The sequence below is a fragment of the Moschus berezovskii genome, chromosome 14, assembly GCF_049115385.1.
Source record: "Moschus berezovskii isolate FMDL1 chromosome 14, NW_MosBer_1.0, whole genome shotgun sequence".
Taxonomy (NCBI): Eukaryota; Metazoa; Chordata; class Mammalia; order Artiodactyla; family Moschidae; genus Moschus; species Moschus berezovskii.
This window is the reverse complement of record NC_142473.1, coordinates 53,481,960-53,626,138: the sequence shown is the minus strand read 5'-3', so window position 1 is coordinate 53,626,138 and position 144,179 is coordinate 53,481,960. Positions and strand designations below refer to the sequence as shown.

General features: G+C 38.3%; 8 protein-coding genes and 4 pseudogenes across 8 annotated transcripts; 7 read left to right on the top strand and 5 right to left on the bottom strand.

The window, feature by feature from the left end:
- Nucleotides 1-2,594: 2,594 nt before the first annotated feature.
- On the bottom strand, nucleotides 2,595-3,539 carry LOC129553969 (olfactory receptor 51A4). The gene is given in 1 exon segment (XM_055422636.2): nucleotides 2,595-3,539. A coding segment is annotated over 1 exon segment (945 nt).
- A 13,242-nt stretch (nucleotides 3,540-16,781) lies between these two features.
- On the bottom strand, nucleotides 16,782-19,917 carry LOC129553639 (olfactory receptor 51A7-like; annotated as a pseudogene).
- Nucleotides 19,918-27,221: 7,304 nt separating this feature from the next.
- LOC129553967 (olfactory receptor 51A4-like) lies at nucleotides 27,222-28,157 on the bottom strand. Its single transcript, XM_055422635.2, has one exon. It carries the CDS (start codon nucleotides 28,155-28,157, stop codon nucleotides 27,222-27,224), a length of 936 nt encoding a protein of 311 aa, XP_055278610.1.
- An 11,626-nt stretch (nucleotides 28,158-39,783) lies between these two features.
- LOC129553966 (olfactory receptor 51L1) lies at nucleotides 39,784-40,731 on the top strand. Its single transcript, XM_055422634.2, has one exon. It carries the CDS (start codon nucleotides 39,784-39,786, stop codon nucleotides 40,729-40,731), a length of 948 nt encoding a protein of 315 aa, XP_055278609.2.
- Nucleotides 40,732-47,901: 7,170 nt separating this feature from the next.
- Nucleotides 47,902-48,843, top strand: LOC129553965 (olfactory receptor 51G2-like). Its single transcript, XM_055422633.2, has one exon. It carries the CDS (start codon nucleotides 47,902-47,904, stop codon nucleotides 48,841-48,843), a length of 942 nt encoding a protein of 313 aa, XP_055278608.2.
- A 16,687-nt stretch (nucleotides 48,844-65,530) lies between these two features.
- Nucleotides 65,531-66,478, top strand: LOC129553964 (olfactory receptor 51L1-like; annotated as a pseudogene).
- Nucleotides 66,479-77,880: 11,402 nt separating this feature from the next.
- On the top strand, nucleotides 77,881-78,816 carry LOC129553963 (olfactory receptor 52J3). The gene has a single exon (XM_055422632.2). It carries the CDS (start codon nucleotides 77,881-77,883, stop codon nucleotides 78,814-78,816), a length of 936 nt encoding a protein of 311 aa, XP_055278607.2.
- Nucleotides 78,817-90,325: 11,509 nt separating this feature from the next.
- LOC129553638 (olfactory receptor 52J3-like) lies at nucleotides 90,326-91,546 on the top strand (annotated as a pseudogene).
- A 13,395-nt stretch (nucleotides 91,547-104,941) lies between these two features.
- On the top strand, nucleotides 104,942-106,112 carry LOC129553636 (olfactory receptor 52E2-like; annotated as a pseudogene).
- A 6,539-nt stretch (nucleotides 106,113-112,651) lies between these two features.
- LOC129553962 (olfactory receptor 52E2-like) lies at nucleotides 112,652-113,579 on the bottom strand. The gene is given in 2 exon segments (XM_055422631.2): nucleotides 112,652-113,255; nucleotides 113,257-113,579. Coding segments are annotated over 2 exon segments (927 nt in total).
- Nucleotides 113,580-132,475: 18,896 nt separating this feature from the next.
- On the top strand, nucleotides 132,476-133,420 carry LOC129553961 (olfactory receptor 52E1-like). Its single transcript, XM_055422630.2, has one exon. It carries the CDS (start codon nucleotides 132,476-132,478, stop codon nucleotides 133,418-133,420), a length of 945 nt encoding a protein of 314 aa, XP_055278605.2.
- Nucleotides 133,421-140,482: 7,062 nt separating this feature from the next.
- Nucleotides 140,483-141,472, bottom strand: LOC129553635 (olfactory receptor 52D1-like). The gene has a single exon (XM_055422420.2). The coding sequence runs from the start codon at nucleotides 141,470-141,472 to the stop codon at nucleotides 140,483-140,485; it is 990 nt and encodes a 329-aa protein (XP_055278395.2).
- Between the last annotated feature and the right edge of the window lie 2,707 nt (nucleotides 141,473-144,179).

Here is a 144,179-nt window from a genome sequence, read left to right as displayed (position 1 = left end):
GAACTGACTGATAGTCTATAGGGAAGAACATATCCTGTAGGATGGTTAGCAGCATCTCTGGTCATTTCCCCAGTATATAAGGAATAGACTTCATCTCCCAGGTTTCCAGATACTGTCAAATGTCTCTTCATAGCAAAACTGTGCTATTTGTGAACCATTGTTTTAGAAGATCTAGAGGCTAGGAACTGTGGTTCATATTTCAGGACCACGTGGAAATAATCATGGTGATTACAAAGTCCTACCACCTCTGTTGACATTTTTGTAGTTTCATTTTGTTTTTCGTGTTGTTTCACTGAGAAGATGAGTAAAGAAAACCTGAATGACAGACTCTTTTTGAAAGTGCTGAACCTGACATCTCTGTACAACATCCTACATGAACTAGATACCCATCAAATCCACTTAACTATCCTTTCTTTTATTAGCATACACTGCTGAAGGTTTCCCTTTGTGCTGCCTAATTTCACACTGGGAAAATATGAGCTTCCTTTTCTTTCAATTATTATGGTAACTGAAAGAAGATGACCAGTGCTTTGTTGTGCTATAGTGCTGTGTCCATGGTTACAGCTGTGTGGTTATGGAAAAGGCAGAAGGAAATGGTTATGTACCTCAGACACAGACGTATATAGCACTTTGATCAGAAGATAAAATTTCCTATAAGAAGAAAGCATTATGGAAACAGATGCAATTCTGAATGTGAAAGCTAAAATTTAGCCAAGTTCTATCTTGGGATATAAAGAAAAGGACTGAATCTCAGCTTTTAATTTCCTATCTTTGGGCAATTCACTAAGTCAAATTCTCAGAGGCTCAATCTCTTCAACTGAAAAAACAGAAAGAATGCTTTATAAAAATTAGATTATTTTTTAGACTCAAAAGAGAAAATACACCTAAAAATACCTAGAAGCATATCTTGCATATATTAGAGGTCCAAAAAAAATTGATGTGGTTTGTGAAGAGGACTTAGGTCAATGAATGGAAATTTTAAAAAGCTAGAAATTTATTCTAATAATCTACAAAGATTTTAGGTCATATTAGGAAGGGAAGTTGGACAATTTGTCACACAATATATATCTTATATATTAAATATAAGACAGTAAACTCCTCCCTAGCCTCATATAATTTTTCTCTACTTTTAAAATCTTTGAGCTGTATGAAATGCTTACTTTTGAAATACAGACTTAAGAAAGTTATATTACATCTGAATGGAGTATTGAAGAACTCTTCTATAATTTCACTTACATAAAACATAATTTCATGTGAAAATAATAATTAATACTATTTGTTAATAACTATTTATTGGAGAACTACTCTGTGTCAGAAATATCCTAGATATTAGGCAAACAGACATAAAAAATAGGCATACTTTCTCCTTTCATTGATAGCACACTCTATTTAGGAAATAGAAAAAAAACAAAGAAATAAACAATGTATTTAATTACCTGATGTGAAGAGTTGATTCATTGGAAAAGACCCTGATGGTGGGAAAGACTGAAGGCAAAAGGAGAAAGGGAAGCAGAGGATGAGATGGATAGATAGCATCACCAACTCAATGAACACGAATCTGAGCAAACTCCAGAAGAAAGTGGAGGACAGAGGAACCTGGTGTGCTGCAGTCAATAGGGTTGCAAAGGGTCGCACACAACTTAGTGTATGAACAACAGCAGTACATTTAATTACAAATCATAATAGTAAGTATAATATAGTAATAAAGAATAAGAAGCAATATTCTTAAAAAGAGCACCATAATTTGAACTGAGGGCTTAAGGTAATCTATGATATAGTTAAGCTGAAACTTCTAAAAATTCAATAGAAATGAGTAAAACTGAAGCCAACAGCATCCTAAGGGAAGGGTTAAGATGTGAAAATTTATAAAAAATAGAAAAATTGGCAAGTTCAGCCAATTTTGAGAAGACCAATGTGACTAGAATTTGATTATTTGACAATACTGGAAAGTTAGAGAGGGTAAAGAACATGTATCAACTTATAGGAGGTACTTTACTTCTTTAATTCTATTCCCAAAGAAGTAATAGTCTATATTTAAAATAAAAATAATATCACTCAATTTGTCTTTTATAAAAGATCACTCTTATCTTGCATAGAAAATCATTTAGAAAGTAGCAAAAAGTCTACATTTAAAAACTAAAATGGTTACTGGAGTATATCACTAAGGAAATGCTGGTGACATATTAGGATGGTTAAAAGAGATAATGAGGAGATGTAATTAAGATATAGGTTGTGTCTAGAATCAAAGAACATAGTATGGATAAACTGAATGTGAAGATGAGGAATTCATTTTTGTTACAAGGATAGGAGCTACCATTTGTCTGTCTTGATTGGAAATTGGTGCTTTTATAAAAGATGACATCATCAGGCATCTATTCTCTTTTTTGTTAATTTGGATGGAGACCCCCTCAAAATACACACCATGTCCTATTTTATGCCCATGGACAGTAATCAACTTGAATGAAATAAATCTGATGATAATAACAAAAATATATTAATGATTATTTGTGACAAATATTAGGTTTTCTCAAACACATCTTTAATCTTTTATGCAAGACATTCCCCCACATATTGTCTATTATCTATGACTGTTATTAATATATTTGTTTCTGACATAATTTTGCTACAACTTTTACTCTAATCTGCCTGGTTTTCACACAGTACACAATGGGATTCATCAGTGGAGGCACAAGTAAAAGAACATTTGCCATAAAAACATTGAAGAGGGGAGAAACATGCTGGACAAAACGATGAACAACGGCAAGGTTAATGATGGGCAGATAGAAGATGATCACTGCACAGATATGTGAAACACAAGTATTGAGGGCCTTGAGCTGTTCCTTTTGGGATGCAGTTCCAAGCATAGTCTTGAGGATTAGGATGTAAGACATAGCAATGAGCATAAAGTCTACCATAACGCAGAGTGCTCCAAAAAAGCCATAAATGACATCAATCTGGTTGTCAGAGCAGGCCAGCTTCATGACATCCTCATGGAGACAGTAGGAATGTGATAGTTGCTATTTCTTACAATATTTCAACATTCTCAAAGTGAAGGGAAAGGGAAGAAGAAGGAGGAAGCTCTTAAAAAAGCATACAATTCCAATTTGGGCAACTCTGAGAGTTGAAAGAATGGAGCTGTATCTCAGAGGGTTGTGGATGGCTAGGAAGCGATCGAATGACATGATCAGGAGCACTGAGGATTCCAGTGCTGTGAATCCATGGATGAAGAATTGCTGAGCAAAGCAGGCATTTGCAGAGATTTCAGAAGCTTTAAATAAGAAGATCCTCAACATAGTGGGAAGAGAGGAAAAGGAAAGGCCCATGTCAGACAAAGCCAGCATGGAAAGGAAATAGTACATGGGCTTATGCAAGGATGGTTCTGTCTTAATGATGAAAAGGATGATGCAGTTTCCCAGAAGAGCAATAAGGTACATGCTGCAGATTGGAATAGAGATCCATATGTGTGCATATTCCAGCCCTGGTATCCCAACCAAGATGAAGGTGGTGATTTCAGCATGTGATATGTTGATAATGGACATGATGAATTCAGAGGGCTCTGCAATGATACATAGAGTCTTGAATAAAAAAAAAAAAAAGAATATCTGGAAATTTAGTTGAAAAAAGGCAGCTCTTAAGTTCTGACTGTTTAGCTGTCTTTTGATAGAACAAAGCATTTATGTGACTATCATATGGTAAGAAGCTGTTTCCACTTTAGAATAGAATCTACCTGTATCACAGATTAACAAAATTACTTCTGGGCAAGTTTTTCTTAAATAGAGAAACTAGAAATATATTTTACATTCAGATGAAAACTTGGTTTCTTTTTCCTTGTGAAATACTAGTAAACCTTAGTCAATTAATCTAGAATCCTCTACAATTTCTTTCTTTCACATTCTAGATAAGATGTTGGGCAGAATATGTGATTCGAGAATGACACTACATGAAGGCAAAGGAGTCTCACAACTTAATTTCTATGTACTTCTTGGAACTCCCAAAGAAATATGGTCTTCTCAAAACCAAACTACCCTTAGTTCCATTCCTTGCTATCTGAAGATTGTTGGTTAAATACCTTTTTAAAAATACCCATGGTTTTCAAATCATGTATATATTTGAAAGGGCAGTTACTATAGATTACTGAAAATTACGTCTCATTTTCTCCTGGTCTGGAATGTGTGATCAATTGTGTCATGTTCACAGGAGAACAATAATCATGATTTAGGAGAATTTGAATTCTGTTGAAGACTGTTATCTTAAAAAGTGAATAGATCATTTTCATAGTTTCTGAAATGAACAATTTCCCTAGATATATGACATTTGGAGGTTTATCCTGCTCTATTTAAAGTTCTAAATGGTTGGTTTCCAAAGAAGAGAAGTAAAGTGAACACAAAGTAAATAAAGATAATCTGAGAGCTTACCAGACAATGGGATATTTTGCAGAGGACTCTTGAGAGCAGCTGAAGGATTCTAGCATAAAATCCCAGAAGCCATTTGTCTCTTACCAAAGTCTCCTTCTTATATATGAGAGTTTGCCTCTTCTTTCCAAGTCACCTGCTCTAGGGGCACTGAGTTCTCTGGGGATTTCAGCTAAGCTGGATCTATTCTGAGACTAAAGATAAATATGTGCAGACATAGCAAATCCACAGAGATGGTTAACAGTAAAGGGAGTAAATGAGGATCTAGACTTTGAGCTAGGGTTTATTTCGGTTGGAGAGAGGTCCTTAATAACTGAGCATGACAGAGACACGGTAAATCTTAAATAAAATCTCTTGATATTTCTTTTGGGTGTTTGACTCAGATATTGCTCCTCTGCCATGGACAATGTCAAAGCAGAGATGCTATGAGTTGAACCTTAGTATTCAGGGAAGTGATGTTAGACAAACACCCTATGACATATATTTTAGCCTAGCCTTTACTCTTGAACCCTAGATCCATCCTTCTAAATGTTCCTGAACACTGTCAACTAAATATCCCTTAAAATCAACTTGTTTAAATTAGATGTAATCTTCTCCCTTTCTAAATCTGTCCTTTATGTAGGGCATGTTAATCCTTTACACTTATGTCACAAGTTCAAAATCTGAGCCCTTTAATTTCTTCTCTCTCACATTTTGCACATAGTATTAGCCAAAATTTAAATTACGAATCTAAGGACACTACATAATGATCAAAGGATCAATCCAAGATGAAGATATAACAATTATAAACATACATGCACCCAACACAGGAGCACCACAATATGTAAGGCAAATGCTAACAATTATGAAAGGGGAAATTAACAATAACAATAATAGTGGGAGACTTTAATACCCCACTCACACCTATGGATAGATCAACTAAACAGAAAATTAACATGGAAGCACAAACTTTAAATGATACAATAGACCAGTTAGACCTAACAGATCTCTATAGGACATTTCACCCCAAAACAATGAATTTCACCTCTTCTCAAGTGCACATGGAACCTTCTCCAGGATAGATCTCATCCTGGGCCATAAATCTAGCCTTGGTACATTCAAAAAAACTGAAATCATTCCAAGCATCTTTTCTGACCACAATGCAGTAAGACTAGATCTCAATTACAGGAGAAAAACTATTAAAAATTCCAACATATGGAGGCCAAACAACATGCTGCCAAATCTAAATTTTTCCATTTATTGAGTTTCATTCATTGATGGATAATGATTTTTAATCCTTGAATCTTTTGAACAATGGTAAATATAATTATTATCTTCATTTTATTGATCAAGAAAATGTTTCTCAAGGAGTTCAAGTAGTCTGTTCAAGGTCATATCAAGGTCGTACATTAGAGGTAGGGTAGGAGTTGAGGTCTGATTCCTGATAACTAAACATATGTTAAGCAATTGGAATGGTCAATATTTAAGGAGTTAGTTAGGGTTTGAATGGTTGTCTGGAATTCCACACTATTTTCAGCATCCTAAATTGCCTACTAGTTAATTTTGGGGACTAATACAGAACATGTGACCTTATCCTTGTTGTACTTTTGCAAGGAAACAAAATGGTAGCTTGAGGATCCTAAGGAAAATGCTCTTGAAATTATATCTATGCTCACCTCCATTAATACATAGTTTTTGGATAAGAGGAAATATTTAATTGACCAAAAAGAGGAAGCACAAAAAAATTTTACCATAATTTTCTGGAATAAGCTCTTTCTAAATTTTGTCATAATAATTTTATTTATCAATGTCCTATTGTTTCATACCCTCAAAAGAAATTCTCTTGACTAGATAGTCAAGAATTTTCTAACTTCCACTCTCACTTTATCTCTGAGTGTTCTCTGGGTCCTTCTTATAAAAGAGATAGAAGGATTAATCTTGATTCCTTATTATTAGTGTGTGCATGTGTGTGTGTGTATAATAATTGTGATGATGGCTGTATGTGTTTATTTGATTATTGTCCAACTTTGGAGACTGATCCCATTTGTCCCGTGATGACGGAATGAACCTACAGTAGGGCACTTAGGGCATTTGTCCTTTATATTTTGGTATGTCCAGTTAATAGCACATTGAATGGTAGCTTGTAAATTTTTCTTGAATGAGTGAGCAGATTGCATTTTTAAAACTGGCATCATGTAATACATACCATTTTTATCTTTTTTATCTTTGGTATGGTTTCCATTTATTAATAGCTATGTCTGTCATAGAGTAAAAGCACAGATTTTGGTAAATGTAATGTATATTCATATGGTTTTTTATTTTGTAAACTGACACCTATTTTTCCATGTTTAATTTATATACTATTATAAAATTTTACTTGTATATAAAGCATATTTAAAACACAACTATATTATAATAAATATGTACTATGTGTATATCATAAATGTTTTGTGATACAACTTTAATGTAATTTTCTTGTGATAAAACAAAACTTTACAGATTAGTTGAAGTTTTTCTTGGACCTATGTGCTAAATGTTAATAAAGATATGCAAATCAAATAGATGGGATGCAGCTTAAGCAGTACCTCTATGGTAAGATACAAGTGAAGTGCATTTATTAGGAAAGAAGAATAGGTTGAAAACAAAAATATAACATCCATTTCAAGAAGATATTAAGAGAATGATATGTTAAATCCAAAGGAGAAAGGAAGGTAAGATCAGAAGTCAATGAAATGGAAGTATATCATAAAATAAAAAAGTCAACAAAGCAGAAATTTGGTAATTTGAAAAGTTTAAGAAAGAAAATCCATTTAAAAGCTTAGGAAAACTAATCAAGAGAGAAAAAAAAAGTTCATATTAATAATGAAAATAGGAATATAATACACAGATCTTACAGATATGAAGCTAAATAAATATGATGAATATAATAAACTACTATTTTTACTGTACATAAGATAACTTAAATGGAAAATTTCTTTGAAAAACATTGGTGTCTAGAACTCAAACAAGAAGAAAGAGAAAATCTGGATTGTTTCATATCTGAGAAAAAATTTTAATACATTTTTTTAAAGGTTTCAAAGAAAACAAAGTCAAGAGGGCTTCATATGAATTCACTGCATGTATTTAAGAAAGAAATAATATCAATATTGTACATGCTCTTTTAGAAAATATATCAATTCCTAATTGGCTTCAAGAGTGACATCAAAGCAAGACAATTGTAAGAAAAATTAATTAATGGCTAATATGGCTATAAGCATCAGTCAATTCAGTCAGTTCAGTCACTCAGTCGTGTTCGACTCTTTGTGACCCCATGAATCACAGGACGCCAGGCCTCCCTGTCCATCACCAACTCCCGGAGTTCACTCAAACTCATGTCCACAGAGTCGGTGATGCCATCCGGCCATCTCATTCTCTGTCGTCCGCTTCTCCTCCCGCCGCCAATCCCTCCCAGCATCAGGGTCTTTTCCAGTGAGTCAACTCGTCGCATGAGGTGGCCAAAGTATTGCAGTTTCAGCTTTAGCATCAGGCCTTCCAACAAACACTAGGGCCAATGTCCTTTAAAATGGACTGGTTGGATCTCCTTGTAGTCCAAGGGATTCTCAAGAATCTTCTCCAACACCACAGTTCAAAAGCATCAGTTCTTCGGCGATCAGCTTTCTTCACAGTCCAACTCTCGCATCCATACATGACCACTGGAAAAAACATAGCCTTGACTAGACAGACCTTGGTTGGCAAAGTAATGTCTCTGCTTTTTAATATGTTATCTAGGTTGGTCATAACTTTCCTTCCAAGGAGTAAGCATCTTTTAATTTCATGGCTGCAATCAGCATCTGCAGTGATTTTAGAGCCCAAAAAATAGTCTGCCACTGTTTACACTGTTTCTCCATCTATTTCCCATGAAGTGATGGGACCAGATGCCATGATCTTCGTTTTCTGAATGTTGAGCTAATTTAAGTCAACTTTTTCACTCTCTTCTTTCACTTCCATCAACAGGCTTTTCAGTTTCTCTTCATTTTCTGCCATAAGGATGGTGTCATATGCATATCTGAGGTTATTGATATTTCTCCCAGCAATCTTGATTCTAGAGTGTGCTTCTTCCAGCCCAGCATTCCTCATGATGTACTCTGCATATAAGTTAAATAGGCAGGGTGACAATATACAGCCTATACATACTCCTTTTCCTATTTGGAACCAGTCTGTTGTTCCATGTCCAGTTCTAACTGTTGCTTCCTGACCTGCATATAGGTTTCTCAAGAGGCAGGTCAGGTGATCTGGTATTTCCATCTCTTTCAGAATTTTCCACAGTTTATTGTGATCCACAGTCAAAGGCTTTGGCATAGTCAATAAAGCAGAATAGATCCATACATTTAAAAAAACAACAAATAGTATATCAGTTCAGTTCAGTCAATCAGTCGTGTCCGACTCTTTGTGACCCCATGAATCACAGCATGCCAGGCCTCCCTGTCCATCACCAACTCCCGGAGTTCACTCAAACCCACCTCCATCGAGTCGGTGATGCCATCCAGCCATCTCATTTTCTGTCGTCCCCTTCTCCTCCTGCCCTCAATCCCTCCCAGCATCACAGTCTTTTCCAGTGAGTCAACTCTTCGCATGAGGTGGCCAAAGTATTGGAGTTTCAGCTTCAACATCAGTCCCTCCAATGAACACCCAGGACTGATCTCCTTTAGAATGGACTGGTTGGATCTCCTTGCCGTCCAAGGGACTCTCAAGAGTCTTCTCCAACGCCACAGTTCAAAAGCAACAATTCTTTGGTGATCAGCTTTCTTCACATTCCAACTCTCATATATAGTGACCTATAAAAAAGGTAAGATGTCATGGTAAAGCATAGATTATCCCAAGAAACTACACTTTCAAGAAATTATGAATGTGCTTTATTCTAACAGACAAAAGGAATAAAACTATATGATCATCTCATTAAATGAAACAAAAATATTTTAATTACAAAAATCTGAGTAAATTAGAAGAGTAGTGCTTTGATTTTAAATAGATATATATAAAGATAGAAAAATTGGGCTTCCCAGGAGGCTCAGTGATAAAGAATCCACCTGCCAATGCAGGAGACACAAGTTCAATCCCTGGTCCAAGAAGATCCCACATGCCACAGAGCAACTAAGCCTGCATTCCACAACTATTGAATCTGTGCTCTAGAGCCCAGGAATCACAACTATGGAAGCCCCTATCCCCTAGAGCCTGTGCTCATCAATGAGAGAAGCCACTGCAATTTGAAGCCCACACACTGCAACTAGAGGTAGCCCGTGCTTGCCACTACTAAAGAAAAGACCATACAGTAATGAAGACCAAGTACAGCCAAAAAAAATAAATAAATAAAATTATTTAAACAATTTAAAAATAGATAAACTAGCATTATTTTAATGAAAAAATTGAACATTTACCCACTGATGTAAGGAAAAGTCAAAGATGCTTCTCAGTACTTTTGTCCAAAATTATATGAAATGTTCGGAGGGGGTTCAAGATGGGAAACACACGTGCACCCGGGGCAGATTCATGTCAATGTATGGCAAAACCAATACAATAATGTAAAGTAATTAGCCTCCAATTAAAATAAATTAAAAAAAAGAAAGAAATGAAAGCATAACAGTTTTAAAGGATAAAGCAAAAATATTTGTGTTTGCAAATGTTTAAATGATAAACATAAAATATATAAACATTAAGCATAAGTGAATTAGAAAAGCTCTCCAGATATAAAAATCACACACAAAACTGAAATTCTGCATAATTGAAAAATCTAAAATTAAAATTAAAAAAATCATGTACAATAGACTTCAAAATATCAAATATATACAAATAAATATAATAAAATACTTCCAAGATTTTAAACTGAAAGCCACAATAATGCAAACAATTTCCAGAAGATCTCAACAATAGATTTACCTTATTTTTTTGAAAACTCTATGATGTTAAGATGATAATTCTTCCCAAAATGACATGTTGATTTAGTAAAATTCTAATCCAATTCTAGTAGATTTTACTGGGAAAACTGACAAGTTGATTGTAAATTTTATATAAAATCACAAAGAGCCAGGATATGTGAAATAAAAAAAGAAAGTTGGATGAATTGAGCATTACATTTCATGACTAACTCTAAACTTTATTATTAAGCAGTTTGATATTAATTTGAGAATTAGACAAAGTAATGGAATAAAACAGTTCAGATATGGATACATATATTTAATATCATGTGATGTATGACAACGACATAATTCAAAAGGTAAAGGAAGGTCCATTTCAAGAAATGGAATAATGTATAGACAAATAGAAAAAGTCTTGAGCTTTATTAAAAATTAAAGTTAGATAATAGACCTAAGTACTAAATACAAAAATAAAAAGATCATAGAAGAAAAAATTATAATATTTTCATGACCCTGAGAAAATGAAACACACAGAAAGATTAATCCTGAAGTGAAACTAATTGTTCATTTGCATTTAATGAAAAGAAAGACCTATTCACTGAAAGACATTTTTATGAGACTGGAAAGGCAAACCATCCCCTGGGATAAATACTGTCATTACATATATCTGACAAGTATATATAAAGAATTCTTGCTGCTGCTGCTGCTAAGTCACTTCAGTCATGTCTGACTCTGTGTGACCCCCTAGACGGCAGCCCACCAGGCTGCCCCATCCCTGGGATTCTCCAGGCAAGAACACTGGAGTGGGTTGCCATTTCCTTCTCCAAGGTATGAAAGTGAAAGTGAAGTCGCTCAGTCGTGACGGACTCTTACAGATGAATAAATAAAAGAGCATTAAAAATAGGTAGTGAACTGGCACTTCCAATTTGCATTTAGAAAATTGCAAATTAATATTAAATGAGATACTATAATATACATACTAGAATAACTAACATTAAAAGGATTAAGAATAACAAATTTTGGTAAAAATATGAAACAACTGACTCTAATACTTTACTGGTGACAGTGTAATTTGATACAAATTATTTGATGACAAGGAGTTTGGCATTATCACAGTTCAGTTCAGTTCAGTTCAGTCGCTCAGTCGTGTCCCACTCTCCGCGACCCCATGAATCACAGCACGCCAGGCCTCCCTGTCCATCACCAACTCCCGGAGTACACTCAAACTCATGTCCACAGAGTCGGTGATGCCATCCAGCCATCTCATTCTCCGTCGTCCCCTTCTCCTCCCGCCCCCAACCTTTCCCAGCATCAAGAGTCTTTTCCAGTGAGTCAACTCGTCGCATGAGGTGGCCAAAGTATTGCAGTTTCAGCTTTAGCATCAGTCCCTCCAATGAACATCCAGGATTGATCTCCCTTAGAATGGACTGGTTGGATCTCCTTGTAGTCCAAGGGACTCTCAAGAGTCTTCTCCAACACCACAGTTCAAAAGCATCAATTCTTCGGCGATCAGCTTTCTTCACAGTCCAACTCTCACATCCATACATGACCACGGGAAAAACCATTGCCTTGACTAGACGGACCTTGGTTGGCAAAGTAATGTCTCTGCTTTTTAATATACTATCAAGGTTGGTCATAACTTTCCTTCCAAGGAGCAAGCGTCTTTTAATTTCATGGCTGCAATCAGCATCTGCAGTGATTTTGGAGCCCCAAAAAATAAAGTCTGACACTGTTTCCACTGTTCCCCCATCTATTTCCCATGGAGTGATGGGACCAGATGCCATGATCTTTGTTTTCTGAATGTTGAGCTTCAAGCCAACCTTTTCACTCTCCTCTTTCACTTTCATCAAGAGGCTTTTGAGTTCCTCTTCACTTTCTGCCATAAGGGTAGTGTCATCTGCATATCTGAGATTATTGATATTTCTCCCAGCAATCTTGATTCCAGCTTGTGCTTCTTCCAGCCCAGCGTTCCTCATGATGTACTCTGCATATAAGTTAAATAAGCAAGGTGACAATATACAACCTTGACGTACACCTCTTCCTATTTGGAACCAGTCTGTTGTTCCATGTCCAGTTCTAACTATTGCTTCCTGACCTGCATACAGATTTCTCAAGAGGCAGGTCAGGTGGTTGAGGATTCCCATCTCCCTCATAATGTTCCACAGTTTATTGTGATTGACACAGTCAAAGGCTTTGGCATAGTCAATGAAGCAGAAATAGATGTTTTTCTGAAACTCTCTTGCTTTCTCTATGATCCAGCAGATGTTGGCAATTTGATCTCTGGTGCCTCTGCCTTTTCTAAAACCTGCTTGAACATCTGGGAGTTCACGGTTCACATATTGCTGAAGCCTGGCTTGGAGAATTTTGAGCATGACTTTACTAGCGTGTCAGATGAGTGCAATTGTGCGGTAGTTTGAGCATTCTTTGGCATTGCCTTTCTTTGGGATTGGAATGAAGACTGACCTCTTCCAGTCCTGTGGCCACTGCTGAGTTTTCCAAATCTGCTGGCATATTGAGTGCAGCACTTCCACAGCATCATCTTTCAAGACTTGAAATAGCTCAACTGGAATTCCATCACCTCCACTAGCTTTGTTCGTAGTGATGCTTTCTAAGGCACACTTGACTTCACATTCCAAGATGTCTGGCTCTAGGTCAGTGATCATGTTATCGTGACTATCTTGGTCATGAAGATCTTTTTTGTACAGTTCTTCTGTGTATTCCTGCCACCTCTTCTTAATATCTTCTGCTTCTGTTAGTTCCATACCATTTCTGTCCTTTATCGAGCCCATCTTTGCATGAAATGTTCCCTTGGAATCTCTAATTTTCTTGAAGAGATCTTGTTTCTCCTATTCTGTTGTTTTTCTCTATTTCTTTGCATTGATCACTGAGGAAGTCTTTCTTATCTCTCCTTGCTATTCTTTGGAACTCTGCATTCAGATGCTTATATCTTTCCTTTTCTCCTTTGCTTTTCGCCTCTCTTCTTTTCATAGCTATTTGTAAGGCCTCCTCAGACAGCCATTTCGCTCTTTTGCATTACTTTTCCATGGGGATGGTCTTGGTCCCTGTCTCCTGTACAATGTCACGAACCTCCGTCCAGAGTTCATCAGGCACTCTATCAATCAGATCTAGTCCCTTCAATCTATTTCTCACTTCCACTGTATAATCATAAGGGATTTGATTGAGGTCATATCTTAATGGTCTAGTGGTTTTCCCTACTTTCTTCAATTTAAGTCTGAATTTGGCAATAAGGAGTTCATGATCTGAGCCACAGGCAGCTCCTGGTCTTGTTTTTGCTAACTGTATAGAGCTTCTCCTTCTTTGGTTGCAAAGAACATAATCAATCTGATTTTGGTGTTGACCATCAGGTGATGTCCATGTGTAGAGTCTTCTCTTGTGTTGTTGGAAGAGGGTGTTTGCTATGACTAGGGCGTTCTCTTGACAAAACTCTATTAGCCTTTGCCCTGCATCAGAGGGCAGACAAACTGAAATCATAATCACAGTAAACTAGCCGATCTGATCACATGGACCACAGCCGAATGTGGTCCACTGGAGAAGGGAATGGCAAACCACTTCAGTATACTTGCCTTGAGAACCCCATGAACAGTATCAAAGGGCAAAATGATAGGATACTGAATGAGGAATTCCCCAGGTCGGTAGGTGCCCAGTATGCTACTGGAGATCAGTGGAGAAATAACGCTAGAAGGAATAAAGGGATGGAGCAAAAGCAAAACCAATACCCAGTTGTGGATGTGACCAGTGATAGAAGCAAGGTCCAGTGCTATAAAGAGCAATATTGCATAGCAACCTGGAATGTTAGGTCCATGAATCAAGGCAAATTGGAAGTGGTCAAACAGGAGATGGCAAGAGTGAACGTCGACATTCTAGGAATCAGTGAATTAAAATGGACTGGAATGGGTGAATTTAACTCGGATGACCATTATATCTACTACTGTGGGCAGGGATCCCTTAGAAGAAATGGAGTAGCCATCATGGTCAACAAAAGAGTCCGAAATGCAGTACTTGGATGCAATCTTAAAAATGACAGAATGATTTCTGTTCGTTTCCAAGGCAAACCATTCAATATTACAGTAATCCAGGCCTATGCCCCAACCAGTAATGCTGAAGAAGCCAAAGTTAATCGGTTCTATGAAGACCTATAAGACCTTTTAGAACTAACACCCCAAAAAGATGTCCTTTTCATTATAGGGGACTGGAATGCAAAAGTAGGAAGTCAAGAAACACCTGCAGTAACTGGCAAATTTGGCATTATCTACTGTAGCTAAATAAATACCCAAGTCATTTCTAAAGCAATTAGTTCATTCAAGTACACATATCTCTAAGGATCCTTATTAAAACTTTATAGCCACAATTTGGATATAACTTTAATATTCATCAAGAGGAGAATTGCTTAAAAACAATTTTGCATTCTGTTTTAATTGGCCTATGATATTATCCTATGGTCTAGGCTTTTAAAAGCTTCCCATGTGAGTCTTGTGCCTTGCCAAGATTGAGAAGATTGTATATGTGCCATGAGTTAAGATGATGTATACCTGGGTGCCTGTCTCTATATTTAAGCGTAGCCTTATGAAAATGACTTTATTTTTCCATAATGATTTAAAAATTATTACTAATACACTGGTTTGTAACCAGTGGTTTAATAATGGCTGTATTTTCTAAGATCTAAAATAAAATCCCTACAGGATACTGCATGAGTTAATTCTTATGTATCTTTTAATAATCATTTTCCTTAAGTAATGGTCTTGACATTCTCACTGGTGTCAGTCTGCCATATTTGGCAGTTTTAGCAGACAATTATTGGGTTTCCTTGCTCTATTTTATTTATTTCTGTCTGGTTTATTCCTATTCAACATTTCACCAACCTTTTTGGAAATAGAATTTCCTTATTTTATATATTACTTATATATAAACTTACTTTATATGCTAAATCACAATGATTGAAATAGTGGGTAGGGATTTGTACATGGCCAATTTTCCAAATCACATTAAATTTATATCCACTATATGGGATATATATATATATATATATATATATATATATATAGTGATCAGTTCTGCTTCAGGATATTAATAAAGCTACATTCAATAATTTCCCTAGATCTCTAAGTGGAGATGATAGTGAAAGTTCTCTTTCCTCTGTGTTAAGTGAAGAGAGGGTCACTCAGTCGCATCTGACTCTTTGTGACCCCATGGACTATACAGTAGGCCAGAATACTGGAGTGGGTAGCTTTTCCCTTCTCCAGGGCATCTTCCCAACCCAGGGATCGAACCCTGGTCTCCTGCATTGCAGGCAGATTCTTCACCAGCTGAGCTATCAGTAAAGCCCAGTTAAACAAGATGTAAAAAGTGTCCCTACTGCCTATTTATCGAATTTTTGTCACTTAGTATACCATGTGGGTTAGCTCTATTCAGAACACTGATAGAAGTAGGAAGAGAGTGGGAAGAGAATGAAAGTTTAATGATGAACTGATTAGATCCTATATGTACATGGTATTATTCCATTTTAAAATAATGTCCAAGTGCTACTTTCACTTGCTTTTTCTTTTATGCCCCAAGAAATTGATTTGTATAACAAGCGAGCTCTACATTAATGGGATTTCTCAGACATAGTTTACTTGATTCTTTGGCTTTACAATTTTGTATTTTATTCATGTCTTTGAAACTGATTAAAATAATGAGGTTTTTAAATGAACATCCAACAAATAAATGGTATGTAATGGGTACTTTGCTGGGTACTGACAAAGACAAAAATTAAAATCTGCTTCTTGAGTCACTTGCACATTGATTTAGGTGATTTAGGACACAATTAAAAAATAATACTGTTTAAAAATAGCAAATAGTATTGTACATACTTGGATAAAGAATAGATAATTCAATGTACATTTAAAGGAGATAATTCATGAAATCTATTGCAAACAATTGAAAATATAAATGAATGATATATTTGCTTATCTATTATTTTTTGCATTTTATTTAAATTATTTTATGTATATAAGCCTTTTATCTCCAAACACATTTCATAGTACTTTAGGAGAAGGAAATTTTTAATAGTTTATTTGAATTGCTAATGACTAACATGCACACATACAAGTAAGAGATGTAGAGTTTGTGTGGGGATGTGTATGGTTAATCTCATAACACACTTCAGATACTGCTAACCATGCCCGAGTTTATTAGAGCCATAATTGGCTTCTTTTTATTCTGAAAAGGAACATGTTATTTTACTGTCTTTCTCTTTTTAGAATAATACTTTGAAAATCTATTTAGTCCTAGTTGGCTGCCTGTAGAGATGAAAACTAGAGAAGAGGTGGAAAACTTAGTTATAAAAAGATTATAATTCCAAGCCTAACTCCTAAAACATCTAATCTAGATTGTTGTTATGCTTAGTTAAATAAACAACTTGATATTTGATGGGCCCACTAAATATGTGCGGTGTATGCTTGTATTCAGTTTCTATTCTTTCATTACCATCTTCAGATTCCTACAGTTGCTCAGAAATTGGCAAGTAGTGGGGGTTCTGCTGCAGCTGTAGTTGCCCATCAACTTCATTTCTCACATATTTTGCCAGGATCCAATTTCTCATCTGCTGACTCTTCACAGAGTACACAATGGGATTCATTAGAGGGGGAACCAGAAGGAAGATATCAGCTATGGTGACCCTAATAACTGAAGAAGCACTTTTGGCAAAGTGGCGAAGGGCAGCCAAGGTGACAATAGGCACGCACAAGACGAGCACAGCATAGATGTGGGAGATGCAAGTGTTGAGGACCTTGAGATTGCCCTTGTGTGAGGTGACGCTCAGAACAATTTTCAGGTTTAGCATGTAAGATACAGAAATGCACAACAAATATAATAAAGAAGTAAGAGCCATAAACAATCTGAGGTGATATTGACCCTGTTGTCAGTACAGGTCAGCTTCATAACACCATGGTGGAGACAGTAGGAGTGGGATAGAAGGCTTTTCTTACAGAATTTCAGCCTCTTTACAATAAAGGGGAAAACGAGGACAAACAAAATATATAATGCTGTGAATACAAGGCCAACTTTAATGACTCTGGCACTGGTCAGAATTGAGGTGTATCTCAGAGGGTTGTAGATGGCTATAAGGTGATCTATGGACCTGATAAAAAGAACTGATGACTCCATAGCTGAGAATCCATGAATGAAAAACTTAGGCATAACAGGCATCAGGGCATTGAACAAAAAGATTCTCAGCATGGTTGGAGGAGAGGAGATGGATAATCCTAAGTCAAAGAAGGCCAACATGGAGAGGAAATAATACATGGGCTCATGCAGAGAGGTCTCTGTTTTTACGAGAAAGAGGATGGTGCAGTTCCCCAGGATAGCAACGAGGTGTATAAGGCAGATGGGGACAGAGACCGAAATGTGTACATGCTCCATCCCAGGGATCCCAATCAGGAAGAAGGAAGATTTTTCCCCTTCAGGAATGCTAAAGATGGACATTGCAGAAGTATAAAGGAATCACAATGTGGATCTTGCAAAGGCCTTCCTGCAATGGGAAGAAATAGATTAGTTCAAATGTACATGCTTCAGTCAGCTTCTTGGTACAAATCTTGGGACTGAAGCTATTTTCATGGAATTCACAGTATGAAGATAATATTTCATAATATGTAAATAGAAATAGTATCAGGACCCATACATATAAGTTAGGATATGAAGAGAAACATAAACAAGTAACCACCAACAGTTAGCTATAAACTTTCCCCCACTTAGATTTAGCATATAAAAATGGAGCAGTAAATTTCACAAGCTCTATTTCCTATACTGTTGTTTTTTTAGATAGTGATGGCCTTTAGTTGGAACAATGTATGGATAAAGATAGGATCCTAGAAGGGCATTACTTAACACAATTGCATTGCATTTGTAGTTGCTTAAGAATATATAACTTTAAGAAACAGTATTCTTAAAAAAAAAAATAGGGCTAGGACAACTGGATATCCACACCCAAAATAATGACATTATACCCCTACTTCACACCTTACACAAAAATTCTCTCAAAATATATCATAGACATAAGTTCAAAAGGTAACTATTAAAGCTATTAGAAGGAAAATCAGATGATGAATTTTTGTGACCTGGGATTAAATAATCTATATGACAGGAAAGGCACAAACAGAAAGCTAAATATGAAATTCATTACATAAATATGCAAATATAAAAAAAATTCATCAACATTAAAAAATATTCAAATGATATAATCAGGAAAGTGAGAAAAACAACCTACAGAATAAAAATATTTGCAAATAATATATCTGGACTTGTATCCAGAGTACATGAAGGGCTATTACAACTCTATAGTGAAAATGAGAAGATCCTTAAGATCATTAGTCATTCAGTTCAGATCAGTTCAGTTCAGTCACTTAGTCGTGTCCAACTCTTTGCAACCCCATGAATCGTAGCACACCAGGCCTCCCTGTCCATCGCCAACTCCCGGAGTTCACTCAAACTCAGGTCCACAGAGTCGGTGATGACATCCAGCCATCTCATCCTCTGTCGTCCCCTTCTCCTCCTGCCCCCAATCCTTCCCAGCATCAGAGTCTTTTCCAATGAGTCAACAATTTGCATGATGTGGCCAAAGTATTGGAGTTTCAGCTTTAGCATCAGTCCTTCCAATGAACATCCAGGACTAATCTCCTTTAGGATGGACTGGTTGGATCTACTTGTAGTCCAAGGGACTCTCAAGAGTCTTCTCCAACACCAGAGTACAAAAGCATAATTCTTCAGTGCTCAGCTTTCTTCACAGTCCAACTCTCACATCCATACATGATCACTGGAAAAACCATAGCCTTGACTAGATGGACCTTTTTGTTGGCAAAGTAATGTCTCTGCTTTTTAATATGCTATCTAAGTTGGTCATAACTTTCCTTCCAAGGATTAAGCGTCTTTTAATTTCATGGCTGCAGTCACCACCTGCAGTGATTTTGGAGCCCAAGAAAATAAAGTCAGCCACTGTTTCCCCATCTATTTCCCATGAAATGATAGGACCAGATGCCATGATCTTAGTTTTCTGAATGTTGAGCATTAAGCCAACTTTTTCACTCTCCTCTTTCACTTTCATCAATAGGCCTTTGAGTTCCTCTTCACTTTCTGCCATAAGCGTGGTGTCATCTGCATATCTGAGATTACTGATATTACTCCAGGCAATCTTGATTCCAGTTTGTGCTTCTTCCAGCCCAGCATTTCTCATGATGTGCTCTGCATATAAGTTAAATAAGCAGGGTGACAATATACAGCCTTGACGTACTCCTTTCCCTATTTGGAACTAGTCTGTTGTTTCATGTCCAGTTCTAAGCATTGCTTCCTGACCTGCATACAGGTTTCTCAAGAGGCAGGTCAGGTGGGCTGGTATTCCCATCTCTTTTAGAAGTTTCCACAGTTTATTGTGATCCACACAGTCAAAGGCTTTGGCATAGTCAATAAAGCAGAATAGATGTTTTTCTGGAACTCTCTTGCTTTCTCCATGATCCAGTGGATGTTGGCAATTTGATTTCTGGTTCCTATGCCTTTTCTAAAACCATCTTGAACATCTGGAAGTTCATGATTCATGTATTGCTGAGGCCTGGCTTGGAGAATTTTGAGCATGACTTTACTAGCATGTGAGATGAGAGCAATTATGTGGTAGTTTGAGTATTCTTTGGCATTGTCTTTCTTTGGGGTTGGAATGAAAACTGACCTTTTCCAGTCCTGTGGCCACTGCTGAGTTTTCCAAATTTGCTGGCGTATTGAGTGTAGCACTTTCAGCATCATCTTTCAGGATCTGAAATAGCTCAACTGGAATTCCATCACCTCCACTAGCTTTGTTTGTAGTGATGCTTTCTAAGGCCCACTTGACTTCACATTTCAGGATGTATGGCTCTAGGTGAGTGATCACACCATTGTGGTTATTTGGGTCATGAAGATCTTTTTTGTACAGTTCTTCTGTGTATTCTTGCCACCATTTCTTAATATCTTCTGCATCCTAAAAGGATATCCTTTTTGTTTTAGCAGACTGGATTGCAAAAGTAGGAAGTCAAGAAACACCTGGAGGAACAGGCAAATTTGGCCTTGGAGTATGGAATGAAACAGGGCACAGGCTAATAGAGTGTTGCCAAGAGAACACACTGGTCATAGCAAACACCCTCTTCCAACAACACAAGACTCTACACATGGATATCACCAGATGGTCAACACCGAAATCAGATTGATTATATTCTTTGCAGGCAAAGATGGAGAAGCTCTATACAGTCAGCGAAAACAAGACCAGGAGCTGACTGTGGCTCAGATCATGAACTCCGTATTGCCAAATTCAGACTGAAATTTAAGAAAGTAGAAAAAACCACTAGACCATTCAGTTATGATTTAAATCAAATCCTTTATGATTATACAGTGGAAGTGAGAAATAGATTTAAGGACTAGATCTGATAGAGTGCCTGATGAACTATGGACGGAGGTTCGTGATATTGTACAGGAGACAGGGATTAAGACCATCCCCATGGAAAAGAAATGCAAGAAAGCAAAATGGTTGTCTGAGGAGGTCTTACAAACAGCTGTGAAAAGAAGAGAAGCGAAAAGCAAAGTAGAAAAGGAAAGATATTCCCATTTGAATGCAGAGTTTCAAAGAATAGCAAGGAGAGAAATAGCAAGAATAGCAAGAAAGCCTTCCTCAGTGATCAGTGCAAAGAAATGGAGGAAAACAACAGAATGGGGAAGATTAGAGATCTCTTCAAGAAAATTGGATACCAAGGGAACATTTCATGCAAAGATGTGTTCGATAAAGGGCATTAGTCATTAGAATAATGCAAATCAAAACCAAAATCAGATAACAATTCATGTATATAGATGAACTAAAATATAAAAGACAATTTTAACTGCTGGCAAGAATGTGGAGAAAGTTAAAAATGTTGTTGGTTGCTCAGTCCTGTCCGACTCTTTGCAACCCCATGAACTATAGCCTGCCAGGCTCCTCTGCCCATGGAATTCTGCAAGCAAGAATACTGGCCTGGGTTGCCATTGCCTTCTCCAGGAGCTCTTCCTGACCCAGGTATCAAACCTGGGTCTCCCACATTGCAAGCAGATTCTTTACCATCTGAGCCCGGATTCTCCTCAGAAAGTTGAACTCTCCTACATTTCTAGAATGATTTTTAAATGGTTCACCAACTTTGGAAATCATTTTAACAGTTTTTTTGTTATTATGATATAACAATAGTATCTCAATGGAGCTGTTATATAATAAAATGAAACTACATCCCAAATACTTACCTTAATGTTTCTCTTATATAACATACTAAAATACGGGCATTTTTTTTTTTCTCTCTTATCAAGAAAACCTACTCTGAACACTTGATGCAACTTTTGTCTAACTGAGTACAGAGTACATTTGTCTGACTTCTACCTGGGAAATTTTGAGGATAACTGAAATGGCTAGCTAGCCTGTTTTGGCTTAAAGGCACATGAATTTAGGTACCAAATGTGAAATAAAATATAGGAGTGCCAACTTGGGGTCATTTTAAAAGAGATCCTATCAAAGCAGTGAGGATATAGGGGAGGACTAAAAGAGAAACACAGCTCACAGGAGAGCAGCACTGAGAACAGCAGGGAAGACAAGGAAGACTGAACAGGTACCCTGAAGAGAAATAAGGAGCTTTAAATACCTACAAAAGCTGAAAAGCCCGAAGCTACTCTATGACAAGACTAGTCAAAGAGTTTCATGCCTCCCCTGATTTTATGAATCAGCTAAATAAAAAATATTTTAAAGTTATAGCAGAACCACTGTTAATATTTTATATTTGTTGGACTATATTTACTGTCAATGTGTTTCATAATCACTGTTAATGGGGTCACAAATGGAAACTTAAAATTCATATTCAAATTATAGAATAGCCCTTATGATATGGTAAGGGCATCACCATTTTGGATCAAGAGAAATGTTACTTTTCCTGAAATGAATTGGTGAAGTCCAGAAGGAAAACACAAAATGGAAATATTTTTTCATGTAGTGAACATAAGCAGATAAAGTATGAAACTAATTATTCATAACAGTGATCACAGTGTAATTCTGGCCACAAAAGGACATTAATTACCATCCTCCTCCCTCTCTGTGCTCAACTCTCCTGATTATGTTCCAGCTACCTTTTAATTTCTGCAATACTATGCTTTTTCAAGTCTCTTCATTTTGCAAACAGTAAAAATGCTCTCCTTTGCTTTGACTTTTCTTTGTTCAAATGGTTGGTTAGTTATGATGTCATTTACCGTCCTTTCCTGAGACTTCTGTCCACCTCCCATTCAAAATAAACTGGAAGCAGTGACAGATTTTATTTTCTTGAGCTCCTAAAACACTGTAGATGGTGGCTGTAGCTACAAAATTAAAAGATGCTTGATCCGTGGATGGAAAGCTGTGACAAACATAGACAGCATATTAGAAAGCAGAGACATCACTTTGAAGGAAATGGTTCATATAATCAAAGCTATGATTTTTCCAGTAGTCATATATGGATGTGAGAGTTGGACCATAAAGAAGACTGAGTGCTGAAGAATTGATGCTTTCAAATTGTGGTGCTGGAAAAGACTCTTGAAAGTCCCTTGGACTGCAAGGAGATCAAATCAGTCAATCTTAAAAATCAACCTTGAATATTCATTGGAAGGACTGATGCTGAAGCTAAAGCTCCAATTCTTTGGCAACCTGATGCAAAGAGCTGACTCACTGGAAAAGACCCTGATGCTGGGAAAGGTTGAAGGCAAAAGGAGAAGGGGGCGGCAGAGGATGAGGTGTTTAGATAGCATCACCCACTCAGTGGTCATGAACTTAGCAAACTCCAGGAGATAGTGATGGATAAAGGAGCCTGGCATGCTGCAGTTCATGGGGTTGCAAGGAGTCTGACATGATTTAGTGACTGAAAAATAACAATGGCAAAAAACCCCCCAAAACCTCCTGCTGCTGCTGCTGCTGCTGCTAAGTCACTTCAGTCGTGTCCGACTCTGTGTGACCCCATAGATGGCAGCCCACCAGGCTCCCCCGTCCCTGGGATTCTCCAGGCAAGAACACTGGAGTGGGTTGCCATTTCCTTCTCCACAAAACCTCCTAGTAGTCACTAATGCCTTCTCACTGATGTTCACTGCAAACTCAGTGGTCTCACATATCTGCACCCAGAAACAATGCATAGTAATGTGTAAGTTAATAACTACCATTTAAAAACATGTCACCCAAGAGTCAGGTCTGAATACTTGACTTTGAATTTCCTTCTGTGCTCACTCAGTGATTCTGGCCTAGATATGTTTGAGTCTGGCCTTCTGTGCATTTACAGAATTGTTGGACTTCTCAGAAGATCAGGATAATGCCATTAATTTCTAATCACTTAGTGACTATAATCAGTCAAATACTATGTAAATTACTTTGCTGGAGATGGTACGAAGGCATGCGGTAGCTATGAACATCAGGAAACTTACGGTAAGTTGGTAAGTCATTGGACCCACATGTCCAAGTAAAGAGGAAATGGAGGTGGCAAGCAATCACCAGAATTTCACTGCTGTGTAGTCAGAACCATTTATCCTGACCTGCAGAATCTAGTCCTGCCTCCCTGATGCTTTCTTACTGGCCGAGAATACTTTGGGGATTGCAGATTAGCAGGCCACACTCAAAGAAAAAGAAAACTCCCTCTAGGTGAAACTCAATGGGACTGAAACCAAGGAAAGTCATCCAACCTCCTGTAAACCGGAAGAATTAATTCATTGAGGAAAACATCTCCTAAGCCTCCTCGGATCCCTCTGGCAAAATTAATGTTCCTTTTTACTTTGATTGACAGCATCATGTGAACAATCTTAGAGCAGTTTCAAAGGGTATGATAACCATGCCTTTTAAGTGAAGTAAGTTAGAAAGAGAAAGACAAATACCATATGACTTGTATACAGAATCTAAAATATGACACAAATGAACTTGAAATAGACTCACAGATATAGAGAACAGACTTGTGATTGCCAAGAGGGAGAGGTGAGGTGGTGGGGGAAGGAAGGATTGTTGTTTGGGATTAGCAGATGCAAACAATTCTACATATCCAATGAATAAACTACATAGTCCTACTGTATAGCACAGGAAACTACATTGAATATCCTGTGATGAACCATAATGGAAAAGAATATGAAAAAGAATATACATGTTTATAATGGAACCACTTTGTGGTGCAGCAGAAAGTAACACAACATTGTATATCAACTATCTTCAGTAAAAATTAAAAAAAAGAAAATATAAGTGTATGTATGTCTTTATGTGTCTGCCTCCTCCACTAGAGTTTAATCTCATGAAGTTAGGTCTTCTTCTAGAAATTCAGAAGGCTTTGAAAATTTAATTTTCATCCAGCATGTTCAAGGGCAGTTTTCAACCTGAGATGTACATAAGAACTTATGGAGTTTTATAAAAATACAGTTATCTAGGCTCACTCTAGATTCACTTAATCTCTTTATTTGGTATTCTTGGTAATTTTGGTATTTTCTTTGTATATTATGTACATAATTTCCCATGATTATTATGTTATGTATCACTGTTGTTTCCATGGTAAAAACAATGCTAATTATTTTTGTATATCAGATATAACATTACTGCACTTAGACAGTCTGTATAATTACCCTTAGAGACACTGTGCTTGAAATCTCTTTTTTTGTAATAGCTTTATTATCTTGCTTTGCATGCCATGGAAACAACCAAATCTACTTGTCAATTGCATTTGTGTTCTCAACTCTCATCTGACTTTTTATATTTGAATGCATAAGTAATAAATTAACAATAACCACTTAAAGATAAATTTAACTGTCTTCAGTTAGCTTAACTCTCTCAAAAAATACATAATTTTCGTTTAACTCTGATATGCATTCATGAAAGCTCTGCAATCTGCAATAGGACTGGAGCTTTGTCTTCAACACAAAAGGAACCTGCCAGAGCCAACGAAAAAGGACTGAATCACTGACTTCAAACTCTGATGACTTAACTCCTGGGTAAATTTTAGGCTGTTCCAGTGGGCTGAATCATGATTTCCATAACTCTTTTTAGTCAATAGGCAAATAAGTTCATGAGATTGCTAAAACAAGATTGAGTGGAACAAGAATAAATTGCATAGAACTGAATGAACTGATGAGTAACATTTTATTGTGTTTGTTTGGAATACTGTTGATGTGATTTATGTTCTATTTTCTGACTATATAATGAGGCTTTATCCAGTAGACTCTGCTTTTACAAATTGAATGAAACATTATGAAATCATAGCTGATTCTCATTGAATCCTGTGAGTTCAAGAATCTCTTATTGAGGGTCTTTACTTTTCAGTACAATGTATTACTTTTGTAGGTATAATAAGAACCTGTCCTCTTTTTACACATGACATAATTTGAAAGATTGATTATGCAACACTGAAAATGTTACTAATTTAATCAGGTCTGACCAGTCACTTTTAGGGAACAAAGGTAGACTTTGCAAAGTCTATGCTGACAAAGCCCATTCAGGTAAATTAGCCTGTTACTTGATGTATAGGTAGCCTTAATCATGGGATGTCTTGCAGAGTGCAAGAAAATAAAATACTACCCATATGTCTGGATACCTGAGAAGTAATCTGATCAAGGATTTCTTTTTTTTTGGTTATAACTTCCTGTCTTTCCTCTTTTGATAAACTACAATAGCAGTTTTAAAATATCCTGAGATTCTATGTGGAAATTTCCAGCACTGCAGACTTAGGAAGTCCTATCTGATAAATTAACATTCTTTCTTCATCTGTACAAATAATGAAGTCAAATCTAATGAGGAGAGCCTTTTCTTGGATTAATGATTTTTTTTGAAATAATATTTCATGAAAATGGGAAAGACTATATGAAAAAAATGTATTCCTCAATGGAAAATTCTTCATTGTTCACAGTCCACTCTGATGGGTTATTTACTTATCATGTGGGGACTTGGAGTTTTCATTGTCTTTGATCTATTTTCCAGCTCTGCAAGTTGTAGATACTAATAGCAGTCAACATAATTCATGTTGGTAGACATTCACATAAATTATCTGGTGGAGGGTCAATTGTCATGTGTCCTATATGATGGAAGAAGTCATATTTCAACTCATTTGCAAATTATGTAAATTTTTAAATTCATAAATATATCTTTCATATTTGGTCTCCTTTGTACTGAGTGTATCATTTGCCTGGTTCTTTCATTAAAAATGAGTTAAATGATATCTTTAATGGATGCTATTTTATTTCTTTGTGAGAACTGTTATTTTATGAAAATTAATCCTTCTCAGGGTTTATATTCTTGCATAAGAGAAAAAACAAATTATATAATGTAAAATGAGCTATGGCCTTAGGTAAAACCTGGAATACAGAAAACTTTCTACCTTATATAACTTAGAAAACTATATCTTAATGCTCATGGAAGAAATAGTAAAACAAAATAAATGAATTAAATATTCTTGTATTTTTGTAAACTCTGCATATATGCATACTTCATCTTATTGGCTCCATGTGTGCACTGTCATTGCTCTTCTCAACTTCAGTTCCTGAGAGCACAAGTATACATCATAAAAGTGAAAACTATGTGTTGAAAAGGGATATTTTAAATGAATAATCAATCCTCTGTCACTTCTAATTCACTAGACAGCTGTATACACATACAGAACATCACATTAAACATGAGCAAAATAGCAAGTGTATATTGTGTTCAAAAGGCTGGTAAGGAAAGCTGAGCGAAAATAGAGCTTAGAACATTTTATGTTTACATAAGAGCTCTAATCCTAACTCCTTAACCAGGAAGGCTGAGTCTTCAATATTAATAAACACATTGAGAAAATATATTGTATACTGAAAAGTGATTAATATATGGTGTGATTGATTAACTCTACTGCTCCATGTCCTGTACTGACTGGATTTACATTGTGGTTAAGAACCCCTGTCAGCTCTATTTTTGACACAGTTTCACTAAAATCAAATTTCTTATCTTCTGGTTCTTCACACAGTATATAATGGGGTTCATCAATGGAGGTACCAGCAGGAATATATCAGCCATGAGGATTTTAACAATTGGGGAACTATATTTGGCAAACCGGTAGATGACAGATAGAGAGATAATGGGAACATAGAAGATGAGCACAGCAATGATGTGGGAAACACATGTATTGAGGATCTTGAGCCTTTCGTTCTGTGATGCTATGCTCAACACTGCTTTAAGTATCAGCATGTAGGACATGAAAATACATGTTATGTCTAGGATGCCGGTGAGAGCCACAAACAAGCCATAAATGACATTAATCTTGTTGTCAGAGCAGGCCAGCTTCATGACATCCTGATGGAGGCAATAGGAATGGGAAAGGAGGTTCTTCTTACAGTATCTTAGATGTTTCAGGGTGAAAGGGAAAGGAAGGATCAGCAAAACATTTTTGAGAGAAAAGGCAAGGCCTATTTTTATGACTCTGGTACTGGTTAGGATAGAAGCATATCTCAGAGGATTGCAGATGGCAATAAAGCGATCAAAAGACATGATGAGAAGTACTGATGATTCCATAGCTGAAAATCCATGAATGAAAAACTCTTGGGCAATACAGGCATTGGGGGAAATTCTTGGAGCACTGAACAAGAATATTCGTAGCATGGTAGGGAGAGAGGAGAAGGACAGTCCCAGGTCAGAGACAGCCAACATGGATAGAAAATAATACATGGGTTCATGCAGAGAAGGCTCCATTTTTATGAAAAAGAGGATGGTGCAGTTCCCCGCGATGGCAACGAAGTACATGAGACAAATGGGAATGGAGACCCAAATGTTGGCAGACTCCAGCCCTGGGATTCCAGTGAGGAAGAAGGTAGAGATATCAGTTTCAGAGGTGTTGAAGATGGACATGACAGAATATGAGGAAATCAGGATGAAAGGCCCAGGAAACACTTTCTGCAGTGATGAAAACAGATTGGCTCAAATGCCTGACTCTAGCCTATTGCAATCATTTAAGTTCTTGTGAATCCAAGTGCTATTCATGCAGTTCTCAAGTATAAACCTAAATGGATAAAAAATAGATACCTATAGAGTTAGATGTCAATATCCAACTAAAGATGAAAACAAATTGAAACCTACAAGAGATATAGTTTAAAACAGACATACATTCAACACAAGGACTGATGGTTCAACTAAATGGTCGTACAGACAATATTTTATACAAACGAATATCAGTTCAGTTCAGTTGCTCAGTCGTGTCCGACTCTTTGCTACCCCATGAATCACAGCACGCCAGGCCTCCCTGTCCATCACCAACTCCAGGAGTTCACTCAAACTCATGTCCATTGAGTCGGTGATGCCATCCAGCCATCTCATTCTCTGTCGACCCCTTCTCCTCCTGCCCCCAATACCTCCCAGCATCAGAGTCTTTTCCAGTGAGTCAACTCTTCCCATGAGGTGGCCAAAGTATTGGAGTTTCAGCTTTAGTGTCAGTCCTTCCAATGAACACCCAGGATTGATCTCCTTTAGAATGGACTGGTTGGATCTCCTTGCAGTCCAAAGGACTCTCAAGAGTCTTCTCCAACACCACAGTTCAAATGCATCAATTCTTCGGTGCTCAGCTTTCTTGACAGTCCAACTCTCACATCCATACATGACCACTGGAAAAACCATAACCTTGACTAGATGGATCTTTGTCCATTACATTACGGCAAAGTAATGTCTCTGCTTTTTAATATGCTATCTAGGTTGGTCATAACTTTCCTTCCAAGGAGTAAGCATCTTTTAATTTCATGGCTGCAATCACCATCTGCAGTGATTTTGGAGCCCCCAAAAATAAAGTCTGACACTGTTTCCACTGTTTCCTCATTGATTTCCCATGAAGTGATGGGACCAGATGCCATGATCTTAGTTTTCTGAATGTTGAGCTTCAAGCCAACTTTTTCACTCTCCTCTTTCACTTTCATCAAGAAGCTTTTGAGTTCCTCTTCACTTTCTGCCATAAGGATTGTGTCATCTGCATGTCTGAGGTTATTGATATTTCCCCTGGCAATCTTGATTCCAGCTTGTGCTTATTCCAGCCCAGCATTCCTCGTGATGTACTCTGCATATAAGTTAAATAAGCAGGGTGACAATATACAACCTTGACGTATTTCCTATTTAGAACCAGTCTGTTGTTCTGAATATCAGTTCAGTTCAGTTCAGTCACTCAGTCGTGTCTGACTCTTTGTGACCCCATGAATCGCAGCACGCCAGGCCTCCCTGTCCAACAACTCCCAGAGTTCACTCAAACTCACGTCCATCGAGTCGGTGAAGCTATCCAGCCATCTCATTCTCTGTCGTCCCCTTCTCCTCCTGCCCCCAATGCCTCCCAGCATCAGAGTATTTTCCAGTGAGTCAACTCTTCTCATGAGGTGGCCAAAGTATTGGAGTTTCAGCTTTAGCATCAGTCCTTCCAATGAACACCCAGGACTGATCTCCTTTAGAATGTTCCGAATATAGTTACGTATAATTATCTATTTTCCAAATAAAGAATTTGAGACTTTTTCTTTTCTTAAGTAAATATAACACTCTCCAATGTTCAGGCAGAGAAGGTGATGGCACCCCACTCCAGTACTCTTGCCTGGAGAATCCCATCACGGAGGAGCTTGGTAGGCTGCAGTCCATGGGGTCACGAAGAGTCAGACATGTCTGAGCGACTTCACTTTCACTTTTCACCTTCATGCATTGAAGAAGGAAATGGCAACCCACTCCAGTGTTCTTGCCTGGAGAATCCCATGTACAAAGGGGCCTGGTGGGCTGCGGTCTATGGGGTTGTAAAGAGTTGGAAACAACTGAGCAACTAACACACACACACACACACCAGTCATATAGAAAAATACCATAAACTGTGGTCAGAAGCCTGTTATCAGACGATATTGATTATTTTATTTTTGTATCTTCTCCTCCTACCACAGTTCTGAATGTTCCTTCATCATCTTTCTTCCCCTTGATCCTTTATGCGAGTGTGTAGGCTAAGTTACTTCAGCCGTGTGACTTTTTGCAGACCTATGGACTGTAGCCTGCCAGGCTCCTCTGTCCATGGAATTTTCCCAGCAAGAATACTGGAGTGGGTTGTCATGCCCTCTTCCAGGGGATCTTCCTGACTCAGGGATCAAACTGTTGCCTAAGTCTCCTACATTGTCAGGTGGGTTCTTTTCCACTAGAGCCCCCTAGAAGCTCCTACCCTGTATACACCTCTGTGAAGAAATCCTTCAAAAAACATTCCTGAATTGATTCTTTATGGGCATCTATTTCTTGCTGGCACATAGTCTTTTGTTCCTTTTAGTTGAAGTGTTCTTCCTCTTTTTAGTCTTTACAATGTTCTCTTTATCATTGATGTTCTGCAGTTCTATATGAAATACATAGGTAGAGATTTATAATTAATATCTTCTACTTGGAAATTGATATTTTCAACCTGATTTTTCAGTTTTGAATGTCTTCTGCCATCACAACTTTCAACATTGTCTATTTAGTTAGATCTAACTTGTTAGATTGCAAAAGTTCAATGTTTTCCAGCTAACTTACTAGTTAGATTGCTTCATATTTTCAAAGTCTTCCTTTATTTATGTTGTATTTTGATGCATTCTTAATACTACCTTCTAATTTATTAATTCTGTCTTTATCTGTGTCTGGTCTCTAACAACTATTGAGTTTTATTTCATTTATTCTATTTTTCTTTTTAAATAAAAGTTATTTTAATAATCCTCAATTTCAATTTATAGCTACCAATTCCCCCAGTAATTTTTCATTTATTTGTATTGTTATTATGGTCTTTAAATTTTTGAGAATAGTAAGGTTGCCTAATTCCAAAATTCATCTCTAGTTTGATTTACTTCTTTTTCATGGGTAAGTATTCTTGTTATTGAAATTGTAGAATATCTTTGTCAGTATTAGTCTTCATCTTTGTTTTGCAATTCTACTTATAATCCCATCTTGAGGGGAAATTTCCTTGTTTGTTTCTTGATTTATTTTGTTCCTTTTCCATGGTTAGATGTAGTAGTTGGCTCTTCTGACTTCCTGAAGTTTGTAAATTTACTGACTTTTTGTAATGGTTAAGGGATCTTATTTCAAAGGAGAACTAAGTGCAGTGTTGCCCATTTTCCCCAACAATCTCAAGACCTATCTGGTTATTGGGAGCAGACTCATGTTGTGACAACAGGTATTTCCACCCTCCATGTGGGTTAATGACTTGGTACTTTGAACTGATTCCTTGTCAAACACGAGGCACCATCATTCTGAGTCTCATACAGGTGCTGAGCTGCCAACCACCAATGTGTTTCTAGAGCAGGAGTCAAGTGGGTTTGTAGATTCAATTTCAACACAGTTATATGTTTTTAAATTGCATCTCAAAATATCTACCTATCTATCTATCTATAATGTATTTTATATTCATTGTCTGACCTAAGGAGCATGGCAATCTATTTTTATCATTTTTATTATATCTATTTTTGCTATACGTTTTAGTGTGTAGTGGAAATTTACATATATGGTTCAGCTCACCACATTGAATGAAATTCACCATCAAAAGTTAGATAAAATTTTAGAAATATAATTTGTTAACGCTTATGTTCTGGAAAAAATAATTTTGTTGAGAACTACTTGTTCATGTGCTCTTTGGAAAATAATGAATGAAGGTACAAATTTGTCCAAAAATACAATAGAGCTAATTGCAAGTTTATCATAAATCCTTGTTATGAGGGATTTGATAATATTCTTCAGATTTGAAATATTCAGGCAGTTCCTAGGTACTACTATTCTTATCTTTAATTACATCTTCAACCATTGTGTTACTATAATCCTGTTGTCATGATGGAGAATTCTTAAAAGGTCATGTTCCCTTTCTTAACTATTTCTTTTCTGTAATTATTCTCTCTGGCAATCTCAAATTCTAATGATTGCAATCCTTCAATTGTTTCTGAGCTGTTGCAGCTGCTCAGTGAACTGGATTATCTGGATAGGACTCCACCTCCAACTTGCTATAATTATTTTCCTCTATCCAAACTACTTCTATTTCTAGGCTGTCTATAAAATTTAGTGATATTTATTCCCCTTAAGGATTAGATGTCAAGGAGAAAGACAATTAGAAAGAAATGCTTAAGAGTTTCCAGATCTGATAAAATAAATTACATCCATTAAAAGAAAAAGACCTGGCAGGTTTTTGAATACTGTTCAACTTAAGACGTTGGAAGACTCATTCATAGTAAGGCAATGAATAAACTTGTTACAGTGACTTAATACCATTGTGATATTTGTCTGCCTAAACGCTAATCCAGTTGTGTCAAGTCATAGAACTACTAGCAGAGAGCTATTTGTTAGACTTGGTCTTCTAATTCCCAAAATTTGCTCATGACACTAATCTGAAAGGAGTGAGATAAATGTTCAAAGAAAAACAAGTTTTATTCCAACAGATATTGTGCAAGAATGCAAGCTTGTTTGGTCTGTGTAATCATGCCATTAAATAGAGATTGGAAGTTCTGTCTCCAGGACAGATGTGTCACACTGCGAAAGCTAAGTGACCTGTTGGAGGAGAATGTTCCTTTGCTGCCTGGGGCCCCGCTTTGTCTGGTTTGTCTGTTAACCCTACCTGGTTCAGTCTCTAACATCAGCCTTCCTTGCTAATGCCTCTCCCCCCACTGTTAAGTTGTTCCTTTTTGGCCAAATGGAGACACTGATCCTCTTTCAATTTTCTTCCAAATGTTATCTAGCAAATCAATTTAAATACTTTGAATTTTGAGTTGTAAATCCTTCTATGCCATATCCTATAAATAACTCTGCTCATATCAGTTTTCTTAATATAATGAAAAACTACTTGACAACTGATCAACGAGAAAATGAAATAATAAGAAAATTTTCAAAAGCACATGATACACTCATCATTATCAACCTCTATTTGTCCTGAATTATATATATATATATATAAAAGCATGACTCTCTTTAGGTAATACTATACCTCTCTGGAAAAGCTATTTTTTTTTAAGAGACTTTAGAGGAAAGCAGAATACTGCACAGAAAATTTTCCAGTATGTTTTTCTTTCAGAAGGGCCTAAACAACCCAATTCTCTGGTTTTCAAAAATGTGAAAAATGTAGTTTAAGTAACACATACAGAATGGCTTTAAAGTTAGAATAAAGTTCACTATTTATATGGAAGTTATTAAATGAGACTGTTTATTTGTTCTTTGTATTAAAAGTAGAGTGATATTTATGTAGTTAGGATGGTAGTATTACCCAGACTGTTTCAGGTCTTGAGTATATCCTGAGACTGAAGCAGCTATTAAACAGTAAAAGCATAACAGCTTATTAGGAATAAGATACACATCTTCATGTTCTTCATTGATAAGATTCATAATTTGAACATGACAGCTTTCAGGTACTTACATATCAGGGTTAAACAAGAGATGAATTTAGGATGAAGCTACTTTAGTCCCAGTTGTTAGGCACAAGGGTTGATCATGACAGTATGATTCTAGTTTTCCTATGCTGTCACCGTTTTAGTAGAACTGAGGTGAGACCTCTGGGGATGATAAATCAGGAGATAGTACCCAGAGACTGAAAAGTCCACAGGTAAGTCTTGAGATGAGTTAATTCACAGAGAGGTCAACTGAATTCCCATTTTGCATATGCATTAGCCATTTATGGTTAACGCCCTACAAGGCTTCCTTATTCCATGAAGCAGAATGGACAGACAGAGCTGGAGCTATATCATGGAGGCTGCTTTAGGGTCTGTAGTCAGATCCATGTTTTGTTAGGCACATGCAATTTTTATAAAATCTATTTGTGTTCTTTGGTGTATGTATATGTGTGTGTATTACAGGTAAAAATTGCATGCTTTAATAGTTAAAGCTTCCCAACTTTGGACAAATGATTTAACTCTGAATTTTAATTCCCTAATCTATAAAATGAGGAAAAATACAAGAACTCATGCAACTGGCTTGTGATACTTAAAGGCTGGTAAAAGTGGCTGCTCTTACTATTGCAGTTATCATTTTGATAATTATTACTATGCCTATTTTCAAGGTTTCCTGATGCTTCTTGCTGAGGGTGCTTTGCAATCATATTAGGAATCACAAGTACCAGTCCAAAACAACGCTGGTTATCAATAGTCTGAGACTGTCACAAAACATCAATAAATATAATAAAAGATACAATGTTTGGAAATAAGGGATAAAAAAGCTAGCATTACTTATGGAGGTGTGATTGGTACAAAGTAAGGCCTAAGTGTTATACAAACAATTCACTGGATGTAAAAATAAACAATATTTTTTCATAAAAAGATCAAATATAAATTTATTTTACTTTTATATATCAGTACAAAAGATTTAGAAAAAGATAATTTTAAATGCTCTTCACATAATGATAAATTAGTACAAACACAATAATAAATCTGATATAAGAGGTGGTGCTAATGGTAAAGAACCCTGCCTGCCAATGCAGAAGACATAAGGGGTGCAGGTTCAATTCCTGGGTCAGGAAGATCCCCTGAAGGAGGAAATGCAGTATTCTTGCCTGGAGAATCCCATGGACAGAGGAGCCTGGCGGGTTACAGTCCATAAGATCGCAAAGAGTAGGACATGACTGAAGCGACTTGGCACACACACTTTCACAATATAAAATATATATTATCTTTTTAATGTTGACCTGAAATAAATGATCTGACAAGTATTTTTCCAGCCAAAATGAGTTTGTTCAGGATCATCAGAAAATTGTGATTCAGGGGCTTCAAACATGGTGAGCCATGTGCAAGTTTCCGTATGGCAAGGAAAGAAAAAAGCTTTTATAAGAGAGAAAAAGGAAAATGGGAAAGCTATTGTGAAAAAAAAGAGTCCATGACTTTTCATTAGCTAAGTCCTTGTCAGGAAAGAAGAGTAGTTTTTCTTCATCCTCTTGGGCTCTCCTATCATTGCAAGGCAGGAGAGCTCCCTTGTCTGGTCTCCCAACTCTATTTAATTGATTTTTCTGTAGTAAATTTTTTATATAGCAGAAAATTATAAAATGGCACTGAGAAAAAATAAAAACTTTAATTAATTGAGGTCGATATTCTTGGATTCAGATTTTGATTCTTCCAAAATTTGTTATAGATTTAACACATTTCAGTAAAAGTCCCCATATATACCTTGTGTAAATTGATTCTGTTTCTAAAATCTATAAATAAATTCAAAGAGGTAGATAACCAAGATATAAGCTAAGAAAAAGAATGGATTGGAAAACTACTCCATTCTAAACACTATGGAAATTGTAATGAACCAGAGAATGGGATTTGCCTTTACAGAGCTTAGTGTGGAGACTTGAATCCTCTCAGGGCTTAATGTATGATCATGAAACACATAGCTAATGAAAAACTCTGCTCAGGGAGAAGCAGGAAATACCTTATAACAGAAGGGGGTTAGGATATTATCATGAATTTATTCTCATATGCTCTTTAGAAAAGTGAAAACTCTGGGTCATCCCCGCACGCCAGCCCCGAGCATCCTATAACATGCATCAACCCTGAACTAGTGATTCATTTCACATATGACAACATACGTGTTTCAATCTCATTCTCCCAAATCATCCCACCGGAGGAGGGAGGTGGGAGGGGGGTTCAGGAGGGGGAACTTATGTAAACCCGGGGAGAATTCATGTCAATGTATGGCAAAACCAACCAATATAATATTGTAAAATAATTTGCCTCCAATAAAAAATAAATTACTTAAAAAAAAAAAAAAACCTGCTTGAACATAAAAAAAAAAAAAAAAAGAAAAGTGAAAACTACTAGATTTGAAAGGATTGGGAGAGGTATGTGGATAAACGTAGTGGCATATTTTTACAAATTTCAAGATCACATGCTTTTGATACAGCTTTTGATAGAGTTAAGGGCTGTTTATATTAATTTCATCTCTAGGGATCCAGTTGGCTCTGAAACCAACCCCTAAGCTTCTATCTCAGGTGAAACCAGGAATATATAGAGAGATGGTATAAACATTTAAGCCTCACTATTCATAGAATCAAAGGTTTTCAAGACCTCAGGTATGTGGAGAATCAAAATTATAGCCTCTGGAATCCGTTCAAGTTTGATCTTCAGAAGAGATCAAATGTATTCTTAGGTGAGAAATAAAGCAAAGAGAGCAAAAATAAAAGCACAGAAATACAAAGAGAAATGAGAAGAAATATAAAGATAATAGCAAGGCTGAAAAAAATAAAGAAACAACCAAAATAGAATGTGACTTTTCCTGCAGTGGAGGAAAGTTTAGGCAGAGAAAATCAGTATGGAACTGAAACATTGGGAAATGAGTTACTGGTTGTATGATTAGGGATTCATATTGATATAATTGGCTTATTTGAAAATTTCAAAATTTTTAATAACAAATAAATAGTGGGTAGATTTTGGCACAGTTTAAGATACAAAGATTAAAGAGAGCAAAAATCATTGAAAGAACAACGTGTAATTTATGAAGAATGAAAACAGAAGGGTCATTGTCTTTAGAGGTAAACAATTTTGAAGTATATGTCATATCTTAATATCCTACTTCACTATTTATCAACAATTTTAAGATAGGTTGGTCAGTGAACAAGTAATTGAAGACTAGGCAAGATGCTAGAGAGGCTATAATAAAATGGTGTTCTTATCCTCCGTGGTTCTCCCTTAACTGTTTGGAATAGGTAACTGTATTTCATGAGTCTTTTCTACCCTTTGAAATAATCTTGTCATTGGTCAATCTCTTCCTACTATTTATTTTTCACCTCACCATGATTAAATTGCATTAAAATAAACAAAATGACCCAAAGAATTATGTTTAATGAAATGTATTGAATGTCAGAAGAAAATGTACAGAAAAAGGGCAATAATGAAGGGACTGAGAAAAAGTGAAACACATCATAGGCAAGTCAGTAAGAGAAAAAGGTAAGAAAAATAGAGTGTAAATAGGGATGTTCCTGCCTGTCCCAAAATTAAATCTATGGACCAGCCAACCACTGAAGTTTTCTAAAGCTGCAGTTTGCACTGAGAGGATCTAGGGCATGGAGAAAAATATTTGAAAAGAACAATCATTCACCTTACTTTTTGTAACTTCTCTGAGAATTAAAGAAAATGTGATTTATATTAAGGTTAGAAGAGTAAAAGGAAAATGCATAGAATAATTTTTGGCATAGGGAAAAATAAACCACCTTCTAATATGACCACAATATAATCTTTGTATGTGTGTGTTCTATATTTGTACTTCTATGTTAATATCTAGAGCCTTTTGATAAGTTGAGATTTAAATAGAAATTAAAGCAAAATTTTTGAATAAGGAAGAATAAAGAAATTCAATGAGAGTTTTTAGTAGATTTTGCAGATTAAGCAAAAATTATTGCTTGAAGGTAAGCAAAAATAAATGTGTTGGACAATTATTCTGCCTGGTAAATGCAGAACGTGGTGAGTGGCTGACTGCTTAATCTTAAACAAGAGAGCTAGCGAAGGCTCAGCATAAACTGCTTGGGGCCGGAAAACAGTAGCAGAGAGATGTCCAACTCTAAGAGGACAGAGATGACTGAATTGGCGGAAAAGGGAGAAAGTGACAAATCTTTCTTATTCCACGAAGAGAAAGTTTGCTTGTTATTTCCTTCTGTTCCTCATTATAGATGCCAGGCCAAAGTTCTCTTTGGAATTACAGACTGTTGAGCCTGAGAACTTTCAGTTTTTAAGCTGTCAGACACTAAGGGTCTACCAAGAAGCATGAGGGAGAAGCTGAGACATTGTAGCAAAGATATCTGAAACTGACAATATTTAGACTCTAAAGGGTGAGGCAAGTGAAGAATCTTCTCTAGGACAGTCAATAGGCTTAGACAGGGCGAAAATAAAACAGAGAACTGAAGGGGCTGGTTATCCCATAGGGCTTAGCTTCTGTGCCCAATGCCGTCAGTCAAGGGTATGGCATACACAGCATTAGTAGAGGCAAGCACAATGAAGATTGTTCAGGGAAAGTAAAGCCAGACATTGAAATTGCATTTTCCAAAGGGAAAAAGAACTTGTTTGTTATTGAAAGCCAAAGCCACTGATGGTAAATGCCTTGGACTGCATTGATGGGCTTGCTATGGGTTCCCAGAGGTAGGTGCCAAAGCATCATAAAATTAGGAAAACAGTTACGATTTTCTAAAAATGTTTTATGGAAGTATAGTTGAGTTACATTGTTGTCTAATTTCAAGTGTGCAGCAAAATGAATCAATTACACATATACATATAACCACTTTTTTTCTTTTTTAAAGATTCTTTTGCCATATAGATTATTGTAGGGTATTGAGTAAAGTTCCCTGTGCTATACAGCCGGTTCTTATTAGTTATCTATTTTACATATAGTATTGTGTATATGTCAATCCCAATCTCACTATATATCCCTTCCCCTCACTTATCCCGTGGTAACCATATTTGTTTTCTATATATGTGTATCTACTTCTGTTTTTTATAAATAAGTTCACTTTTACCTTTTTTTCCCTCAGATTCTACATATAAGAGATACGATGTTATATTTGTCTTTGTGTCTAATTTACTTCACCAAATATGATAGACTCTAGGTCCATCCATGTTGCATTATTTTGTTCTTTTTTATGGCTGAGTGATATGCCACTGTACATATGTACTACATCTTCATTATCCAGTAATACTTGATAGAATATTTTGTAAAATATGATTATGTAGAAACCTCATTTAAAGAAAAAAAACCAAGCAAGAAATGATACATAGAAATAAAGAGGATATATTGCAAATTGTTACTAATTAAAGACACATGACGTGTACTAGATGTCTGAAGTAAATATATTTTAATATTATTTTGTGGGAAGGCATATAGGAAGAGCTTCAGAAATTACAGTGATCTTACGTTATGTATATATACATATATATTCCCTCTTACACACACATATATATATATATATATGAAAAGAGGGTGTAAAAGAGGGAATGCATATACATATGTATCCTTTTCCATTCCCTCTTTCCATATAATGCATGTTTATTTTACTATTAAAATATTATATATTTTCAATTTAAAGTATTATATATTATTAAATAAATATGAAATTAAATCAATGGTGAGTCCTTAGGGCCAAATCAGCTGTCAGGGATTAAAAGAATGCCTAGGATCAATAAGTGATTAATTCAAGAACATTACTGACAGAAAGCTTATGAAAATACATAGACATTTACTCTGAATTTTCTCTATTGTTATTTTATAATATATAGTAAATATTTCTTTCTCTACTCTTTCACTGTTTAATTTTTTAGTGTCTTCAATGAAAATCCATCAAAGCTCTTGTCAGAGATGACCAGACTTGTGGGGTACACACTGTTGTTCTAGAATTTGATGCTTTTGACTACTGGGAAATGTTTCTTACATAAGAACTGTAAGAGGTAACTCCTTCCTTCCTCTATGAGATTAGAGGAAAGGTGTATCATATACTGATTGTTCTGCTTATGTTCATCAGGGATAACTTTGAGTAATAAAGCAGGATAACAGAAAATATTCCTGTTTGTCAAGAGTCACCATGGTGGTCTGGAATAACAGTGATACTATGGAACCTATATTTATTCTGAGGGGTTTTCCTGGACTGGAGTATGTTCATTCATATCTCTCCATCCCATTCTGTCTTGCATATTTGTTAGCATATATTGGTAATGTTACCATCCTCTCTGTTATTTGGACAGAGTCCTCACTCCACCAGCCCATGTATTACTTTCTTTCTATGTTGGCACTAACTGACCTAGGTATGTCCTTGTCAACACTGCCCACCATGCTTGCTGTATTATGTTTGGATGTTCGGGAGATCCAGGCAAGTGCTTGCTATGCCCAGCTCTTCTTCATCCACACATTCACATTCCTGGAGTCCTCAGTGCTGTTGGCCATGGCCTTCGACCGCTTTGTTGCTATTTGCCATCCATTGCACTACACCACCATCCTCACCAACAGTGTAATAGGCAAGATTGGTTTGGCCTGCTTGTTAAGAAGCATGGGCGTTGTACTACCCACACCTTTGCTGCTGAGACGCTATCACTACTGCCATGTCAATGCCCTCTCCCATGCCTTCTGTTTGCACCAGGATGTTCTGAAGTTATCCTGTTCAGATGCCAGGATCAGCAGTGTTTATGGACTGTGTGTCGTTATTGCCACACTGGGCGTGGATTCTGTCTTTATACTTCTTTCTTATGTCCTGATTCTGAAGGCTGTGCTGGGCATTGCCTCTCCTGAGGAGCAGCTAAAGGCACTCAACACATGTGTGTCTCATATCTGTGTGGTGCTCATCTTCTTTGTGCCAGTTATTGGGGTATCAATGGTCCATCGCTTTGGGAAGCATTTGTCTCCCATAGTCCACATCCTTATGGCTGACATATACCTGCTTCTTCCCCCAGTGCTTAACCCTGTTGTCTACAGTGTCAGGACAAAGCAGATTCGTCTAGGAATTCTCTGCAAGTTTGGGCTAAGGAGGAGGTTTTAAGTACCTCTAACCTGTGGTTTTCCCACTGAAAATCACAAGGCAGCTTTTTAAGTAGATGAGAAGTACATTATTGAAGCCTGGTCATCTGGTTAAATTCCTAATTCTTTCCCTTCCTATATACATGATCTCAGATAATCATTAACCCTTAGGAAATTCATATTTTTCATAGCAAAATTGTAAGTATGACCTTTTCTATCCCCAAGGTAATTATGAGATATACGATAGACCATGTATGTAAAAGAGATTATTTTGAAAAAGTTTATTATTTGTTAATATTATTAAATTTCTATTAATGATTATAATAACTTTCATTATGTAATATAACTAAGTTCATAAGTTTCTCATGTTTATGATCTAAAATTCAGAAATCAATCTCTCTTTCTCCATTTTATTTTGCTTCTCATGCCAAAATGTTACAATATTGTTACAAAAATATTTCTGACTTTTGGGGGTAAGTTTGGAACTTGTCTTCCTGGGAGGACTTTGAACTGCTACAGTCACTGTTGGCTATGAAATAAGTCCTCACCTCATCATTGGTTGGTACTAACTGACCTAAGTATGTTCCTATCCACACTTCCCATCATGCTTGCTGTGTTATGTTTGGAGATAATCTTTGGGAGATCCAGGCAAGTGCTTGCTATGTCCAGCTCTTCTTCATCCACACATTCACATTCCTGGAGGCCTCAGTGTTGCTGGCACTGGGAGAAAGATGGGTTCTTTCTTCCAACCCCACCGTAGGTCTATCTGTTCCTTCAACTTGCCATCAAATTCTGGGGCAGACACATGGAGTTGCCCAAGAAATCCTGATAGCACATGTCTAAATACCTGGGCAAATGCGTAAGTTTCCTGTGCAGTACTCACAGCTCAGAATTCCATGTCTAAATCTGTGAGTGGATTGGGATTTATGCATGATAATCACTCTCATTTTTTAATAGTATCTTTTCCTCTTCTTCATATCTGCGTGGATTGCTAATATTAATGTCATTCTCAGTTCCCTTATTGTCGATAATTCGCTACTTTCCTTTCATTAAGTTGACATACATATGGTTCATCAGTGATATTTTATTATTCATATATATTCAGTTTCTTTTTAGCTGTATTGCAATTTTTTTTTCTCACAGGGTCATTACTACTATAATAACATGTCACTATGGGGCTAGTATTCCCCAATCAGCATGAATGTTCATAAAATATTTGTGAGTATAAACACTACTGTCTTTTCATGCTCCCAATAAATATATACTGAGAAACATGAAACACCTGTCATAGCAATTACTGCTTTCAATACTGTGGATATATAAAAAGTGGAATGGATGATCTAAATATTAAGAAATTAATATTTAATAGAAGTATAAATGTAGAAAGCTTAGAAAAATTAACAGAAATCATTGAAATATTGTTATTAAAGAGTGGCCAATTTTACTTGAGGATTAAGGAATCAGGTATTGTGGTAGCTGACAGCAGTGCCCCATGGGTCAAATTCAGTCCTACCTCCTGAACAAAGTGTGAAAGCAATCGGTATGCTTAAGCTGGTTTGTTTTGCCTTATGAAAGCTAACTGTGCATATCTCATTTCAACTCCACGTTCTATAATGTCACACTGGTAGTTTGAAGTTGGTCATGATGGGAGTATTTCCATAACAGAAATTAACAGACACTATACACCAGGGCTTTTCAAACTTTCCTAGAGAATGACAGTCCCTTTGCAGTTCGCCTGAAACTATTACAGCACTGTTGACTGGCTATACTCCAGTGCAAAATAAGAAGCTAAAAAAAAAAAAAAAAGACAAAAAACGATCTCACACATGTTACTCTAGAAGAGAAAGTACTTTGTATTTTACTCTTAATGACCAGTTAAGTCATTAAATGTTTACCAGCACACCACTGGACAAGGTATTCCAAGAAGAGGCAGCATGAAGGAAAAAAAAAAAGAGCACGTGTTAATAACATTCTCCAACTTCCAGGAGAAGTTTAAGACTTGGTGCAGGCACTACAGAGAACAGTATGGAGGTTCCTTGAAAAACTAACAATAGAGCTACCACTTGACCCTGAAATTCCACTTCCAGAGAAAAACCTGATCCAAAAAGATACATGTACCCGTGTTCATTGCAGCACTGCTTATAATAGCTGCTGCTGCTACTAAGTCACTTCAGTTGTGTCCGACTCTGTGTGACCCCATAGATGGAAGCCCACCAGGCTCCCCCATCCCTGGGATTCTCCAAGCAAGAACACTGGAGTGGGTTGCCATTTCCTTCTCCAATGTGTGAAAGTGAAAAGTGAAAGTGAAGTCGCTCAGTCGTGTCTGACCCTTAGTGACCCCACGGACTGCAGCCTACCAGGCTCCTCCATCCATGGGATTTTCTAGGCAAGAGTACTGGAGTGGCTTGCCATTGCTAAGACATATCAAAATATCCATCAGCAGAGGAATGGATGAAGAAGATGTGGTATGTACGTGCTTAGTCACTCAGTCTTGTCCGGCTCTTTGTGACCCCATAGATTGTAGCCCATCAGGATTCTCTGTCCATGGGGATTCTTCAGGCAAGAATACTGGAGTGGGTTGCCATGCCTTCCTCCAGGGGATCTTCCCAACCCAGGGATTGAACCCAGATCTCCCGCATTGCAGGTGGATTCTTTACAATCTGAGCCATGAGGGAAGCCCAGAAGATGTGGTATATATACATATATACAATGCAATATATTACTCAGCCATTGAATAAATGAAATAATGCCATTTGCAACATGGATGGAGCTTAACTTCCCTGATAGCTCAGATGATAAGGAAGGAGAACCTGGTTCAATTCCTCGGTCAGGAAGATTCACTGGAGGAGGGATAGACTACCCACTTCGGTGTTCTTGGGCTTTCCTGGTGGCTCAGCTGGTAAAGAAGCCACCTGCAATGTGGGAGACCACCTGCAATGCGGGATGGACCTAGAGAGTGTCATACTGAGTGAAGTAAGTCAGACAGAGAAGGAGACCCCTTATATGGGTAATCTAAAAAGACATGATGCAAATGAACTTAATATGTGTATTAAGTTCAGTAAACTGAAACAGAAACAAACTCACAGACTTAGAGAACAAACTTATGGTTGCCAAGGCAGGAGCAGGAGGGGGGAAATGATGGGAGAAAGTGATAGAGAGTTTGGGATGGACATGTACACACTGTTATATTTTAAATGGATAATCAACAAAAACCTACTGTATAGCACATGGAGCTCTGCTCAATATTATGTGATGGTCTGGATGGGAGGGAAGTTTGGGGGAGAATGGATACACGTATATGTTTGATTGAATCCCTTGGCTGTCCACCTGAAACTATTACAGCATTGTTAATTGGCTATATGCCAATGCAAAATAAAAAGCTAAAAACAAACAAACAAAAACCTCTCTCACATACTTACTCCAGAAGAGAAATGACTCTATTTTTTTATTGATAGCTGGACATTATGTACCAGGTAAAAGGAACAGCTTTAAATAGGCCCTTGTTAATGTGTGGTAAGGCATGGGGGAGGGAAAGTATCCTGTAGTCCTGTGATTAGGTCTCAGTCTTTCAGTGAGTCTAAAGAGTTCATAGAGCCCCTGGGCTGAGAACTTCATAAGTGTTTCTTTTTTTTTTTTTTAATTCTTTCCCTTACATGGTATAGGAAGGCTAGTACGGGCTAGAGTTAGGTATTCTTTCCTCCAGAACAGTTAGGAGCTGATAATGTCCCAGCAGTTTAGACTCTGAATAACTAGTTTCTCCCTATGACTGGCCTTCTTGAAAAGAGCAAGTGCTCTGGCATATTTCAAAATGGTCCCTTTCCCCCCTCTCCCTACAGGGAGCACAAGGAGATTTTTCTCACATTTACTGTGGAAACTTTGAAAAACTCCTGAAGGTAAATATCACAGTATTTAAGGGAACCCCTATTACAGGGTTCCCTTGGGATTTTTTAACTCTCAGACTTGTTCACTCTGAGTCCCTAGCACTCCATCAGTAACAGCTCAGGTTTCCTACCCCACCAGTTGTTCTCAGTTGCTGCTGAGCCTGGACTCCCAGATTGGGAATTTGTAATGATCATCTCTTTTTCCAGAGGAGTAGACAGTTTTCCGATGGCAGTGACATCATTTACCTTCCCTGGAGTTCACATTAAGAAAAAAGATTAGTCCTGAGGGAATGGACTAGTTAAAGGGGGACATGCCTTTTAGAGTATTTAAAGCACCAAAGTGTAGTGCTGATCAGGCACCTAGTTGGGCAGAGCCAAGAATCTTGAACACAAAAATATACTATCTTGGCTCTGGAGTTGCAAATGCCCTGCTCAGGACACCTATGCTTCCCTGAAAAACTATCTGCATCAGGATCCACTGTGTTTTTATTATTCTCTTATGCCTGGATTCAGTGGCTTTCTCTACCTACAAGAAATTCCGCACTTGGCAGACTGGAGATCCAGCCAACCTGTCTACACCTGAAAGAAGTCTTCAAAGGTGAAAAAATGGGCAACGAATTATTACCTAATATATTTGAAGAATTCAGGAAGTAGAAAGAGAAATCAAGAGATAAGATGACCATAGCTTGTGTGAAATCACTGTTTTGGTATAGGTCAGAGGTACAGATTGCCATGTCCCTGAAAGAGCCAAGCAATTGTCCTCAGAGGCTTCTCAGAAGAGCTCTGGAATGGTATTATTAACTCATGTCCAGGCATAGATAGAATATATTATGGGGATCCATGTACTAAAATCTCTGGTCTCTGAAAACACTGCTATCTGATATTAACTAAAAACTACAATGTTAAAAATGACAACAATGATGATTTGAGTATCCCCTCTATCTCACTCTCAAGTAAATCATGCACACTTAGCAATATTATTGGGTTGGCCAAAAAGATCATTTAGGTTTTTCCATAAGCTCTTAAAATACAAGCCAAAAAGATAATCAAGCAAAATGATTCTGAAGAAAAGCCCTGAGGAGTAACACCTTTATAAGTGATAACTTGGGCACTCTGGGTTACGCCTGATCTTGGTCACTGGTGCACAGGGCTGATGTGCTTAAGATTGTGGCTACTTCAGCGTTTCCATTACCATTTTGCTTCACTTAAGCCCCAAGTGTCTACTAGGTCTCAGAAACTGTGCCAAAATTTCAGATATATTACCTTAAATCTCTTAAATATTATATAAAGTTATACAGTTCCCAATTTTATGCTCAAAAATTTTCTTAATCTTCCAAAGTGACAGAGCTAGTGAATGACAATTATCTTCAAACTTTCTGTGACACTGGAGGAACAGCCACTGGGAGCTGATTGCTTACGTCTGTATCAGACGGACTCCTCTATGGAAAATGGAATAGGAATATCCTAAGTGAGAGACTTTTCTACAAAGTAGGAGAAAGTGATCTTAGAGGGAAGACCTGGAATATGTGGGCAGGATGGAATTTCTGAAGGTATTCAAAGATTTGAGGAAGGGTATCAAGAACAAAGAAAATAATTGTGCGTAAGACTCAAAGGAGCGACAGTTATCGTTCAGTGATGATAAAAGAGATCAGGAGAAATTTGTGATATAAAAAGGTAGGAAATAAAGGGAGATGTAAAAGACCAGTATTGCCTAATGATTAGTATAGTATATAAACCACAGGACAAGAATATATAAAGCAATTATTCTAACTGAATCTGTTCCTACAAAGGAAGGAAAATGGTATCAGAGAGAAAATTTCCTTTGATCCCTAAAGAGAGATAAGAAATTACTTTTTTTTTTTTAAAGTGGTTCAGTTCAGCTCAGTTCAGTTCAGTCGCTCTGTCATGTCCAACTCTTTGTGACCCCATGGACTGCAGCACTCCAGGCCTCCCTGTCCATCACCAACTCCCGGAGTTCACTCAAACTCATGTCCATCGAGTCGGTGACCATCCAGCCATCTCATTCTCTGTCGTCCCCTTCTCCTCCCGCCCCCAATCCCTCCCAGCATCAGAGTCTTTTCCAGTGAGTCAGCTCGTCGCATGAGGTGGCCAAAGTATTGGAGTTTCAGCTTTAGCATCAGCACTCCCAATGAGCACCCAGGACTGATCTCCTTTAGAATGGACTGGTTGGATCTCCTTGCAGTCCAAGGGGCTCTCAAGAGTCTTCTCCAGCACAGAAAACTATAAAATGTAATTAAATTAGTGCAACAGGGTAGATTGGGGACCATATGACAGCTATATAGTACAAATATGGTCAAATTTTTCACTTTTTGTTGAAATGTCTTTCTTATGTCTTCTAAGATTATGTCCAAGATCTTTATATTTATGCATAAATTCCATCAGAAATTTTGGTCCATATATGCAGTCTTAATTCCAATAACCATCTGAAAAGCCTTCCTATCCTGTGCATATGTGCTAAGTCGCTTCAGTCCTGTCCAACTCTTTGTGACCCTGTGGACTGTAGTCTGCCAGATTCCTCTATCCATGGATTCTACAGGTAAGAATACTGGAGTGGGTTTGCATGCCCTCCTCCAGAGGATTTTCCCAGACCAGGGATTGAATCTGCATGTCCTGAGGCTCCTGCATTGCAGGCAGATTCTTTACTGCTGAGCCATGGGGGACTTCTGTCCCTTACCTATAGCTTTATTCAATTATATTCACTTACACTATTACCTCTCCGCATTTACATGTGTGTCGATCAGCATAGACCACCCAAAACAGTCCTTTGTTTCCATCTAACTCATGTTTGTCATTTGAGACCTAATTCAAAAATTACTTCTAGCAAATCTTCTCTGACCTCTCTGCATCGTTAGTTTCCTCTTTCTGTATTTTAAAGGACCTTGCATTAAACTAACACTTTATTTTAATTTTAGCTCTCTCTTTCCACTAGATTGTAAGTATCTGAAGGTATTTCTCATATTAGGTTGGCCAAAAGGTTCGTTTGGGTTATTCTGCAAGATGTTAGGGAAAAATATGAATGAACATTTTTGCCAAACAAATATATTTCTCTATATTTTCACTTACCCATATTTCCTTTAATAAAATATGTTCTCGATAAATGCACAATGAAGAAAATTAAATACGTTGTAAAATAAGAAATATAGTTGGTAATTATACATAATGAGCATAGGAGTGATTGAAAATAGTAAACAGAGCAAGATACATCAAAGTGTTGTTTCTTTGTGCATTTCACCCTAATTGTTCTGTGTTTTTGTCTCCCCACCTAGACTGAAGGTGCCTCCATCAGCAGAATGTCTGTCTTCAATGACTCTGTCCTATACCCCTGCTTTCTCCTGACAGGCTTCTCAGGCCTTGAAAACAGATATGGCTTAATTTCCCTCCCTATTTTCTTAGCTTATGCCACCTCAGTTGCAGGGAACATTACAATTCTATTTATCATCAGAACTGAGCCTTCCCTCCACCAACCAATGTATTACTTTCTATCAATGCTGGTGTTTACTGATCTGGGCCTATCCACTACAACCTTGCCTACCATGTTCAGCGTTTTCTGGTTCCATGCCCGGGAGATCTCTTTCAATGGTTGTCTGGTCCAGATGTACTTCATTCATGTTTTCTCAATTATTGAGTCAGCTGTGCTTTTGGCTATGGCCTTTGACCGCTTGGTAGCAATCCGAGCACCATTGCGTTATGCAGCCATTTTAACCAAGGACGTAATCATTGGGATTGCTTTGGCAATCACTGGAAGGGCTTTGGCTTTGGTCTTCCCAGCTTCCTTCCTCTTAAAAAGGCTTCAATATCGTCCTGTCAATATTCTCTCCTACCCCTTCTGCCTGCACCAAGACCTCATCAAGACAACTGTATCCAGCCATCGGGTCAGCAGCATCTATGGCCTCATGGTGGTCATCTGCTCCATGGGACTTGATTCAGTCCTCCTCCTCCTTTCCTATATCCTCATCCTTGGCACAGTTTTGAGTATAGCCTCCAGGACAGAGAGAGTGAAAGCTCTTAATACCTGCATCTCTCATATCTGTGCTGTACTCACTTTATATACACCAATGATTGGACTATCTATGATCCATCGCTATGGGCAGAATGCTTCTCCAATTGTCCATGTATTCATGGCCAATGTCTATTTGTTGGTGCCACCCCTCATGAACCCCATTGTCTATAGTGTCAAGACCAAGCAGATTCGTGACAGAATCCTCAAGAAATTCAACCAACAGAAAGTTTGAAAGAAACTCTAAAACACACCTTTCTCTTCCCCCTCTTTATGTTAATGATTTCATATTAATCTAGATATTTGATTTTAAATATTAAAACTGATATTTTGTTTTTAAGATAATGGTAGTATTATGTGAGTATGTGCTCAAATGTGTCTGACTCTGCCATCCCATGGACTGTAGCCCTACAGGCTCTTCTGTCAATGATATTATCCAGGCAATAATACCAGAGTGGATTGCCATTTACTGGGTTTCCCTGATAGCTCAGTTGGTAAAGAATCAGCCTGCAATGCAGGATATCTCGGTTTGATTCCCGGGTCATGAAGATCTGCTGGAGAAGGGATAAGCTACCCACTCCAGTATTCTTGAATTTCCCTTGTGGCTCAGCTGGTAAAGAATCTGCCTGCAATGCGGGAGACCTGGGTTTGATCCCTGTGTTACAAAGATCCCCTGGAGAAGGTAAAAGCTACCCACTCTAGTATTCTGGCCTGGAGAATTCCACGAACTGTATAGTCCACAGGGCTACAAAGAGTCAGACACAACTGAGCAACTTTCACCTTCACTTTCACTTGCCATTTCCTACTCAAGGGTATTTCCTTGACCCAGGGATCAAACCCACATCTCCTGTATCTCTTTCATTGCCAGGTGGATTTTTTACCACTGCATCACCTGGGAAGTCCAATAGTATTATAGTAGTATGATAATACAATAATAGTAACCTATATTTTTTCACTATACAGAATAAAAGCATGGTTTTGATTTATATTCATATTGACATACTAGAGAATATGCTCACTAAATCCAGGTTAGACTATTCTTAACAGAACTATGATTTTAATAATTAGCAGTAAATGTTTACGAGACTAAAAGGGTCATCAAGACAACATTCTAGTGAAGTTATTAGTTATAATTTGTAAAGTCCTTAATTTATGAAAAGGATTTGGATTTTAAGATGACTTCAAGTATAATATAGGGGCTTCCCTCATTGTTCAATTGGGAAAGAATCTGCCTGCGAAGCAGGAGATCCCATTTCGATTCCTTGGTCGGGAAGATCCGCTAGAGAAGGGATAGGCTACCCACCCTAGTATTCTTGGGCTTCCCTTGTGGCTCAGCTGGTAAAGAATCTGCCTGCAATGTGGGAGACCAGGGTTTGATCTCTGGGTTGGGAAGATCCTCTGGAGAAGGGAAAGGCTACCCACTCTAGTACTCTGGCCTGGAGAATTCCATGGACTAAGTCCATGGGGTTGCAAAGAATTGGACACAACTGAGAGACTTTCACTTCAAGTATAATATAGACTCTATAGTCTACATCAAAAATAGTTCCCACAGAATTGACCTTAATATACGAATATTTTAAAGTATTTTAAAAATCTTTGTTTAAGAGAGAAGAAAACATTTCCATCAGGAAAGACCTCTATTAAAAGAAAATTATAACTGAATGAATATCAGTACACTTTCAAAATCATAAAAGAAAGAAAACTTGGGCCAAAATAATTGAACTGATTTGGTTAGCTCTCAAATAATCCGGAAACCATAAGTTCTGGAACTTATGTATAGGAACCAGGAAGGCCTTTCTTCTCTGAGTGGTATAGATACTTCTGAGACCCAGATTTTCATCCATTTTCTGCTTGGTTTTGACCTATTAGCTATTGAAAAAAATATGTTAAAGTCTCCAAATATCATAGTGGATTTCTCTATTTTTCCTTATCATTCTATCAGTTTTACCTTAGAATTTAGTGCTTTGTTGTCTCGTGCATAGATATTAAGATTTATTATCTTTGAAACTATTTTATCAAAATGTAATATACCTGATATTTATCTCTGATACTTGTTCTCATTTTCTGAAATTAATATAGCTTATCCCATTTTCTTTGGACTAACTATAGCATTGCATATCTTTCTCCACTTCTTTACTTTAAAAAATGTATGGCTTTAGTATGGAGGTTATTTAAAAACTAAAAATAGATTTACCAGATGATCCAGCAATCTCAATCCTGGGCATATATCTGGAAAAGATGAAAACTCTAATTCAAGAAGATTCATGCATCTCAATGTTCATAGCAGCACTATTTACAATAGCCATGACATGGAAGAAACTTAAATGTCCATAGACAGAAGAATGGATAAAGATGTGTGAGACATATATATATATATATATATATATACACAATGGAATATATACTAAGCCATAAAAGAGAATGAAATCATGCCATGTGTAGCAAACATGGATGGACCTAGAGATTGTGATTATCATACTAAGTGATAATCAGACAGAAAGAGACAAGCATCATATCATATCACTTGTATATGGAATCTAGAAAAAAAATGACACAAAGGAACTTATTTACAAAACAGAAATAGACTCACAGATATAGAAAAATCTTAGGGTTACCAAAGGGGAAAGCAAGGTGGAGGGATAAATTAGGAATCTGGGATTAACAGATAAATGCTACTATATATAAAACAGATAACCAATAAGGGCCAGTTGCTTCACTCTTGTTCAACTCTATGCGACTCAATGGACTATAACCTGTCAGGCTCCTCTATCCACAGGATTCTCCAGGCAAGAATACTGGAGTGGATTGCTGTGCCCTCCTCCAGGGTATCTTCCCAACTCAGGGATTGAACTCATGTCTCTTATATCTTCTGCATTGGCATGCAGGGTCTTTACCATTAGTGGTACCTGAGAAGTTCCACTGTATATCACAGGAACTATTTTTAATATCTTAAAATAGCATACAATGAAAATTAATCTGAAAAAGAATATGTCCCAAGAAACCACTAATCTAATTTCTGGTCTAACAGATGTCCCTATTTTGGACTTTCCTATGAATGTAATTTGCCAACAAAAGTCCATCTAGTGAAGGCTATGGTTTTTCCAGTAGTCATGTATGGATATGGGAGTTGGACTATAAAGAAAGCTGAATGCTGAAGAGTTGATGCTTTTGAACTATGGTGCTGAAGACTCTTTGGATTCCCATGGACAGCAAGGAGATCCGACCAGTCCATCCTAAAGATCAGTCCTGGGTGTTCATTGGAAGGACTGATGTTGAAGCTGAAACTCCAATTTTTTGGCCACCTGATGAGGAGAGCTGACTCATTTGAAAAGACCCAGATGCTGGGAAAGATTGAAGGCAGGAGCAGAAGGGGATGACAGAGAATGAGATGGCTGGATGGCATCACCGACTTGATGGACATGAGTTTGAGTAAACTCCAGGAGTTGGTGATGGACAGGGAGGCCTGGAGTGCTGCAGTCCATGGGGTCACAAAGAGTTGGACATGACTGAGCGACTGAACTGAACTGAACTGAGGAATGTAATAATACATGATGTATTTTGTGGCTAACTTATTTTATTTAGCATACTGATGCATAAAGCTTCAGTACTTCAGTCACTTTTTATTGCTGAATGATTTTTCATTTTATGGTATTATGTAAATGGATTAAATATAGAACCTGCTTATTGACCTGTATATTGTTTACTTTTTTTTTATAGCAAGTAGGACTTTAATCTCAAGCTCACTGGCACCAAATTGAAATTCTTCACATGCACTCCCTTTCAATATATCCCACATAAACATAACTATAACCACACAGAGACTACCTGATTGGTATACTCACAAAGCTGACCCAACTTCTATTAGCTATAGATAAGACACATCCAGAAGCTATAAAAATTTCCAAATCACTGTTGCCCTTGAGGGCTCTCTGACCCAGTGACTACCTTCCATGAGAGTGAAAGATACTATCAAGAAACATAGTAGGGGAGCTTAGTTGCTCAGTTGTGTCTGACTCTTTGTGACCCATGGACTGTAGTCCTCCAGGCTCCTCTATCCCTGGAGTTCTCCAGGCAGGAATACTGGAGTGGGTTGCCATTCCCTTCTCCAGGGAATCTTCCTGACCCAAGGATCAAATCCAAGTCTCCTATATTGGCAGGCAGATTCTTTACCATCTGACCCATCAGGAAGTCTCAAGAAACATATGTCCCTGCCTAATTACCCATTTGTCTCAGGAGTTTCCTTGTTCTTTTCCCCTTGGAGTGGTGGCACTGATCACCACCCCGGGAAGTCCTGCTGTGTGGGACTTCCCTTACTACACAAGCTGTCCCAGTGCTGCCCAAGAAATCTAAAGTTGTGTTACTGCCATTTTATGGTTAAGACTTTTATGATCCCCAAATCCTCAAACTCAGTACAATGTATATCATACATTTTATCATTCAGATGGCTGATAACCATTTAATTTCACATTCTATTATAATGTGAAGAACTGACTCATTGGAAAGGACCCTGATACTGGGAAGGATTGAGGGCAGAAGGAGAAGGGGACAACAGAGGATGGGTTTGTTGGATGGCATCACCGACTCCATGGACAAGAGTTTGAGTGGGCTCCAGGGATTGGTGATAAATGGGGAGACCTGGTGTGCTGCTGTCCATGGGGTCACAGGGAGTCGGACACGACTAAGAGACTGAACTGAACTGATTATAATTCTAATATGTATATTCTTGTATATATTTTTGTGTGGGCACATTTTCATTTCTGTTAGATATTTAGAGTGGAATTCTTGGATTATACAGGAACTCTAAGCTTTACTGCTTAAAGAATTTTGCCAGACTTTTTCATAGCAGCTTCAAATTTTACATTCTCACAGTGGTTTGTGAAGATTCTAGTTTCTCCACCTTCTCAACAACACTTGTTTCATTTTTTAATTCTGTTTTAGTGAGTATGAAATGATATTTCATTGTGGCTCTGACCATCATTTCACTAATGACAAGCATTTTTTCATATTCATATTGGCTATCTGTGTATTCTCCTTAAAAAATGTCTATTCAGATCCCTTGGTTATTTTTAACTATTTTTTTTCTTTCTATTATTTTATATATTTTAGACATAAGGATCTTATCATACACATGATTATAGATATTTCCTCCCAATTTGGAGGTTATAATTTCATTTTCTTGGTGATATCCTTTGAAGCATAAAATTAGTTAATTTTGATGAAGGCTAATTTTTTTTTACTTTTGTAGGTCATGCTTCTGGTGTCCTAATAATCCTCTGCCAAATCTGAGATCATTAAAATTTTATTCTATGTTTTATTCTAAGAATTTTACAGCTTTATCTCTGTCATTAATACATTTGACTCACTTATAAGTTAATTTTTATGTATTGTGAACTAGAATTTTTATTTTTTTTTTAAATAAGACTATGTTCAGGTGGCAATACATCTCAAATTTATCTACAGATTCATTAAAACCGTATCAAAATCATAGTAGACGTCTTTGTGCAAAATGACAAGCATATTCTAAAACTCATATATTCTAAAAGAAATCAGTCCTGACTATTCATTGGAAAGACTAATGCTGAAGCTGAAGCTCCAATATTTAGCCACCAGATGCGAAGACTCATTGGAAATAACCCTGATGCTGGGAAAGACTGAAGGCAAGAGGAGAAGGGAAGGACAGAGGATGAGATGCTTAGATGGCATCATGACTTGATGGACATGAGTTGGGAGACTGGGAGCAGACTGTGACTCAATTCATGAACTACTTATTGCCAAATTCAGACTTAAATTGAAGAAAGTAGGGAAAACCACTAGACCATTCTGGTATGACCTCGATCAAATCCCTTATGATTATAGAGTGGAAGTGAGAAACAGATTTAAGGGACTAGATCAGATAGACAGAGTGCCTGATGAACTATGGACAGAGGTTCCTGACATTGTACAGGAGACAGGGAGCAAGATCATCTCCAAGAAAAAGAAATGAAAAAAGCAAAATGGCTGTCTGTGGAGGCCTTACAAATACCTGAGAAAAGTGGAGAGGCACAAAGCAAGGGAAAAAGGAAAGATATACCCATTTGAATGCAGGGTTCCAAAGAATAGCAAGGAGAAATAAGAAAGCCTTCTTCAGTGATCAATGCAAAGAAATAGAGGAAAAGAATAGAATGGGAAAGACCAGAGATCCCTTCAAGAAAATTAGAGATACCAAGGGAACATTTCATGCAAGGATGGGATCAATAAAGGACAGAAATGGTATGGACCTAACAGAAGCAGAAGATATTAAGAAGAGGTGGCAAGAATACACAGAAGAACTATACAATAAAGATCTTCACGACCCAGATAATCATGACGGGGTGATCACTCATCTCGAGCCAGACATCCTGGAACGTGAAGTCAAGTGGATCTTAGGAAGCATCACTTCAAAGAAAGCTAGTGGAGGTGATGGAATTTCAGTTGAGCTATTTCAAATGCTAAAAGATGATGCTGTGAAAGTGCTGCATTCAATATGTCAGCAAATTTGGAAAACTCAGCAGTGGCCATGGGACTGAAAAAGGTCAGTTTTCATTCCAATCCCAAAGAAAGGCAATGCCAAAGAACGCTCAAACTACCACACAATGGCAATCATCTCAGATGCTAGTAAAGTAATGCTCAAAATTCTCCAAGCCAGGCTTCAGCAATATGTCTACCGAGAACTTCCAGATGTTCAAGCTGGTTTTAGAAAAGGCAGAGGAACCAGAGATAAAATTGCCAACATCTGCCAGATCATTGAAAAAGCAAGAGAGTTCCAAAAATACATCTATTTCTACTTTATTGAGTATGCCAAAGCCTTTGACTGTGTGGATCACAAAAATCTGTGGAAAATTCTCCAAGAGATTGGAATACCAGACACCTGACCTGACTCCTGAGAAATCTGTATGCAGGTCAGGAAGCAACAGTCAGAAATGGACATGGAATAACAGACTGGTTCCAATTACGAAAAGGAGGATGTCAAGACTGTATATTGTCACCCTGCTTATTTAACTTATATGCAGAGTACATCATGAGGAATGCTGGGCTGGAAGAAGCACAGGCTGGAATCAAGATTGCCGGCAGAAATATCAATAACCTCAGATATGCAGATGACACCACCCTTATGGCAGAAAGTGAAGAGGAACTCAAAAGCCTCTTGATGAAAGTGAAAGAGGAGAGTGAAAAATTTGGCGTGAAGCTCAACATTCAGAAAACAAAGATCATGGCATCTGGTCCCATCACTTCATGGGAAATAGATGGGGAAACAGTGGAAACAGTGCCAGACTTTTTTTGGGGGGGGCTCCAAAATCACTACGGATGCTGATTGTAGCCATGAAATTAAAAGACGCTTCCTCCTTGGAAGGAAAGTTATGACCAACCTAGATAGCATATTAAAAAGCAGAGACATTATTTTGCCAACCAAGGTCCATCTAATCAAGGCTATGGTTTTTCCAGTGGTCATGTATGAATGTGAGAGTTGGACTGTGAAGAAAGCTGAGCGCTAAAGAATTGATGCTTTTGAAGTATGGTGTTGGAGAAGACTCTTGAGAGTCCCTTGGACTGCAAGGAGATCCAACCAGTTCATTCTAAAGGAGATCTGTCCTGGGTGTTCATTGGCAGGACTGATGCTAAAGTTGAAATTCCAATACTTTGGCCACCTCATGAGAAGAGTTGACTCACTGGAAAAGACTCTGATGCTGGGAAGGATTGGGGGCAGGAGGAGAAGGGAACGACAGAGAATGATTTGACTGGATGGCATCACTGACTCGATGGACGTGAGTTTGAGTGAACTCTGGGAGTTGGTGATGGACAGGGAGGCCTGGCGTGCTGTGATTCATGGGGTCGCAGAGAGTCGGACACGACTGAGCAACTGAACTTAACTGAACTTGCATGAGATGTTCCCTTGGTAGCTCTAATTTTCTCGAGAGATCTCTCGTCTTTCCCATTCTATTGTTTTCCTCTATTTCTTCGCATTGATTGCTGAGGAAGGCTTTCTTATTTCTCCTTGATATTCTTTGGAACTCTGCATTCAGATGGGTTTATCTTTCCTTTTCTCCTTTTCTTTTCACATCCCTTCTTTGCACAGCTATTTGTAAGGCTTCCTCAGACAGCCATTTTCTTTTTTTCATTTCTTTTCCTTGGGGATGGTCTTGATCCCTGTCTCTTGCACAATGTCATGAACCTCCATCCATAGTTCATCAGGCACTCTGTCTATCAGATCTAGTCCCTTAAATCTATTTCTCACTTCTACTATGACTAGTTGACTCACTGAAGAAGACTCTGATGCTGGGAAAGGTTGGGGGCAGGAGGAGAAGGGGACGACAGAGAATGAGATGGCTGGATGACATCACCGACTCGATGGACATGAGTTTGAGTGAACTCCGGGAGTTGGTGATGGACAGGGAGGCCTGGCGTGCTGTGATTCATGGGGTCGCAGAGGGTCAGACACGACTGAGCGACTGAACTGAACTGAACTATAATTATAAGTATTATGATTTCACTGTATAGTCATAATATTATGTAGAATCATAAATAAAGTAATACTTAAGATTACATAAGTATTCTTTAAAATAAAAATTGTCATACTATTTTCAACTTTCTTTGCTTTAATAAATATATAACTAAATTTCACATATTTTTGCTAAATAAAATTATCTCCAAATACTATTATTCATTGAGATAAATTTGAAAAGTTCATGTTTTTCTTGGTGACAACAATCATCCTTTAGAAAGAGACCTGATGCATTAATCAAATCTGTTTTAGGAGTTAATGTACATTGCCTCTCTTACACATTTCCCTTGATCCAACGATTCTCTGATTTCTCCTATTTTGTCTTATCATCTCATTTAATGGATTATAACCTCTAGTGGCTTCCTAAGACAGGTCATAGCAAGTATATATTTTGTAAGCTTTCATTTATTAAAGCTGCTTCAGTCTTTTTCTAGCAATTGTGGTGTAATTCACCCTGGAGAAGGGAATGGCAATCCACTCCTCTATCTTTGCCTGGAGAATTCCATGGACAGAGGAGCCTCATGGGCTACAGCCCATGGGGTCGAAAAGAGTTGGACACAACAGAGTGACAAACACAAGCCACTCGCAGTAAATATGTAAGCAACTGAATTAATATATATGAGGCAACTGTCTTAAGACAATCTTAAGACAGTTATAAGATTAAGACAAATACACAATATAAGACATATAATCTCCCTAAATTTCTGTGCATTTTTTTCTTCAGCAGATTAGAGCAGAATAACTGAAGTGGAAGGATAGAGCTTAGAGTTTAGGTTCTGGATTTAAAACACAGCATATATGAGAGAAGGAAATTCTGCAGAGAAAAAAATCCATAAATTTGTGCAAGGAGTCATCTTAGATTTTCACTAAATTTAAAATTATACATGTATGGGAAAATTCTTAGCAAAAGCTGGCAGAGTACCTATGCAAGTAGTTCTGAAGTGAACAGATTTTTGAGATTACATGATACTGAAGTACAGAGGAGTCAAAGTAGAGATAATCTGTTGAGTGTGAGCATGTAGAGATTTTGTCTGACACCTCAGAAAAACCAAGAGTACAACTTCTTTACCCTTGGAGTTTGGTCAGTGCTGCTGCTGCTGCTAAGTCATTTCAGTCATGTCCAGCTCTGTCCGACCCCATAGATGGCAGCCTAACAGGCTCCACCATCCCTGGGATTCTCCAGGCAAGAACACTGGAGTGGGTTGCCATTTCCTTCTCCAATGCATGAAGGTGAAAAGTGAAAGTGAAGTCGCTCAGTCGTGTCCAATTCCTAGCAATCCCATGGACTGCAGCCTACCAGGCTCCTCTGTCCATGGGATTTTCAGGCAAGAGTAGGGTGCCATTGCTTTCTCCGTATATAGCCACTATGCCTACTCTAATTAACAAGACTTGAAGGGATAGAAAGTGAAAGTCGCTCAGTCGTGTCCAACTCTTTGTGACACTATGGACTATACAGTTCATGGACTTCTCTAGGCCAGAATACTTGAGTGGGTAACCTTTCCCTTCTCCAGAGAATCTTCCCAACCCAGGGGTCAAACCCAGGTCTCCCGCATTGCTGGCAGATTCTTTGTCAGCTGAGCCACAAGGAAAGCCCAAGAATACTAGAATGTGTAGCCTATCCCTTCTCCAGCAGATCTTCCCAACCCAGGAATTGAACAGGGTCTTCTGAGTTGCAGGAGAATTCTTTACCAACTGAGCTATCAGGGAAGCTCTTGAAGGGATAGAGTTGATTCATAAATAACTAAATGCCAGAAAAACCTGTAACATAAAAAGGAAGACAAAAAAATCCAGACTCTCAACAATGTAATATTATTGCAGCATCACACTTATTGTTTTAAATACAACAATCATTTAATAAGCAAGGGAATAAGCAGGAAAAATGCAATACTTATTGTTCCCGATATGACCTACTATGAGTCATTTTTAATCAGTGGTAGCAGAACAAAGAAGAACAAGGAATATAATTTATGGGGAGAATGAAGTACACATTAACTTCTGTTTGGCCTATTGCAAGGACTTTCTGATCAATCTTCCTTCCTAAAATTTTCCACATTTAAATCAGTTTTTAATATGGCTGTCAGCATGATCATCAAAAAATAAAAATTTGATTATCTCATTCTTCTACTTAAAATGTATGTATTTTTTTTGCTTTCTACTCAATAAAGTTCATATATTATAATTGGAAATTGTTTCTATTCATGATGACCACTCTGATTGAACCAATAGTCCTATTGTCCAATCACTAATACTATGTGCATTTCCTAGAAGGTACCACAGTTTCTCATTTATTGGTATCTTTGAATCAGGCATTTACATTTTCTAGACTTTTCTTTCTCTTCTCTGTTTGTGCCCATCCTCAATGAAGCTTTCCTTGATATTGCTTTCTCCTGACTATAATTTGTGCCACGTCATTTTTTTCACAAAGTCCTCATCTTGCAGCATGTATCATACAAAATTTTGGTACCATGCAAATTTCTCAGAGTGTGGACAAGAATAATATCTGACTTATCTGAATAATGCCATAAGATATTATAGTGTACATAAATATATGAATAGGCATACCTGAGAAAGCTAAAAAAGCTTTAAATATCTTAAATATAGAATGCTTTATTCAGTTTCTATAAATACACAAAAAATCACCATTTTTAAAACTACAGCTCAAGTACAACATTTCATAATTTCAAAGATAACAGTGAAACTTAATTTCTCTGTGTAATAGAATAGTCATAATTATTCTTTATAATCCCATTCAGGAAAAGATCATCATGCAATTTACATTAAAAAAAAAGAACTGTAAGAATTAAATGACATTGGAAGTAATGTGTATTGTATCTTGGATCATAATCAAATACCCTGTTTCAGGAGCTGCTATTTGTTTAGTTGCTAAATTGTGTCCAACTCTTTGTGACCCCATGGACTGTAGCCCACCAGGCTTCTCCATCCATGGGATCTCCCAGGCAAGAATACTGGAGTAGGTTGCCATTTTCTTCTCCAGGGGACATTCCTGATGCAGAGATCGAACCTGTGTCTCCTGTGTCTCCTGTTTGGCAGGTAGATTCTTTACTACTGAATCATCTGGGGAACTCCAGTCTCTTTTCAGGAGACTCAGAGCTAAAAAACATCAAAAAGTGGAGTTGGAGCCCTGGCACAATGGTAATTTGGAGTTGTTTCCACCTTGCTTTTATCTTGGGGCCTCATGGGACACTAAAATGTTACCTCACCCTTTTCCTCATGGGGTAACTGGATGTTTTATAGAGAAACAGTGAATCAGAAGCTTAAATAGAAAGTGAGCCACAGTCAAAACACCCTGGATAAACCACTTAAGGATCCAATGTTTCTGACAAGCCAGGATTCCAGAAGAATATTCAGTGGAAGAATCTATTGCAAGTAGAATATTAAGTTCTCCATCACAGAAGGTAGAGATATACACAAAAACAGAACAAGAGACAGTGATAGAAATACAGAAGAAAGAAAGAAAGAATATTCTTACTGGACAAAGCAAAGAGAGAAACTCACAGAAAAAAATAATAGACTTGTGGAAGACAGTGTGACTGAGGGGAAAGGGGCAAGGACTATTAATAGACAAACAGACAGGAATAAAGAAAAAGGAAGTGAAAACACAGTAAAAGACAACAGGAGAGGAAAGGACAATGGCAGTATCAGTTGCAATGTGAAATGGGAGTCAGAGAATCAAAGTAGTAAACGTCATCATTTTGAAAATCTTTATTTGTCAGTCATTAAAGGGAGTGCTATCACTATCCATATTAACATACAAGGAAACTGAGGCATAGACCAATCAAGCATTTTGCCCAAAGTTATTTAAATAGGATGTGGTGAAGAAGAATTTTAAGACCTGATAATAACTCCTATCTCCATGCTCTTAGCCACTATGATATGCTGTCTCTCCAAAATAGAAAGACAAGGATGGTCAGATGTACCTTGTCAATGGCTAAGAGTAAAGGAAGAATAAAGGTCAGTGTTAGTGTTAGGTATCAGGTTTCATGATAGCATTTGCTCTTTCATGGTGTAAAAGCCATTGTCTCCTCCTCTATCTCTCTTTGTATATATAAATATATATACTTTTGTCTCCTATGTCTCTACCTCCTGTGTATGAAAGTCCATTGGGAGTATGTTTCAGTTCAGTTCAGTCACTCAGTCTTGTCTGACTCTTTGTGACCCCATGGACTGTAGCACCCAGGCTTCCCTGTGTATCAAAAACAACCAGAGCTTGCTCAAACTCACGTCTATCAAGTCGGTGATGCCATCCGAGCATCTCATCCTCTGTTGTTCCCTTCTCCTCCCGCCTTCAATCTTTCCCAGCATCTGGGTCTTTTCCAGGGGGCAGTTCTTCGCATCAGGTGGCCAAAATACTGGAGTTTCAGCTTCAATATCAGTCTTTCCAATGAATATTCAAGACTGATTTCGTATAGGATTGACTGGTTTGATCTCCTTGCAGTCCAAGGGACTCTCAAGAGTATTCTCCAACACCATAGCTCAAAAGCATCAATTCTTCAGCATTCAGGTTTCTTTATAGTCCAACTCTCACAACCATATATGACTGCCAGAAAAACCATAGCTTTGACTAGATGGGCCATTGTGGGCAAAGTAATGTCTCTGCTTTTTAATATGCTGTCTAGGTTGGTCATAACTTTTCTTCCAAGGGCAAGCATCTTTTAATTTCAAGGCTGCAATCTCCATCTGCAAAAAATAAACTTTGTCACTGTTTCCATTGTTTCCCCATCTATTTGCCATGAAGTGATGGGACCGGATGCCATGATCTTAGTTATTTCAATACTGAGTTTTAAGCCAACTTTTTCACTCTCCTTTTTCACTTTCATCAAGGGCCTCTTCAGTTCTTCACTTTCTGCCACAAGGGTGATGTCATCTGGATACCTGTGGTTACTGATAGTTCTCCCTGCAACCTTGATTCTAGCATGTGGTTCATCCAGCCCAGAATTTCACATGATGGACTCTGCATATAAGTTAAATAATCAGGGTGACAATATACAGCCCTGCTGTACTCCTTTCCCAATTTGGAACCAGCCTGTTGTTCCATGTCCAGTTCTAACTGTTGATTCTTGACCTGCATACAGATTTCTCAGGAGGCAGGTCAGGTGGTCTGGTACTCCCATGTCTTCAAGAATTTTCCACAGATTTTTGTGATCCACACAGTAAAGACTGGCGTAGTCAATAAAGCAGAAGTAGATGTTTTTCTGCAATGTATTTCTCTTGCGTTTTCAATGATCCAATGGATGCTGGAAATTTGATCTCTGGTTTCTCTGCCTTTTCTAAATCCAGCTTGAACATCTGGAAGTTCATGGTTCACATTCTGCTGAAGCCTGGCTTGGAGAATTTTGAGCATTACTTTACCAGCGTGTGAGATGAGTGCAATTGTGTGGAAGTTCGAACATTCTTTGGCATTGCCTTTCTTTGGGGTTGGAATGAAAACTGACCTTTTCCAGTCCTGTGGCCACTGCTGAGTTCTCCAAATTTGCTGGCATATGGAGTACAGCACTTTCACAGCATCGTCTTTTAGGATTTGAAATAGCTCAGCTGTAATTCCATCACCTCTACTAGCTTTTTTCGTAGTGATGATTCTTAAGGTCCACTTGTCTTCACATTCCAGGATGTCTGGCTCTAGGTGAGTGATCACACCATCATAATTATCTGGGTCATGAAGATCTTTTCTGTATAGTTCTTCTGTGTATACTTGCCACCTCCTCTTAATATCTTCTGCTTCTGTTAGATCCCTACCATTTCTGTCCTTTATTGAGCCCATCTTTGCATGAAATGTTCCCTTGGTATCTCTAATTTTCTTGAAGCTATCTCTAGTCTTTCCCATTCTACTGTTTTCCTCTATATCTTTGCACTGATCAGGGAGGAAGGCTTTTTATCTCTCCTTGCTATTCTTTGGAACTCTGCATTCAAATGGGTATATCTTTCCTTTTCTCCTTTGCCTTTAGCAAATTCTTTGTGAACATTTCTTAAATAAGATGAATATTCCTCCAATATGTTGAGAATCCCAAGGCAAGAAGCAAGGATAAAGGGAGGTATTAACAGGGATTCCTTTAATGCTCTTACTTAAGAAAAAAAATCTGTAAGGTTCTGTTTCATGTCACGGATCATATACAATTGAACAGAAACTTTAAGACTGAGAAAGTGAGCGTCAAAAAGATACGGAACCAGAAATCAGTTAAAAGTTACTTACGGAGAATAGGAGGCATCAAAAAACACAGACTCAGGCAATCATTTAATAAAGTCACAAAAACAGAGTCAGAGAGACAATGCAGAGAAATGATAATGAGAAATAGAAGGTGTTGGCAATTGATCGAAGATGCCCAGGGAGTACTGAGAAAAGATGGCATTTGAGGTGGGGATCATTCAGTAATAAACAGAAAGAAATGGCATGCTTCCTAGACTGGACTCTAATCTCCTTATAGACTAGATACTGATAGGTATTCTTAGAATCCAGCATGGGAGATGAGAAAACACTAATGGAGTTAACATCCATCTTTTATTCTCCATTTCCTCTGGGAATGACTGAAATATTAGTTCAAAATGTATGCTCAAAATGTAGCATAAAAGATTAACTTTGGAGACATAAAAAGGCTTGTAATATTGAGTAGAAGTAACTGTTCTTTCTTTGTAGACACAGGGTAACCTTGGATTTTCTCTGATACATGAACAGAAGTGCATAGGCTAAGCAGTAGAACAAGTAGCAGAGATCACATGTCTGTGTATGCAGTTGTGACCAGATTTCATGTTCTGCAAACTGTTCCTGCACTGGTGATTCAGAAGTTGTTCTTCATAATGATATCTGTGTTAGCCATTTGGAACATCCTGAACATTGATTTTTCATGACTATGGCAGAATTTACTCATTGATGTGAATTGTCCTAGCCTGAGCTATTTCAAGTCTTGAAAGATGATGCTGTGAAAGTGCTGCACTCAATATGCCAGCAGATTTGGAAAACTCAGCAGTGGCCACAGGACTGGAAGAGGTCAGTCTTCATTCCAATCCCAAAGAAAGGGAATGCCAAAGAATGCTCAAACTACCACACAATTGCACTCATCTCACACGCTAGTAAAGTCATGCTCAAAATTCTCCAAGCCAGGCTTCAGCAATATGTGAACCGCGAACTTCCAGATGTTCAAGCAGGTTTTAGAAAAGGCAGAGGCACCAGAGATCAAATTGCCAACATCCGCTGGATCATGGAGAAAGCAAGAGAGTTTCAGAAAAACATCTATTTCTGCTTCATTGACTATGCCAAAGCCTTTGACTGTGTGGATCACAATAAACTGTGGAACATTCTGAAAGAGATGGGAATCCCAGACCACCTGACCTGCCTCTCGAGAAACCTGTATGCAGGTCAGGAAGCAACAGTTAGAACTGAACATGGAACAACAGACTGGTTCCAAATAGGAAAAGGAGTACGTCAAGGTTGTATATTGTCACCTTGCTTATTTAACTTATATGCAGAGTACATCATGAGGAATGATGGGCTGGAAGAAGCACAAGCTGGAATCAAGATTGCTGGGAGAAATATCAATAACCTCAGATATGCAGATGACACCACCCTTGTGGCAGAAAGTGAAGAGGAACTCAAAATCCTCTTGATGAAAGTGAAAGAGGAGAGTGAAAATGTTGGCTTGAAGCTCAACATTCAGAAAACAAAGATCATGGCATCTGGTCCCATCACTTCATGGGAAATAGATGGAAAAACAGTGGAAACAGTGTCAGACTTTATTTTTTTGGGCTCCAAAATCACTGCAGATGCTGATTGCAGCCATGAAATTAAAAGACGCTTGCTCCTTGGAAGGAAAGTTATGACCAACCTTGATAGTATATTAAAAAGCAGAGACATTACTTTGCCAACCAAGGTCCGTCTAGTCAAGGCAATGGTTTTTCCCATGGTCATGTATGGATGTGAGAGTTGGACTGTGAAGAAAGCTGATCGCCGAAGAATTGATGCTTTTGAACTGTGGTGTTGGAGAAGACTCTTGAGAGTCCCTTATACTGCAAGGAGATCCAACCTGTCCATTCTAAAGGAGATCAATCCTGGATGTTCATTGGAGGGACTGATGCTAAAGCTGAAACTGCAATACTTTGGCCACCTCATGTGACAAGTTGACTCACTGGAAAAGACTCTGATTCTGGGAAAGGTTGGGGGCGGGAGGAGAAGGGGACGACCGAGAATGAGATGGCTGGATGGCATCACCGACTCTGTGGACATGAGTTTGAGTGAACTCCGGGAGTTGGTGATGGACAGGGAGGCCTGGCGTGCTGTGATTCATGGGGTCGCGGAGAGTCAGACACGACTGAGCGACTGAACTGAACTGAACTGTGACTTTGTCAACTCTGACTCTCTCATCTCTTACACCTAAAGGGCTTCTGAATGACCACCATGGTGGTCTGGAATAACAGTAATGATAGGGAAACCATCTTCCTCTTAGGTGGTTTCCATGGACTAAAGTCTGCTCATGGTTGGCTCTCAATTCCATTATGTCTTGCATACCTGGTGGCATTTATAGCCAACATCACCATCCTCTCTGTTGTGTGGAACGAGCCCTCACTCCACCAGCCCATGTATTATTTGTTGTCCTTCTTGGCAATAGCTGACCTGGGCATGTCCATGTCTACACTCCCTACAATATTAGCTGTGTTATGGTGGGAAGCCCTGGAGATTCAAATAGGGGCTTGCTTTGCTCAGCTCTTCTTCATCCACACATTCACATTCTTGGAGTCTTCAGCGCTGCTGGCCATAGCTTTTGACCGCTTCGTGGCTATCTATCGTCCCTTGCACTACTCAAGCATCCTCACTAATGAGGTCATTGGAAAGATAGGCCTAGGCTGTTTGATATGAAGTGCAGGAGTAGTGATGCCTACACCCCTATTACTAAGGCGCTACCATTACTGCCATTCTAATGTCCTCAGCCACCCTTTTTGCCTGCATCAGGATATTCTTAAATTATCCTGTTCTGATACCAGTGTCAACAACATCTATGGGTTGTGTGTGGTCATTATCACATTGGGCACAGACGCAGTTCTCATACTCCTCTCCTATGTCCTAATTCTCCATGCTATTCTTGGGATTGCATCTCATGAAGAATGACTAAAGGCACTCAATACTTGTTTATCCCATGTATGTGTGGTACTTATCTTCTTTGTCCCTCTAATTGGCGTATGCATGGTCCATCGCTTTGGGAAACACTTGCCTCCCACAGTCCATATTCTCATGGCGGATATTTACCTGCTTCTCCCACCAGTACTTAATCCCATTATCTACAGTGTCAGGACCAAGCAGATTCGTCTAGGAATTTTTCACATGTTTAGGCAAAGAAAGAGGCTTTAGAAAACATCCCACTTTCATCAGTTAACATTGATTTGAAGGAAGATTTTCTCCATTGGAATCTTAACTCTGCAACATGTTAGATATGTGATTTTGGAGAATTCCCTAATTTTTATTCTATTTCCAGATTTTTTTTTTCTTGGTAAATTTGGGATTTTATCCTTGCTCTCATTATATTCTAGCATTATATGAAGATCCTTTACAAATATGTTATGAAGATTTTAATATAACTGATATAAAACATATTGATATAAAGCAAACTGATATAAAATATGTTTTACAGTTTTTAAAAATAAAAATCAATTGAAATCTTTTAATCCAAAGACTCAACTGTGGTTATCATTCATTTTAGTCCATGATTAGTTATTCCTTTGTCAAGTGCCAGAATTTTGTGCAAACTTTTGTTTGTTTTAATAATCTACAGTTGGCATGTATTGGGCCTGAAATTTTAAAGACCTTACCAAACCCAATCTTTATTCTGCCAAATATCATCACTGTAACTGACTTTTTTTCCTTTGCTCACACCTTAGTTTGCTCTTCAGTTATTCCCTTGTATAGCTATTAGAATCATGCTCACTTTCTACTCTTCAGTTCAGTTCAGTCGTTGAGTTGTGTCCGACTCTTTGCGACCCTATGAATCACAGCACACCAGGCCTCCCTGTCCATCACCAACTCCCGGAGTTCATTCAAACTCATATCCATCGAGTTGTGATGCCATCCAGCCATCTCATTCTCTGTTGTCCCCATCTCCTCCCGCCCCCAGTCCCTCCCAGCATCAGAATCTTTTCCAGTGAGTCAACTCGTCGCATGAGGTGGCCAAAGTATTGGAGTTCCAGCTTTAGCATCAGTCCTTCCAATGAACACCCAGGATCGATCTCCTCTAGAATGGACTGATTGGATCTCCTTGCAGTCCAAGGGACTCTCAAGAGTCTTCTCCAACACCACAGTTCAAAAGCATCGATTCTTCAGTGATCAGCTTTCTTCACAGTCCAACTCCCACATCCATACATGACCATGGGAAAAACCATAGCCTTGACTAGACGGATCTTGGTTGGCAAAGTAATGTCTCTGCTTTTTAATATACTATCTAGGTTGGTCATAATTTCCTTCCAAGGAGTAAGCGTCTTTTAATTTCCTGGCTGCAATCAGAATCTGCAGTGATTTTGGAGCCCCAAAAAACAAAGTCTGACACTGTTTCCACTGTTTCCCCATCTATTTCCCATGAAGTGATGGGACCAGATGCCATGATCTTAGTTTTCTGAATGTTGAGCTTCAAGCCAACCTTTTCACTCTCCTCTTTCACTTTCATCAAGAGGCTTTTTAGTTCCTCTTCACCTTCTACTGTTGAGATAAACATATAGGCCATGATTACTCACTCAAGGTTGACATATAAAAAGTTGAAATATCAAAACAGGCATTCATTCCTCTGAGATCAAGGGAATGAGACTAAATCTGGAACATTAATGGTTTTAGAGTGTGTTCACCCACACATTCAGATTATAATTTGGGATTAAAATAATGAATCAAATAATTATACACAAAATAAACATCCAATTTCTCTTCATTGCTGTGATGCAGCAACAAAGATCAGACATAGTCCCTCACTTTAAACAGCAACAGAAAACATGGAAAGTGTATGAAAGAATAATTCTAAGAAGTAGGGTAAAAGGTAACAAAGAGTGATTTCTAAGAGAAGGGGGAAAAATGAGTTGAGCCTGGTGATTGCCCTAGTTTATTTATTGGAAATTTATTGAGTCTTGAAGTGAGGAGAACCCTAATAGAGTCTGGTGGTCTCCCTGAATTATGAGGCAGAGTAACAGAGAGCAGAAAGTTTCACAAAGACAGATATGTGATCCATAGGACACTCTTCAGAGGTCTTCAGTTGTGTATTGATCATTGTATGTTTGTGATGGAACTACTGAGACTGGGAAAAAGCCATCAGAAAGAAGTAGATGGAATGATTTTTTAAACTTTCTATATGACTGAGAAGAGTTTGTATTCTCATAGCCAGAGTAGAGAAACTTTGTAATACACAGAACATCCGTTTGTATATTCAGAAGTTTGTTGCCTTAGCAATGGGGCAAATTATCCCTTAATTAAAAAATGTCTTGGTTATTTCTAACCTTGTATAAAGAAAAGTCTTGAAAGAATTAAACTGTTGATATGTAATTTTATTACACATAAAAATAAAGATAAAATTTATATTTCGAGAAATACAAAGAAAGATGAGTAATAGCAGAATCCATACTGATGACTCAATCCATAGAAACATATGCCTAGATGAGACTAATAATGGGATAAGTAGACCATAACATTGGAGAAGGAAATGGCAACCCACTCCAGTGTTCTTGCCTGGAGAATCCCAGGCACGGGGGAACCTGGTGGGCTTCCGTCTATGGGGTCACACAGAGTCGGACACGACTGAAGTGACTTAGCAGCAGCAGCAGCAGACCATAACATTAAAAAATATATAAATATGATCATTATATTCAAGAATGTAAAGGAAAGCATTAACATATTAAATAGAGCTATGACCTTTTAAAAGATGAAACTTAAGTTCCAGAATGAAAATTAGTATGGGAGAGATGAAAAGTGTACTGAATGAATTTAAATGAGAGGGAATAGACTCAAAAATGAACTAAGCATCTTTGAAATACTGGAGATCATCACGCTGTCTAATATATGCACATAACTGGAAGTTTAAAAAGAGAAGAGAACAGGGAAAAAAAAGTATAAACAACAGTTTGCTTCCTGAATTTAATAAAACTAAGTCCACAATCCAAGAAGCTCAATAAACACAATCTGGAAAAGAATATGAATAAAACTATAGAGAAGCACATCCTAATCAATTTGCTTAAAAGCAGTGGAACCTTCTGAAAGCCGACAGAAAAATGACATCAAATTTACAGAGACAAAGATAAGAATGAAGACAGCCTTCTTGCCAGAAATCATGCAACCCAAAAGACAGTGGAGCTATATCTTCCTAGTACTAGAAAAAGCAGGAATAGCAACCAAACACCCTAAAATGCTATACTCAGTAAAAACATTTTTAAAAAATGAGGACCAAGTAAAAGTATCATATATTTAGCAACTGAAACAATTTAACTCAAACAGAGCAGCAGTATAATGTTAAAGGATGACTTAACAGCAAAGATAATGCATTGTGGTATTAATTACATAGGTAGAAATAAAATATGTGACAAAAATAGCAAAAAGACCAAAATGTGGGTAATATTAGTATATTCTTATAAGATTCTTATTTTTTTTACTGTCAATAGAATTCTTAATCTATATGCAAAATGATACATTACAGGAAAGTAGATAATGACAAGCTAAAGATGTACACTAAAAATTCTGAAGGTGTTACTAATATATACAGCTAAACAAAGTATCAGTTCAGTTCAGTTCAGTCCCTCAGTCGTGTCCGACTCTTTGCGACCCCATGAATCACAGCACGCCAGGCCTCCTTGTCCATCACCAACTCCTGGAGTTCACTCAAACTCATGTCCATCGAGTCGGTGATGCCATCCAGCCATCTCATTCTCTGTCGTCCCCATTTCCTCCCACCCCCAATCCCTCCCAGCATCAGAGTCTTTTCCAGTGAGTCAACTCGTGGCATAAAGTGGCCAAAGTATTGGAGTTTCAGCTTTAGCATCAGTCCTTCCAATGAACACCCAGGATTGATCTCCCCTAGAATAGGTAATAAATAAATAAGTGGTTATTTTAAATCATAATACTATTCATTAGAAATATAGGAAAAGTGGAAAAATGGGAAAAGAACAAATTAACTATAAAATATACAGTAAGATGGTAGCAAATGGAAACATTTACACTTCTGTTTCTCAGACACATATATTCTTTCTTTAGAATAATTGATAATTTAGTGTGTACTGTATCCTGGATGGTTTATGCATTATTGTAGATAGCAATTTATAAGCTGACAACTAAGACATACACACAATAGGTAAATCTATCACTTCATTGGTTTGCCAGCTTAATAGTATAAGATATAATCAAGCCATCTCATGGACATGTGTCCACTGCTGTAACTCACTGAACACCTCTTGTTGTAAAATGGGTCCCTTGTTTCTATATGATATTATGCAAATTCTATATCAATGTATTGCTGCTGCTCAGTCACTTCAGTTGTGTCCGACTCTGTGCAACCCCATGGATTGAAGTCCACCAGGTTCCTCTGTCCATGGGATTCTCCAGGCAAGAATACTGGAGAGGGTTGTCATTTCCTTCTCCAGGGTGGTGGTGGTTGTGGTTTAGTGTCTAAGTCATGTCTGGCTCTTGCAATCCCATGGACTGTAGCTGCCAGCCTTCTCTCTCTATGGGATTCTCCAGGTGAGAATACTGGAGTGGGTTGCCATTTCCTTCTCCGGAGGATTTTCCCCTCCCATGAATCAAACGTGGGTCTCCTGCAGATTCTTTACTGACTGAGCTATGAAAGAAGCCCCTACTGGCTTCTCCAGGGTATCAATGTATTGAGCATGCTATAGTCCTTGGGATAATGAGTGAGACTCTGGGAAGAAAAGTCAAACTCATACTCAGAAAATATTTCCAATCTAAATGGAATGCTTCCTTGTTTAGAGTATAAATGTCTAATGTAGCCAAATTGCCACCAAATGGTTGGTCTTCTTGGACGATGGTGCCATATTGGGGTTTGCTACTGGTCTCCGGCTAAGGTTTGGGTATTCAGCACTGGCAGGAGTAGAGGGATGAACTTTGATGAATGATAGTCCATAAAGCTGGACCCATGCATGGTCTCTCTCACTGTTAGCATGGCTACCCTATTTAAAGACCACTGTTCTCTATGGTTAATGAAAGACACTGGTTGTTGTCAATTTAGATCAGACACTGGTTGTCAATTTGGTTTGTTGTGATCCACACAGTCAGAGGCTTTGGCATAGTCAATAAAGCATAAGTAGATGGTTTTTCTGGAATTCTCTGCTTAATCGATGTTCCAATAGATGTTTGCAATTTGATCTCTGGTTTCTCTGCCATTTGTAAATCCAGCTTGAATGCCTGAAGTTCTTGGTTCACATGATGTTGAAGCCTGGCTTAAAGAATTTTGAGCATCACTTTGCTAGGGTGTGAGATGAGTGCAATTTTGTGGTAGTTTGAACATTCTATGGCATTGCCTTTCTTTGGGATTGGAATGAAAATTGACCTTTTCCAGTCCTGTAGCCACTGCTGAATTTTCCAAATTTGCTGGCACATTGAGTGCAGCACTTTAACAGCATCATCTTTGTAATAACTCAGCTGGAATTCCATCACCTCCACTAGCTTTGTTCTTATCGATGCTTCCTAAGACCCCCTTGACTTCGCATTCCAGGATGTCTGGCTCTAGGTGAGTGATCACACCATCGTGGTTATCTGGGTCATGAAGATCTTTTTTGTATAGTTCTTCTTGGTATTCTTGCCATCTCTTCTTAATATCTTCTGCTTCTGTTAGGTCCATACCATTTCTGTCTTTTATTGAGCCCATCTTTGCATGAAATGTCACCTTGATTTCTCTAATTTTTTTGAAGAGATCTCTGGTTATTTCCATTCTATTTTTCTCCTCTATTTCTTTGCACTGACCACTGAGGAAGGCTTTCTTATCTCTCCTTCCTATTCTTTGGATCTCTGCATTCTTTTCAATTTGTAAGGCCTCCTCAGACAACCTTTTTGCCTTTTTACATTTCTTTTTCTTGTGGATGTCTTGATCACTGCCTGCTCTACAATGTCACGAACCTTTGTTCATAGTTCTTCAGGCACTCTGTCTATCAGATCTAATCCCTTGAATCTATCTTTCACTTCTACTCTATAATCTTAAGGGATTTTATTTAGGTCATACCTGAATGGTCTGAGCATAGAAGAATTGATGCTTTTGAACTGTGGTGTTGAAGAAGACTCTTGAGAGTCCCTTGGAATGCTAGGAGATCCAACCAGTCCATCCTAAAGGAGATCAGTCTTGGGTGTTCATTGGAGGGACTGTGTTGAGGCTGAAACTCCGATACTTTGGCCACCTGATGTGAAGAGCTGACTCATTGGAGAAGACCCTGATGCTGGGAAAGACTGAGGGCAGGAGAAGAAGGGAACAACAGAGGCTGAGATGGTTGGATGGCATCATCGACTCGATGGACATGGGTTTCGGTGAACTCTGGGAGTTGGTGATGGACAGGAAGGCCTGGTGTGCTGCAGTTCATGGGGTCACAAAGAGTCGGACACAACTGAGTGACTGAACTGAACTGAATTGTCTAGTGGTTTTCCCTATATTCTTTAATTTAAATCTGAATTTGGCTATAAGGCATTCATGATCTGAGCCACAGTCAGCTCCCAGTCTTGTTTTTGCTTACTGTATAGAGCTTCTCCATCTTCTGCTGCAAAGAATATAATCAATCTGATTTTGGTATTGACCGTCTGGTGATGTCTATATGTAGAGTTTTCTCTTTTGTTGTTGGAAGAGGTTGTTTGCTATGACCAGTGTGTTCTCTTGGCAAATCTCTGTTAGCCTTTGCCCTGCTTCATTTTGTACTCCAAGGCCAAACTTGCCTATTAATCCAGGTATCTCTTGACTTCTTACTTTTGCATTCCAGTCACCTATGATGAAAAGGACATCATTTTTTGGTGTTAGTTCAAGAAGGTCTTATAGGTCTCCATAGAACCATTCAACTTCAGTTTCTTCAGCATTAGTGGTTGGGACACAGACTAGGATTACTGTGATATTTAATGATTTGCCTTGGAAATGAACAGAGATCATTCTGTCCTTTATGAGATTGCACCCAAGGACTGCGTTTCAGAATCTTGTTGATTAGGATGTTTACTCCATTTCTTCTAAGGGATACTTGCCCATAGTAGTAGATATAATTGTCATCTTAATTAAGTTTGCCCATTCAAACCCATTTTAATTCACTGATTCCTAAAATTTCAATGTTCACTCTTGTCATCTCTGGCTTGATCACTTCCAATTTACCATGATTCATGGACCTAACATTCCAGGTTCCTATACAATATTGTTATTTATGGCATTGGATTTTATTCCCACCATCAGTCATATTTACACCTGGGTGTTTTTGCTTTGGCTCCAGCTCTTCATTCTTTCTGGAGTTATTTCTCCACTCTTCTCCAATAGCATATTGGGCACCACCAACCTGGGGAGTTCATCTTTCAGTGTCATATGTTTTTGCCTTTTCATACTGTTCATGGGGTTCTGAAGGCAAGAATATTGAAGTGGTTTGCCATTACCTTCTCCAGTGGATCACATTTTGTCAGAACTCTCCACTATGGCCTGTCCATCTTGGGTGGCCCTATGCAGCTTGGATCATGATTTCACTGAGTTAGATAAGGCTATGGTCCATGTGATCAGTTTGATTCATTTTCTGTGACTGTGTTTTTCATTCTATCTGCCCCCTGAAGGATAAGGATAAGAGGCTTATGGGAGCCTCCTGATGGGAGAGACTGACTATAGGGGAAACTGGGTCTTATTCTGATAGGAAGGGCCACGCTCAGTAAATTTTTACTTACTATCTCTTAGTAACACATTAAGGAGAAGGCAATGGCAAGTCACTCCAGTACTCTTGCCTAGAAAATCCCATGGATGGAGGAGCCTGGTAGGCTGCAGTCTGTGGGGTCGCTAAGGGTCAGACTTTCACTTTCACACATTGGAGAAGGAAATGGCAACCCACTCCAGTGTTCTTGCCTGGAGAATCCCAAGGACGGGGGAGCCTGGTGGGCTTCCGTCTATGGGGTCACACAGAGTCGGACACGGCTAATGTGACTTAGCAGCAGCAGCAGCAGTCCTAACTGGAACAATGGGATAAAAACCTCAGAGAAAAGGTGTATGACCTTACCTAATGTTTCTTGGCTTTTGTTCTGAAAATAACTCTTACTAAACTTATCGGTTACATGCCCATGATTTCCAAGAAATTTCCATATTTGAATACATGTATATGAAAGTATTTTAGAATATATATATATGTAGACATATATATATACTTAAGTATGCACATGCATATACACATATATGTTTGCACTTCATATGATGTATGAAGTTTTATATTTCCAGAGATTTAAGAACTGTGGTGCTGGAGAAGACTCTTGAGAGTCCCTTGGACTGCAAGGACATCCAACCAGTCCATTCTAAAGGAGATCAGTCCTGGGTGTTCATTGGAAGGACTGATGCTAAAGCTGAAATTCCAATACTTGGGCCACCTCATGCAAAGAGTTGACTCACTGGAAAAGACTCTGATGCTGGGAGGGATTGGGGGCAGGAGGAGAAGGGGACGACAGAGCATGAGATGGCTGGATGGCATCACCGACTCGATGGACATGAGTTTGAATGAACTCCGGGAGTTGGTGATGGACAGTGAGGCCTGGTGTGCTGTGATTCATGGGGTTGCAAAGAGTTGGACACGACTGAGCGACTGAACTGAACTGAACTTTAAGATTTGTGTGATATAACTGAAAGACAAGAGTCAAAAGAAACATTTAACTTCATTCTTTGTAGTCTATGCTTTATATCTTAAACCTGATTATGCTCTTTCTTAAATATTATCTAAGATATCTGCTTAAATCTAAAGAGATTCAATTTTTGCACTCAAATACATTCCAGTCAGAATAAGAACTATGTGTACATTTGAGTCAGCACTAATGGAAAAATGTTACGATAAATGAGAACTTTCACCAAATGTTACAGACTGGTGGTGTAAGAGATTTCTCAGTATAGTTTACATAGGTCCAGTGTTTACAAAGGTGGTGCTGTGAGCTAAATTTTATTTTAATTAACCACTTAAAATATGCCAGGAATTATACTGATAGCTAGTACTTAATTTATCTTCAAAAAGATAAATTGGTCAATTATCATCCCTAATTTTCCACTTGAGGAAACTGAGAGATAAAGATAATTAGTAAATCACTCATGGTGATATAGCCTTACATGGGGAGTCCAATATTTGAACTGAGTCAGATCAATCCCAGGATTGGCTATTTTGACCACTCGTCTCTATGGCCTCTGTGACATATATATGATAACTGTAAAAGGGGAACAATCATGGACAGAGGATAGTGGGTCCAAAGACCCCTAAAGCTAATCATTCAATGAACTGAGATACCTGGTCAGTGAAGGGAGACAGGGAAAGCTAAGGCTGAAAATGGAGTCTCCAATGCTAACTTATTATGTTTGAACTTAGAATATGAATTAGGTGCCATTTTGTCTAGAAAAGAGCAACCCATAGAAGTTGACCTCAGAATCTTGCCTAGAGGAACATGAATACTTCTCTTTATGGCATATACAAATGATAATATCTGTGTTTTTATCCCACATTCATAACTTTCTATAAATCCCTAACCATGTTACTTTCTCTTGGGTTTCTCTTTTCCTAAATCATAGTCTGAGCGTTTTGTCAGCAATCTCAGAGGAGTTAATCTCAGAGCGTGATTTAAAAGAGAAAGCTAAATTAACTCATTTTTCCCAAACCTATAAGCAGCTACAACCTTAATATAAAACTTCTCTCTCTGGACTGTATGAAAAAAAAAGACATAGAGTTTTGCTGTTTGATATTTATCATGTGTCTCTCTTTCTATGAAAAAATGAAGCATCATGCATGAATTTTCTTTTTATTTAGGTGTTTACTGACCTCAAATGAAAGAGGCATGATCCATCCAATGTGGCTGAGAACTACTACTTTGAAATGATATGCTTGATGCAGTAATCCATTTCAGGTGGGAAATTTTGCAACTTTTAAATAGAGATTGGGCATCTTTAAAAATATCTAAAGGATCAAAGACATTTAAAGTCTACTTACAAGAATGGTTATTTAGTTGGTTGATAAAGTAAAATTTCTGATTCTGGAATAGGTTACAGGGATTGAATGAAATGCATTTATGAAGCAGGATGAAAATCTGAGGTGAACAGTGGCATGTTATTGAGCATTTATTTACAGAGATGAACCCAAAGCAGGCATCATAATGTCCAGAAGGTTTGCTCTTCACCTGCACCCTGACAGGGGCCACTGGCAATTACCTGTTTCAGTTTTTTAAAAGAAATACATAAAGGAGCATTGCAAAATACAGCTGTTCTCTATCTGTCCATCTCTCTTTTTTTCTTTCTTTCATAAACACACACACCAACTTCAGAATGTGTACAACATTTATTTTATTCATTCAACCTGATATATTTCCCATGGAAATATAGAGTTATACTAAGGTTAAAACAGGAGTCTATGCTACTTTATCCTGAACTTGAAGCACCCTGCCTCAAGTTGGGAACCCAGAGAAAGTTTATTAGCTTCATTATTTGAATTTATGGGGTTTCTCCTGATTGCTTCTTCATCATTTTGAAAGCATTGCAAAAGTGCTTCTATTTCCTTTAGACAATGATGAAAAGCAATTCTCTCTTCTATTAGATTTTGTTGTTCCAGGCTTTTTGTGATGCTCAAAAATACTTTCTGCAGATCCATAAAGACCTAAAGCCTTTTAGGCTGTACTCTACTCACACTTCCAATGTCTTAGCCAGGCAGAAGGAGTGAATAGAGTACATGCCAGTTCTGAAGCAGTAATAAAATAATCAGGTTTTCTCAGAGGAGCTGATGTAGAGTGAACAGTGAATGCAGAATTTGCCACATACCACTAGAAACCAATATATTCATAACAATCGAAAATGAAGCACTATTAAATGAAATGACTGAGAAAATAGATACATCAATGAAAACCTACAGAAGTTTATTATCTTTTTATTATTATCTTTCTTTCAGGTATCTTTCAAGTACAGAGGTATGTGTCCACTTGAGTCTGTTCTTGGGCAGGTATCTCAGAATGTATTTTTTTTTCTTATGATAATATATGTCTCTGATATTTTGCTTCTGTCATTTTACAGAAAACTATGTTTGATCTTGGAATTTTCTGTATGTCAAAATGATAAATAGATCTTTAGATAAATTCTGCTTTTTCTAATTATGGAAGTGTTGTGTGCATTCATGCCTATGACTACTTTCTCATCTGCCTATCTCTTTTTGGGGTATGTCTGCATTCTCACACGTGTATCTTTGGTTTTCAATGTGTCCATCTTCAGTATGGATTTCAAAAAAGAATATAGAGAATATTAAATTATTCCATACTTCATGCTATGGTTTATGTTTTCTATTCTGCCCAGGGCTTGATGATAAACCTTAGATGATTTTAAAAAATAGGATTAAATGTTTATAAGGATTACATATTTTGAGACTGTACCATTCAAATGAGCATGGCGTGATTTAGGATATGAAAAAGAATTAACAGACCTTCCAAAGCAAAATTTTTCATTTCACATTATATTGAAACACTAAGCTAATCATTTTCATAACCAGTTCTTACTGAAATTTCTTTTTTTCTTCCTCCTTCTAGGAATGACAACTTCTTCTACTCTGTGACTTGGAAGGATGTTTTATCACAATAGGAGCATTTTTCACCCAACCACGTTTTTCCTCATTGGAATCCCAGGTCTGGAAGAGGTCCATGGCTGGATCTCCCTGCCTTTCTGCTCTGTTTACCTTGTGGTTTTACTGGGCAATGTCACAATTCTGCTGGTCATCAAGACAGAGAAGACCCTCCGGGAGCCCATGTTCTACTTCCTGGCCATCCTTTCAACAATTGATTTGGCCCTTTCAACAACCTCAGTACCCCGTATGCTGGGTATCTTCTGGTTTGATGCTCATGAGATTAACTTTGGATCTTGTGTGGCCCAAATGTTCCTGATCCATACTTTTACTGGAATGGAAGCTGAAGTCTTACTGGCGATGGCCTTTGACCGTTATGTGGCTATTTGTGCTCCACTCCACTACACGACCATTTTGACATCCCGTGTGCTCATTGGCATCAGCATGTGCATTGTAATTCGTCCAATTCTGCTTACACTTCCCATGATCTATCTCGTCTATCGCCTACCATTTTGCCAGGCTTATATAATACCTCATTCCTACTGTGAACACATGGGAATTGCAAAACTGTCCTGTGGAAATATCCGAATTAATGGTATATATGGACTTTTTGTTGTTTCCTTCTTTGTCCTAAATCTAGTCCTTATTGGCATCTCCTATGTTTATATTCTCTGGGCTGTCTTCTGTCTCACATCCCAAGATGCACGACTAAAAGCCTTAAGCACATGTGGGTCCCATATTGGGGTCATCTGTGTTTTCTATATCCCCTCAGTCTTCTCTTTCCTTACACACCGATTTGGACACAAAATACCTCGCTATATTCATATTCTTGTTGCCAACCTCTATTTGGTTATCCCACCCTCACTCAACCCCATCATTTACGGTGTAAATACCAAACAGATATGGGAGCCTGTGCTCCGTGCCTTTATTAAAAAATAAGACACTTACCACATTGTTTTATTAAGGATTTTGATCTCTCAAGGAAGATATGTGTATTCTTGCTTTAACAAATATCTCCTGGTCCTGACCTATTGCTGCTAGATTGCAACACAAGTTGATTTATTCCTAACTGCTGACTAATGGGTTCTAGGACTTGTGGAAACTTTACTGGAGCTTCAGTTCAAAGGTTAATAGGCTGTCTTGAAAGGAAACTGTTGTGGTCTCTATTTGTACATCATCATACTTTGTTCTGGATGGCATGAAACTGCTTCTCTTCTAGGCAAAGAATGTATTATATGGTGTGTTTTTAGCTCTTTAACTAGAGAAATGTGGTACTGGGACTTTGACCCTGTATCCTATGTCCAATACTCAATTGTTCATTTTTTTTATTCTCCTAATTTACATTCATTGTGTGTTTATTGTGTGTATTGAATCATTCTTATCATTATTCAGTCCCCAAGTTGTGTTCGACTCTTTGCGACCCTATAGACTTCAGTATACCAGGCCTCCCTGTCCCTCACCATCTCCCAGAATTTGCCCAAGTTCATGTCCACTGAATCTGGGATTCTTATCATTAAGAATGATAAATGAACCAAAATAAAATGAATGTCTGTTCTTATAGAGCTTGCATTCTCTTGTGCCCAAAAATAAAGCCAAGTTCATGGGCTTCGGCAACCTATGAACTAAGGAAGGAAAGAGGTGATCATCAGGGGATGACTGACTCATACTGTACGTGGCCAGGACTGCCGATTGCCTATGCTCTGTCCAGTTAAAAATAAAATCATTACTAAATTTGTAGCTGAAGTGGAAAGGCCTGCCAAATATGTAAGATTCAGAGGATTGGTAGCCAAAACAAACAGAAAATTTCAACACTCTTTCTCACTCATACCATCAGTGCCATTTCAGTGAGCTTCTCTCTAAATTCAGACCCATAATATAAGGGTAGTGTTGTAGTTAAATAACATATAGCATTTCTATCTATGTGATACATACTGGTCTTTATCACTTCACTGCCTCTTCTCTCAGTCTACACTTCATCATTTTATGATGTTTTCAGTTCAGTTCAGTTCAGTCGCTCAGTTGTTTCCAACTCTTTGCGACCCTATGAATCACAGCACACCAGGCCTCCCTGTCCATCACCAACTCCTGGAGTTCACTCAAACTCATGTCCATCGAGTTGGTGATGCCATCCAGCCATCTCATTCTCTGTTGTCCCCATCTCCTCCGGCCCCCAATGCCTCCCAGCATTAGACTCTTTTCCAGTGAGTCAACTCGTCGCATGAGGTGGCCAAAGTATTGAAGTTTCAGCCTCAGCATCAGTCCTTCCAATGAACACCCAGGATTGATCTCCTTTAGAATGGACTGGTTGGATCTCCTTGCAGTACAAGGGACTCTCAAGAGTCTTCTCCAGCACCACAGTTCAAAAGCATCAATTCTTCGGCGATCAGCTTTCTTCACAGTCCAACTCTCACATCCATACATGACCACGGGAAAAACCATAGCCTTGACTAGACGGACCTTGGTTGGCAAAGTAATGTCTCTGCATTTTAATATGCTATTTAGGTTGGTCATAACTTTCCTTCCAAGGAGTAAGTATCTTTTAATTTCCTGGCTGCAATCAGAACCTGCAGTGATTTTGGAGCCCAAAAAAATAAAGTCTGATACTGTTTCCACTGTTTCCCCATCTATTTCCCATGAAGTGATGGGACCAGATGCCATGATCTTCGTTTTCTGAATGTTGAGCTTCAAGCCAACCTTTTCACTCTCCTCTTTCACTTTCATCAAGAGGCTTTTGTGTTTCTCTTCACTTTCTGCCACAAGGGTGGTGTCATCTGCATATCTGAGGTTATTGATATTTCTCCTGGCAATCTTGATTCCAGCTTGTGCTTCTTCCAGCCCAGCGTTCCTCATGATGTACTCTGCATATAAGTTAAATAAGCAGGGTGACAATATACAACCTTGACGTACACCTTTTCCTGTTTGGAACCAGTCTGTTGTTCCATGTCCAGTTCTAACTGTTGCTTCCTGACCTGCATATAGGTTTCTCAAGAGGCAGGTCAGATGGTCTGGGATTCCCATCTCTTTCAGAATGTTCCATGGTGTATTGTGATCCACACAGTCAAAGACTTTGGCATAGATGTTTTTCTGGAACTCTCTTGCTTTCTCCATGATCCAGCGGATGTTGGCAATTTGATCTCTGGTGCCTCTGCCTTTTTTAAAACCTGCTTGAACATCTGGGAGTTCACGGTTCACATATTGCTGAAGCCTGGCTTGGAGAATTTTGAGCATGACTTTACTAGCATGTGAGATGAGTGCAATTGTGCAGTAGTTTGAGCATTCTTTGGCATTCCCTTTCTTTGGGATTGGAATGAAGACTGACCTTTTCCAGTCCTGTGGCCATTGCTGAGTTTTCCAAATCTGCTGGCATATTGAGTGCAGCACTTTCACAGCATCATCTTTCAGGATTTGAAAGAGCTCAATTGGAATTCCATCACCTCCACTAGCTTTGTTCGTAGTGATGCTCTCTAAGGCCCACTTGACTTCACATTCCAAGATGTCTGGTTCCAGGTGAGTGATCATGCCATCGTGATTATCTTCGTCGTGAAGATCTTTTTTGTACAGTTCTTCTGTGTATTTTTGCCACCTCTTCTTAATATCTTCTACTTCTGTTAGGTCCATACCATTTCTGTCTTTTATCAAGCCCATCTTTGCATGAAATGTTCCCTTGATATCTCTAATTTTCTTGAAAAGATCCCTTGTTTTTCCTATTCTGTTGTTTTCCTCTATTTCTTTGCATTGATCACTGAGGAAGGCTTTCTTATCTCTCCTTGCTATTCTTGGAACTCTGCATTCAGATGCTTATATCTTTCCTTTTCTCCTTTGCTTTTCGCTTCTCTTCTTTTTTCAGCTATTTGTAAGGCCTCCTCAGACAGCCATTTTGCTTTTTTACATTTCTTTTCCATGGGGATGGTCTTGTTCCCTGTCTCCTGTACAATGTCATGAACCTCCATCCAGAGTTCATCAGGCACTATATCTATCAGATCTAGTCCCTTAAATCTATTTCTCACTTCCACTGTATAATCATAAGGGATTTGATTTAGGTCATATCTGAATGATATAGTGGTTTTCCCTACTTTCTTCAATTTAAGTCTGAATTGGGCAATAAAGAGTTCATGATCTGAGCCACAGTCAGCTCCTGGTCTTGTTTTTGCTAACTGTACCGAGCTTCTCCATCTTTGGCTGCAAAGAATAGAATCAATCTGATTTCAGTGTCGACCATCTGGTGATGTCCATGTGTAGAGTCTTCTCTTGTGTTGTTGAAACAGGGTGTTTGCTATGACCAGTGCGTTTTCTTGGCAAAACTCTATTAGCCTATGCCCTACTTCATTTCGTGCTCCAAGGCCAAATTTGCCTGTTACTCCAGGTGTTTCTTGACTTCCTACTTCTGCATTCCAGTCCCCTATAATGAAAAGGACATCTTTTTTGGGTGTTAGTTCTAAAAGGTCTTATAGGTCTTCATAGAACCATTCAACTTAGGCTTCTTTAGCATTACTGGTTGGGGCATAGGCCTGGATTACTGTAAAATTGAATGGTTTGCCTTGGAAACGAACAGAAATCATTCTGTTGTTTTTAAGATTGCATCCAAGTACTGCGTTTCAGACTCTTTTGTTGACCATGATGGCTACTCCATTTCTTCTAAGGGATTCCTGCCCACAGTAGTAGATATAATGGTCATTTGAGTTAAATTCACCCATTCCAGTCCATTTTAGTTCACTGATTCCTAGAATGTTGACGTTCACTCTTGCATCTCCTGTTTAGATCATCTTAAACCCATGATCTATTTCTAGTGCCTTCCTGATTAATGTTCAATTTATCCAATCAGTCAATGATTAGTCAATTTCTTCATGACCAAGGACTTTCAACTGATTCTACAATAAGATTTTCTTAGACCAAACAGTAGGGTTTTGCAGCATCCAACTTGTCACATTATTTTCTATTGTTAACAAGTTATTTTCTTTTTCAGACTTAAAAAAAATTAAAGTAAAATTATAATAAATATATTTCTTCCTACAACTCATTAATTAATGAATTTTAACACTCCAGTAATCTCAAGTTAATGCTTGTTAAATTAAAGTTGAAATCATCTTTAACACTGTTGCAACAGATCTTCTCATTTTTCCAGAGGCAAATTTTATTGTGTGCTTTTTGACATTACAGTACATGAATTTTTCGCTTTATAACCAATCACACCATTTTAGTTAGATCATGTTAATTAAGTTAGAAACCTTACTACGTATTTTGTTTAATACCATTGATTTTATTTACATATTTCTCTATGAATAGATACTGATATTATTTTTTAACTAGAAAGATACTACCTATGCTTTCATTTTCTTCCTGGTACATTTTTAGATCATTTATCCAGGTTGTATAATTTTATATAAAATTACCAGGTAGAAGGATTGTAATCAATTATAACATAATTCTGCTTTCTTGATCTTTGCTTTTGATCACTTTTTAAAAATTTCACACTTTCAATACTTTCCTTTTTCTACATTTTTATGCTTTCTGATTTAACTTTCCTAAGATTAATTAATTAAGTGTTCATTTTCTAAGTACCCTGGTTTGTAGTTACCCTATTCTAAACAAAACAAAAATTTTAGGCTTCTTTGATTTTTCCCATGGTTTGACTTAGGAATTGTCATTCCAGAAGGTTAGCATAGTGCATTGGATTCCCTTGGAACTCCTTTCCTGACCTTAAAGGAACACTGTTTTCAGTCTAGCATTTGATCTCAGTAGTAAAGCCAGAGTGAGAGTCAGAAAGCTTGGGTGGCTGAAAAATGAAACTTCACTTAACATGGATGTTCCATCAATTTCTTCACGTGAGAAATTTTAGTTATCTCTCTATAAGTAATTCTCATTCATTTCTCCATAATACTTTTCCACAAGTTCCAGAGTTACTATTCTAAATAAGAAGTGGTGGCAGTACAGAACAAGGTGGCTTGACTTCAGGTAGTATCAGAATAAGCCTGGAATTGTCTTCTGCACCCAATAAGTGAGAATATGAAAAAGAGACACTACCACACATCAGGAGTCAGATTGCAGCTTAAAGCAAAACCATGCAAACAAATTGATTTTGTGAATATCAACTTCTAAGCCTGGAAGCTATATCTGAAAATTATAAACCAAGACTATTCTTATGGTTACAGAGACCCATACACTGAAATGAAATGGAGGTATGAGGTGTGTTCTTAGTAGGCATTCCGAAAGGCACTTCTTACCCCTCATATTTATATTTTCAGGTGTGTATGTAGTTACATGCAAAAGTATAAGTGAAGACCTTATAATACACTTCAGTAAACTTTAACATGCTTGTTGAAACATGAAATAAGCTCAAGTAAATACAGAGAAAGAAGGCAATATAATATATTGAATAATAATATAGATTTTGGAATCAGACATATGGGTTCAAATTCTTTGTTGCTGCTAAAATTTTCTATAGCTCAAGTTTTCCATATGGATAATGGAAATAAACATAGTATCTATGCTGCAGGGCTATTTCAAAGACTAAAGACATTGAGAAAGTAAAATACACTTTGAAAATACCTCTTACCTAATATCACATTAAGTAATATCAGTCCTAACTATAACAATGTGATAAAGGCTTAAAATAGGAAGGTCTCATGGGGAAAAAAATTCTTAAGTATTATCTTTACATAATTTTGAATTATAAGTAAAAAAACAAATCAAACAAACAAAAACTCCCAATAATTTTACTTAACTTACTTAAACATTAAGGGAGATTTTCTCTCACCTTAAAACAAAGTGCAATAAAAATATTGGTCTGAGTTCCTTGTTACCAAGAAGAAGTTGTTCTGATATTTTTTGATAACTAGGCAGTATGTTTTTTAAAGTATTTCAGAGCTGACATTCTGTGACTCACTTGTGTCTAAGGCTGCTCTTGTCATGATTCTAAAACATCTAACCAGCAACTCCTTAAAATAGATGCTTCTTCATTCCAAAGTAGCAGAAAAAGGGGTATGAACTTCCCTAATATTTCTCAGCTTATGTTCAAAAAATAATTCTGATTAAACTTATCAGTTACATGCCCATGCTCTCAAAAAAAATGCTATGTTTGAATATATACATATTAAACAATTTTAGAACATATATTTACAGAGATATATACATACACACATGTGTGTGTATATATATATATATGTATGTATATATGTATGTATGTATGTATAGACTTCCCTGTGGCTCAGATGGTAAAGAATTTGCCTGCAATGAAGGAGACCTAGTTTCAATCCCTCGGTCAAGAAGATGCCCTGGAGAAGGAAATGACAACCCACTACAGTATTCTTGCCTGGAGAATTCCTTGGAGAGAGGAGCATCATAGGCTACAGTTCATGGGGTTGCAAAGAGTTGGACACAACTGAGTGAATATATTTATACTTCATATTATGTGTGAAATTTTAAATTTTGTAACAGTCAACTTTAAGGTTTGGGAGATATAACTGGAAAGACAAGAATCAAAAGAAATATTTAATTCCATGCTTTATATCTGCAGCCTTTAAATCATCTGCTTTATATCTTAAGCCTGATGTTGTTTTTTCTTAATTATTAAAAACATCTGCTTAAATGTAAAGAGCTATAATTTTTGCACTCAAAATAAATTTATTCCAGTGAGAATAATAACTATGTGTACGTTCAATTCAAAACTAATGAAAAAAATTTTTAAATAAATGAGAACTGTCAGATCAAATGTTCCAGACTCTGTGGCATGAGCGATTTCTCAGTATAGTTTATATAGGTCCAACTTTATGAAGGTGGTGTTGTGAGCTAGCTCTTAATTAGTCACTTAAAATATGCCATATATCAGGCTTCCCAGGTGGTTCATTGGTTGGGAATCTGCCTGCCAGTGCAGGGGACTTCGATTCAATAGCTGGTGCAAGAGGATTCTACATGCTGCAGAGCAACAAAGCCAGGACCCCTCAAGGACTGAGCTCATGTGCTTCAATTAGAGAGCAGCCTCTGCTCGCTGCAACTAGAGAAAGCCAGTGCAGCAAGGAAGATCCAGTACAGCCAAAAATAAATCAATTAATAAAAAAACAAGCCAGATATTATACTAAATGACTGATATCTGATATCTACTACTTAATTTGCTTTTCAAAATACCTCTAGGGAATTGGTATTATTATCATCGCTAATTATACAGTTGAGAAAACTAAGATATAACTAATAAACCACTGATGGTGATATAGCTGGTACATGGGAAGTCCAGTATTTGAAGTGAGACAGTTCAGTTTCAGGATTGACGATTTTTACCACTTCTGTATGGCCTTTGTGATATATATATGGATCATTTTGAAAAGGAAGCAATCATGGACAGAAGATCGTGGGACCACTGACTCACAGATTGGAATCCCTGAAGCTAAACATTCAATGAACCTAAAACACCTGGTCAGTGAAGGAAGACAGGGAGAGCTCGGGCTGAAAATGGGGTCTTCTATGCTGGGCTTTGAATTTCTTTTCCATGGGGATGGTCTTGGTCCCTGTCTCCTGTACAATGTCACAAACCTCCGTCCAGAGTTCATCAGGCACTCTATCAGATCTAGTCCCTTAAATCTATTTCTCACTTCCACTGTATAATCATAAGGGATTTGATTTAGGTCATATCTGAATGGTCTAGTGGTTTTCCCTACTTTCTTCAATTTCAGTCTGAATTGGGCAATAAGGAGTTCATGATCTGAGCCACAGTCAGCTCCTGGTCTTGTTTTTGCTAACTGTATACAGCTTCTCCATCTTTGGCTGCAAAGAATAAAATCAATCTGATTTTGGTGTCAACCATCTGGTGATGTCCATGTGTAGAGTCTTCTCTTGTGTTGTTGGAAGAGGGTGTTTGCTATGACCAGTGCATTCTCTTGGCAAAACTCTATTAGCCTTTGCCCTACTTCATTCCGTGCTCCAAGGCCAAATTTGCCTGTTACTCCAGGTGTTTCTTGAATTCCCACTTTTGCATTCCAGTCCCCTATAATGAAAAGGACATCTTTTTTGAGTGTTAGTTCTAAAAGGTCTTGTAGGTCTTCACAGAACCATTCAACTTCGGCTTCTTCCGCATTACTGGTTGGGGCATAGGACTGGATTACTGTAATATTGAATGGTTTGATTTGGAAATGAACATGCTCAAAATTCTCCAAGCCAGGCTTCAGCAATATGTGAACTGTGAACTTCCAGATATTCAAACAGGTTTTAGAGAAGGCAGAGGAACCAGACATCAAATTGCCAACATCCGCTGGATCATGGAGAAAGCAAGAGAGTTCCAGAAAAACATCTATTTCTGCTTCATTGACTATGCCAAGCCTTTGACTGTGTGGATCACAATAAACTATGGAAAATTCTGAAAGAGATGGGAATCCTAGACCACCTGACCTGCCTGTAGAGAAACCTGTATGCAGGTCAGGAAGCAACAGTCAGAACTGTACATGGAACAACAGACTGGTTCCAAACAGGAAAAGGAGTACGTCAAGGTTGTATATTGTCACCCTGTTTATTTAACTTATATGCAGAGTACATCATGAGGAACGCTGGGCTGGAAGAAGCACAAGCTGGAATCAAGATTGCCGGGACTCTCAGATATGCAGATGACACTACCCTTATGGCAGAAAGTGAAGAGGAACTCAAAAGCCTCTTGATGAAGGTGAAAGAGGAGAGTGAAAAGGTTGGCTTGAAGCTCAACATTCAGAAAACGAAGATCATGGCATCTGGTCCCATCACTTCATGGGAAATAGATGGGGAAACAGTGGAAACAGTGTCAGACTTTATTTTTTGGGCTCCAAAATCACTGTGAATGCTGATTGCAGCCATGAAATTAAAAGACGCTTACTCCTTGGAAGGAAAGTTATGACCAACCTAGATAGCATATTAAAATGCAGAGACATTACTTTGCCAACCAAGGTCCGTCTAGTCAAGGCAATGGTTTTTCCCGTGGTCATGTACGGATGTGAGTTTGACTGTGAATAAAGCTGATCGCCGAAAAATTGATGCTTTTGAAATGTGGTGCTGGAGAAGACTCTTGAGAGTCCCTTGTACTGCAAGGAGATCCAACCAGTCCATTTTAAAGGAGATCAATCCTGGGTGTTCATTGGAAGGACTGATGCTAAAGCTGAAACTCCAATACTTTGGCCACCTCATGTGACGAGTTGACTCACTGGAAAAGACTTTGATGCTGGGAAGGATTGGGGGTGGGAGGAGAAGGGGAAAACAGAGAATGAGATGGCTGGATTGCATCACGGACTCGATGGACATGAGTTTGAGTGAACTCCGGGAGTTGTTGATGGACAGGGAGGCCTGGTGTGCTGTGATTCATGGGGTCGCAAAGAGTCGGACACGACTGAGCGACTGAACTGAACTGAACTGAACCTCAACATAAAACTTCTCTCTTTGTACTGTATAAAAAATGGACATAGAGTTTTATTCCTTGATATCTATTGTGTATCTCTATTCCTGTGGAAGAATGAAGCATCATGTGTGAATTTTCTCTTGATGTGGGTGTATACTGAAGTCAGATGAAGGAAGTATGATCCAAGGTGGCTGAGAACTACAATCTTGATATGATATGCTTGATGGGGCGGGGGTGGGGATGAGGATCTTGTAAATTCTAAATGGAGATTGGGTATCTTTAAGAATATTAGAAGATCCAAGACTTTTAAAATCTACTTACAAGAACAGTAATATACCTGATTGATAGAGTAGAATTTCTGCTTCTGCAAGAGGTTATAGGGATTGAATGAAACACACATATGAAGCCCAATGAAAGTCTGAGGTAAAGAGTGACTCGTTACTGAGAGTTTATTTCCAGAGATGAATCCAAAGTAGGCATCACAATGTCTAGACGGCTTGCTCTTGACCAGCACCTTGACAGTGGCCAATGGCAATTACTGAATTTCACTGTTCAATAAACACACATACAGGAGCATTGCAAAATGCAGTTTTTCCTTCTTTCTTCCTCTATCTCTCTCTCTGTCAAAGTACACTCTCTCCCTCTCTAAATTCATAATGATTACAACACTTATTTTATTTTCTCAACATGATATATTTGCCACGGAAATATAGAGTTATACTGTGGGTGAAAACAGAAGTCTGTGATACTTTATCCTGATCTTGAACCACTCTGCCTCAAGTTGAGGTCCCGGAGAAAGTTCTTTTGTTTCATTATTTAAGTTTATGGGGCTTCTCCTGATAGCTTTTCTGTCATTTTGAAGGCACTGCAACAGTACTCTTCTTTATTTCCACTAGATAATTACAGAAAACAATGACCATTCCTATAATACCTTGTTATTCTGGACAGTTTTAATGTGCCTTCGCCAGATCCATAATGACCTGAAGCCTTCTAATTTGTCTTCTACCCACATTTCTGTTGCCTTAATCAGGCAGAAGGCGTGAACTCAGTCTCTAGTTCTGAAACAGTGATCAAATTATCAGGTTTTCTCAGAGGAACTGATGTAGAGTGAAGAGTGAATAAAGAAGTTGTCACAAAAAAAAAAAAAAAAGAAGTTGTCACATACCACTAGAAATGACCTCAAACACAACAATCTAAAATGAGCCATTATGAAATGGAATGACTTTGGGAAAATAGCGACATCAATGGAAATCTAGAGAATTGTATTATTCTCCTTTTATTATCACCTTTCTTTCTGGGCTCTGGGTGCTTTCAAGTACAGAGGTATGTGTCCACCGGTGCCTGTTCTTGGTCAGGCATCTCTGAATGTTTGTGCTTTTTTCTTGTGATAATATGTAACTCTGATATTTTGTTTCTGTCTTTTTGACAGGATACTCGGTTTGATTTTGGAATTTTCTCTTTGTCAAAAAATGACAATTCTCTAATCATTAGAGAATTTCTGCATTTTCTAATTATGGAAGTGTTGTGTGCATTCATGCCTGTGATTTTACTTTCTCACTTGCCTATTTCATTTTGGGTTGTGTCTTCATTCTCATATGTGTATCCTTGATTTTTCATGTGTCCCTCTTCAGATAGGGACTTCATAAAAGGTATGGGGACTGCTAAATTATTCCATACTTTATACTATGTTCTATGTTTTATAGGTTTGCCATGGGCTTGATAATAAACCTTCATGTGTGCTCAATCATGTCTGATTTTCTGTGACTATAGTCTGCCAGACTTCTCTGGCTGTGTAAAATTTCCTGGCAAGTATACTGGAATAGGCTGCCATTTCTTCCTCTAGGGATGATAAACCTAACATGTTAAAAAAAAATAGGACTAAATCTGTATAAGTATTACGTTCTTTACACTGGGCCATTTAAAACACTATGGCTTGATTTAGAATTTGAAAAAAATAATAACCTTCCAAAGCAAAATTTTTCATTTCATATTATATTGAAGTGCTAAGTTAATCATTTTTTAAATAACAAATTCTTACTGAAATTTCTTTTTTTCTTCCTCCTTCTAGCAGTGACAACTTTTCCTACTCCGTGATTTAGAAGGATGTTTTGTCACAATAGGAACATTTTTCACCCAATCACATTTTCCTCATCAGAATCCCAGGTCTGGAAGAGGTCCATGGCTGGATCTTCCTGCCTTTCTGCTCTGTTTACCTTGTGGCTTTAATGGGCAATGTCACAATTCCGCTGGTCATCGATATGGACCAGACTCTCCGGGAGCCCATGTTCTACTTTCTGGCCATCCTTTCAACAATTGATTTGGCCCTTTCGACAAACTTCAGCACCCTGTATGCTGGGTATCTTCTGAGATTACCTTCTTCATTAGATTAATTTTGGAGATTGTGTGGCCCAGATGTTTTGATCCATGCTTTCACTGGCATGAAGGCTGAGGTCCTGGTGGCCATGGCATTTGACCGTTATGTGGTAATCTGTGTTCCACTTCACTACATGACCATCTTGACATCTTGCATGTTGCTGGGCATGAGTTTGTACACTTTAATTTGTTCAGTTCTAGCAGAACACTTACACTTACACTGTAAGTGTAAGAACGCTTACACTTCCCATGATCTATCTCATCTACTGCCTACCCTTTGCCAGGCTCATGTAATTATACTTCATTCCTACTGTGAGCACTTGGGAATTGCAAAACTGTCCTGTGGAACCATTTGCGTCAATGGTAACTACGGGCTCTTTATCGTCTTTTTTTCCTCCTGCACCTAGTCCTCGTTGGCATCTCCTATATTTGCATTCTCTGTGCTGTTTTCTGTCTGCCGTCCCGAGACGCACAGCTAAAAGCTCTAAACACATGTGGCTCCCATGTTGCTGTCCTCTGTGTTTTCTATCTTCCCTCAGTCTTCTCCTTCTGGGCAAAACATATCCTGCTATATTCACATTCTTGTTGCCACCCTCTATTTGGTTATCCCACCCTAAGTCGACCCCAATATTTATGGTGTGAGGACCAAACAGATATGAGAACGAGTGCTCCATTCCTTTATTAAAATATATGGACCATTAGTATGTCCATTAAAAAGCATCTTGATCCAGAAAGAAAACCTGTGTGTGATCTTTCCAGAAAGATGGTGTGTCTAAATTTAGTGCTATAAAATTCCATGCTGGGGATTTGATTTTGGCTCATTAATGATTCTATACTTTGAATAATCTTTGAAATATTTCAAGTTCAAGTACTGATTCCTATTGTGGAAGTAAGAACTGTTTGCATGACTTCACCCTGAATGTGGATAATATGTGCAACGACCTCTCCTAGCATAACGTTTCTTAATACTCTTTTCCCGCCAATTTTCCCTCTCAGTTTAACAAAAGAAAGACAAGGAAACATATAACAAGAAACTTTGTTCCCATAACACAGTTTTAAATATATCATTGATATTATTTATCTTAAATGTTAATTTTAATCAAACATATGAGGTATTTAAGTTGAAATAACCTACTCAGAGACAAGGTGAGTACCAGAAGCCTTATTGTCTTAGAGTCCAAATTAATCACTTTAAATTCAATAATTTCACTGGAATGGAATTGTGATTTTTAATTCATGTAAATGGTAGCACTGTGTATGACCTCACAGACAGTTTTTTCACTTAATATTAAACTTAGAGATATATCTACGCTAATACAAATAAGACATAGTTATTTCCTTTAAAACTTAGAAGAATCTTTCATTTGCATTTTATTTTTCCTCATCTTTTGATGACATGAACAGTACTTTAGTTATTTTTAATTTAGAATCAACGTGACATCTTTATGAATTATTTTTGTGCATATTTGAAAATTTTCTAAAGTTTTTATAAGGGAATTGTTAGAGAGTAGGCTACAGACTCGGAGAAGGCAATGGCAAGCCACTCCAGTACTCTTGCCTGGAAAATCCCATGGATGGAGGAGCCTGGTGGGCTGCAGTCCGTGGGGTCGCTAAGGGTCGGACACGACTGAGAGACTTCACTTTCACTTTTCACTTTCACACGTTGGAGAAGGAAATGGCAACCCACTCCAGTGTTCTTGCCTGGAGAATCCCAGGGACGGGGAAGCCTGGTGGGCTTCCATCTACGGGGTCACACAGAGTTGGACACGACTGAAGTGACTTGGCAGCAGCAGCAGGCTACAGACTAAAAAGTATTGCTTCCTTGGATTGTTAATTATTGTAATTATTCCTTATTTATTGTAATTTCCTTCCCACCTCACCAATTTTTCTGCCTCCCTTCTTAAAAGTCTCATTGCATGAGTTGAGAGCACTTGATATTAACACTTTCCTATAAACCCTTTGCATTTACTACTTTATTTTTACATTAAATGTAGTCATTGCTGCTGCTGCTGCTAAGCTCCTTCAGTCGTGTACGACTCTGTGCAACCCCATAGACGGAAGCCCACCAGGCTCCCCCGTCCCTGGGATTCTCCAGGCAAGAACATTGGAGTGGGTTTCCATTTCCTTCTCCAATGCATGAAAGTGAAAAGTGCAAGGGAAGTCGCTCAGTTGGGTCCGACTCTTAGTGACCCCATGGACTGCAGCCTACCAGGCTCCTCTGTCAATGGGATTTTCCAGGCAAGAGTACTGGAGTGGGTTGCCACTACCCTCTTCAAATGTAGTCATTACAGATTATATTACCTATGGCACAACCATTGTTCTATCACTTTTAAATATAGGGCTCTGCATAGCTTTATTATATACCATCATCCCAACATCTATTTTATATTTGGATTTGTCCATGTGTGTTTATGAATATGTATTCATTTTTACATTTTCTTCTAGTCTAACTGCAATTTGTTCTGGTGTAAAAAGCAGGCAAGAAAATTAAATGCTCTCTTTTTCTATTCCTAACTTGCAGCCATGAAATTAAAAGATGCTTACTCCTTGGAAGGAAAGTTATGACCAACCTGGATGGTATATTGAAAAGCAGAGACACTACTTTGCCAACCAAGGTCCGTCTAGTCAAGGCTATGGTTTTTCCCGTGGTCGTGTATGGATGTGAGAGTTGGACTGTGAAGAAAGCTGATTGCCGAAGAATCGATGCTTTTGAACTGTGGTGCTGGAGAAGACTCTTGAGAGTCCCTTGGACTGCAAGGAGATCCAACCAGTCCATTCTAAAGGAGGTCAATCCTGGGTGTTCTTTGGAAGGACTGATGCTAAAGCTGAAACTCCAATACTTTGGCCACCTCATGCGACAAGTTGACTCACTGGAAAACAGTCTGGTGCTAGGAGGGATTGGGGGCGGGAAGAGACGGGGATGACAGAGAATGAGATGGCAGGATGGCATCACCGACTCGATGGACATGAGTTTGAGTGAACTCCGGGAGTTGTTGATGGACAGGGAGGCCTGGCGTGCTGTGATTCATGGGGTTGCAAAGAGTTGGACACGACTGAGCTGAACTGAACTTGTTTTATAAAACAATTGAGTTATTAAAATTACACAATTGAATTGTACTTAATCTTTCTTCATATTGAATTTCAATTTATACAAGAATATGCTTTTCACTAATAGAGTAAGCTTGTCTGCCTATTCTTTACTCAGTATCTCAATGTGTTAATCACTACAGATTTGTAATATATTTGAATAACTTTCAGAGCTGATATTCCTTCTATAATTATCTTGCCCTCCTTTTGTTCTTTATTATAATTTTTACAAAAAGTGTCACTTTGCCATAGAAAACAATATCCTTATGGAATTTTGAGTTAACTTATTCTTGCGGTCACTTACATAATGTATTCATTTCTTAAAATATCAACTAATAATTAAATATTCTCCACACTTAGATAAGCACAGATGGTAAGATGTTCCATGGTAATTTTGTACTATTGCTACTTAGCTAAGCTTACACTCTATTTCCCAGAATCCTCTCCCCTACTACTTTCAGTTTAGAGTTGGTTACATAAGAAATGTAGAAGCTCTGGGCACAAATGTGAAACGGTAGTCATTTTCTGTTCTGTAGTTCTACACTTTAAGGGCAATGACAGGTAAACAGTGATACTGCTGCTGCTGCTGCTGCTGCTAAGTCGCTTCAGTCGTGTCCGACTCTGTGCGACCCCATAGATGGAAGCCCACCAGGCTCCCCCGTCCCTGGGATTCTCCAGGCAAGAACACTGGAGTGGGTTGCCATTTCCTTCTCCAATGTGTGAAAAGTGAAAGTGAAGTCGCTCAGTCGTGTCCGACCCTTAGCGACCCCACGGACTGCAGCCTACCAGGCTCCTCCATCCATGGGATTTTCTAGGCAAGAGTACTGGAGTGGCTTGCCATTGCCTTCTCCGAAACAGTGATACTAGAGGGTCCTAATTTCTCCTCACTTCCCCCAGCTCCATGTCCAGCTCTCCATTCTACCAACCCCGCTGACAAAGTTATTTCAAGTTCACCACTAGATACTTTACTGCAAGTACACAGATGCAGTAGCCAAAGGTTATAAACCATCTTCCATAAATTTCTTTATCTTCTTCCTTTCTGATTCCATCCCAGAAGCTGAATGTACCTAGCTTTCTGCAGAAAGCAACTCATTCATGTATACCTAATATGTTTAGCAGATTTGTTTTCAAAACTTTTCTAGCTCCTTCTACACTTGTATCAATTCCTGTGATAAATTCTTTACTTCTTGTACTTATAGTAGTTCTGAATCCTAACTGACATAAGTATATATGCATGCATGTATATGTGTGTGTATGTGCATCAAGAGTAGTTCCTGGGTAAAAAGTTCTTAAGAATGCAAATTTAGGATTAGTTCCTTATTCAATTAAAGTCATTAAGATCCCTGTTGGTAATGAGGACACTAGTGGTGTAGTGGATGCAGTGACAAAATTGTTGTGTATATTATCCCTCTAGACTTCCTTAACCAAGTGCTTAAAAAAGGCAAGGCTCTCAATGTCCAAGTATTTCTGCCAAAGAAGATTTTGATAAGAATAAAGACAGTATGGATTTGACTTTTTGTGAAAGATAAGCTGGAGAACCTGAATAAAGGAAATAATGAGCTCAGGATTTTAAATATCTAGCCCAAGGTCCAGGTAAGAAAATGGAAATCTTTTTTGACTATACTAAAAAAATATACATCTCTCACTAGTACATTTATTAGGAAGAAGTAGAGTTGTAAGAATTGAAATGACATTATATGACTATACCCCAGTGAAGCAAATCCTGAGTTCTGCCAAACCTCTCTTATGATTTGAAGCAGCTCTTCTTCTCTTGTTTGAGGTTTATTGTCTCCCCTTGTCCAAAGAAAATGCAATACTCTCCGCTGACATACCTGAATTAAAGTATATTGCTATTCTAGCCCATAAGCTAGTCCTATCATTCCTTATTGTTTCTAGAATGATGTTAATACAAATAAACTGTGGGTCACCTATGTATTTCAAATTTTCTAATCATCATTTTACAAAAGCTAAAGCAAAATGAAATTAATTTGTTAGACTATTTAATAAAACATAATATGGAAACTATTTAAATATAAATTCAACTTAAAATATCAATTAAATATTTTACATTCTTTAAATATTCCAAGTAAATCTTCTTAATTCAGTTCAGTTCAGTTCATTTCAGTCGCTCAGTCGTGTCCGACTCTCTGCAACCCCATGAATCACAGCACGCCAGGCCTCCCTGTCCATCAACAACTCCCGGGGTTCACTCAAACTCATGTCCACAGAGTCAGTGATGTGATCCAGCCATCTCATTCTCTGTCGTCCCCTTCTCCTCCCGCCCCCAACCTTTCCCAGCATCAGAGTCTTTTCCAGTGAGTCAACTCGTCGCATGAAGTGGCCAAAGTATTGGAGTTTCAGCTTTAGCATCAGTCCTTCCAATGAACACCTAGGATCGATCTCCTTTAGAATGGACTGGTTGGATCTCCTTGCAGTACAAGGAACTCTCAAGAGTCTTCTCCAGCATCACAGTTCAAAAGCATTAATTCTTCGGCAATCAGCTTTCTTCACAGTCCAACTCACATCCATACATGACCATGGGAAAAACCATAGCCTTGACTAGATGGACCTTTGTTGGCAAAGTAATGAATCTGCTTTTTAATATACTATCAAGGTTGGTCATAACTTTCCTTCCAAGAAGTAAGCGTCTTTTAATTTCATGGCTGCAATCAGCATCCACAGTGATTTTGGAGCCCCCAAAAATAAAGTCTGACACTGTTTCCACTGTTTCCCCATCTATTTCCCATGAAGTGATGGGACCAGATGCCATGATCTTCGTTTTCTGAATGTTGAGCTTCAAGCCAACCTTTTCACTGTCCTCTTTCACTTTCATCAAGAGGCTTTTGTGTTCCTCTTCACTTTCTGCCATAAGGGTAGTGTCATCTGCATATCTGAGGTTATTGATATTTCTCCCAGCAATCTTGATTCCACCTTGTGCTTCTTCCAGCCCAGCATTCCTCATGATGTACTCTGCATATAAGTTAATAAGCAAGGTGACAATATACAACCTTGACGTACTCCTTTTCCTATTTGGAACCAGTCTGTTGTTCCATGTTCAGTTCTAACTGTTGCTTCCTGACCTGCATACAGCTTTCTCAAGAGGCAGGTCAGGTGGTCTGGGATTCCCATCTCTTTCAGAATGTTCCACAGTTTATTGTGATCCACACAGTCAAAGGCTTTGGCATAGTCAATGAAGCAGAAATAGATGCTCTTCTGGAACTCTCTTGCTTTCTCCATGATCCAGCGGATGTTGGCAATTTGATCTCTAGTGCCTCTGCCTTTTCTAAAACCTGCTTGAACATCTGGAAATTCACGGTTCACATATTGCTGAAGCCTGGCTTGGAGAATTTTGAGCATGACTTTACTAGCGTGTGAGATGAGTGCAACTGTGTGGCAGTTTGAGCATTCTTTGGCATTGCCTTTCTTTGGGATTGGAATGAAGACTGACCTTTTCCAGTCCTGTGGCCAGTGCTGAGTTTTCCAAATTTGCTGGCATATTGAGTGCAGCACTTTCACAGCATCATCTTTCAAGATTTGAAATAGCTCAACTGGAATTCCATCACCTCCACTAGCTTTGTTCGTAGTGATGATTTCTAAGGCCCACTTGACTTCACATTTCAAAATATCTGGCTCTAGGTCAGTGATCACATTATCGTGACTATCTTGGTCGTGAAGATCTTTTTTGTACAGTTCTTCTGTGTATTCTTGCCACCTTTTCTTAATATCTTCCGCTTCTGTTAGGTCCATACCATTTCTGTCCTTTATCGAGCCCATCTTTGCATGAAATGTTCCCTTGGACATTTCCTTGAAGAGCTCTCTTGTTTTTCCTATTCTGTTGTTTTCCTGTATTTCTTTGCATTGATCACTGAGGAAGGCTTTCTTATCTCTCCTTGCTATTCTTTGGAACTCTGCATTCAGATGCTTATATCTTTCCTTCTCACCTTTGCTTTTCGCTTCTCTTCTTTTCATAGCTATTTGTAAGGCCTCCTCAGACAGCCATTTCGCTTTTTTGCATTTCTTTTCCATGGGGGTGGTGTTGGTCCCTGTCTCCTGTACAATGTCACGAACCTCCGTCCAGAGTTCATCAGGCATTCTATCTATCAGATCTAGTCCCTTAAATCTATTTCTCACTTCCACTGTATAATCATAAGGGATTTGATTTAGGTCATATCTGAATGGTTTAATGGTTTTCCCTACTTTCTTCAATTTAAGTGTGAATTGGGCAATAAGGAGTTCATGATCTGAGCCACAGTCAGCTCCTGGTCTTGTTTTTGCTAACTGTATCGAACTTCTCCATCTTTGGCTGCAAAGAATATAATCAATCTGATTTCGGTGTTGACCATCTGTTGATGTCCATGTGTAGAGTCTTCTCTTGCGTTGTTGGAAGAGGGTGTTTGCTATAACCAGTGCATTCTCTTGGCAAAACTCTATTAGCCTTTGCCCTGCTTCATTTCATGCTCTAAGGCCAAATTTGCCTGTTACTCCAGGTGTTTCTTGACTTCCTACTTTTGCATTCCAGTCCCCTATAATGAAAAGGACATCTTTTTTGAGTGTTAGTTCTAAAAGGTCTTGTAGGTCTTCATAGAACCGTTCAACTTCAGCTTCTTCAGCATTACTGGTTGGGGAATAGGCCTGGATTACTGTAATATTGAATGGTTTGCCTTGGAAACGAACAGAAATCATCCTGTCATTTTTAAGACTGCATCCATGTACTGCATTTCGGACTCTTTTGTTGACCACAATGGCTACTCCATTTCTTCTAAGGGATTCCTGCCCACAGTAATAAGTATAATGGTCATCTGAGTTAAATTCACCCATTCCAGTCCATTTTAATTCACTGATTCCTAGAATGTCGACGTTCACTCTTGCCATCTCCTGTTTGACCACTTGCAATTTTACTTGATTCAGGGATCTAACATTCCAGGTTCCTACACACTATTGCTCTTTACAGCACCGGACCTTGCTTCTATCACCAGTCACATCCACAACTGGGTATTGGTTTTGCTTTTGCTCCATCCCTTTATTCCTTCTAGAGTTATTTCTCCACTGATCTCCAGTAGCATACTGGGCACTTACCGACCTGGGGAATTCCTCATTCAGTATTCTATCATTTTGCCCTTTGATACTGTTCATGGGGTTCTCAAGGCAAGTATACTGAAGTGGTTTGCCATTCCCTTCTCCAGTGGACCACATTCGGCTATGGTCCATGTGATCAGATCCACTAGCTTCCTGTGATTATGATTTCAGTGTGTCTGCCCTCTGATGCCCCCTAGCAATACCTACCGTCTTAGTTGGGTTTCTCTTACCTGGGGCGTGGGATATCTCTTAACAGCTGCTCCAAGAAAGCGCAGCTGCTGCACCTTACCTTGGATGAGGGGGTATCTCCTCAAGGCCGCCCCCCTGACCTTGAACGTGGAGTAGCTCCTCTCGGCCCTCCTGCGTCCGCGCTGCCACCGACTATTGGACGTGAGGTACCTCATCTCAGCCGCCGGCCCTGGCCTCAGGCGTGGGGTAGCTCCTCAGGGCCGCGCCTCTTTGCGTGGCCAGTTGTGCTGGGGCCGGCGTCTGTCGCGTCTGCGCTGCCGGGGCCGGCATCTCTCGCGTCTGCGCTTCAGTACTTTACACTTAAAACACAGATTGTTTCATTCACTAAATTTTCAGTGATTAAAATAAAATGCAGCCTTAGAAAAGCAAAGCAAAATATCGTGTTAAACTGAAATTTTTTTATGCTGCTTCAGACTTTAAAGTGAATAAATATTAAAATTAATGGCAGCGGTCTTTAGGGAATAAAATATAATAACCAAAGGAATTGCAAGATTTTTGTCACTTTGTACAGATAGAAACCTGGGTAACATATGCCTTAGAATTTAGAATGAATTCTAAGATGATTCGATCTGAGTAGAAGGAAAATGACATTTCAAGAGACTGAATTTTAAAATAAGGGTGTTAAAATGAGATTGTACCAATTTACTTGACTTAGCAGTTTTCAGTCAGTATTTTATGGAATACATTTTTAAAAATTGAGAGTGATAAAGAGTCTGCTGGGTACATGAATGCTTCATCATGGGTTCGTGTATTAGATGTAGTCTTGGATTTAGCCTCTGTTCGTCCCTAATGGTGTTCTCCTGGGCTCCCATTAGAAAGTGAAGCTTGAGTACAAGATAATTATAAATCCAAAAGTGCTGAAGAACTGGTAAAGGAAATGGGTCAGAAAGAAGATGGCAACTTTCAAAGAATGATCAACTCCATCATTCACCACCCATTCCCAATTCTTGTCTTCCTCCTTTGGCAAGTATAATAAATCTACATTTTATGTAGAAAGAAAAATGAGATTGTAGACTCGATGTTTCTAGGAATGGCTCTAAGACTTTATTTGATTGGTTGAATAAAACCTGGACTCGATGGCCTGCAGCAAATGTAACTGAAATGCCAGTATATCCTTGGAGAAGCTGCAAAAACAGTTTCCAAAGACTTCAGGGAGCATGGAAATTTCAAGTGGATTTATCATGTAATTTCTGCTCAACCAGCCCCCATCTCTATTCTCAGAGAGCCTAGGAAACCTTCTTTTCACTATGGCTGTGATAAATAATATTCATGAGGAAAACCCAGGAAACCAGGAAAATATCCATTTTGACTAATTTCTGTAAACCAGGAAAGATATCATAAATTTTTGCTGCCAAACTACTTTCTGAATTTAATCTTGAGACAATTCTAAAACATAAAGCCCATTGAACTGGAAGCTGTATTTCTTTGAGGAAAATTTCTGTTAAGTCACTAAATATATACTGGTCTTCTTGAAAGGGACATGGGATCATTTATCAGAGTCTTGGTGAGGCCAGGGGAGGAGTGGACTGGACACTGGTCCTGATCTGATACTAATATCTGGAGAAGCAAAATGCCACTGTGGTTCACTATTGAGAGTAGGGGCACATGAAGGTCAGAGAATCAATGGAGTTTTGACTGGTGTCCATCTCATAGTGAACCACAGGGTCTTGGAACCTATCATAGAAAACAATAGCACATCCACAGATGCTATGTGTTAGTCACTTAGTAATGTCAAGCCCACCAGGCTCCTCTGTCCATGGGATTGCCCAAGCAAGAATACTGGTGTGGGTTGCCATTTCCTTCTCCAGGCGATATTCTTCACCTAGGGATCAAACCAGGTCTCCTGCATTGCAGGTGGCTTCTTTCCTGTCTTGAGCCACAAAGGACGTCTCTACATTCATAGATAAATTGCAGAAATGCGTGAGGGTGGGATGATTTGGGAGAATGGCATTGAAACATGTAGGTTGTCATATGTGAAACGAATCACCAGTTCAGGGTCGATGCACGTTACAGGATGCTTGGGACTGGTGTGTGGGGATGACCCAGAGGGAGGATAAAGGGAGGAGGAAGGTGGGAGGGGGGGTTCAGGAAGGGGAGCTCATGTACACCCGGGGTGGATTCATGTCAATATATGGCAAAACCAACCAATATAATATTGTAAAATAATTAGCCTCCAATTAAAAAATAAATAAATAAAATAAAATAAGGTAAAAGAAAAAAAGAAATTGTTTACTTCTGCAACATCTCCGTTGAACTTGTCTCTCAACCATATGAAAGACAGACTGATCTTGGGTAGAATCCATGGTGCTTGGGTTCAATCACATTACTACGCTGTCTTTCAGGAGGTTAAGAGTTCTCATGATTCCAGGAAAGGAGTATAGTTGGTTCACTTAGGCTCAGGTGCATAGCACTGATTTTGAATAACTGGTATGCTTATCTCCAGAAAAGGGCAGAAATCTCTAGTGGATTTTTCTATTTAGCATGCTGCTAAGTCACTTCAGTCATGTCCGACTCTGTGAGACCCCATAGACGGCAGCCCACCAGGCTCCCCTGTCCCTGGGATTCTCCAGGCAAGAACACTGGAGTGGGTTGTCATTTCCTTTTCCATCTACTTAGCATAGGACCTGGCTTAAAACAGGGACTTCTGGACCCTTCAGTCTTTAATAAATGTCACTCTAAGGAGTTTCATTTAGAGACTTTCCTTTGGGAAGCATCATATTAAGCATAAAAATTTCATTCTCTATTTGAGCATACATGAAAATGTAGAGATGAAGATAGACTCTTGGCTTTTGACACTACTTGGGTCCAGAATTTTCAGGTTCTAGTTCCTTTTGGGGGGCATGTATTGTATATCAGAAAACTAATGATTTCCTGAAATCATAAAGAATTCCCCACATGAGTTAAAATTCCTGAGACAGGCAGTAAACCTTGGGTCTACTTCATAATTATCTTTGTCACTCAAAACTTAAGACTCTTTCAGGAAACTAAATATTTAAGGTATATCTTTCTTTTTATCAAAGAAATCTTATAGAGTATTTATATTTTATTACTTATTTAAACAACAGAATACAAAAATCTCAATTAAAATAATTTGTGAATTGCACTTTGAGTTCACCATTCAGAAAAATTCCTTAAAATATGTATTTAAATATCACTTAACCAATGTGCCAGGCTCAGTACTATATCTCTTCCTGTCTCTCCAAATTTATAAGACATTTACTCTTTTTTTCTATTTACCTAAATCTACTTCTGAATCTTTCTGAATTACTTTTCTCTTACCTTTAAAAAAATTACTGTAAACCACTCTAGAACATATCTGTGAGAGATGGGAGATTCATTTTTCTGTCGTTTATTATTCCCCAGAATTTAGACTAATACAGATCATCCTTAAACACCAGAAAAAATATTCCTTAACAATAATTTGTGTAAAAACTACTTGTATTTATTTTACCAATTGCAAAAGCAAGCAAACTTTTACCACAGCATATATGTGTTTGTCTGTGAGTGCATATAGTTGACCCTTGAATAACATGGGTTTCAACATTGTCACTTATTTCTGGATAGTTTTCAATACATATGTGCTATAGTACTACACCACCTATGGTTAACTGAATTCACAGGTGCAGAACCAAAGATATATATTGTTGACTACAGAGTTATATGTGGAATTTTGACTGCATGGGAGTCAGTACCCCTAATGTATGCATCGTTCAAGGGTCAAATATAGGTAGCTGTGTATACATACGTAGCTATCTACATAGAGAGAGAAAGAGAGTTATATAATTATATACGTGCATATATATATATTTATATAGTTATACAGTTCAGTTCAGTTCAGTTCAGTCTCTCAGTAGTGTCCGACTCTCCGCGACCCCATGAATCACAGCACGCCAGGCCTCCCTGTCCATCAACAACTCCCGGAATTCACTCAAACTCATGTCCATCGAGTCGGTGATGCCATCCAGCCATCTCATTCTCCGTCATCCCCTTCTCCTCCCGCCCCCAACCTTTCCCAGCATCAGAGTCTTTTCCAGTGAGTCAACTTGTCGCATGAGGTGGCCAAAGTATTGCAGTTTCAGCTTTAGCATCAGTCCTTCCAATGAACACCCAGGATTGATCTCCCTTAGAATGGACTGGTTGGATCTCCTTGTGGTACAAGGGACTCTCAAGAGTCTTCTCCAACACCACAGTTCAAAAGCATAAATTCTTCGGCAATCAGCTTTCTTCACAGTCCAACTCTCACATCCATACATGACCACGGGAAAAACAATAGCCTTGACTAGACGGACCTTGGTTGGCAAAGTAATGTCTCTGCTTTTTAATATGCTATCTAGGTTGGTCATAACTTTCCTTCCAAGGAGTAAGCGTCTTTTAATTTCATGGCTGCAATCAGCATCTGCAGTGATTTTGGAGACCAAAAAATAAAGTCTGACACTGTTTCCACTGTTTTTCCATCTATTTCCCATGAAGTGATGGGACCGGATGCCATGATCTTAGTTTTCTGAATGTTGAACTTCAAGCCAACTTTTTCACTCTCCTCTTTCACTTTCATCAAGAGGCTTTTGAGTTCCTCTTCACTTTCTGCCATAAGGGTAGTGTCATCTGCATATCTGAGGTTATTGATATTTCTCCCAGCAATCTTGATTCCAGCTTGTGCTTCTTCCAGCCCAACGTTCCTCAGGATGTACTCTGCATATAAGTTTAATAAGCAAGGTGACAATATACAGCCTTGACGCACTCCTTTTCCTATTTGGAACCAGTCTATTCCATGTCCAGTTCTGACTGTTGCTTCCTGACCTGCATACAGGTTTCTCAAGAGGCAGGTCAGGTGGTCTGGTATTCCCATGTCTTTCAGAATTTTCCACAGTTTATTGTGATCCATACAGTCAAAGGCTTTGGCATAGTCAAAAAGCAGAAATAGATGCTCTTCTGGAACTCTCTTGCTTTCTCCATGATCCAGCGGATGTTGGCAATTTGATCTCTGGTGCCTCTGCCTTTTATGTATTTTATATATATATATATATATACACAAATCTTCAGCTAGCCATAACTCTCAATAAACCCATCATAAGTCAAAAATGTATTTAATACACCTAACCTAGCAAACATCATAGTTGGGCCTAGCCTACCTTAAACCTACTCAGCACACAGTCACATTAGCCTACAGTTGGACAAAATCATCTAAGACAAAGTGTTTTTTGTAACAACATGTTGAATATCTTATATAATTTATTGAATACTATACTGAAAGTGAAAAACAGAATGGTTGTGTGGATACAGGATAGTTTTAAACACATAAGTTGCTTCTACTTATATATATACACACATATTGAGAGAGAAAATTAGAAGATCTCACTGTTTACAACATCATATAACTTCTGCATAAACATCTATTCAGTTATAAAGAAGATATTTGAGATTAAACAAGGAGTTATTTGATAAGAAAGAATGTTTGGTTGCCACTCCTATAACATTTTCTGCCCAACAATGATTGCATTTTTAGTCCTCCAGCCTCCTTTCTTAGCTCTCCATGCTCTTGACAGAAAGCACACATTTTAAAGCTATGGGGCATAATCAGTGGTGTGTCACAAATAAGAAATTCTAGTAAAATTATTCTCAAGGTTATTCAATATCCTACTTTTCAGTCTCGTCTTCTTTCCCTCCCTCTGTTTCTATGAAACAAAGACTTAGAGTAATAACATTAATTCAGTTTTTTTTAAATTCCAATTATAAGTTTTCTTAAGGTAGAAGATTTTACTCAATCTGGTAAAACAACAACAACAAAAAGGTTACTGATGAGGTTTTTTTGATACTGGGATCAACAGATAATTGCTTCTTTCAAGTACTGGTAAATATCATGGTAACAGACTGGGACCTCCCAACATGGATCAGCACTCATTTGCAATGAACACATTATATGAAATCACAAGCAAGATGCCTTTTTCCAGTGACACCCAGTTTCACCCCTCTTCCTTCCTGTTGCTGGGAATCCCAGGACTGAAAAACATTCACATCTGTATTGGCTTTCCTTTTTGTGCTGGGTATCTGACTGCACTCATAGGCAACTTCACCATCTTGTTTGTCATCCAGACTGAGCACAACATTCACCAGCCTATGTTCTGCTTCCTGGCTATGCTGGCTACCACTGACTTGGGGCTGTCCACAGCCACCATCCCTAAGATGCTGGGCATATTCTGGTTAAGCTGCAGGGAGATAATTTTTGATGTCTGCCTCACTCAAATGTTTTTCATTCATATCTTTACTGGCATGGAGACAGTTTTCCTTCTTGCCATGACTTATGACCATTATGTAGCTATATGTAACCTTCTTCATTACAGCACTTTTGACTGGGCTTCCTTAGTGGCTCAGTCAGCAAAGCATCTGCCTGTAATGCAGGAGACCTGGGTTCAATCCCTGGGTTGGGAAGATCCACTGGAGAAGGAAATGGCAACCCACTCCAATACTCTTGCCTTAAAAATTCCATGGATGGAGGAGACTGGTAGACTCTGGTCCATGAGGTGGCAAAGAGTTGGACACGACTGAGCAACCTCACTTGTTCACTTGTTCATTACAGCACAATCCTGACTAACAAGATTGTATCTCTTATTGGCTTGGGGGTGATAGAGAGATCATTCCTCTGTATATTTTCTTTTGTATTTCTCATCTTGCAACTGACCTTTTGTGGACACCAAATCATCCCTACATGTACTGTGAGCACATGGGTCTTGCTTGTCTGGCCTGTGCAAGGATCAGGGTCAACATCATATATGGTCTGGGGACCACTGCTCTCCTGGGATTTGACATAATAGCCATTGTTCTCTCCTATGCTCAAATTCTTCATGCTGTTTTCCACCTCCCCTCCTGTGAGGCCAGGTTCAACTCTCTCAGCACCTGTGGTTCCCATATCTGTGTAATTCTAACCTTTTATACCCCAACCCTCTTCTTTTTTATGACACATTGGTTTGGCTGAAATGTTCCCTAATACATCCATATTCTTCTCTTCAATCTCTATGTGGTTATTCTACCAATGCTTAACCCTGTCATCTATGGAGTTAAGACCAAGCAGATTCATGAAAGAGTTCTCAGAATATTCATTCCAAAATAAGCAGCAAATGAATACCTCCAGTTTTGGTCCAAAAGATTAAATGCTAACATGTATACATCTGAGAAATGAAGAGAGGCCTTGAAAATGGCAAATAAGGTGCAGCCATGATTACTTACTGGAAAGGATGTCTTTTAAATGTGGATCTCACTTAATTAGGGAGTGAGAAAAGAACCTTTGATTTCTAAATAGTGTGAGTGAGTGAAAATTCTGTATGATTATTTGGAAGGTGGACAAGAGATATGCTCATGATTTCCAAGATATACGTCATGTTTTTTGTGACTAGGTCAAGTAACAGAAGATATTTTTCTATTTTCACTTTGGGTACCAGGTATTCCTCTTCCTCTCCTCTTTCTTTTTCTCTCTACCTCTTTTTTTTTCCTAGAAAAAGTCATTTTAATTTCAGTATTCAAGTGAGGTTTATGAAGACAGCTGAGCGCTGAAGAATTGATGCTTTTGAACTGTGGTGTTGGAGAAGACTCTTGAGAGTCCCTTGGATTGCAAGGAGATCCAATCAGTCCATTCTAAAGGAGATCAGTCCTGGGTTTTCATTGGAAGGACTGATGCTTAAGCTGAAACTCCAATACTTTGGCCACCTCATGCGAAGAGTTGACTCACTGGAAAAGGCTCTGATGATGGGAGGGATTGGGGGCAGGAGGGGAAGGGGATGACAGAGGATGAGACGGCTGGATAGCATCACAGACACGATGGACATGAGTTTGGGTGAACTCCGGGAGTTGGTGATGGACAGGGAGGCCTGGCGTGCTGCAATTCATGGGGTTGCAAAGAGTCAGACACAACTGAGCAACTGAATTGAACTAGATATTCGTCTTCCTCTCCTCTTTCTTTTTCTCTCTACCTCTTTTTTTTTCCTAGAAAAAGTCATTTTAATTTCAGTATTCAAGTGAGTTTTATGACCTCTTGAAAGAATAAGTTTTCTTTTAAATTACGTATGGGGTTGTCATCACAATCATTCTAGTATTTGCATCTTCTAAAATTCTTAACCCAGTCCTGAATACAAAGACTCTAAGAACAAAATATTTATATCCCAGAAGCTTTGACATTCTGCAAGAGCATGCCTTTTCCCAAACACTAACTTCTCTTTACGAGTTTATGCTTATTAGCTGGGATTTGAAGCTCAATAATAATACTGCCAGTTAATGTGAAACTCAATCATGGACTTGAGAATTTTGCTTTATGAAAACAGAGAATTGACATTTTTTTATGCTATAAATGGGCATTCAGAGTCCATGAACCATGCTCTGATTTTATTTAGGGATAGAATATTTTCCTGTCAGACCCCGCTCTTCCCATTTCTTGGTAGAAACATGGTATGGAGTGCATCTCTTGGCTTCCTGCTAGTGCATAGGACACTACTGCACAACCCACTTGCAATGCCTACCAGCCCTGCTGTAGGACATGATTTCTCCTGGTGCTGTTCTTCACTTCATATCCCGTACTTGATGGCAGTATGTGACATGCTGCTCTGACACTATTCAACTAGTGTTTGTCTTTATACTGGTGCCCTTGTTTACTGCATATGTCACTTACAACAGTAGTTTAAGGTGCTCAGCGGAGCTGGATAAACCATGCATTCAGGAGGCATGCGCAGTTGATAACAGACCAGTTTACATGCCTTATGAAGGTAGTCAGGAGACTTATCTGTAGGCTTGCTTCTCCACATTCTGATACAATGAGCTAACGAGAATAAGGTTTAGGGGGTCTTAGTGTGCTAATGGGATTCCCAGGTGGCTAAGTGCGTAAAGAAAATGCCTGCAATGCAGGAGACACCAGAGATATAGGTTCAATTCCTGGGTTGGAAAGATCCCCTGAAGGAGGGCATAGCAACCCACTCCAGTAATCTTGCCTGGAGAATCCCATGGACAGAGGAGCCTGGTGGGCTACAGTCCATAGAGTAGGACAAAGAGTTGGACACGACTGAAGCTACTGAGCAAATATACTGCTCATCCTTTGGGCAACTGAGCTTGCAATTTCTCTTTAAACTAGTTGCCCTAATAATCATATGGTAAGTAGGTTTGATCACTCATCTTTCTGAGGGCAGGTACTTGGTTTAAACACAGAGTCACTTATATTTTTTAATCCTTTCAGCATCATGATTGGGACATAAACTCTGGGTTGAGAAGTTTGAAAAACCTTTTACATCATTTTCACTTCATGGTTCTTTTTATGAAACTAAAATTCCTGATTGGAAAAGCAAAAATCTTTCTAGATACAAGGATGAAATTTTAAGAGGTGTTTTGAATTAATTGTGGAAGCTATAAACAATTTCATTTTACCCAATGTCAGAATTTGAAAAAAATATTTTGCTTTACCTCTGTCTAGCTTGCTCTTTATTCTCTTTCTTCTTTTCTTTCTCCTCTTCTTTCTTCTGATGCTCATCTTTATTCTTTTCCTCTATTCTCCAAATTTCTGTCAGTCAGTTCAGTTCAGTTCTGTCACTGAGTCCTGTCCGACTCTTTGCGACCCCATGGACTGCAGCACACCAGGCTTCCCTGTCCATCACCAACTCCTGGAGCTTACTCAAACTCACGTCCATTGAGTCGGTGATGCCATCCAACCATCTCATCCTCTGTTGTCCCCTTCCCTCTTGCCTTCAGCCTTACCCAGCATCAGGGTCTCTTTCAATGAGTCAGTTCTTCACATCAGGTGGCCAAAGTATTGGAGTTTCAGCTACAGCATCAGTTCTTTCAATGAATATTCAGGACTGATTTCTTTTAGGATTGACTGGTTTGATCTCCTCCCTGTACAAGGGACTCTCAAGAGTCTTCTCCAACAACACAGTTCAAAAGAATCAATTCTTTGGCGCTCAATCTCTTTATGGTTCAACTCTCACATCCATACATGACTACTGGAAAAACAATAGCTTTTACTAGATGGCAAAGTAATGTCTCTGCTTTTTAGTATGCTGTCTAGGTTGATCATAGGTTTTCTTTCAAGGAGCAAGTGTCTTAATTTCATAACTGCAGTCACCATCTGCAGTGATTTTAGAGCCCCCCAAAATACAGTCTGTCACTGTTTCTGGTGTTTCCCTATCTATTTTTCATGTAGTAATGGGACTGGATGCCATAATTTTAGTTTTTTGAATGTTGAGGCAATGGCAAACCACTTCTTGCCTTGAGAACGCTATGAACACTGTGAAAATTTCTGTCAGCCTGTTTCAATTTGTCTTACTATTGCTCTCTCTCCCTGTTTTACCCACCTCTTCCTAACCTAACTTAGTTTACCATTTTATTTACACTCAAAGTACAAACAACTTTTTTCTTATTGATTTTAATGAGTAGTTGACTAATTGGGTTAGGAGAAATATAAGTAAAGGAAAGCAGTCAAGTAAATGAAAAATTCACTCCTATAAATACTAGAAATTCTGTATGCTTAAAATTAAATACATAGCCATCTCATTAAAATATTTCTTATACAGTTTATCTCATTTCACATTCTAGCAAAGTATTGCTCAAAATTCTCCAATCTGGGCTTCAACAGTACCTGAACTGAGACCTTGGAGATGGTGAAACTAGATGTAGAAAAGGCAGAGGAATCAGAGATCAAATTGCCAACATCCACTGGATCACAGAAAAAGCAAAAGAATTCCAGAAAAACATCTACTTCTGCTTCACTGACTACACTAAAGTCTTTGATTGCATGGATCACAACAAACTGTGGGAAATTCTTAAAGAGATGGGAATACCAGACTACCTTACCTGTCTCCAGAGAAACCTGTGTGCAGGTCAGGAAATAACAGTTAGAACTAGGCACGGAACAGTGAACTAGTTTAAAATTGATGAAGGAGTACATCAAGGTTGTCTTTTGTCACCCTGCTTATTTAACTTATATGCAGAGTACATCATGTGAAATTCCAGGCTGGATGAAGCTCAAGCTGGAATCGAGATTGCTGGGAGAAGTATCAATGACCTCAGATATCAATGTCACCCTAATGGCAGAAAGTGAAAGAGGAAAAGCAGAGCCTCTTGATGAAGGTGAAAGAGGTGTAAAGTTGACTTAAAACTCAGCATTCAGAAAAATGAAGATCATGGCACCCAGTCCCATTATTTCTTGGCAAATATAAGTGGAAACAATGGAAACAGTGAGAGACTTTATTTTCTTGGGCTCCAAAATCACTGAAGGTGGTGACTGCAACCATGAAATTAAAAGATGCTTGTTCCTTGGAAGAAAAGCTATGATTAATCTAGATACTGTATTAAAAAGCAGAGACATCACTTTGTTGACAAAGGTCCATATAATCAAACTATTGTTTTTCCAACAATCATGTACAGATGTGAGAGTTGGACCATAAAGAAAAAGGCTGGACACTGAAGAATTGATGTTTCAAACTGGTGCTAGTGAAGACTCCTGAGAGTCCCTTGGACTTCAAGAAGATCAAACCAGTTAATCCTAAAGGAATCATCCCTGAATATTCATTGGAAGAACTGATGTTGAAGCTGAAGAAGCCCCAAAGTATTGGCTACCTGGTGTGAAGAGCTGAATCATTGGAAAAGACCTTGATGCTGGGAAATATTGAGGGCAGGAGGAGAAGGGGCAACAGAGGATGAAGTGGTTGGATGGCATTACAGAATTAATGGACATGAGTTTGAGCAAACTCCAGGAGACAGTGAAGGACAGGGAACCTGTAGTGCTGCAGTCCATGGGGTCACAAAGACATGGACGTGACTGAGCAACTGAACAACAACAATGCAAATTGATGAATGTGCTAATTAACTTGACTTTGGTAATCATTCATATAATATCATCACATGCATACATTTAAAAATCATATTGTATAAGCTAAATATAGACAATTTTTATTTGCCAAGCATACTTTCATAAAGCTGGATAGCCTGAGTTAATTTAGAATTCTATATGCTCCAGATAACCTTAAAAATAATGTGGGGTAAAATCATTTTTAGCAAAGAAAAACAAAAACTCACCACCAACAGAACTGCATCAAGGAAATAAGACTTAAGTTTATGTAAGAAGGAACACATACCAATAGAAATAGTAGATATTGGGAACATTTAAATGGATATTTACTGTCTTACATACTTATATGTTTATGAGTTTTAAATTTTATAAGAAGTAACTTAAACCAACAACAGCATATGTCAGAAAGCAGATATATGGACTAAATTTTTTCTAAGGTCATTTACTAAACAGAAAGTGGTAAGACTGTTCATTTATATTAAGATTTAATAAGTTGTTTAGGCATTTGTAGGGCAATGGCTAAAGTAATTGTAAAGTTATTTATAAAATAAATGCAAATGAGACTTACAATGGCAATAAACATATTTCAGAGAGCAAAAGCTTTGTTGTGAAAGATCTAGTTCAGGTTGAAGTAATAATGGCAAACATAAGATAATAATTTAACAAAACAAATAGCTGTAATTGTGTCAAATGTGCTTGAAATAGTAGTATACTTAAGATACTAAAATTGCCAGACTGGTTTAAATATAAATTGTTTCATACTTGAAAAATGAAACAATTATCAGGATAATAAAAGACTGAAAGAAAAAGGATGAATAAATGAGTTTTTATGACTAATTTTAAACTCTGCAAGTTCCACAGTCATAGAAAGTGATATAATCACCATTTAACTCCCAGTAGTTATGAAAATAGACATGCAAAGTAATTATAATTATATTGAGAGAAGAAAGAAGCTCGGTAAAACACCAAATGACCCACCACCAATGGATACATTAAAAACTTTTGACATAAACATATCAACCAGATATTGAGAAAAATAAAGAAAAATGATATAATCTACTTGATGCAACTACAAGGGACAAAGAATATGCAGTACTGAATGCTGAGAAGTGGTCTGAAGAGCTGATGGAAATTAAATGCAGTTCAGTTTAGTTCAGTCACTCAGTCGTGTCCAACTCTTTGCGACCCCATGGACTGCAGCACACCAGACTTCCCTGTCCATCACCAACTTTTGGAGCTTACTCAAATACATGTTCATTGAGTCAGTGATGCCATCCTGCCATCTCATGCTCTATTGTCCCCTTCTCCTCCCACCTTCTATCTTTTTCAGCATCAGGGTCTTTTCCAAAGAGTCAGTTCTTCATATCAGGTGGCCAAAGTATTGGAGTTTCAGCTTCAGCATCAGTCCTTCCATTGAATATTCAGGACTGATTTCCTTTAGGATTGACTGGTTTTATCTCCTCCCTGTACAAGGGACTCTCAAGAGTCTTCTCCAAAACCACAGTTCAAAAGCATCAATTCTTCTATGCTCAGCTTTCTTTATGGTCCAACTCTTGCATCCATACATGATTCCTGGAAAAACCATAGCTTTTACTAGACGGAACTTTATCAGCAAAGTAACATCTCTGCTTTTTAGTATGCTGTCTAGGTTGGTCATAGCTTTTCTTCCAAGGAGCAAGCGTCTTTTAATTTCATGGAAGTTAATAATTTACAATGAGACCCAATATAGATGCATATTTAGCATAATTTTTATGAAAAATTTTCTACATTTTATGAAATTGCATATTTAGTCTCATATGAGTTAGATGTCATTCTTTTTTCTTTATTCATTTCAGTTTTAATATTTTCTTTACATGGTCATAGATCTGCTTAGTTCTGACTCCATATATGACAGGGTTGAGCATTGGCGGTACTATGACATAAAGATTGGCCAGAAGTATATGGATATAGCGGGGAACATTTTGTCCAAAGCGATGTGTCATGAAGGAAAAGAGGGCTGGTGTATAGAAAGCAAGAATCACAAAAACATGAGAACCACAGGTGCTAAGAGACTTGAGTCTGGCTTCATGGGAAGGAAGACGAAAAATGGCATGGAGTATCTGAACATAAGAAAGGGCAACGGCTATGATGTCAAACACTAAATTACAAATTGCACATAAGCCATAAATAATATTGATCTTGATACTGGCACAAGATAGGCGAGCAAGACCCATGTGTTCACAATATGTATGAGGGATGACATAACTCCCACAGAATGGCAATCGTAAAATGAGAAATACAAACGGAATCGCAAAAATAAATGCCCTCCCTAACACAGCAAAGCCAATCTCAGAAACAACCCTGTTGGTGAGGATGGTGCTATATTGGAGGGGGTTGCAGATGGCCACATAGCGGTCATAAGCCATTGCCAAGAGGACTGCTGATTCCATAAGTGTGAATGCAAAACATCTGGGAGAGGCATGCTTCAAAGAGGATCTCCTTGAGACCAAACCAGAAGATCCCAAGCATCTTAGGGATGGTAGCTGTGGAGAGACCCAAGTCAATGGTAGCCAACATGGCCAGGAAGTAGAACATAGGCTGGTGTAGACTGCTCTCAGCCTGGATCACAAATAGGATAGTGAAGTTCCCTATCAGTGCAGTCAGGTACACAGCACAAAAGGGGAAGCCAATCCAGATGTGGAGTGTTTCCAGTCCTGGGATTCCCAGCAACAAGAAGAAAGAGGGGTGAAACTGGGTATCATTGGGAAGGGACATCCTGTTGGGCAATGCATATGTCTTCAGAACTGTGGACTCACACAGTCTATAGGCCACCAGATATTTTTCTGTAGCTTTGAAGACCTAAAGACAGTATAAGAATACTTCATTAGCTACCTTCTCTCATTATCTCAGTCATCACCAACAGACAACCCTCACTTTGACCATTTTAAAATTCTGCAATCTCTAAATACAGTTATGGACATGAATTCCACTTGATTGAATGGCAACACAAAGCTTAACACACAGGATGGATATTAACATTTCAAAAAGCATGTAGATTCATTAAAATTTATAACAAAATATTAAAAATTACTTTAAAAATTAAAATAGATTCATTCATTAGTATTTAGTCATGAATATTATAAAATAAGGTAGGGATAATAGTGAAAACAGCATCATCAACTACCAATTATTGAGGTGCTCCTACTATTTGTAAGATTTTTTGCAAAAATTACTCTTAATATTTAAAAAAACACCTTTTAAGAAGAGCACATTTTACATAAAAATTGTCTAAAAATTAATGTGTTTAAAAGATTTATCAGAAGTTTAAAATGTTTTCAAAGGAATATCTGGGAGATTAAGCTAGAGAGAAAAGCAGTGAATGACAATGGAAGAAAAACAGAAATAAAAGCTATGTCTTATCTATGTTTTGCTGCACACAAACATAATACTCCACACATATTATATAAATACACAGTCATTTTTAAAACTCACATCAACCTGAATAAAATATGTTAGTATTTCTCATTTACTACTGAGTCAGTTATGATTTTAAGAGTTTAAACTAGATGTCAAAATGCCAATCAAAAATGAGAGAGACAAAAAATTAGGAACATTGTTAAATTCAGTTCAGTTCAGTTGCTCAGTCTTGTCCGACTCTTTGCGACCCCATGAATCACAGCACGCCAGGCCTCCCTGTCCATCACCAACTCCAGGAGTTCATTCAAACTCATGTCCATCGAGTCGGTGATGCGATCCAGCCATCTCATTCTCTGTCGTCCCCGTCTCCTCCCACCCCCAATCCCTCCTAGCATCAGACTCTTTTCCATTGACTCAACTCGTTGCATGAGGTACACGATAATTCAATCATTTTCAAGGTTCCCTATATCTTTCTTTACATCTTCTTGTAGTTTGCTTATAACATTTGATAGGAGATTTCCAAAGCATCTATGCATGCATGTGTTTAATTATTTTGTAGTGAAAAGTCTTCTTCTGATTATTTGAAGATTCCATGGCAGCAATACTAATTACGGCCACATTTTCAGTAAGTCAGGATGTTATCCAGGTGTTGATATAAAGAGGGGGAAAAAAAGAGTGTAATAGACATGATATGGAAGAAGCAGTTGAGTATGAATGGTAAACCTGAAGAGAAGCAAAGTTAGGAGAAGGAGGCACTCTGTGGCATTTGTGACAGAAATAAAGTCTATTTCCCTGGGGTTGTGTCATTACAACAGAATTGTAAATACTTTCAAAGGGTATGGCAATGAATGACAGGAGGAGTGAAAGTAGAATTCATTTATGGAGGCAAGTTGTTCTGTGAATCCCATGGGTGGATATAAGCAAAAAATCGAAAACATTTTCCTTTCTTTTCCAGTATACAATATGCAACAGTTTAAAAGCTAATGAAAGCTTACTTTGAGTACTAAAGGGTAGATTTGATTGCTAAAGGGTAAAAATGAGGTACCTCTCTGGCTTTTCTAAGAAGGAAGGAATAATACTATATTATTTGTTTGATAAAAATTTAAGTGAAAATTATATCTCCTTGGACATATATAATCATACCCTATGGTGGTGCAGAAGGTAAATATCAGGGAAGTAGCCAGAAAGTGGTATGATTAAACCAAGTGGAAGACACATATAGACAAGGAACACACACACACACACACACACACACACACACAGAGTAGAAACAAGGAATATACAGAAAGGAGTAAGATCTGACTTGTCAGCTATATAGTCTTTAATGTTCCTGTGTACATTAAAAAGTTTTGCTTCAGTCATTCAGTTCAGTTGCTCAGTCGTGTCTGACTCTTTGAGACCCCATGGACTGCAGCACACCAGGCCTCCCTGTCCATCACCAACTCCCAGAGTTTACTCAAACTCATGTCCATTGAGTCGGTGATGCCGTCCAACCATCTCATCCTCTGTCTTCCCCTTCTCCTCCCGCCTTCAATCTTTCCCAGCATCAGGGTCTTTTCAAATGAGTCAGTTCTTCAGATACATAAACTTTAACGCTCCTGTGGCCATTCAATAGTTTTGTTTCAGTTCAGTCGCTCAGTTGTGTCTGACTCTTTGCAACCCCATGAATCACAGTGCGCCAGACCTCCCTGTCCATCACCAACTCCCAGAGTTCACTCAAACTCATGTCCATCTAGTTGGTGATGCTGTCCAGCCATCTCATTCTCTGTCGTCCCCGTCTCCTCCCACCCCCAATCCCTTCCAGCATCAGACTCTTTTCCAGTGAGTCAACTCGTCGCATGAGGTGTCCAAAGTATCGGAGTTTCAGCTTCAGCATCAGTCCTTCCAATGAACACCCAGGATTGATCTCCTTTAGAATGGACTGGTTGGACCTTCTTGTGATTTTGCTTAGCTGATTGTTAAAGAGCAAATTTTGTAAAACCCCAAGAACAATGTGTAACATCCTTGGCATGTGAAAGTAGGAAGATAGTAAATGTAGTCTTTACCTGTTGACAAGACTTCAGGAATTACAGGAGTTGGTGATGGACAGGGAGGCCTGGCGTGGTGTGATTCATGGGGTCGCGGAGAGTCGGACACAACTGAGCAACTGAACTGAACTGAACTGAGATGGGACAACAGTTTACAGTAAGATGGATGTGTTAAAGGAAGGGTTGTTAGTGATCTTGGTTCTTGTCACTGAAATTGAGGACACCTACAATCTTTTGGTTAAACCATGGTGAGCTTTCATGCCTGCCCAGAGGTATTCTATCCATTTGATGTTGCCATGAGAACACCCTGATATTTTCTCCTTGACTCCCTTGGATTTAATTTGGTAAAAATATCATTGTTATGTCCAAGCCTCTAATGGACAAAAGCATATAAACAATAATGGAAAGTTCTATCAAACAAATTTTAAAAACACCCTTCAAGACATAATTGAGATATATACTCTGGGTAACGGTGAATGACCTCATGCAGACTAAATATCCTTTTCTTCTGTGTTCTTAAACAATGTAGGCTAATAGTGTATATAGTGAAATACTATACATATGAACAATCTACAACTGCATGTCCTAACATGTATGTATATTACCAAATGATGATGAGAGAAAGAAATTGGCTATTTATATAGAAGTTAAAAATAGTAAAATCTATTCTAGAGTCTGAGAGGTCAGGATAATTATTACTTTGTGGAATACTGGTAGTCAGCATGAGTGGGACTCCCAGGGTGTTGATAATTTGTTTATTTGCTTATATACTGGCTATACAAATGTAATCACTTTGTAAAAAATTGAGCCATGCTTTTATTATATTTACCTTGTTTATGGATATGAAAGTTCAATAAAATATTTACAAAATATGAATTCTTTAGTGCTGACAGAATATATGTCATTGATTTTTGTATCCCTGACATCACTTAGCACAGTATATTTCATAAAGTAAGAAATCAATATTAAAATGATTAATGGTCATAAAGACATCTTAGGCTAGATATAATTTGTGCTCTAGATATAATTTGTGCTCTAATCTTATTAATAGTTTCATGCATGTTATGTGTTATTCATTAAATACACATTATTGGATGTGTTCTGTGTTGGAAACTGTCCTGAAACATTTCAAATTTGAGGTTTGCACAATCATGAATAAAATGTTATGCAGTTGACCCTTGAACAATTTGGGGGTTGTGGCACCAACTTTCCTTGCAATAAAAAAGAACATGTAACTTTATTGTTACCTTTCCATTTCTGCAATTTCACATTCTCTGATTTAACCAACCTTGGATCATGTAGTACTATAGTATTTATCATTGAAAAAAAATAAAGGTACAGTTAGACTCACAAAATTCAAAGATCAACTGTATATACTCTGATGCAGTACTGAAAAACAAGGATATTCAAAGGAAATAAATTTCTAAAAATTCATAAAGCTATTCCACAAATAGGGAAACAAGTTCTACATCAATATTTGAATTCAATCATGTAATCTACTCTTAAAGGACTTCCCTGGTAGCTCAGATGGTAAAGAATCTGCCTGCAATTCAGGAGACCCAGGTTTGACCCCTGGACCAGGAAGATCTCCGGAGAAGGGAATGGCAACCCAGTACAGTATTCTTGCCTGGAGAACTCCAAGGGCAGACCATGGGGTATTAAAATAAAATGGAATAGAGTTTCTCAAAATTATAAGACATCCTTAGTCATACATACATAGCACCTCTCAACAGCAAGATCAAATACTTCCCTGTAATTGTCACCATTGTGTGAAGCAATTCTATAAACGTATTTTTTGTAAGCTCTAGAAAAATAAGTCCTGTGATAGTGAACATTTCATATTTTATTTCTATTTTCATTTTCATATTTTCCTTTAAAGATATCTGTTCCTCTGATTATTTAGTAAATACTGGTGATTCTTAACCATCAGCTTTAGCTCCTGTTATTTCTCATTTAATTTAATATTTCTAAATAAACTTATCCACATCCATTGCTTTAAGAACTTTCTTTATAATAAGGATTACTAAATAAATGTCACTAGTCCTCAGGACTGTGACAAATTCAGATTCATATAACCAAACTCCTGAGTAACTACCTTCACATTTTCACATGTAAAAATATTACAAATAAAATATTTCTATAATTTAACCCCCAATTCCACTTCTACAAAACTCCAACTTCATCTTAATTGTGCTGTTATCAGTCTCAATAAATGGTATTACTATTCAGTGATTTGGCCCATCCAGATATATGAGCATCACTCTTTTCCCTTCTCCGCCTATGGAAAAAAGATCAACACTTGATTCTTTTCTAAAAATGTCATTAAATATAGTACCTTGTCTCCATCCTAACTGGGATAGTTTAAGCCATCTATATTTTTTACAGCACAGTACTCTCCAGTGTATAAGAGTATGAGCTCTACATTCAGACTAGTTTTGTTAAAAGCCATCTTCATGATGCATTCACTCTAGAGTTGAGAGAAAGAAGTATTACTTATTAGCTGTGTGGGTCTGCACAAGAACTTTGACATCTCTGTACCTCCTCAGTTTCTTCACATAGAAAATAGAAATAAGAAGTGTAAATGAATCCTTAAAATTAATCTCTATTTAGAACATATAATTCTTTCAAAACACTTTGAACTATATTCCAAAGATACTAGTTATATACCTTTCTTTAGATATCAGGCAGACATTTTTTTTTCTGAAATGTATGTTGAATAGATTTAGGCTAAAATCCAAATAAATGCCTAGGATTATATGGTCCTTCCTAAATGTGATAATATTCTTTCCCTAAACTCCATCATTTGTCTCCTTTCCTCAAAACTTATCCCATATCTCTTTTCTTTCTCTTCCATTCTTCTTTCCTTTCACCCACCACTGTGTCCTATAGATGCAGTCTGAGTTGGGGGACACAGAAGACTCACTAACTAAAACTATCACAACATTGCTAATCAGCTCTACTTCAATATTAAACAAAAAGTTAAAACAAACAAACTCACCAGACTGAACACCAGGATCAAATCCTGTCTGCTTTGTCTCAGTCTGCTCAGTTTTTATGTAAAAGCCAGTTTTGTAATAGGACATAAGGTCTCTGAGGATTCTAGTTTCTAATCTGGCCCTAAGTCATGATTAGAAAGCCATGATTACTAAGAAAAAGAAGACAGAAAAAAGTGAGTTTTCTTGCTTACCTTGTGAATCTCCATTAATCTTTCATTAACCTGCTCCATCTTACATCATACAATAATAAATGGAGCTCATTCTCTTAACATCTCAGATCTTCATTTAAGGAGACAGTACAATTCTGTGTTCAAAAACAATGACTCTCACGTCAAAACACTTCTGTTCTACTATTTATTTATTTATATGTTTACCAATCAAAAGTGATATTAAATCTATTATTTAACCTCTTCATTTTATTTTACTTCTTTTTCAATTGTTCTTTATGTTTTAATATAGCAACTCACTTCTCATTCATAGTTAATCCCAAACCTAATAATTTACTCCAATTCTTTTCACTGACTTTGCTTACTTGCTTGCCTGCTAAGTCGCTTTAGTCATGTGTGACTCTTTGTGACTCCGTAGAATGAATCCTGCCAGGCTCCTCTATCCATGGAATTCTCCATGCAAGAATACTGGAGTGGGTTGCCATTTCCATCTGCAGGGGATCTTCCTGACCCAGGGATTAAACCTGCATCTCTTGCATCTCCTGTCTTGGCAGGTAGGTTCTTTACAACTAGCACCACCTGAGACTCTTGATCTTAATGACTTTAATACTGCAATCAAAATTTGAGTTATATTCAATAGGCAGAATTAATAACATTTTAGGAAATCTTTCAAATGTATCAATAATTATAAGCAAATGTTCATAATGTGTTTTAGATGTTTCAGCTAAGTCTAATTATTATAAAAAATATAAAAACTTTATTAGTGCATTTATTGACTTACACAGTCCTTTTGCCTTATTTTTTTCCCTGAAATAACAACTAACTAATATATCACAATAATTGGACTTGCATAGGCTATGTAATGCCGATCAACTTTTTGTGGGTATTTGACCAATACCTACAGTACTCAAGATCTTGTTTTTAAAAGAGGGTCCAACGTGTGAGGGTTAATAATTTGCTGTGCTTGAGTTTTTAAAACACTTTTATCTTTGAATTTGGAAACAGTGACAGACTTTATTTTCTAAGGCTCCAAAATCACTGTAGAGCGACTGCCACCATGAAATTAAAAGAAACTAACTCCTTGGAAGAAAAGCTATGACAAACCTAGACAGCATATTAAAAAGCAGAGACATCACTTTACCAACAAAGGCCCATCTAGTCAAAGCTGTGGTTTTTCCAGTAGTGATGTACAGATGTGAGAGTTGGACCATAAAGAAGACAGAGCCAAAAAATTGATGCTTTCAAACCCTAGTGCTGGAGAAGACTTTTGAGAATCCCTTGGACAGTAGAGTTCAAATCAGTCAATCCTAAAGGAAATCAATCCTGAAAATTCATTGGAAGGACCAATGCTGAAGCTAAAGCTCCAATACTTCAGCCACTGGATGCGAAGAGACAACTCACTGGAAAAGACCCTGATGCTGGAAAAGATTGAGAGCAAGAGGTAAAGTGGGTGACAGAGGATGAAATGGTTGGATGGCATCACTGACTCAATGGACATGAGTTTGAGCAAACTCCCCAGGACATAATGAAGGACAGGGAGGCCTGGAGTGCTGCAGATCATGCGCCCTGGGATCCCAAAAATTTGGACACTGACTGAGTGACTGAACAATAGCAATATTTGAATTTATATTCTGGAATTGAAATCTTATGTGAAAATGAAGCAGATGATAGGGTTTGAAATCAGACATATACCTTCATACCTGCTATACCCATTGTATCAGACTCATATACATTCACACCTGCTATACTCCTCCTATCTTCCAAGAAAGATGTTTTGCCACTTATTTACCCTACCCTGGCCCAGAGACTGCTGCTGCTCTCTCTTGCCCTTGGCCTGCTTCAAATTCTGAAGTTATCCACACTGGTAACCAGTACTCTACTTCATAAGATAGGGGCCCTGTGTTCCTGTGCAAGTTTTCTCTTACCTGACAGTTATCCTCATACCCCAAAGAAAGAACAACAGAAGATAAAAAAAGAACACCATAAATACTTGAAAGAAAGAGATCATTGTGAAATGAAAATATCTCCTGCCATTATCAATAAATACGAAACGTCACCACCATCAGCAATTTCTGGCCTCCAAATGTGAATGAGGGATCCCCAAACTGTGATCCAGTGGATTCTACTGCCACCACCCCAAGATGACTGCGGAGCAGCTGGGGAAATGCAAGAGAAAGTCATCTGCCACTTCAAATGGTGAACAGGGAAACAGGATTGGCTCCAGATAGCTGAGGTGCACATGAAAGGAATAAATTCAATGAGCCCAGAGGCTTGCATCTTCCCATAAAAGAATCCTAAATACCGATCTTTGATGTTCAGACTGCCTGCTCCTTCTGTTGCGAAGTAGCATAGAGCCTGACTTCCCCTCCTGCCTTCTTGGAGCAGTTTTCTGAGTTACTAGGATGCTGACTCCTGGGCTCAGAGTCCTAAACAGTCCCACCAAATAAAAGAATGCTCTACTTTTAGGTCACATGTCTTTTTTTTTTTTTTCAGTCAACACTATCAAAGAAAAACGAAGCTCTTTATTTCCCTCCTGCATTTTCAACAAAGACCCTGTGGGGGAGTGTGTAATTTCCTCAGTTTTGTCCCAGGGCAGCAAAAATGTGAAGCGACAGATGGAGCAGTGTTACAGCTCATTTTTATTTAGAAATCAAAGGAAAACACATCCTTGAGGTGTGAGGGAGAAGAGAAGAGGAGAGAAGAGGAGAAAAGAGAAGAGAAGTCCCTTCTCCTCAATTTTGGCTCCTCTTATTATATGTCTTTTCCTCCTCCCCTTGGGGCTGCCCTATGTAAATTGGGCTAGCCAGGAGGGCTGTTTGTTTTACCCGAGGTCCTCACTTAGGTCCTTGGACCTTCCTTTCTATTTTTGCGGGCTTTTCCCTTCTTTGTCTTTTAGCCACCTCCATTCTGGACTCCTTTTTCCTATTCTAACTTCCTAACAACCCCAGGAACTTCACTTTGCCCTGGGCTCCTCAAATTCTGCAGTGGTTAAGACTGAGGATCATACATAATATCCTGCAAGTTCAGGGCACTGTTATGGACTGAAAGTTAATAGACACTTCATGTGTTGAAACTTTAACCCCCAGTGTGGTAGTATTTTCAGATGGGGTTCTTGGAAGGTAATTAGGATTGGAGCAGGTCATGAGGGTGGGGCTCTCATGATGGGATTATTTACCTCACAAGAAGAGCTTCCCTGGTAGCTCAGATGGTAAAGAATCTACCTGCAATGCAAGATACCCAGGTACAATCCCTGGGTTGGAAATATCTGCTGGAGAAGGGATAGGCTACCCACTCCAGTACTCTTGGACTTCCCTGGTGGTTCAGCTGGTAAATAATCTGCCTGCAATGCGGGAAAACCTAGGTTCGATTCCCAGGTTGGGAAGATCCCTTGGAGAAGGGAATGGCTACCCACTCCGGTATTCTGGTCTGGACAATTCCATGGACTGTATAGTCCATGGGGTCACAAAGAGTCGGATATGGCTAAGGGACTTTCACTTTCAAGAAGAGGAATGGCCACATGTGGACAGCAAAAAGGCAGATATCTGCAAGCCAGGAAGAGACCTCTCACAGAGAGCTGAATCAGCTTGGCCCTTGATTTTGCCCTTACCTGATTTAGAAATGCCATTTAGAAAACTGTAGAACAGCTATGATTAGAATCTGAGCCTTTGTACAGTTTCTACATCTTCCACTGAAGCATTTTAATTCTATGTGCAGAATCTAGCCTCAACTATTTGCTATGATGACTTTCCATCACAACTAGGAATTAGAGTGATGAACATAATTTTAAAAAGATCCCCTGCTTCCTCTCAAACTATTTTTTCTAAACAACTTTTTCCAGATTCTTCTGAGGAATACACCTGCTATCTCCTTCAAATTCCTCTGAGTTTTACCTGAGTACACCTGAATGCATACTGTCTCCCCACTTTTTTATTTCACAGAATAAACACACTAACAAAAACCTAGAAGAAAGAAGGGAAGAAGAGGTAATTATTTGGAAGGAAAATATTTTGCTAAGCATAAAGGAAAGTAATGAGGAGAGCTGTGAAACTATTTGCAGCCAGAGCACTACCTAAGTCAGTTGTTGGAACCCAGAAAGTATTAAGAAAGAGAAGGAAGACAGAGATCTAGCTGTATTTTGATAACTTCAACTCAGAGGGACAAAGTGCTAACTTTATAAGGTGGCTATCCAATTGTGTTGGCAGACTGAGGTATTACTGCTAAAAGGAACTGAGCCCCAGTGAAGTAAAAGAGAAGAGCAGAAAGTCCCCATACTAGATACTTAGTTCAGAACCTTATAACACTGTGAAACAGGTGGAAATTCCTAAGTGAGAGTCGAAATCTTAGAACTTCCAAGTGGGAAAGTGTACAAATGTCGGGTTATAGAACTGGAAAAGAAGTGAATGAATAATATCACACTATGAGGATTGCTGTGAAAAGAAGAGAAGCGAAAAGCAAAGGAGAAAAGGAAAGATATAAGCATCTGAATGCAGAGTTCCAAAGAACAGCAAGGAGAGATAAGAAGAAAGCCTTCCACAGTGATCAATGCAAAGAAATAGAGGAAAAAAACAGAATAGGAAAAACAAGAGATCTCTTCAAGAAAAGTAGAGATTCCAAGGGAACATTTCATGCAAAGATGGGCTTGATAAAGGACAAAAATGGTATGGACCTAACAGAAGCAGAAGATATTAAGAAGAGGTGGCAAGAATACACAGAAGAACTGTACAAAAAAGATCTTCACGACCAAGATAGTCACGATAACGTGATCACTGACCTAGAGCCAGACATCTTGGAATGTGAAGTCAAGTGGGCCTTAGAAAGCATCACTACGAACAAAGCTAGTGGTGGTGATGGAATTCCAGTTGAGCTATTTCAAAACTTGAAAGATGATGCTGTGAAAGTGCTGCACTCAATATGCCAGCAAATTTGGAAATCTCAGCAGTGGCCACAGGACTGGAAAAGGTCAGTCTTCATTCCAATCCCAAAGAAAGGCAATGCCAAAGAATGCTCAAACTACTGCACAATTGCACTCATCTTGCACGCTAGTAAAGTCATGCTCAAAATTCTCCAAGCCAGGCTTCAGCAATAGTGAACCGTGAACTCCCAGATGTTCAAGCAGGTTTTAGAATAGGCAGAGACACCAGAGATGAAATTGCCAACATCCGCTGGATCATGGAGAAAGCAAGAGAGTTCCAGAAGAGCATCTATTTCTGCTTCATTGACTATGCCAAAGCCTTTGACTGTGTGGATCACAATAAACTGTGGAAAATTCTGAAAGAGATGGGAATGCCAGACCACCTGACCTGCCTCTTGAGAAACCTGTATGCAGGTCAGGAAGCAACAGTCAGAACTGGACATGGAACAACAGACTGGTTCCAAATAGGAAAAGGAGTACATCAAGGTTGTATATTGTCACCTTGCTTATTTAACTTATATGCAGAGCACATCATGATTAAGGCTGGGCTGGAAGAAGCACAAGCTGGAATCAAGATTGCTGGGAGAAATATCAATAATCTCAGATATGCAGATGACACTACCCTTATGGCAGAAAGTGAAGAGGAACGCAAAAGCCTCTTGATGAAAGTGAAAGAGGAGAGTGAAAAGGTTGGCTTGAAGCTCAACATTCAGAAAACAAAGATCATGGCATCTGGTCCCATCACTTCATGGGAAATAGATGGAAAAACAGTGGAAACAGTGTAAGACTTTAATTTTTTGGGCTCCAAAATCATTGCAGATGCTGATTGCAGCCTTGAAATTAAAAGACGCTTACTCCTTGGAAGGAAAATTATGACCAACCTGGATAGTATATTAAAAAGCAGAGACATTACTTTGCCAACAAAGGTCCATCTAGTCAAGGCTATGGTTTTTCCTGTGGTCATGTATGGATGTGAGAGTTGGACTGCGAAGAAAGCTGATCGCCGAAGAATTGATGCTTTTGAACTGTGGTGTTGGAGAAGACTCTTGAGAGTCCCTGTACCGCAAGGAGATCCAACCAGTCCATTCTAAGGGAGATCAATCCTGGGTGTTCATTGGAAGGACTGATGCTAAAGGTGAAACTCCAATACTGTGGCCACCTCATGCGACGAGTTGACTCACTGGAAAAGACTCTGATGGTGGTAAAGGTTGGGGGCGGGAGGAGAAGGGATCGACTGAGAATGAGATGGCTGGATGACATCACCGACTCTGTGGACATGAGTTTGAGTGTACTCCGGGAGTTGGTGATGGACAGGGAGGCCTGGTCTGCTGTGATTCATGGGGTCGCGGAGAGTCGGACACGACTGAGCGACTGAACTGAACTTAGCTGATGAGGGTTGTAGATCATCTGGAATTATCTAAGTACTTGTGAAAAGGATTATAGCTGCACAATAAAGTGTATAATTTGATTTTTCTCAGCTCATCCCTGTTCTCTTTAATCTGTTATCGTAACCAGTTCAGTTCAGTTCAGTTCAGTCGCTTAGTCATGTCCGACTCTTCGCGACCCCATGAATCACAGCACGCCAGGCCTCCCTGTCCATCAACACCTCCCGGAGTTCACTCAAACTCATGTCCACAGAGTCGGTGATGCCATCCAGCCATCTCATTCTCTGTCATCCCCTTCTCCTCCCGCCCCCAACCCTTCCCAGCATCAGAGTCTTTTCCAGTGAGTCAACTTGTCGCATGAGGTGGCCAAAGTATTGCAGTTTCAGCTTTAGCATCAGTCCTTCCAATGAACACCCAGGATCGATCTCCCTTAGAATGGACTGGTCGGATCTCCTTGAGATACAAGGGACTCTCAAGAGTCTTCTCCAACACCACAGTTCAAAAGCATCAATTCTTCGGCGATCAGCCTTCTTCACAGTCCAACTCTCACATCCATACATGACCACGGGAAAAACCATAGCCTTGACTAGACGGACCTTTGTTGGCAAAGTAATGTCTCTGCTTTTTAACATATTATCAAGGTTCTTCATAACTTTCCTTCCAAGAAGTAAGCGTCTTCTAATTTCATGGCTGCAATCAGCATCTGCAGTGATCTTGGAGCCACTCCTGCTAAAGCTGAAAAAGCCTTAGTCAAGTTGATAAATGACCTCTAGTCACCAAACCAAAGCAAATGCCCCTGCCCTCATCATAATACAACTCTCATCAACATATGAAACTGTTGACCATTCTTTCATTTGAAACTTGTTGTTATATATATCCAAAATAAATTAAAACATGATACTAAAAAGGATAGCTGCTTTCCCATGTTTCTTGCAGCAATATTCACAAGAGTTGAGATATGAGAAAAAAAAAACAAACCTAACTGTTTGCCAACTAAGGATGGATAAAGAAGATGTAGTGTATATACACAATGAAATATTATTCAGCCAAAATAAAGGAGAAAATTCTGTAATTTTTGACAACATGGATGCACCATCAGGACATTAAGTGAGAGATAAGTCAGTCAGGGAAAGACAAATACAATATGATATTACTTATATGGGGGTAATCTAAAAGAGCTGGATTCATGGAAACAGAAAGTAGAACAGTGGTTATGAGCGACTGAGGATGGGAGAACTGAGGAGATGCTGGCCAAAGTTACAAACCTGTAGTTAGAAGATGAATAAATTCTGGGGATCTAATTCACTGTACAGTGACTACAGTCAATAATACAGTATTATATACTTTAAAATCGGCTTGCCAGGTGGTGTTAGTGGTAAAGAACCCACCTGCCAATACGGGAGACATAAGAGAAGCGAATTCAGTCTCTGGGTTGGGAAGATTCCCTGGAGGAGGGCATGGCAACCTATCCCATAGGTTCTTCCCTGAAGAATCCCCAGGGACAGAGAAGCCTGGAAGGCTACAGTTCATAGGTTTTCACAGTTAAACACTACTAAAGCAACTTAGAATGCATGCATACATGCTTTAAAATCTCTAATAGATTAGTTTTTAAATATTATCACCACAAAAAAGAGATAATTGTATGATGTGACAGAGTATTACCAACACTAATGTAATAATCATATTACAGTATGTAAGTGTATTGAATAAAGTTCTATACCTTAAACCAACATAATGTTTTAGGTCAATTATATCTCAATAGAAATTAATTGAGACTGTGGGGATAAGGCAATTTGTACATGGATTGTGATATCATGATTTATAATAAGAAGTATTCAGCTTCAGTCCTTGTTTCTGGCACAGAACACTTAAAACTCTTGGAATTTCCTAAGTGATAAGAGCCACAAAATTGTCTTTCTTATATTAATGGAGTGACTTTCAGCTCCTAACCTAAAATGAGGGTGTGGGTGGGGGAGATGGTTGCTGGCAGAGACAATCCTGTAATTAAGAGGATTGTAACTTTCCATCTTCACCCTCTGGGAGGGGAGACAAGCTAGAGATTGAGTTCAATCCCCAATGGTCAATGATTTAATCAAACATTACCTGTGTAATAAAGCACCAGTGAAAACAGAAATGATGGGATTTGGAGAGCTTCTGGGTTTGTGAAGATGTGGAAATTTGAGGAGAGTAGTATGCCTAAAGAGGGCATTAAATTCCAAGGGTTTTAGGGACTCTGCTAGAAATAGGGACTAAAGCAGTGTTCTCTTAAGTAAAATTTTTTCTCTGAATTCTGTCAGCTGCTCTAGCAAATTAATTGAACTCAAGGAGGAGGTCATGGCAGTCCATCCTGGTATTCTTGCTTGAAAAATTCTATGGACAAAGGAGCTTGGCAAGCTACAGTTCGGGAGGTTGCAAAGAGCCGCACACAACTGGAGTGACTCAGTTATAACCAGTCAGTCAAATGTACAAGTAGTAACCTTAACTTGCAACTTGCCACTGAAGTCAAAACAGTGAGTTTAGAGCTTACAATCAACCTACAATCTGGTCTGTATGCTGGTCTGTCAGAAGCATGGATGATAACTGGGCTTGTGACTGGTTTTGGAAGTAGGGCGGGGGAAAATCTTGCAGGAATGGATTTTGACCTGTGTGATCTGATGCTATCTCCAGGTGCATGCATGTGTGCTCAGTCACTCAGTCGTGTCTGACTCTTTGCAAACTCAGACTGTAGCCCATGACAGACTTTATTTTCTTGGGCTCCAAAATCACTGCAGATGGTGACTGCAGCCATAAAATCAAAAGAAGAAAAGCTATGACCAATGTACAGAGCATATTAAAAAGCAGAGACATTACTTTGCCAACAAAGGCCTGTCTAGTCAAAGCTATGGTTTTTCCAGTAGTCATGTATGGATGTAAGAGCTGGACCATAAGGAAAGCTGAGCGCCAAAGAATTGATGCTTTTGAACTGTGGTGTTGGAGAAGACTCGAGAGTCCCTTGGACTGCAAGGAGATCCAACCAGTCCATCCTAAAGGAATCAGTCCTGAATATTCATTAGAAGGACTGATGCTGAAGCTCCAATATTTCGGCCACCTGATGCAAAGAACTGACTCATTGGAAAAGACACTGATGCTGGAAAGATTGAAGGCAGGAGGAGAACGGGATGACAGAGGATGAGATGGTTGAATGGCATCACTGACTCAATGGACATGAGTTTGAGCAAGCTCTAGCTTGCTGCAAGCCTGGCGTGATGCAGTCCATGGGGTTGCAAAGAGTTGGACATGACTGAACTGAACTGAAAACTGTAGCCTGCCAGGCTCCACTGTCCATGAGACTTTTCAGGCAAGAATACTGGAGTGGGTTGCCATTTCCTCCTCAGGGGATCTTCCCGACACAGGGACTGAAGCCCCATCTTCTGTGTCTCCTGCATTGGCCAATACTGAATCAAAATGGTAGCTATACAATACTAAGAAGAGAGATCCAAATTTAATGCAGCCATTGCTTTATACATTATGTGGCCTGGATCAGCCCCAGTTATCTCAAGGAGTTAGGATTAAGAGCTTAGAACCAATCCCAAGAACCCTGTTGTGAAAAGTTTTTTAAATAATTTTAGAAGATCAAAAAAATAATAATAATTTCCTTTGAAAATAAACAATACTAAATTTGAAAGTCTGGGTCCAGGATCAGGATGTGCGCTACTTATGTCTGGTGATGTTCTATTTCACTGAAAAAGGAGTTATTTCGGATCTCAGAGCTTTATTGTTCTCTCTCTCAACCTTAGAGTTTTCCCAATACAACCAAAGTCTCATTCTGGAGGCTGTGACCACCAAACCATAAAACCTCCCACCTAAGCAAAGGGAGTTCAAAAGGATGCTAACTTCTCTAGAAATCTCTTCAGGTAAGTTAGTTTTTGGAAGCAAAGATCTTTTTCTGTGGTCAGCTGAGCACAACAAAAAGAATGGTAGATGGTAGGATAGGGGGACACAAGCAAAGTTTTCTGACTGAGGGGAGGGGATAAGGGAAGTGACTATAAGGATGTGTTGGTATAATCCTTTATGTACACTTGTGCAACTACCACCTTCATTTTTCTAATACAGTATTAAACATTCTCTGTGTGAAGCTCATATATTTTTTGATACTTGTGACATTCTTTCTGTGCACTAGAGCTCTTTGCTAACCTGACTCTCAATCTATTTACTTATCTATCGAAATTCTCTTTGTGTTTTCTTTCTCACCATCAACCCTTTCTAAACCAATATAAAGGTTGGAGAAATGCCCCCATCCTGATATTATATTCAACACAGAGGGAGAACTATAATTGAACTTAACTTAAACTATTCAGAAATGATCCCTCACCAGTTACATCCTAGTAAAACACAACCAAACAACTTGCTGCTTTCCTCCAACTAGAACACAGTCCTAATCATTTCAAACAGGACAATCTCAAAGTATGTAATGCAAATATCTGTGAAAATGTCTAAGGATAAGGGTAATCAGATGTACTTCATTATGAATATAATGAACTCTATCAAAATATTTATATGCAAATGAACTAACAGGAATTAAAGTCTGCCCTGATGTAAGTACTTTTTTGATGAACACATTATGACCCCTGTAAACCTTGCAACAATCAGTGATATCAACATTTTAACCTCATTTCATATGGGAGGAATTTCAAACTCAAGAGTAATTATTTAATTAAATTCATATGGCAATGAGCAATAGCATTTGGCTTCAATTCCTAATATCTATGTCTAAATATTTTGCTGTTTCCCAAACACTAAGCTCTAAGTTAGCTGAACTGAAGACACAGAAAAGAAATTTGATGATAAGATTCTGCTTCATTTCTTTCTCAAATCCCCTCAATTTAAACACTATTCCTTAATACAACATTGTTAGTCAGCTATACTCCAATATAAAATAAAATTTTAAAAATTCAATGAATAAATATGACTCCTCATAACATCATCCTTCTTGATATTATGCTTTTTTCCTACATAGTTCTTATTTCTTTTCCACATCTCTTTTCTTTTTTCTCAATCTTATAATTTGCTTGCTTTTGACTAATTATCTTAATTCACAGTTTTATCTCCTTCCTGTATCTGGGATCAAAGTCTACTTTGTAGAATTTCTCATGCAATGTGTCCAAGGCTGAAGCAGCAATGTGCCCTTTCAACGCACACACACACATACACACACTCTCATGCCTAGAAATATTGTTCTAATACAGTTTACTTGTCTAATGCAGTATCTCCCTGTTTTGCATAGGCACATGGCCATTTTTTATGTATATGTCTATCCATCTCTCTCTCTATTGAGAGACAGAGTATGTGAGTGTGAAAGAGAAAGACACAACTCAATAACAGTGTGCTCAGACTTATTAAGGTGATATATCATGGTGACAACTTTGTACAGTAAAATTTTATGGTAGATTTGGTTTCAGAGAGTGATGTTTATAAATTAACTCATATTACTTGAACATTTTGTGATCTTTTATAAACTTGAGCACTAACATTTGTGTGTATGTATATATATATCTGTGTTTCTGTCTTGACAGGAAGACACAAATAACAGGCTCCTTTGGCCTACAGTCAGAAGAGAAATAAAGAGGGAAATATATATTCCATACTAAGCAGACCCAGTTTAAGAAGATCATCCAGAGATGAAATTTCCCATGGCTTCATTGATAAAACTTCATGAAAGGTTATTTTATGATGTTAGAACTAACAAGAAAGGAGAAACCAGAAGATGACTACGAAATGAGGAATGGTTTTGGGTGGCTTAAAGAGTGAAAGGCCAGCACAGATCCAAAATTGTCTTACAAAGTTCTTATTACATTTATAGTTCCTTTAAATAGTGTATTGTGCATGTTTAAGTCAGAAATGTGGTATATTCAGAAAAATAATGGTTATCATTTTTTAAAAGACAGCTATTTTTGAGATATGGAGAAGGCAATGGCAAGTCACTCCAGTACTCTTGCCTAGAAAATCCCATGGATGGAGGAGCCTGGTAGGCTGTAGTCCGTGGGGTCGCTATGGGCTGGACGTGACTGAGCGACTTCACTTTCACTTTTCACTTTCACACATTGGAGAAGGAAATGGCAACCCACTCCGCTGTTCTTGTCTGGAGAATCCCAGGGATGGGGGAGCCTGGTGGGCTTCCGTCTATGGGGTCACACAGAGTCGGACACGACTGAAGTGACTTAGCAGCAGCAGCAGCATTTTTGAGATATAATTCACATACCATACATTTCTCATTATGTTTAAGATGTATTCCTACTTTGTATATAAAATATATAGTCATGAATCAACCAGTTTTTCTATAAAATAATAACAAAAAGTTTTCAGGAAATATTTTGTGTAGCCAAGTAACAAGGGAACAAATTATCTTATTTGATTAATTTGAATGGCCTATTTGTATGACTCTTTCAACCATTAACATTTTAATTTCCACCAGGAAAGATACCTTGTTTAACTCATCTTTTGCATTCAGTCTTAGCATAGGACTCAATGCATATATGGTAGATACGCAGTCAATGTTTGTTGAACTAAAATATAAAATTCAATTGAATGGATTTGATGAAGTACATTAAAATCTTGTGGCTATGTTTTACCATTAAATTTCATAGACTTTCAGGCCTCTATGATGCAACAAAGCCAGCAGTTATAGTAGACATTTCACTGATTTCTTCATTTTCTCTGTAGAATGAGACACGTTCTCTGACTGAGAAGATCTTGGTCTCTGAATTATTTCACTACAAAAAGATCCCCAAATGATGGCCTCACTCAATGCCACACTATTTCATCCCTCCTCTTTCCTTCTTCTGGGGATACCTGGACTGGAACACATGCATATATGGATTGGTTTTCCTTTCTTTGTTGTCTATCTGACAGCTGTACTTGGGAATACTAGCATCCTTTCTGTGATTCAGACTGAAAGCAGTCTCCATCAGCCCATGTTCTTCTTCCTGGCCATTCTGTCATCTGTTGACCTGGGCCTGTCCACATCCACCATCCCCAAGGTGCTTGGCATCTTCTGGTTCCAGCTGAGAGAAATCTCCTTTGAGGGCTGCCTTGTCCAGATGTTCTTCATTCACCTATGCACTGGCATGGAGTCGGCTGTGCTCGTGGCCATGGCCTATGATCGCTATGTGGCCATCTGTAACCCTCTTCATTACACACTGGTGCTGACAAACAAGGTAGTAACCATCATTGCATTGGTAATACTCCTGAGATCTCTGACTTTTGTCATCCCCTTTGTTCTGCTCATTCTAAGGTTACCATTTTGTGGGCACCAAATCATACCTCATACTTACTGTGAGTACATGGGTATTGCCCGCCTATCCTGTGCTAGCATCAGGGGCAATATCATCTATGGCTTATGTGCTGTCTCTATCTTGGTGTTTGACATTGTAGCCATTGTCATCTCCTATGTACAGATCCTCCATGCGGTGTTTCAGCTTCCTTCCCATGATGCCCGGTTCAAAACTCTCAGCATCTGTGGTTCCCATGTATGTGTCATGTTGGCTTTCTACATCCCTGCATTTTTTTCATCCATGATCCACAGGTTTGGTCGGAATATACCACGCTACATCCACATCCTTCTGGCCAATTTCTATGTAGTCATTCCACCTGCACTCAACCCTGTAATCTATGGTGTCAGGACTAAACAGATTAGAGAGCATGTGCTGAAAGTATTTTCCAAGAAAAAAGCATAACTCTGGTAAAGAATCAAATCTAAGAAGGAAGTGGCACTCTATGGTCAAAATGAAATATTTGGAGGCAATAGAGGCCTTAGAGGAGGCCTGCCAGCTTTCTTCACAAACCAAAAATTAAAAAGTTAGAATCATGTCAAGTGTACTAACAAAGGTGTTTTATAATTTTCATTGTTTGAAAATAATTAAGGCTCTTCACATGGAAGAAAACCAACACTTTGTTTTGCTTCTACTATGACTGAACAAAACACATCACATTCCATAGTCACCATCAGTTTGAAACTAAACCATGCTGCTCCCACTGCAAAATAACACAAGCAAACAAAAAAGGTCTTTATATCTTGATTTAAACAAAAATAAATGAGTTACACTGATCACTGCTAGTTCTAAAATAATAGATGCTGGAGCACTTCCCATATGCCTGGAATCCCTATTAAAAAGAATGCTGCTCTTCTATTTCCAGTTTTTTAAGGAATCTCCACACTGTTCTCCATAGTGACTGAACCAGTTTGCATTCCCACCAACAGTGTAAGAGGGTTCCCATTTCTCCACACCCTCTTCAGCATTTATTGCTTGTAGATTTTTGGATAGTAGCCATTCTGACTGGTGTGAAATGGTACCTCATTGTGGTTTTGATTTGTATTTCTCTGATTATGAGTGATGTTGAGCATTTTTCATGTGGTTGTTAGCCATCTGTATGTCTTCTTTGGAGAAATATCTGTTTAGTTCTTTGGCCCATTTTTTGACTGGGTCGTTTATTTTTCTGGAATTGAGCTGCAGGAGTTGTTTGTATATTTTTGAGATTCTTTGTCAGTTGCTTCATTTGTTATTATTTTCTCCCATTCTGATGGCTGTCTTTTCACCTTGCTTATAGTTTCCTTTGTTGTGCAGAAGCTTTTAATTTTAATTAGGTCCCGTTTGTTTATTTTTGCTTTTATTTCCAATATTCTGGGAGGTGGGTCATGGAGGATCCTGCTGAGATTTATCTTGGAGAGTGTTTTGCCTTTATTGTCCTCTAGGAGTTTTATAGTTTCTGGTCTTACGTTTAGATCTTTAATCCATTTTGAGTTTATTTTTGTGTATGGTGTTAGGGATTGTTCTAGTTTCATTTTTTTACAAGTGGTTGACCAGTTTTCCCAGCACACCTTGTTAAAGAGATTGCCTTTTCTCCATTGAATATTCTTGCCTCCTTTGTCAAAGGAAAGGTGTCATAGGTGCATGGATTTATCTCTGGGCTTTCTATTTTGTTCCATTGATCTGTATTTCTGTCTTTGTGCCAGTACCATACTGTCTTGATGACTGTGGCTTCGTAGTAGAGACTGAAGTCCAGCAGGTTGATTCCTCCAGTTCCATTCTTCTTCCTCAAGACTGCTTTGGCTATTCGAGGTTTTTTGTACTTCCATACAAATTGTGAAATTATTTGTTCTAGCTCAGTGAAAAATACCATTGGTAGCTTGATAGGGATTGCATTGAATCTATAGATAACTTTGGGTAGTATGCTCATTTTCACTATATTGATTCTTCTGATCCATGAACACGGTATATTTCTCCATCTATTAGTATCCTCTTTGATTTCTTTCACCAGTGTTTTATAGTTTTCTATATATAGGTCTTTTGTTTCTTTAGGTAGATATATTCCTAAGTATTTTATTCTTTTCATTGCAATGGTGAATGGAATTGCTTCCTTAATTTCTCTATTTTCACATTATTAGTGTATAGGAATGCAAGGTATTTCTGTGTGTTGATTTTATATCCTGCAACTTTACTATATTCATTGATTAGCTCTAGTAATTTTCTGGTGGAGTTGTTAGAGTTTTCTATGTAGAGGATCATGTCATCTGCAATGAGAGTTTTACTTCTTCTTTTCCAATTCATATTCCTTTTATTTCTTTTTCTGCTCTGATTACTGTGGACAAAACTTCCAAAACTATGTTGAATAGTAGTGATGAGAGTGGGCAACCTTGTCTTGTGAGTGAACTCCAGGAGTTGGTGATGGACAGGGAGGCCTGGTGTGCTGTGATTCATGGGGTCGCAAAGAGTTGGACATGACTGAGCGACTGAACTGAACTGAACTGAACTGTAGGGGGAACAAAACAGAAAGAATGCCACTCTTGACTTTGCCATGTTAACGTTAGAGGATATGAAATTGATACTGTGTATATGCTATGTGTGAAGATGAGAATTTTCCATGCACAAAACTGAGGAAAGTTGACAATCTTTGTAAATGTGTAGGTTTTATTTTACTTTCTTTTCTTTTTTTTTAGGTGTATTGTGTTGCTTGTTTAATGGATGAGTTCTTACAGAGTCTTGCTTGCTAATACTTCTTTTCAAAGAAACCCTTATTTTTCAAGCAGTTTGTCTCTGTGTTTTCTGCCATTCTGCCACTCCATAGAAAATTTTACCCTAATAGAATGTTGGAAGCCTTAGATTTCAAGTCCAGTACTACCCCCGAGTTTGTGTGTATGTGTTTTTAAGATGAAATTCTAATTTCAAGTGCTATCACTCGCTATTTCTATTTCTATATGGCTTTACTGACATTATGTATAGAAAAGAATTAAAGAAAATATGTTTGTAAATCTTGGCCAATAAAACTAAATTTTTAGCTATATTTTACTGCAGGACTCTCAGAGCTTTTAATTAACAAATTATTCATTTTAAACTTTGAAATTATCCTCCAACCATACTATGACACTCATATTCTATAGAAGGCACTTTAGGAAAAAAGTTCCACTTATTTTTATTGTAATGGAAAATATAATGTCATAAATTATTGGAGTTTGTATTAATTAACTTGGGTTTATTCACACACTGAACTTGGGTTTATTCAAAAACAACCAGTTATGCTTTGGGTTTATTAAAAAACAACCTGTTATGCTTTGGATTTTCTTGAACCTTATTGTGGCTCTAGAAAATTAATTATCCACTTATTCTACTTATGAAATGGACTCTAGTTGTACAACCTAATTTGTTATCTTGAGTGATTTGGAATGTATTCAGTCTGTTTATGTGTTTTGGTTAATTCGTGAAGAACTGGTATTTGACCTTTATAAGTTTGGTAGAATTCACCAGTGCAGCTATGTATGCCTGTATACTTTGGGCAAACAGTGGAAACAGTGTCAGACTTTATTTTTTGGGGCTCCAAAATCACTGCAGATGCTGATTGCAGCCATGAAATTAAAAGACGCTTGCTCCTTGGAAGGAAAGCTATGACCAACCTTAATAGTATATTAAAAAGCAAAGACGTTACTTTGCCAACCAAGGTCCATCTAGTCAAGGCTATGGTCTTTCCCGTGGTCATGTATGGATGTGAGAGTTGGACTGTGAAGAAAGCTGATCACCGAAGAATCGATGCTTTTGAACTGTGTGTTGGAGAAGACTCTTGAGAGTCCCTTATACTGCAAGGAGATCCAACCAGTCCATTCTAAAGGAGATCAATCCTGGATGTTCATTGAAGGAACTGATGCTAAAGCTGAAACTGCAATACTTTGGCCACCTCATGCGACGAGTTGACTCACTGGAAAAGACTCTGATGCTGGGAAAGGTTGGGGGCGGGAGGAGAAGGGGACGATGGAGAATGAGATGGCTGGATGGCATCACCGACTCTGTGGACATGAGTTTGAGTGTACTCCGGGAGTTGGTGATGGACAGGGAGGCCTGGCATGCTGTGATTCATGGGGTCGCGGAGAGTCAGACACGACTGAGCGACTGAACTGAACTGAACTGAACTTTTGTGTTAGAAGGTTGCTCACTACAGGTTCAAATCTTTAAATTGGTAAGGGACTACTAAGGCCATCCATTTCCTCCTGTGATTTCTTTGAATGTCCTAAGTGAATGAGTCTCAGGATTCATATCTCTCTAACTTTACTTTTTACTCAGGATGAGGGCTGGAGAGAAGGTTTTTCTAATGTCTATCCCAGTATCAGCTTTGGATCATCCCTTTATTCCTGTCTCACAGACGAGACCATTCTCCAGGCTCTCTACACTCCCTCAGGAACAGAGCACAGTTCTTTGTTACTTGAAACCAGCGAGTCTGCTGGTGGGAGCTGGAGGATGGTGTTGTCTTCTGATTGTTCTGTTTCAGCCTGTCTCAGGCAGGTGTAGTGTTCCTGGATATTGAAAGTGCAGATTTCTCTGTGATTCTGCCCCTCCCCTAGTGCTGCAGGAGACTTCTGATGAACCTGCATCAGCCTGGGATTATGGAGCCTGTTTCTACCTCTTTACCTCACAGGCAATGGATCTTCACTTGATGCTTCGGGGACAGGAACTAGGTGAGGTATAGTCCCCATCCTACAGCAGATGCCATTCTCATCTACCAAGTCTATTCCGTGATGCAAGCCTTCTCAGGCCTCTAGTCCTACTTTCCAAGAATAGGCTTTCCAAGAGCACCTGGCTGAGCTCTAGGGAGAAAAACCTGAGTGGGTCTGAATTCTCATTTGTGTCATACACAGAAGGCCCTCAGCCATTCTATATTCTCAGAAGGTCTACACTTAGTTGTGAGGAATTCACTTGAAAATTTTAACCAATTCTTTTTTACAGGATTGTATGGCATATGGCCTCTTGGCTGGTAAGCATGGAACTGTGTTTCATACACCTTTGGCTCTGCCTATCTTCTCTGAGGTTTTGTATTGGTTAGTTACTCTCTAATTTCAGTCATCTGACATTTTCAAGAAAAGCATGGATTTTGATTGTTTAGCATTTTTTAAAAAGTTTTTAGAGACACATCTTCTAAGTTTCTATATTCTAATGAAAAGCTATAACTCCTGGTAGGAATTTTAAATCATGTTACATTCTGTAAGTGGAAGGACCTTTATGTGTTCATTCTCAGTTTCCTACAACAGTGTTTCTCAAAGCTTGGACCACTGAATCATAAGTACTCAGTATGATCTATCAAACGAAAATAAGATTTTATTTATGAGACATGTGACAGAAGTTCTGAATCTTAATAGCTTTAGAGTTGGTCTCAGCAATCTGTATTCTTAAGAGACTTTAAGCCTTCTTAATCTTGAGAACTATTATTCTGGAAAGTTGAAATTTGATTATTAATCAAAATGGTTCATTTCCAGAGGGGGCGGGAATCAGATAATCTTTAGGAAGTGAGATGCTTGAATGTAGAATAGGCTAACTCAAAACTGGACACTTCCCTTTCTCCAACACACACGTGCACACACGCGCACACACATAAACACACTCACACACACTGACTTGACCTAATCCACACTGACTCTTAATTATCTACCTAATGTTCCTGATGTCCTATCCTTCTGGGAACTTTTATGACTTTCTAAACCCCATGCTGCTACTGCTGCTGCTGCTAAGTCACTACAGTCGTGTCCGACTCTGTGTGACCCCATAGACGGAAGCCCACCAGGCTCCCCCGTCCCTGGGATTCTCAGGCAAGAACACTGGAGTGAGTTGCCATTTCCTTCTCCAATGTGTAAAAGTGAAAAGTGAAAATGAAGTCGCTCAGTCGTGTCCGACCCTTAGTGACCCCATGGACTGCAGCCTACCAGGCTCCTCCATCCATGGGATTTTTCTAGGCAAGCGTACTGGAGTGGCTTGCCATTGCCTTCTCCGTCTAAACCCCATAGCCTTGGCTAATTACCTATTTTGTATTAATATTTCTATCATAGCACTTGTCACACTTACATATCAGTGTGTGATATAACTAGATATAGTGTAGTGGCTAAGAATGTAAATCTATATATGGAATTACTGTGAGATTAGAAGAAAATTATGGTTTTAGAGCTGGAAAAGACTTCCAATTCTAGCTCCTCGACTCACTAGCCCTTTGAATATGAGTTTGTTGAGCTATTTAACATATGGATATTTATAACTAACTCTAGAAAATATTATAAGAGTTAAGTCATTATGTATATAAAATACAAAATGAAGAGTTTGGAACCTAGCAAATGCTTAATAAATGTTGATTCACTTCACATTTTTAGCTTGAATGGTGAAGTACTTGACTAAAATATTTCCCCATTGGTCAGCTAATTTCTCTGTGCACAACTGAAGCTGAATTTTAGCTGCATCTGTGGATTACCTAGGGGATTTGAAAATATGAATGCCTGAACATGATCCCTTATAGTTTTACTTTCTCTAGATTTTCATTTACATAGAACCATACAGTAAGTATTCTCTTGTGTCTGACTTATCAGTTAGCATAATAACTATGAGATTTACCCATGTGAACCTGTGTGGTGTGTGCTCAGTTTCATCTGACTCTGCAACCCCATGGATGTCATCCACCAGGATACTCTATCTATGGGATTTCCCAGGCAACAATACTAGAGTGGGTTGCCATTTCCTTCTCCAGGGGATTTTCCTGGCTCAGGGACTGAGCATCTCTTGCATCTCCTGCATTGGTAGGCAGACTATTTACACTGAGCCACATGGGAAGCCCCATGTGAACCTTTAAGACATCAAGAAAAGCAAAATTATTTAATGACAGAAAAGATAACAATTAAGGACAATTTGGTCAACAACGAGCCTATTCAACTAATAATAGATTCCAAAAGACTGTAGGAGAATAACTTGAAAAGGCTAATAAAATGTAATAACTAGAGAATAGAACTGCATAGTTAGAGAAGTGCCATTCAAGAAGAGGGTGAATTGAAGAAGCTTTTGGTGAACGGATAACAGAGAAGGTAGTACCAACAGACTCTTACTAAGAAAGTTTTAAAGCATATGCTTGAGAATGAAGTATATTTAGTCAAGAAGGAAGAACTGGGGCAAAAAAATGGAAATTTCTAAATCTAGTAGTAAATTTTATACTGTAAGAAAAAGATGTGATTATATATCATGTTGATTTTAAATTCCTCTTATTTTTCACCTCATATGATGCTCCAAGTTTGAAACAATATTTTATTATTTTGACAAAGAGTCTTACTTGGTACTATACCTGCTTTAATTACTATGATAACATAGATGTAATAATATAATAACTCATCTTTGGATAAGTTAATTCCCACAGAAAAACCTTAGCCCTCAAACAATTAAAAGAAGTTCTTGATGAAGAAACCACACACTCACAGTTGGATAATATAATGTTTGTTCAGATATTACTTATGTATAAAAAAGATTTAGTTCAGAGACTTTGAAAAATTGAAGAAACCTGTCTCGTATCTTCTTGGTCCTTACCCCATAGATGATGGGGTTCACCATGGGAGGGACTAGGAGATAAATATTGGCCACAGATATGTGGACATGGGGTGCCACATGGTGCCCAAACCTGTGAGTAAGAAAAGAGAAGAAGGCTGGAGTATAGGACACTAAGATTACACAGACATGAGAGCCACAAGTACCCAAAGTCTTGAGTCGGGCATCCTTGGATGGGAGATGGAAGACAGTGTGGAGTATGAGGACATAAGAACAAATGATCAGTATGAAATCTACTCCTCCTGTAAGAAAGGCAACAATGAGGCTATAGGCTCTGTGGATTCTGGTCTCAGAACAGGCAATCTTGATGAGGGCCATGAACTCACAGTAGGTGTGGGAAATGATATTGGTTCTGCAATAGGGAAGCCACCGTAGTAAGAACGGGTGAGGAAAGAGAAGTGCTGTGCCCCGGAATACAATTGCTAGACCAATGCACCCAATTGTAGAATGTGTCAGAATAGATGTGTGTCTTAATGGATTACAAATGGCTATATAACGGTCAAAAGCCATTGCCAGGAAGAAGCCAGACTCCATGGTGGAGCAAGAGTGAATCAGGAACACTTGGGTGAGGCAGGCTTCAAAGCGAATCTCTCCATCATGGAACCAGAAGAGGCTGAGAAGTTTGGGTACAGCTGTAGTGCACACAGTAAGGTCAGCCAGAGCTAGCATGCAGAGGAAGAGGTACATTGGCTCATGGAGGCTAGAATCTGTCTTGATAATAAAGAGAAGAGAGCAGTTTCCCAGTAGGGCCAAAAGATAGATCACACAAAAGGGGATGGAGATCCATTTGTGGGCAGTCTCTAATCCAGGAATGCCGATGAGAATGAAGGTTGATGGATAGAGATCAGTCTTATTATATGCTGACATAATCATCAGATGTTTCCGTTTTCCCTTCATGGATTTTCATCTAATGCAAACAAATCATAACATAAATTTTGAAGCCTCTGAGAAGTTAAGTTAGCCAAAATGCAGAGAATTATAGTCTATGGAATAAATACAATGTCTATAAATATTTTGATAGAAATTATTTCATTATCTGTCTGAGTGTGAAATATTATTTCAGAGTTACAAATTTCAATGTGGATGCTAAATGAGAAAAGATATCTATGTATCAAAAAACTGGAGTTACATATATGAAAGCAAAATCTTCCATTGAGAAGAAAGGGATATCAGTTGAACACTGAAGACTATGTAAGAGCCATGGGTTTGGATGACTTAGTAACAAACGTGAAATTGTAAGATACAAAACACAGTGAAACAGGAGTGATAGAATATTTTGAATGGAAAATAAACTTTATCGTAGATTTTAGTTATAATAGTTTGGGCACATGCCAAATTATAGGGGGGGTAGCTTTGAGATTTAAATATTGCAGTTCTGGGAGACTGTTGTAGAATAAACAGAAGGGGGTTAATTCAGACCAACATGGGATTCATGCAGGATGATGGCAAGAGTGAGCCTGATGACAGTGTGTCAGAAAATGAACAGCTCATTGCATTGCTCATGACCCACATCTGGACCCAGAATTAGTGTTTGCTCTAGTAGGTAAAAATGACATTATTATAACCTATATTCTGAGCTTCCTTCACTTTTTTGGGCATTGTTTAGTCATTAAGTTGTGTCCAACTCTTTTGAGACCCCAAGGACTATAGCTGCCAGGCTCCTCTGTCCATGGGATTTCCCAAGCAAGAAACTAGAGTGGATTGCCATTTCCTTCTCCTGGGGATCTTCCCAACACAGGGATTGAATTCATGTCTCCCACATTGGCAGGTGGGTTCTTTATCACTGAGCCACCAGGGAAGCCCTACCCTTGCTTACCTTTAGGTTTATGTCTACATTCATTGAGCTAAAACGAGTTTTTACAAACTTTCCCTTTCTGATCCTCAAATGAAAATTTATATCATTTTACCTATAGTTGTGTTTCCATTAACATTCTCCTATTACTTATGCACTGTAAGATTCATTCTTTCTATTTATTCTACCTCTTTACAAAATTTAAATACACTTAAATTGTACAAAATAAGTGGATAAATTATGCAGAGAAAAATTCATACAGAAGTGAATGCAATTTTCCAATTATTTAAAACAGATTTTATCCTTACTTGCAATCATGAAATTAAAAATGAAAATGAATATGATAGAAACCACAGTTTATATTTTTAACCAACAGAATATCATGATTGTTGATATCAAGCATTAGAGAGGTTTCCTTCTCCAGGGGATCTTCCCAACCCAGGGAACAAACCCAGGTCTCCCTCATTGCAGGCAGACGCTTTAACCTCTGAGCCACCAGGGAAGCTCCAACAAGCAACTAGTATGCATAATTGGTAGAAGACAATTGACCTGTTAGAGAAAAAACTGTATAGTAACTATTCTTATGAAACAAAAGGTTTGGCAGATCATTTTAACTATTTGCCATCCTAGGGAATAATGCTTAAATGTACATGTGGAGGAAGATCCTCTAGAGGAGGGCATGGCAACTCACTCCAGTATACTTGCCTGGAGAATCCATGGACAGAAAAGCCTGGTGGGCTACAGTCCACAGGGTCACCAAAAGTTGGACATGAGTGAGTAACTAAGTGCATAGACATAGAAGTATATACCGCAATTCTCATTGTTAAAATGCCTATAATAGAAGAAAAAATCAAGCATCCAAAATGTCCATCAAAGTAGCATCAAGTTAAAAAATCTGTAGCATATTATAGAGTACTCAAAGCAATTAGAATGAAGTTATTCCATGAAATTAAAAGACGCTTACTCCTTGGAAGGAAAGTTATGACCAACCTAGGTAGCATATTAAAAAGCAGAGACATTACTTTGCCAACAAAGGTCCGTCTAGTCAAAGCTATGGTTTTTCCAGTGGTCATGTATGGATGTGAGAGTTGGACTGTGAAGAAAGCTGATCACCGAAGAATTGATGCTTTTGAACTGTGGTGTTGGAGAAGACTCTTGAGAGTCCCTTGGACTGCAAGGAGATCCAACCAGTCCATTCTAAAGGAGATCAATCCTGGGTGTTCATTGGAAGAACTGATACTAAAGCTGAAACTGCACTACTTTGGCCACCTCATGCGATGAGTTGACTCACTGGAAAAGACTCTGATGCTGGGAGGGATTCGAGGCAGGAGGAGAAGGGGACAACAGAGTGTGAGATGGCTGGATGGCATCACTGACTCTGTGGACATGAGTTTGAGTGAACTCCGGGAGTTGGTGATGGACAGGGAGGCCTGGCGTGCTGTGATTCATGGGGTCACCAAGAGTCGGACACAACTGAGCGACTGAACTGATGTATAAATTATCCAAATGAAAAATGAAACAAATTCGATTTTTCCATTAACACAAAAACACAAGCAAAAATGAAACATGTATGTTTGTGTGTGTGTATGTATACAACACACAGAACACACTTATACTAAATCTTTTATAAACACAGAAAACAATCAAAAAGAGTATACTTAGGAAGCACTGACTTAGAAAGAGCCTAAATTTGGGACTGTGATAAGAATATAATTTAGCTGTATCACTGTGGTTACCTTTTCTTAACAGCACCAGTAAAGTCGATAAATACATGTGCTATATATACTTTAAGGTAAGTAAATAAATAATATA

Bases quoted from the DNA above. Each gene is read 5' to 3' on its own strand.
- LOC129553967 (XM_055422635.2), bottom strand. From the start codon at position 28,157: ATGTCCATCTTCAACACCTCTGAAACTGATATCTCTACCTTCTTCCTC.
- LOC129553966 (XM_055422634.2), top strand. From the start codon at position 39,784: ATGGTGGTCTGGAATAACAGTGATACTATGGAACCTATATTTATTCTG.
- LOC129553965 (XM_055422633.2), top strand. From the start codon at position 47,902: ATGTCTGTCTTCAATGACTCTGTCCTATACCCCTGCTTTCTCCTGACA.
- LOC129553963 (XM_055422632.2), top strand. From the start codon at position 77,881: ATGTTTTATCACAATAGGAGCATTTTTCACCCAACCACGTTTTTCCTC.
- LOC129553961 (XM_055422630.2), top strand. From the start codon at position 132,476: ATGATGGCCTCACTCAATGCCACACTATTTCATCCCTCCTCTTTCCTT.
- LOC129553635 (XM_055422420.2), bottom strand. From the start codon at position 141,472: ATGAAGGGAAAACGGAAACATCTGATGATTATGTCAGCATATAATAAG.